At 35.3% G+C, this 137,078-nt stretch overlaps 11 protein-coding genes, 1 long non-coding RNA gene and 1 other non-coding gene across 13 annotated transcripts; 5 read left to right on the forward strand and 8 right to left on the reverse strand.

The window, feature by feature from the left end:
* Positions 1-8,674: 8,674 nt before the first annotated feature.
* LOC145621631 (uncharacterized) lies at positions 8,675-10,539 on the forward strand. The gene is made up of 2 exons (XR_014108460.1): positions 8,675-8,736; positions 10,161-10,539. It is a non-coding gene; the product is annotated as an uncharacterized LOC145621631 (long non-coding RNA).
* A 19,006-nt stretch (positions 10,540-29,545) lies between these two features.
* LOC145620812 (lysM domain receptor-like kinase 3) lies at positions 29,546-35,777 on the forward strand. The gene is made up of 11 exons (XM_081675529.1): positions 29,546-30,383; positions 32,226-32,303; positions 32,826-33,125; positions 33,481-33,626; positions 33,712-33,801; positions 33,913-34,018; positions 34,174-34,325; positions 34,434-34,531; positions 34,627-34,771; positions 34,883-34,990; positions 35,305-35,777. The coding sequence occupies exons 1-11, from the start codon at positions 29,774-29,776 to the stop codon at positions 35,467-35,469; spliced, it is 1,998 nt and encodes a 665-aa protein (XP_081531655.1). The 5' UTR covers positions 29,546-29,773; the 3' UTR covers positions 35,470-35,777.
* A 922-nt stretch (positions 35,778-36,699) lies between these two features.
* On the reverse strand, positions 36,700-39,673 carry LOC145620986 (clavaminate synthase-like protein At3g21360). Its single transcript, XM_081675726.1, has 3 exons — positions 39,285-39,673; positions 38,538-38,791; positions 36,700-37,273 (listed from the first exon to the last, which is right to left on the reverse strand). Exons 1-3 carry the CDS (start codon positions 39,633-39,635, stop codon positions 36,913-36,915), a joined length of 966 nt encoding a protein of 321 aa, XP_081531852.1. The 5' UTR covers positions 39,636-39,673; the 3' UTR covers positions 36,700-36,912.
* A 7,001-nt stretch (positions 39,674-46,674) lies between these two features.
* Positions 46,675-48,617, forward strand: LOC145621625 (uncharacterized). Its single transcript, XM_081676347.1, has 2 exons — positions 46,675-47,255; positions 48,364-48,617. The coding sequence occupies exon 1, from the start codon at positions 46,696-46,698 to the stop codon at positions 47,209-47,211; it is 516 nt and encodes a 171-aa protein (XP_081532473.1). The 5' UTR covers positions 46,675-46,695; the 3' UTR covers positions 47,212-47,255; positions 48,364-48,617.
* Positions 48,618-57,377: 8,760 nt separating this feature from the next.
* On the forward strand, positions 57,378-61,186 carry LOC145621492 (uncharacterized). Its single transcript, XM_081676224.1, has 4 exons — positions 57,378-57,697; positions 59,617-59,727; positions 59,816-60,695; positions 60,785-61,186. Exons 1-4 carry the CDS (start codon positions 57,470-57,472, stop codon positions 61,033-61,035), a joined length of 1,470 nt encoding a protein of 489 aa, XP_081532350.1. The 5' UTR covers positions 57,378-57,469; the 3' UTR covers positions 61,036-61,186.
* A 4,026-nt stretch (positions 61,187-65,212) lies between these two features.
* On the reverse strand, positions 65,213-65,656 carry LOC145619871 (uncharacterized). Its single transcript, XM_081674560.1, has one exon. It carries the CDS (start codon positions 65,654-65,656, stop codon positions 65,213-65,215), a length of 444 nt encoding a protein of 147 aa, XP_081530686.1.
* Positions 65,657-74,444: 8,788 nt separating this feature from the next.
* On the reverse strand, positions 74,445-74,888 carry LOC145619872 (uncharacterized). The gene has a single exon (XM_081674561.1). The coding sequence runs from the start codon at positions 74,886-74,888 to the stop codon at positions 74,445-74,447; it is 444 nt and encodes a 147-aa protein (XP_081530687.1).
* Positions 74,889-83,675: 8,787 nt separating this feature from the next.
* LOC145619873 (uncharacterized) lies at positions 83,676-84,119 on the reverse strand. Its single transcript, XM_081674562.1, has one exon. The coding sequence runs from the start codon at positions 84,117-84,119 to the stop codon at positions 83,676-83,678; it is 444 nt and encodes a 147-aa protein (XP_081530688.1).
* Positions 84,120-92,912: 8,793 nt separating this feature from the next.
* Positions 92,913-93,356, reverse strand: LOC145619874 (uncharacterized). The gene has a single exon (XM_081674563.1). The coding sequence runs from the start codon at positions 93,354-93,356 to the stop codon at positions 92,913-92,915; it is 444 nt and encodes a 147-aa protein (XP_081530689.1).
* Positions 93,357-102,143: 8,787 nt separating this feature from the next.
* Positions 102,144-102,587, reverse strand: LOC145619875 (uncharacterized). The gene has a single exon (XM_081674564.1). It carries the CDS (start codon positions 102,585-102,587, stop codon positions 102,144-102,146), a length of 444 nt encoding a protein of 147 aa, XP_081530690.1.
* An 11,346-nt stretch (positions 102,588-113,933) lies between these two features.
* Positions 113,934-114,040, forward strand: LOC145621822 (small nucleolar RNA R71). The gene has a single exon (XR_014108617.1). It is a non-coding gene; the product is annotated as a small nucleolar RNA R71 (small nucleolar RNA).
* Positions 114,041-124,299: 10,259 nt separating this feature from the next.
* On the reverse strand, positions 124,300-124,743 carry LOC145619877 (uncharacterized). Its single transcript, XM_081674565.1, has one exon. It carries the CDS (start codon positions 124,741-124,743, stop codon positions 124,300-124,302), a length of 444 nt encoding a protein of 147 aa, XP_081530691.1.
* Positions 124,744-133,531: 8,788 nt separating this feature from the next.
* On the reverse strand, positions 133,532-133,975 carry LOC145619878 (uncharacterized). The gene has a single exon (XM_081674566.1). It carries the CDS (start codon positions 133,973-133,975, stop codon positions 133,532-133,534), a length of 444 nt encoding a protein of 147 aa, XP_081530692.1.
* Positions 133,976-137,078: the final 3,103 nt, after the last annotated feature.

Here is a 137,078-nt window from a genome sequence, read left to right on the forward strand (position 1 = left end):
GTCCATACTCCATATACTACAACAAGTATATAATTCCTCCGTTTTCTTTTACTTGCAACACTTTCCTAAAAAATAAATGTCACAATACTTGTAACACACTATAAAAGGAATGTTACTTTAGGGAAAAAGTATACTATTTCCCTTATTTAAAGCACATGCTCCACTAAATTACACTCCTAAGTCCTAACAACCGCTCATCCCATCTTAAAGTGTATTATATCTTGTGAACCCCACATATCTTAAATACCGTAAAAAAGTGTGTATTGCATCTAAAAGAAAACGGAGGAAGTATATGACAACAACGCTCTTATCTTCTCATGTTTTGTTGGAATGGGCGGGTCATCGGGCCCTTACAAAGTCCTATAATTGGTGTACAGAAGCGCGCGTGGTAAGCTCGTGACTCTTAAGGGGGGTATGCCCTCCGTCCACCCAACATGCATTTCCGCTACTTTGATGTAAGTCGGCGCATTATATCTCCATGGACCCACCCTTGACCCTACCCCCCATCAAATCCAAATATACTACTGTAATTGGATCAAATCACACTGATTAGTTGGATGATTTTAAGGCTAGTATTTGCAAGGCCTAAATCAAATTGCATTTAGGGCCTGTTTTTATTGACTGAATTCAGCAGAACTAAAGTGAACTGAACTGAACTCAGCTGAACTGAACTGAATTGAATATTTTATAAGAGAAGGAAATTAAGAGCTGAACTGAACTGAACTGAACTGAATTGAGCTGAACTGAACTGAATTTCAACGTAGGGTCTGTTCTCTTTAGATTATTTTCAGTTCAATTTTGCTCAGTTCAGCTTTAATAAATTCAGTTCAGTATTTCATTTTCTCATAAAATAATAATTCAGTTCAACTCCAATAAGTTCAGATCAGTCAATCAGAACAGGCCCTTAGTTCGTTAATTACGTGCAAAAATTTTAATTTGTTTTTGCATTTTATGTAGTCCTCCATTTTGAAAAAGGATAAAGAAATTACTACCTTTACAGGATCCCTGATAGGGTTTATAGCTCACAACATCAGTAATACTCAAATACTCAATCCATGTGTAATTTTTGAGTACCAAATGAGTATTGTTTACTTCATTTTCTTTCAATATAATCATTTACAACATCTTTAACCAACTATATGAAATTATCGAATATGAGGCTTTGTTTGGTAATTAGCTGGTAGTTGATTGATGTAACTAATAATTATTTGATTGTATTAGCTGGTTTGATTAGGTAATATTGAATAACTAATTATATAAGTGTTTGGTACATATATAGTTGTCAACTGTTAGCTGTTTTCATTATTGTTTAAAACAAAACCACTGTACTTCCTCTATTCTTTATTCATCGCAATGTTTTACATTTTGCACAATTGTCACATACTCCCTTTTATACAAAAGTAGGAAAAATTAAAGATAGTAATGTAGAATTTTGTAACATTTGTCTCGAAGCTTATTTTTATAATATCAACTTTTTACATAAGATATTAAAGTTATAAAATGTGCATTGGCAAGTGTAATCCAAGTGTTACATCTGACAATTAATTTGAGGGGTTCAAATAATATGACATTTTCTTTGAGGCAAATGGGAGAATCTATACTATACTTCGTATATTACAAGGCGTTCCTAAAGGAGGTAGTATATGGTTCTTACAAGATTTGAACCCACAACCTTAAGTTTAAATTCCAACGTGTTAGTCATTAAGTTATTACCATATTACATGTCATTCAATAAAAATAAAATATTAATAAAGATTTTTATCATAAAAATAATGTAGTAACTCGGGGTATCGTCCGGGGCTAACACTAAGGGCCTGTTCTCATTGACTGAACTCAGTTGAACTGAACTGAACTGAACTCAGCTGAACTGAACTCAGCTGAACTGAACTCAGCTGAACTGAACTGAACTGAACTGAACTGAAATGAAATGAATATTTTATAAGAGAAGGAAATTAGGAGCTGAACTGAACTGAACTGAACTGAATTGAGCTGAACTGAACTAAACTGAACTGAATTTCAACGTAAGAGAACAGGCCCTAAATTTAGACATGAAAAGAGAGATAAATCAATGAAAAAAAAAGTAAAGAAAGCGGATTGGATGAGGTTAGTTCAAGTTGTTAGTACAAAGCAATGATGATTGAGGGAAGGTGTCACCAGTCACCACAGAATAATACAAATTGGGGCATATCCATCGATCAGACACCCTGCCGCACTTGGCACTTGCCACCCTAATTTTAATCCAAACTTTAAAAATTAAAGTGCATGTGCCATGTTTACTAATTTGTCCTTTCATCAAAATCAGTTTAATTTTCCCTTCACAAAAATAGAGATAAATTAAATAAATAATTTAAAAAAATAAAAAAACAAACGAAGGATAGTCTTGAAACATATTGATGATATGATTCTTATGAATAATGGTGTACAACTCGATGTATTTGATTGGATTATAAATGATGCCAAACTTATTAAACTGCATATCATTCATGAATGTCACATCGATCTCTCTCAATTATATGCTCTGCTTAAATAGTTTAGTGTAGCATATATAAGGCCGTTACTTTAGGCTTTTCTTAAAGTTGTGTTTGTCTATGTGTCCTTGTATTAAAGGGTAATAATATCGACGTTCTTTGCCTCTTTCGATCCTACTATTTTGTGGGTTAAACGATCCATTATTTGATCGCCTTAGCTAGCTTCCTTTGAGATTAGTCAAATTTCTACTTATAAATTACTTCATTCGTCCCAAAATACTTTACTTGTATTAGGCACAGTTCTTTGAGGTGGTGTTGGTGAGAGTGGCAGTGAGGTGGTGGCAGTAAGGTGGTGTTGGTGAGGGAAAAGAGGAGAAAAATAAAGGAGAATGGTTTTATGAGATCACGTGATTCACACATGACAAAGTTAATGCTGAAAAACAAGGACAATATTTGAATTCTGGCATAAGGTGTGGTCACGCAAAAAAATTAAGTTAAAGTGTGTTGTTATATAAAAAAAAAGTAAAAAAATATATAAAAAAAAAAATTATAAGGTGAAAGTTTTATAAGAAAGTTTTTAGCAAAATTTCCAAATTATTATACCTTATTTAATTTTATTTTGTTTGAAATTACTAAATATAAGTCGCACCAATAATAATGAACCTTAAACTAAATCCTTTCAATTTCTAATGACTTATCCACTCATTTAGTACTGTTGTTATTAAGCTTTAATCATTATGGCAAAAAGTAAAAATGTAGTTACTAATTTACTATGGACGAAGATCTGATCTTATCAAGTCCATTTTTATATGCTGTCAAGACTTAAATATAACCTATTAGAAATGAAAGCCTTGGAGGATATGATAATATTGCCTTGTAAAAATTATTTCTTGGAAGGAGGCTCATTACATCCATAGAAATTGATTGTTCATAATCCTTCCTTCACAACTCATAATGTATTTTTGGATATCTTTTTACTTGAATCCAATGAGTCAAAGTGGGAGATGGTGTATAATCCATTTTTGTACCTTGTGTTCTTGGCTTCTTACCTTTTTTTATTTGTTGTCCCATATATATATAAGGGCCTGTTCTCTTACGTTGAAATTCAGTTCAGTTCAGCTGAGTTCAGTTCAGTTCAGTTCAGTTCAGCTGAGTTCAGTTCAGTTCAGCTCAATTCAGTTCAGTTCAGTTCAACTCCTAATTTCCTTCTCTTATAAAAATTCAGTTCAGTTCAGCTGAGTTTAGTTCAGTTCAGTTCAGCTGAGTTCAGTTCAGTTCAGTTCAGCTGAGTTCAGTTCAGTTCAGTTCAGCTGAGTTCAGTTCAGTAGAACAGGCCCTAAGTCACACAAATCAATTTGATGCCCCAATTATTTGAAGTCTTTCTGCCATGTCATTTTTACAATCCCCCCTTTTCTTTCTACCTGTATGATGTTTGCTCAAAAGCATCCCGGTGTATAATTGGTTCACAAGAAAAAGAAAGTAAAAGCTTTTAGGAAGTGAAAATATAATGTACTCCGTATAATGAAAATATACAAAGTAGGCAAATTTCCTCTTACGTATGGAGTACTTCTGTACTTGTATATCAATGTTCTACAAAATGAAGCTGATTGATTCTCTTTAAGAAAGTAGTCTCTCTACAAAAAAAATTCACTACTGATTCCTGCTTAATTAGACAAATATCAGTTTGTTCCTTGACATTGGAACTATATACGTAAGAAAAACTACTTCCTTAGCCGAAAAAGCCTAGGTATAAACTTTGATAACGATTTAAAGATAAATAAACCTCATACAATATATTATTGTTTATAAACAAGTCTACGTTAAATAATAAAATTAAACAAATACAACACTATGTGAATCAGTGAGTTTCATCATAAAAGCCATTGGTGTTAACCATTTTCCTACCTACTTCCCTATATAGGTCTTCACTTCTCTTCAAAATTGCAAACTTTAATAAAAAATCAATTGATAATATTTAGTAGCCTATCAAGTTTATAATCTAATGTTAATGTCCTCATTTTTCAATCGAGACACTCAGGGCCTGTTCTCATTGACTGAACTCAGCTAAACTGAACTGAATTGTACTGAACTAAACTGAATATTTTATAAGAGAAGGAAATTAAGAGCTGAACTGAACTGAACCGAACTGAACTGAGCTGAACTAAATTGAACTAAACTGAATTTCAACTTACAAGAACAGGCCCTCAATCCCATTTCACATTGGCTTTTTAAAATTCTCATCAATTTCACAATCAACGTAATATTTGCTTCTATCATCAACATCTTCTGATAATTTAACCTTCATTCTATCTGTCTTGCATAATCAATTGTTTTTACATTGCTTACAATAACTTGTTATGCTTGCATTATACATACAAAGTAGTGAATTTGAAGTATAATTATAAGAATAATCAACATCTAATCCTTAAAAAGAACAAACTTCACATGCATGTGACATCGTCCCACGATTTCACCATAAATTTGTGTCACTCATTAAAGAATAAAGATAGAAATGATACCTTTATCAAAGTAATTAGTGAGTAAAGCATCCTTAATAAGATCGAATTACATTTAAAGTATCACCCTCAACAAGCACTAAGAATAAGATCATCGAGTGTTATGAAATGACTCAATGAGTTAACATTAGTGCATGTACTATTAAAATTTTGGCTACCGACTTTTCTATTTTATTACAGTGGACATGCATTTTCTTTCTTTAGGATGAGGGCAACATAAATGTAAATACAAGGACAACTCTAATTACGAAATATGTGACGAAACTCTTTTACGAGTTACATAATTTTGTGGGTCCAAAATATTCACTTTTGAACATTTATAAATGTCTGTCATACGTTGTAGTGTGATTTGATTCTTTTTTTTTTTTTTTTGAACATTTATAAATGTCTGATTGTATTTCACTAGTTTTTTTCATCTTATTTATGCTTCAACTAGCTTATGATCTTTTCATGTGATGATTGATTGTCACCTTATAATCTTCTTCCTTTTTTATGTGATTATATATGTTCGGATCATCTTCCTTATCTTATTTACTTGTAACAACCATTTGATACGCACATTAGCAAAAAGTTAAGAATATGTTAGAATCTGTTTATTTAATTTGTTGCATTGCCAACAAATGACTAAGTATATGAGGATCTCGCAACACATACGTTGTTAGTGAAGAATCATGTAGATTTGTGTATAGTTCCATTGTGTTCAAGGGGGAGTGTATATGGAATATGGTAATGGACTCATACTTGAGGATCGGAGTTGAGGATAGAGCAACTATGCAAGTGTATGCGTATAGTATGTGTACTAGTTTGAACAGAGTTTTCACTTACCTAAATGAATTACTCCTAGGCTCCTAGCTATTCAATTGATTTTAGAATGCTACCTCATTTTGAATAATGTTCCTCAGCTTTTCTCCCTTGTAAATTGTAATTCCTAAGTCTATGACAACAAAAAAAATTATATAAGATAATAAACAACGCATAATAAAATAAACTAGACCATCTACTATTTAATCATTTCATCTATATAATCTTATTTAAATGACTGTAATTAATACTACTCCCATTCTTGAAAGTTCAATTCAATTACTATTTATGTGGCCAAATAAAACAACTTTATTTGTGGGTTTTTTTTTTTTAAATGTGTTATACAAAAGAAAATAGCTAGTATGTGGAAAATTGTTAGATCATCTCGTGGTTGTTTCTTAAGTTTGATTTTTTATATACTTTTCCTAAGTAGTTGGACATATGAACGATCAAATACTCTGCATGTAGTGATGTTCAAAAACCAGTGCAAACTAAACAAACGGATCAAACAGCACCAGATCAAATCGGATTGTATAGAACCGATTTGATCTCTAGGTTAAAAAATTTAAATTTTCGGTCTATAGAACGGTTTGGTCCAAAACCCCTTAGCAGATCATAGAAACAAATAAGAAAAAAGGAAGCTTAAACCAATTAAGGTGGTAATCATGATAATATCCTCATTACAACTTATAGATGGTCAAGGAAGATGCATGACTGCGATAATTAGAAGCATGGGGCATAGACAAAGTGGAGTAAAGATGTTCGTAACAATGACCTTTAAAGAATCTTAATTATAATATTAATTCACATTAGTCATTGTAATGATTCAACTACATACACGGGGACAAATTTCCTTTTTTCCAATCTCTTTTTTTCTACACAATTAGACCGTCAACTGCACATAATTATAATGATAATTAATTGGTTGATGTATGTGTTTATGATGATGATCTAACTTTGATTAGAAGTCTAATTACTTTTTAAAAAAGACTGCGACTTCTCCTAGAAAGCTACACTCATACTATGACATTTCCTAATTGTCTAGGTTCAGTCAAGTTGTTCTAGAAAGGTTCCCTTGTATGAGCGTCGATGAAGATAAATTCCTATTTTGGAAATAGTAATTAAACATAGGAAGCAATGCAATTAGGATATGACTAAGAGCCTGTTCATATTTATTGAATTGAGCTGAATTGAACTGAATAGAACTGAACTGAGCTGAAATGAATATTTTATGAGAGAAGGAAATTAGGAGCTGAATTAAACTGAACTGAATTGAACTGAAATTAAGCTAAAGTGAACAGGCCTTTAGATTGCCAAAACAATTACTCCGTATACTTTTTAATTTTTCTATGCATATTTGTGGTCATTTGGTGACACAAAGAATGCATGATCTTTCTATTTTTTAGAAAGACGAATAAAATGAAATTGTTTGATTGATAAAAATATACTCTGTAGGAAGTTTTAATCTCCACGAAATGTTCTACTTCCCTTGGTTGTAATGAATCTTAAAAATTTTGCACTTCTTCGTGAATATATATTCTTAAAGGATTGCTATAAAGGATTGCTTTGCTTGGAAAGCATATATGTACATAATTTTAATTGTATATATTTATCTAAAGAAGGCGCATCAAAGGAACTTGGATGAAATTAATTGATTTAATAATTTAATACTCGTTACATACGGAATAATATTTAAAACGCACTGCACCTTTATTAAAAGGAAAAGAATTGAAGATTGCGCATTTAATTCCCTATATAAACTTATCACTAATCCTTGTTATATGTTTGTTATTATACGTAGACATGTAACAAGTATAATAGAGTCGTAGTTGCTTCGTTCAAGATAGAAAACGAAGGTTGCTCAATTCCATAGTCATGAGTCTCATGACTCATGATTCATGAACATGATGATTCAACAAAGAAGGTCTAAAAAAAGCATGCGCTCATATATCTTTTCTGGTACACAATCTTGTTCAACTTCTTCACAAAACGTGTGTTCAATTCATCTAGACATCTTACAAAGTAGACAGCAGCCTGCCTTCAATTTGGAGGGACTTTTAAACATTATAATATAACATCTTTTATATTGACACCAACCAACCAGCAATATCTCAAAATATATAAAGATAAAATATAAGTTAGATAAAAATATAAATGGAATTCCTACAAATAGACATTGCAAATATTTGATTCAATTCTAGTAATGATTACCTGAAAATTAAGGGTCCCTCCACTAAGCCTAAAAAAGGATCTTTTAAGAGGGTTTTATTGTACATGTTCTTATCATCTTCATCAATTTGTTAGGGTAAAAAATGGTATCATTATCCATCAAGAATATTACTCCTCCAAAAAAAACATTTTATTGAATCGACATAGAATTGATTTGTGTTCATCTCTAACACGTCCCCATATTGATATAAAATAAGAGAAATGTTGGCCAATTTTATGTGTTTATTTGCTATTGATATTGTTATGTTAGCCCCTTGAACCATTTAAAAGTTAATGTCTATTGAAACAGCCAAGAGCAAGCATCTGTTCAATAAATTTAGTACACCTTTCGTTTCTTTTTTGGTAAATTTGTAAACCCTTCTTATGCGAATGAAATCTAATACTTACTTTCGTATCTAAATTATATATATATATATATATATATATATATATATATATATATATATATATATATATATATATATATATATAGGGGAGGGATCCGGTGAGAATAGGTCTTTATATGAGAAATCTATCATATATGAGAATACATCACAACCATTAAATAGAACAAGATCCAACAGCTGAGAACACTCCAAGAGTAATGACAAAAGTGTAAATTTACGCTCAAATAAAACCCTTCCTACCCACACATTCAACTCATCCTCCAAACCCATGCTCAAATTACCAGCTTCTCTCTCTCTCTCCATAAAGCTTGACTTTCTCTCTCCTCTTGTTCTTAGGTAAGTAATTCAATTCTTATGATTCAATTCTTTCTACTCATTATATTCTTATGATTTTTGCTGTGATTTGTTTGATCATTTTTATGCGATTTTTCCCAATTTTTTAAGCGATTTTTTGCTTCGATTTTTATGCAATTTTTCTTAGTTTTTTCACAATTTTTTCCCTGATTTTGGCATTTTTATGCTCGAGTTTGTTCGTTTTATGTTTGATTTATGTTCAATTTTCGAAATCTGTTCAATTTTTGCGATTTATATGCGTTTTTTTTCGAATTTCCGTCTTATTTTCGAATTTTTGATTTAAATTTGATTCTTACAATCAAAAATATGTTTTCAATTTTATTAGGTTAAATTTATTGTTCTTGATTGTTTGGATTGAATTTCTGTATATTATCAGACTATCAATGTTTCATTTGAAATTTGTAATCTGAATTTTTGCAGGTTCATAATATTAGGTTGAAAATTATGGATGAACAAAAATCGTAGAACATTGTTGAAAATTTTCTAACATGTATGTACAAATTTAGAACATGTTAGAAAAGCAAGGGAAAGTAATAACGGAGGATGTAGATGAGTAAAATTTGATGAATAATTTAGAGCATTTGATAAATAATTTAGAACAAATGAGTAAAATTTTGGAACATGTTCTTATTTTTCTAAGGGGGTGTCTAAATAACAATGTATAACGTATGAGTCATAAATTATAACATATAAGTAAAAATTTAGAACAAACATCTTAATTAGGTAAACTTTAGTCTTGAATTTATGCTCTATATATAATAAATCTCTTTGTTTTAAATCGAATTTGCATGTACACTTTGAATTAATTATTATAAATATTGTTCTAATTTCATACTCATATGTTTTAAATCTTAAATTGTTTTTTCTAAAAAACTTACATGATCTAAGATTGTTATTCAAATGTTCTAAAAATTGTTTCTAATGTTCTAAATTTTTAGTCTAATGTTCCAAATTATGTTTTATATGCTCATAAGCTTTAACAACTAACTCTTCATTCAAATGTTCTTAATAGTGATTCTTATGTTCCGATTACAATTAAATAAACTTCATTGTTGAAATTAAGCTCTTAAAAATTAGTCTTCTGTTCAAATCATATGTTCTAAATATTTAATCACGTGTTCTAAAATTTTTTATCATATGTTCTAAATTTTATTCACATGTTGTAAAAATTTTTTTAATGTTATAAAGTTTTAGTCTAATGGTCCAAATTATGTTTTATAAACTCATTACCTTTATGCTCTAAATAATTAAGTAAACTTCAGCCTTAAATCTATTCTCTAAATAGTGTCTTCTGTTCTGAGTTAATCATGTGTTCTAAATATTAAATCATATGTTCTAAATATTTAATCACGTGTTCTAAATTTTTACTCATATGTTCTAAAATTTTATTTACATGTTCTAAATAGGTACTGCTATATTTCTTGTGTAATGAAATTTGATCTTCTTGTTCTAAACAAGTACAACATGGCATTTACTCCATTTACAAGGGTTGATCATCACAAGAGTTGCATCACTTTTGCGGTTGGTTTCATAGCAAAGGAAGATATTGAATCATTTGAGTGGTTGTTCAAAACATGATTGTGTTAGTTTGGCAGAGGGCGATGATGAAGATATCAAAGACCTTGTGATTAATCTTCAAGGATTGAGGCTGAATTTGGAAGCTAAGAGGAATGCAAGAAGTAATGTTGAAAATAATGCTACTAGCATAGGTTGTGGGGAATTGAGTCACCATGATATTCAAAATTGTCCAAAGAAAGTTAGATGATACTTAATGATTTTATAACATTTTTTTGAATTTGTGTATTGAATAACACTTTTTTGTAGTATAAAAATGATAATAGTTTGAATTTAATACATATACTTCGTATGTATTGAAGTTTAGAACATATGACAAAAAATTTAGAACATATGACTAAAAATTTAGAACATATGAGTTATAATTAGTAATCATGTGTGTTGTATGTTTCCGATGCGATTTCAAAATTTTAATTTAGACCATATGATTAAAATTTATCACTTAAATTCTTAGTTCTTGAATACATGAGTACTATTTTTTAATTTATGTGTTTTGTATGTTTTCGATGGGATTTCAAAATTAAAAATTTAGACCATAATGATTTAAATTGGTGGGAGGGTGTGCTGCATGACTTTAAATTTCATTCAGATGCATTTGGGTGGGAGGATATGAGTAAAAAAAATGGAATATATGAGTTTTAATATAAAAAATATGAGTTATAATTTAAAACATATATAAACATATAATTTAGAACATAAGGCTAAAATTTTAGAACATATGAGTAATAATTTAGAACATATTTATAAAAATTTAGAACTTATGGGCTTATGGGTAAAAAAATTAGAACATATGACTAATATTTTATAATAACATGCTATATTTTTGTTCTAAGGGGATTTCTAAATAGCAATTTAGAACATAAAAATTTATATAACATTATATATTTTCACATTAATATTTATAGTATATGGGTAAAAATTTGGAACATATGAGTATTAATATATAATAAATTGTATTTTTATATTCTTGCATGCATAACAATGAAGTAGATCACAAGAAAGACAAGACAAGCTTATATATTCGAATACAACCTTTTAGAAAAATAGTTTTAGTATAATTATACTATATAAAATTCTACATGCTATTTCTAAAATTTTATTACAAATTATTTTCTTTCGCCCATTTCCGTGATCTTGAAGTAATCTCATGATGTAGCTCATTTTCCTTGTGTGATAATATTTTAGCACAAAAATCCACCCTCAATTTCTTCATTTGATCAATCTGCAATATAATAACATAAAATCATTAGACTTTGGTATCCGCTATCCCACTTTTTACATCATTATTAAAAAAAAAAATAGATTTACACAACTTACATGATTCAATTAAATCTGCTACTTACATTATACATTTTGGAACTTATGAGTTTAAATTTAGAACATATGTATAAAAATTTAGAACATATGTATAAAAATTTAGAACATATGGGTAAAAAATTTAGACATATATAAAGTTGTAGCAAAAATTAACAATTGAACTAGAATGTATATATACTGCATACTCAACAAAATTCTAGTAGAAAACATAAAATGTGAATAAAATAAGAATTAAAATTAGAATTGAATTAAATTTAGAACATTCGAGTAAAGTTTTAGAACATATGAGTAAAATTTAATCTCAAAAAAAAAAAAACATATGAGTAAAATTTTAGAACATATCTAACATTCATAAAAACTTGAACAGTATCCATGGATGATAACCAACCTTTGAATTTGATCATTGTTTATAGCTTCTAGTAAAGATGACTCCACAATTGGACTTCTAGACCACTGATCATCAATTTTTACAGCTTCATCATCACCATCACTTTTTTTCTTTTTGACAAGTGCTTCATCACCATCTCTATTTGAAAAAAAAAATGTGTTAGAAGCTTAAAACTGAGATTAAAAACAAGGTTACACTTGCTAATCTAAGCTAAGATAGTCAAAACAACAATATTGATTTACATAATCATACACGCAACATGCAGTTAAATTTCAGCTTGACATTTTATCGAACGTGTTATGAGCATCTAAAAGTGATTTCTAAATTTGCAAAAAATCAAACATCAAGAATACTATTGCCGATTATAAACAATGATGATAATGAAGAAGAGAGAGAAATACATCATAATCACATTATTGATCCATTAAATCTAATAAGTAAACATCCCAAAATAAACAATCAATTTCCCATAAACTAACAGATTCAAGAGCTTAGCTTTAGAGCACCAATATTATTATCCTTCAATTTAAATTGATACTACCAAAATTCACATAAAAACAAAGTAAAATGCCCAAAATCAATAAATTGATACTTACATCCTTCGTTCATAAGTAGTAATAGCTTAGATTGAATCCATTTGATGAAGAATTTGCGATTTCTAGGGTTTCAACAAAATCACAAAAACCTTATTCAATACAAAAATTTGAACATTGAAGCCAAATATCAAAGGAAAAATAGTTAAAATAGCAAATACCTAACAATATTTGTAGATTCAAGTAGAAATTCAAAGATATCTTACATTAAGATCGTCAAACCAGTGTTCGTTCAGAAATTTTTGGGGAAAGAAGAGAGAGAAAGGGAAGAGCTGTTTAATTTCTAGAGAGAGAAAAAGTTGGACAATTTTTTTAATTTTTCTTATATACAATCTAAAATTTACAATATTGCCATTATTTTGACCAGGGTAGATGTAGAGCGTTGGATCTTGTTTAATCCAATGGTTATAAATTATTCTCACATATAAAGTGTTCTCATATAAGAGAGGTGTTCTCACATGAGCCTCTCCCTATATATATATATATATATATATATATATATATATATATATATATATATATATATATATATATATATATATATATATCAATCCATATATAAATTAAAATATTAAAACAAATATTATTTATAGATTTATAATGATTACCTTTGCTAAAATTCTTATAAATATAGTTATTGTTGATAAAAAAAAACGATGTGACATATCATTATATAATATTATGTTCGTCAAATCTTCTAAGAATTTGCAACTTTTTAGTACAGCAGGCCACACCATGCGGCAGGAGTTACCCAATTTTTTTGCTAGCTAAGAGTAACTCCTTACTGAGAAACTCAAATAACCTTGAAAACTCAAGTAACCCCTAACCAAGGAACTCAAGTAACCCCTACCGCACTGTACAACAAGCCACATTTAAAAATTTGTGCGAAGAATAATTTTCATAGACAATGTTATACGGAGTATTTTATTCTATTTTGCAAATTAAATACATTTCATGATTTCATCCAACCATATTTCTTCCATAAATGTTTAAATTAATATTTTTATATTTATCGTATGTGATAAGGAATATATGCAAAAAATGTTATTAATGTTTTTTAATCTAATTGGAATTGAATCGCTATTAGAATATTTTAAACTTTTGAATGAAATTTAATACAGAGTACATAATTTTCTCATTTTATGTATCTGGTTCACAAGATACAATCAATTGTTAAAAATACTTTGTTAATCATATAATCAACGTAACTAATAATGCTCAATTATGTTAATCATATGCACACAAATCTATTGTATTGTTCAAATACTTTGTTAATCTTATGCATTCAAATTTAATCGATCTTTATGTTACTATATTGAAATAAAAAATAAAAAAAATAAAAAAAAATCTTTGAAACGAAAAAATGTTTAAGGTCTATTTTGATTTGTAAATTAGTGGCCTACTTTCTTGAAAAATAACAAAGACCAAATTAGGTTATATGACACATGAAAAAAAATATTTTAATTTTTGCATAATTTATGAATAATCCCCGTGCAATCACGGGACCTAAACTAGTATATATATATATATACAACCCAATAAGGAGGAGAATTCGAACAACTTACATGTCTAGATTATGAAAAGTTCATACTAATTAAAATTAACTGATGATAGTAGGAGTACGGAGTACCCCTCTAACTTATAGGGTGATGCTTTCTTTTGATCTCCTCTTTTATTTATTTATTGCGGACAATTTATATGTGGTCATCAATGAGGCTTCAACAAAATTCTTGAATATCGTATAATACAATGATTTGAAAGGGGATTCATTATTATTAGTTGTCCTTCACAAGGATTGTAGCCTGACCAATTAGCATATTAGTTGATCCTTTATATTTTGTATTTGTTAGTTTTGATTTCTCTTGTATGACTCTTTTAATAGTGAATTAATTTCAGTTCAAAAAATAAATACTACTCCGTAGTAGTAAACAATATAAAGATTTCAAATGAGAATTCAGAAGTTAATCCAAATTTGAAGCTTATAAACTATTACCCTAAATGCATTAAAGGTTTTTAATAATTTTACAAAAAATTAAGCAGATAATATCATAAAATGAAACGAAATAACCTTTCATTTTTTTATTTTTATTTTTAATTTTTTTTTTTTTTTTTTTGACACAAGCCTTGCATGTTTGAGATTTCTCCATTGTGCATATATTGATGACAAGCTAACATAACTACTAATGGCCCCAAAAATAGTATAATTGAGGCCAATTGTTGGCCCATTTAATGTGGGCTGCAGACTTATTAGGATAAAAGATTGGGCTATTCTAGCCTTTCTGGCGGGTCTTGGGCTAGCTGCTTTTAGCCGCTAAGTCGTATTAGTAACTTCTTCCTCAATCAGTTGACTATTGAACTTCTGCTTTAGCAAGTTTATATGGAGTACTCCTAACTTCATATCTTTAAATTCTTTACCTTTATTATTTCACGTTTGTTAATGTATAACAAGAATTTTGGCCTTCTTTTTTATTTTTAAGATGAGAAAAAGGGAACTCACTTGAAGGCCTTAAGAGAATATCTAAATATTCCCTCCGTCCCTTAATAAAGAGAAAAAGGCATTGTATTAAGGGACGGAGGGAGTATTACGTAAGTCCTTTAAGTTTTGATCCCTACACTTCAAGGTAGGGGAGCGATGTCATCACTCCACTACCTCAACCTCTATAGTTTGATAATTGATATACTAGTATTTGTAACGCTGTTAAAGTTGATGTCTAGGAAATATGTAATGAGATACTTAAGACAAATTTAATAAGATCCCACATAAATATATTTTTTGATATCACGTAGCTCAATATGAATTTAAGCATGAGCAGCGTCTATTATTTATATTGGCAAAATAACTTACAATTAATGCTTTGATCATATCACAACATACTTCATTTATATATCTGTTACTTGAACCCAAGAGTTGACCTAAGAGTTGACCTTGAGTATAATTAACTCAACTCGTTTGCATTATATATCGAATTGGAGCTGTAAGCCAGTAACCAGTCCAGCAAAACTTAAATGGTTTTGGGCTGAAAGGAGTTGGGCTAGATATCAATTCTCCAAATTCTTCATTAGCCAAAGTTGGCTAGTAATTGTCTAGTTAATTAAGCCCAAGATGCCATTGTGTTTTTTGAGCTATTATTAATATTATGGTTGAATTTTAGTGACTGGATTCAATTATTTAAGGGTCTATTCACATTTACTGAATTGAGCTGAATTGAACTAAACTGAACTGATTGAAGCTGAACTGAACTGATTGGAGCTGAACTGAAGTGAACTAAACTGAGCTGAACTGAATATTTTATGAGATGAGGAAATTAGGAGCTGAACTGAATTGAACTGAGCTGAAATGAATATTTTATGAGAGAAGGAAATTAGGAGCTGAACTGAACTGATCTGATTGGAGCTGAACTGAACTGATTGTAACTGAACTGAACTGAAATTAAGCTGAATTGAATAGGCTCTAAGTCAAAAAGTGAGTTTTGCAAATAACTTAACAAATCAAGCAACTCAACAAAACAATTCATAATAATGTGCTAATGACTTCAATTATAAACTAAAAGATAAAAAAGCGACATTTGACAAGATTATTTCTCAAGCTAGCAGCTCTTATTCTCTCTCAATTTTAAGGTCGGTTTCCTAGGTTTCTAGGGATAAAGTCTGTTCTTGAGTGTTCTTCAGTTTTTCTACCTCAAATTTATCACTTTCTCTTAACCTCCAAGTTTCCCTGCCTACTTTTTTAATTAATTAGTTGCAAGGATCCTTTTTACAATTGCCAATCAGGTTTTAGGTGTTTTTTTATTCAACTTTCTCTAAGTGGGAGTTGCCTTGCCGCCAAAGGTTGAGTTCTTCACCCCCCACTTCTCTTATTTGGTTACTAAGCTTGCTCTTTCCTTAACACGTGTAGGAGTACAAGGCTAGGAAAGGGATTAGTGTCTCTTTGGTTTTAGGATTCTAGGATTTATTCCATTTCCTACACTTTTTCTCAGTTATTAACTCAAGTTATTAACTCACAACAACTCAGTTCTTACTCCATAGCCTTTTACTACGCTTCTTTACTACTTCCTTGCTGTTTGTTGGCTTCTTCATAATGGCGCATGTCAATTATTGGACGGTCTACCAATCGGGGGTTTACTTAGACAAGCCTTTGGAGCATTATTTAACTAATATCGATTGGAACAAAGCGGTAATTGGAAGGTTCTTTGGTCCCACTCCACCAAGTCGTACGATAGTGCAACAGATGGTCGATACTCAATGGCTCACACGAGGTAATATCGTTGTTCATCGTACTGGTTGTTACTATGTTTTTTCATGCTCAAATTTAGCGGACGTAGAGGCTTTACTTGAGCAACACACTTTCGTTTTGGATGGTCGCATTTGCAATGTTCGTAGGTGTAATAGATTTACCGTTCCTGCTAATGTTAATTTTGACATCACTAGACTTTGGGTCCGGGTTTATGGTCTTCCTTTTGGGCTTCTTGACCCGGAGTGGGGTGTTGAAACTCTAAAGCTAGTAGGGGTAGTGGAAACTTTAGATTATGATGGGGATGGCCTTCCGGAGGAGCCGGAATTCAGGGGCCAATTGCTAATAGATCTCTCTAAGCCTTTAGTACCAGGTGTTTTTGTTCCCGGGGAATTTGATCCTATTTGGGCTTATTTTCGATATGAAGGAATATTTAGATTCTGCAAAAAATGTGGTCTTGTGGGTCATGTTGAAAATTTATGTCATCTCTCGGATTACGGGGCTACTAGAAGAATTCTTGCTCGGTTGGAGGCGTTTGAGGCTCAAGGATTAACAGTGCTCTATAATCCAAATGAAAGACCTTTCTATACCAACATGATAGAGGGGACACAGGATGTTTTTCACAACGCGTAATACCAGGGTCAACCTTCTTGTTTTAGCACAGGATTTTGAGCCCGAAAACAGCAGTTCGAGTAGCTCTTCAGGGAATTCACATGGTGACAGCGATAATTTGGACAACGGGGATGATAATTCTGGTGCAGATGATGATGAGAATCAGGGGGGGGACGATAATTCTGATTCAGACACGGGTGGTGCTGATGATAATTTTGGAAATTCTGGAAATTCATATTCAAGTTCTTCAGGTGCAGGGGATAATGATCAGCAAAACGGTAATGGGAATGCAGCCCCTCCGAATGGTGACGATAATGATAATATTGAACCGGATTTCATTCTAATCAATGGGGTTTACGAGAATGGATATTTGTCGCATCAAGTTAATGCGATTTCTTCGTCTTCATCGGAGCAATCTGATTATGGCTCAGCCTTTGACCATGGGAATGCAAGTCTTTCTTCTTCTGAAACAGATCCGACCACTCCGGAATCCTAACACAACCCGCATTCAACGCGGTTTGCTGAAGAAAATCGAGCAGAGGCGGCTCGAGAGCAGCAGCAGAGGGCTGCTATTCCAGACGGCGATCCCTATGCCCCCTTTACGCGACACCAGCCAAGCCATAATATGGGAGGGGGGTTTCGAATATCAGCAGCAATGGAAGAAAGCTTCCTCTCAAGCGGCTCTGAAGATACAGACGCTTGTATAGAGCAATATATTATACCTGCTTTTATCACTATTCCACCTATTTTCCAAAATCTTTCTTTGCAGGATAACAAGGAGGCGTCAAACTCCCCAGATGAAGCAACTTCTGCTCCTTTGCCGCAGGTTCACGAAGACAAGGCCCAAGCCTCTTCTAATTGTTCTGATGGTGGGCCTAAGAAAAGGCCTACCTCGACTGGTTTCCATCGATGCAGATCCTATAATCAAGACCCTTACTTTGGTTACTATGGTTCTACTTGGTCTCAAAAAAGACGCAAAATCCGAGCACTTAATTTGCATAGCAAAGATGCGTTCACCCTGCCTGCTACTACCACGAGTGGACTACCTATCCACAAGAGTTGTTCGGATGTGTCTTTAGCTGCTCACTTGGGGTGTGCATCGGCAGCTTTTGCGTGCCGTCCTTCTGGGAACTTCTCTTCTATTGGCAGCAAGAGAAAGGTGGTTGAGTCTAGTAGCTCATCATCTTTCAAGTTTCTCAAGCACTCAAGGGAGGGGTTTTCTTCTACTAAGTTTGATGTTGGTACTTCCACCACCTCTCTGACTAAGTCTTACGGGTTCTCATCTACGTTTGGTTCGGCGGCTGGCCATTCACAGCTCCCCAAGGTCTTATGAAGATCACATCCTGGAACTGCCGGGGGCTAAATGATCAAACTTCTCTTAAGCTTCCCTATGTTTTTTGGCTACTACACTCTTTTGCTCCTACCTTTTTGTTTCTCTGTGAAACTAAGGTCTCCGTGGCAGTTGTGACTGGCTTACTTAGTAGTTCTAGTCCTACTTCAGTTTTTGGGGTTGATGCAGTAGGTACTAGCGGGGGGTTAGTGGTTTTTGGTTATGGTTCGGAAGATGTTTCTTGTGTTTTTTGCTGTACAAATGTTGTACTCTGTAATATCAAACTTACTAATTGAACTAGTAAATGTGTGATGTTTGTTTATGGTGCTCCTGTTCTTGAAGATAGACCCCAAGTTTGGGGTTTAATTTTAGATTTACTTGCTATTGCTCCTAATTGTTTGATTATTGGAGATCTTAATCAAATAGAGCATCACTATGATAGGATGGGTGGGTCTAATATTATTAAGGGTTGGGATTCCTTTATTGATTTTAGGATGAAATCGAGTTTACTTGCTACCCCCTTCAAAGGTCCTCCTTTTACGTGGACGAATAATAGGGACGATGATAGCCTTATTTTACAACGACTTGACCAGGCTTACATGACTTCAGATTGGTTTCATAATTACCCAGATAGTCGTTTACTGAATCAACCAATTCTGATATCTGATCATGCTGCTATAGTCTTTGATGATTCTCCGTTTACCCATCTTTCAAACCGTCCTTACCAACTGGATAACTGGTGCTTGGAATATCAGGATATACATGACTTTGTCCTTACAACTTGGCAAAGGGACGTCTCTGGGTCGCCAATGTTTATCCTCTCTAAGAATCTGCAACATGTCAAGTCTCTCATCAGGAGGTGGTGTCTGAATAATAAGAAATTTTGGGGCATAGATTGGAATTTTTTTTCAAAAGATCTTGCTACTGAGGGAGAACTAGTCCAATCAGTTTCTGATGCCTCTCTCTATATGTCCAACATAGTTACTTCAAAGGAGAGTATTTTACTGCAGCTGCAATTTTGGAGACAACGTTGTAAGAAAAGCTGGATACTTAATGCTGATTGTCCGTCTAAACTTATGTTCTCAAAGGTGAAAAGCCGGCAAAAGAAGAATGCGATTAATTCCTTATTTGACGACCAAGGATCTCTCCAGCATGGCTAGATGGATGTCCAGCGTCTGGTTGCCAATTCCCTAAAAGATACCTTTCACTGTGATTCCATACCTCCTTATGATCCGGAAATTGATGTGGTTCTGCGTGAATTAGATCTCCCACATTTCAATTCTTCTCAACTTGCAAACCTGGAACGGCCCTTCTCCGCTTCGGAGATTCGTAGCGCGATGTTTTCTTTAGGGATCAGTAAGTCGCCGGGTCCGGATGGAATTACAGTTGAATTTTTCAAATCGCACTAGGATGTTGTTGGCGACTCGGTTGTTTCCGGCGTCCAAAGTTTCTTCCAAACGGGGTTCTTATTGAAAGAATGGAATCAGTCTCTTCTTGTTATGATTCCTAAGATTGGTACGCCAACAGAAGTTGGGCATTTACGGCTTATCAGCCTTTGTAACACGGTGTATAAATGTGCTTCCAAGTGTTTGGTGGCCAGGGTGCGCCAATATCTCCCTTTTCTCATCTCAGATTCTCAGCATGCCTTTGTTCAGGGACGCGTTATGACAGATAATATTTTGATGAGTCATGAGTTAATGGAGAAAATCAACTGTTCAAAAACTGGCACAAATTGGCTGGCCTCGATCAAAATTGACATGAGCAAGGCTTATGACGGAATTCACTGGAGTTTTCTTTTGTAGGTTTTAAAAGCCTATGGGTTTCCGGAGCGTTGGTTACAGATGATCCAACAATGCCTTACCACGGTTTCTTACAAGTCCTTCATTAATGGTTCTACTTCGGAAACCTTTAAACCACAATGTGGTCTTCGTCAGGGTGACCCCATCTCCCCGTACCTTTTCCTTTTCTGCATGGACATTTTCTCTCGTATGCTGCATTTGGGTCAGGATTTGAAGCTTTTTCAAGGTATCAAGCTGTCTAGAAGGACCCCTTCTATCTCGCATTTATTCTTTGCGGATGATGCTCTCATCTTTTTTCGGGCCTCGTCTACAGCCTGTACCAATATCATGCAGATTATTCAGCGGTTTACTAAGATTTCAGGCGAACAACTAAACTTGTCCAAATCCTTGATTAAGTTTAGCCCTAATATCTGTATGTCTGCCCAGCAAGGCTTCAAATCTATTTTCCAAATGAAGCATGTTCAGGTGTTTGATCATCATCTAGGAGCCCCAATTGACTTCGTCGGAAGAAAGAAAGATCACTTCCAGTTTATCATCGACAAAATTACTGGGCGAATTAATTGTTTAAATGCCATACGCCTCTCACAATCGCAGAAGTTAATTCTTATTAACTCAATCCTCATTGCTATGGCTTCCCATGTTCTTGCCTGTTATGAGTTACCCGTCTCTGTGACCGGGAAGATTGACTCATTACTGTTGCGCTTCTTTTGGGCGCATTCTGATACTAAAGGTATGCACTGGGTGAATAAGGATACTATGCACCTTCCTCGCGGCCTCGGTGGTTTGGGCGTCCGCTGTTTGTCTTCCTTAAATAAGGCCTTGCTCATGAAACAAGTTTGGAGACTCTTTACTAACCCGCAGCTGCAGGTTTCTAAAGTTTTTAGTGCTCGTACGACCTTTCTCTCCAACAACCTTAATTCTCGGTCTCGTTATTCGGGTCGCCACTCCTATGGCCTTCGGGGTTTGATTAAGGCGGACACCCAATTGAATTCCGGTTGTAACTGGAAAATTGGTAATGGCATGTCCACTCTAGCTGGGTCAGCTAAGTGGGTCAATGGTTGCATTCCTGAGTTTAAACCGGGAATCCTCCTGCCAGCTACAGTCCCTCCTACTGTCAGTTTCTTCATCAATCTTCACACCATGGGTTGGGATACTACTAAAGTTGTTGATTGGTTTGTTCCGGCGGATGCCTCTACAATCCTGGCTATGGAGGTCCCTGATTCGACTCAGGATGATTTCCGTTATTGGTCGGGCACCCCTTCTGGAAAGTACTCGGTTAAAACTGGGTATGCTATGCTTCAGCAACAACTGGCCCCTACTTCTACCCCTTCCGCTTCTGATTCTTTCTGGAAGGTTCTTTGGTCGCTAACGTTGCAGCCTAAATGGAAGTTGTTCTTATGGAAACTGCTTCACCGCGCTCTCGCGGTCAAGGTGGAACTCAATCATCGAGGAGTTCCGATTCTAGACGTGACTTGCCACCTCTGTCGTTCGGAACCGGAGGATTTACAACACCTTTTTAGAATGTGCTTTAAGGCACGATCGGTTTGGAGGGGTGGATGCCTCGGCATTCGCTCAGAATTTAATGGAGACTTTTCTCTCTCAGATTGGATCCAAGATTATATCCGACTTTTTATCAGTCAGGATGGTCTTTCTAGTACTCGCATTGGTACCTTTGTCGGTACGCTTTGGAGCTTGTGGTTAGGTCGTAATTCTAGAATTTTTAGGGATTCTTCTGAGTCTCGGCCTTTTGAGTCCCTGTTTCAGGAGGTAATGAATATTCATTCAATCTTTGTGAATTCAGACGCCCCTTCTAGTTGGGGGTGCCTCTTCACCGCCTGGTTTTTTCATGGCTCAACTTGGCCTGACTCCCCATGGCAGTACTTTACTTTCTCTTCAGATAGATGGCTCTTGGTTCAAGGATTCTCGACGTGCAAGTATGGGATGGTGCTTGGATAATGATGACCCACTTGATGATCGGAGCAGTGGTGGTAGTAACTTCGGGGTTTGCTCCTCGGCTTTACATGCGGAGGCTTTGGCTTGCATGTATGGGCTTCAGTGGGCGTTTGATAGGGGATTTCTGTATCCCGCGGTATTTACTGATTCCTATAATCTGGTCTCCCTGCTTCGAGAGGAGGGCCAAGGTTATATCGCCTATATATGGCTCATTCGGAGGATTCTAATGCTTGCCTCTAGGTTTCGAGTTTGCAAAATTCATAAGGCGGATCGCCGGCGCGTCCACAGAGCTCATCTAATTGCAGGAGAAGCGGCGGTTGACTCTATTTGCTTTAGTATTAATATGTAATTTCTTGTTTGTATCCTTTGTCAAAAAAAAAAAAAAAAAAAAAAAAAAACAAAACAAAAGATATATAATTAAACAAAATTATTTTAGTACTCGCATATAAAGGTTACAATTAATAATTTCAATTTTTGTTTTGATGCAAAATAATAATGCAATTGCTTAAATACTTCCAAGTCCCAAGTCCAGCAAGCAATACCATTATTATTAGGTGGACTAGTAGAGATGAGAAACTACGAATTAGGAAGAGTAGATGGCTTGTTCTTTGGCTTATTATAGATTTAAAAAGTTTGTTGTCATTGAATTGATTTCGAAGTATGGCATCCTAATTTAGAGGTTAGAATCTTGATTTTATGGGTATGCAAAAAAAGTCCACCGTATGCTTCATTGGAAAACATATGCACTTGCCTCAATTATACGGCAATGTATTGTCTTAAATCAAGAATATGACATAGTGCTGCCAATAAATATGGCCGTATAAATCCAACATTGTTACATTGATACTCCGTATTTGTATACCTTTGGTATATTAGGTTTCAGAATTGCCATAAAACTGGATCGTGGTCAAGTACAAAGGGTGCATGAGATCGCTATTAGTTGTTTTTTTAATTTTGGTTTTCTACCCGATTTATCATTTGGGCTAATTCGGATTTGGGGATCAGTTTTGGGTGGTTAGATTTCAGTCCCCTCCCAATTGTTGTTGCGGGGGATCGAACACGAGTCTTCCCTACCAAGTGTAGTCCCAATCACCACTACACCAACATCCAATTGGTAGATCGCTATTAATTGTAGAACTAGTTTGATTGTTTTTTCTAATTGTTTGTAATACTTAATGTTTTGCTGTTGTCAAAACGAAATAGAAATAAAATAAAATAAATAGAAAGTAGTCCTCTATTATAGTTTGAATTTTGGGTTTTAGCTTAGTTACTTATGTAGTTATGTTATTCGACTTATTCCTTTATATGCATAATTTAACACTCTACAAAGCATATATTCAATTGAATAAGAAGAGAATGGAGCTCACACACATGTTGTCAAAGCCTCAAATCTGGTAGAGCTGATCAAAGCGGGCCCAACCCGAATTTGGGCGGATTTTGGACAACTTTTTTCAGCTCAAAATTGGCTCAGACTGATTTTTTGAACAGACTTGAAAATGTATTTTTATGCTATTTTAGATCATTTTTTGCCGCAACTTAAAAGCCTGCACGACTCGGTCATTTTAGGCGAGTTTGGGCATGGAATTTTGATTCAAAGCCAGGCCCGGTCTGACCCGAAATGGGCAGCTTTTATGCCTCAGCCCGGCCCAAACCCAGCATGCCCCGCCCATTGATCAAGCTTAAAATCTGGTGTGTTTAATCGTGTATTAGCCGAAGAAAAATTAGACACAAAAACCCACACTAGTGTCATGATTTTACTAGCTGCAATGTGTGCACGGGTCTGCCCGTTACTAGCCCAACATTTTTTCGTAGTTCATCAAATATGGTTAATGAGATCATACTTTAAGCTTTTACCCTAAACGTAAAAAATTATAGTTATAGGTCATAAACTCGAAAACGTAATAATGTAGGATAATTGAGGCCACTATCTTCATTCATGGAGACAATTAGACAAAAAATATCAATAGAAAACAAGGAATGCCGTCATTCGCTCGCTTAACCTTTGTTAACAAAAATATGCAATAAGAGTAGAAAATCAAGCTAAGTGACAAGAATAGATGGGACCAATAATAAAACTAACATAGATGACCATTTTGTGATGTTTGGTAGATTATGTACCGCAAATCCAGCTTGTAAACATTGATTACCTCACTTAATTCATAGTTTAATATAATAATCCAACTTCTATTCTTGGATACCATTCATTGTCTTAGAGCCTAAATTATTTAATTTGTGATTTATTATTTATGGTGGATTTGCATCTTCAATTAATGTTACTTAAAAGTACATTAAAAAGTAAATGTAATTATTGGATCTACTCCGTAGTACTGTATTTATTTAATTATTATTGTTAATTTTTTTTATAGAGATTTACTGCACATGTGGCAGGAACAAATTCATACGAGTACAAATTGAAGTATTATTACTGCATTGTCTTTAACTCTTTATTACTACTCCGTACTACTATTATTGTGACTGTTAAACTGAAAATAAAGCAACACAAAAATTAAGTTTTGTCATAGTTGTGGGAAGAATTGGGACTAAATAGTTGATCAATCAACAAAATCAAATAATTGTATATTTGTATGTTTTTGGTGGGGTTGTACATATATGGCCCGGCTATAAATGATAATGTATAATAATTGTACTAGTTTTACTTTAGAGATATGTGATGGTATGTAATAAAATGTGAAAATATGGTTATTTATTGGGTTTTTTTTTTTTTTTTTCTATAGATTTTGGTAATCATTTTGTATTTTTAAGAATGATGTAAGTTTTAAACTAAGGTTATGACATATATGTGTGCACATAAGTTGGTAAAGTTATGCACTAGGAAAAGGTAAAGTAAGAGAACAAGTGACAAAATACCAAAATAAAGGAAAACTTGGCATGATGATGATAATATATGGAGGCAATCTTTAAGAGATGAAAAGAGTGTGCGTATAGGGGTTTGTTAGGTGTAGATTGTAGAACAACAAAAACAAACTTACCAATCTCTAGCTAGCTTGTAGAGAGGGTATGTATTTTATACTACAATGCTGATAATATAAAACATTATTTATACTACAATGCTGATAATATAAAACATTATTTAACACAAAATAAAACATTATTTAACACAAAATGATAAAATCTCCGATTTGTAGTTGTGATAATGATAAGTTTATTTGTAATATTGTAAAAAAGAGTTGATCTCATATTCTCATAGCAATGATAATGCAACTTTATCTCAAGTTATGCTTATATCCTCGCAAAATAGAAACAAATGAAGTACTTTTTATCAATAGATGGTTCCTACAGGCGCCTGTACGGTGCAACGTACAGTCGTTTTGGAGGAAAGAACATGATATATAAAAGTAATGAACATATAGCTATAGTGAAAAGAACATACTATTAAAATGTAATGAACATATACCTAAAATGAAAATAACATACTATCAATATGTAATGAACATATAGCTAGAGTGAAAAGAACATTTTTGCAACAAAAAAAAAAAGGAGAAAAGAATAGAAAAGAAAAGAACATATGTTTATGTTCTTTGATTATCTGTATAATGTGTTTTTATTTGTGACATAATACTCATTGCTTATTGTTAAATGTTCTTTGAATTTTTTCTCCAAATTATGGTGGCTATATATAAATAATGTTCATTACATAGTATTATCATGTTCTTTAGATTAAAAAAAACATAAAACTGGATGTTGTTTACAAAACAACTATATGTTCTTTACAAAACAGTTGTATGTTCTTTACAAAACATATACATGTTCATTCCGCGTTTTTTGTCTGTACCAAGCATGATACAGACGACTGTACCTTAAAATTTTCACTTTTTATTATACAAAATAAATTATTCCGTAAATCTCTAAGATACTCCGTAATAGTAAAGTACGTGGTAATGAATTACAGTAATTCCTTCTCTTTTTTCACTAAAAAAAGATTAAAAAGAAAGAACTCCAATTTATACAGTACTCAAAGACAATGACAGCTGGAAATGTAAAGCAATAATCCAGAATTTCGGATAAAGTGAGGCAACTAAAATCCAGCAGAAAAAGAGCAAAAACAAAACGTGAAAAAAGAGAAAAATTAGATGTGACAAAAAAGTTAGTATGCTACTTTTAATTTAGATCAGAGTTTCTAATTAATCCTAAAAAAAATATTCATAATGAAGAAGCTTTTGACTTAAGCTCTAGGTTGGATATGTCGGGAAAAATTAAATGTAATTAGGAACAAAACTATTATTACTAATTTGCTTTACAGTTGTTTAATTTGCATGCGCTCGTGCGCCTCTACATTACATGCACGTTGCTACCCTTTAAGGATTATACTACATCAAACCTAGATTAGTATATATAATAACATTTGATTAGTAAAGTTTACATACTTTCTAATCTAACAATCTACTTAATTAAGTAAATAATTGTTTAATTTAATTATAAACTTTGTCTTGATAGCTAGCTAGCTAGCTAGGTTGCCCACTCGGAGCTTCTAATGCTTTGTGACAATCAATTTTACTCCATATGTTGTTTAATTAAGCTTTTGTCCTCACAATAGTCACAAAAGCTGATTTTGATACTCCTTAATTGTACCACTTCATTGTGAGAGCACATTATTATCTATTGCTCTATTCACAAATGTGAATGGTATTGGATCAGGTCGAAGTAAGGTATAACTCTAATTGCTTAGTTCTTGCAAAGCATTGTGAGTTGGACAGGAACAAGAAATGCTTGCTTAGCTTTCAACTAACCTCTTTCTTTGCCTACTGTGTGGGTCCATGATATGTTGTCCTACCCTATACTAAAAAAGTACTCACTCTGTTTTTTTTTATATGCATCAGTTTGACCGGCACATTTGCCAAGACACTACTTTGACCATTAATATCTTTAATTATATATTAGTAAAAATTATAACAAAATTATATTATGAAACTAGACATTATGACAAATCTAATGATATATTATATATTAATATTTATTTAGTTTTTTAAAGGTGAAAAAATTAAGTCAACTATGGTATGTAAATAGTGCAATTGTCAAAGTAATGCATATATAAAAAAAAAAAAATAAATAAAATGGAGGGAGTACTTAGCATGTCACGGCATTACATGACTTGTTATTGGCCTTGTTTGGCAATTGGCTGTTGGCTGTTGGCTGTCGGCTGGTTTGATTAGCTGGTTTGACTGGCTGTTTGTATTGGCTTTTTTGTTGGCTGTTTGACTTTTTATTAGTCTGTAAACATGTTTGGTAAAATTGGCTGTTGAATGTTATTAGTAACTTAGAAAGCCAAAAGCCAAAAGCCAAAAGCCAAAAGCTACTCCAAGTAGCTTTTTCATTTTGGCTTAAAAGCCAGCTTTTCAGCTAGCTGAAAAAGCCATTTACCAAACACGAATTTTGGATGTTTGACCAAATGAAAAAGCCAAAAGCCAAAAGCCAATCAAAAAGCCAATAAAAAGCCATTTACCAAACAAGGCCATTATATGTGACCGATTATAAATGACTTATGCCAATTTTATTTTGAAAAAGCATGACAAACTATGATATAATCTAACATAATAATGTTAAGATAAAGTGAAATCAGGTTCTAATACAATATAGTAGTAGTTGTAGGCCTTGTAGCACGCAAGTTTGAGCCTTACATATAGACTACGATTGTGAAAATTTTTGACACAACAAAAAGTAACATATGTATCATGTATGCAATGTAGCCATGGGTTATAATAATGTACGAGTGGCAATTAAATATGAGAACTACCAAAATTATTTTCCTAATCAATCATTCAATGCAATTATAACAATTGATTACACAGATTAAATACTCATCGTAGTGTTGAACTGTTGATTGGATGAGAGTGATATAAAAAACAAGCAATCAAAGTTTGTCTAAAAATGAAACCGTCAAATTAAAACAATGGAGTGTTAATAAAGTTTTCAAGTTAATTATGTGGTTAATATTGAGTGTCAATATCGAGTTGGTCAACAAAAAAAGTCAAGAGACTGAAGACATGTATGTGTGGTGGAGCCATTATAATTGGCGACTTCATGTGGTGGGTTTTTGGCGCCACCTTCTAAACTTCACTTCTTACCAAACCTTAAATCAAGCTATCTTAATCTCATCTTACTTCTAGTATAATGGTCTTTTATTTTTTTTTATAAGTACTTCTTTGTTTCAAAGTTGTTTTGGCCTTTTTGCTTAGACTTTTTTGTTTAATAAACTTTTTTTCTTAATTAGTCCAATATTTACCATGCCAAAAACTTTAAAAGTGGGAGGAAAGGATAATGAATATCGAATCCTCACCTTTAAAGTGTCTATAAGGGAGATTAATCCCCAAGGTTGAAAGGTGTTATCTTTCCCACAAGATCAAACTTAGCTTGGTGACTAGATTAGTAGGTTAAAAGATGGTTTAAGGACTATGATTGAATATAACTTGATATTAAATGTTCATGTTAATAGTTCAAAATTACTTTAATTTTTACTTAAATTTTCAGCAGTGTAGCAAGAGTATATATCTTTTTTTTTTTTTTTGACGGGAGCTAGAATATATATCTTAATTATACTCCGATATTAAGTTAATAGCTCCATTAGTTATACAATTGTACCAACATATAACAATAGCTCCATTATATATTATATATATCAAATTCTTGTAATTTTATTTTATTTTTTAAATTAATAGGATTTATAATAATAGTTAGTGTAAAAATCCCTTCCACTCCTCTTAAAAACTTTGTCCTGTCCCATATTCTGTAATTCAGAATAAATTGACTTGTACGTGGTTAAAAAAAAAAACATAAGCAATAAATATGGAGTAATTAAAAGAATAAAATCAGAAGCTTTTGCCTCGCGACTAATTAGATTCGTACATTAATTTAAATAGTTCCACTAATACCCCAAGTCAGAAGTCACCCCCTTTCAAATTAACTCCTCACTGGAAAAAGTGTAAAACTGTACTCTTTTTTTAATGTTCAACCCCAAAAATAGACAGACCCCCTTTTTGCAGTAACCCCTTTATTCACAAAACAGCTCATTCTTACTCACCATCACCAACACAACCACCTTACACACCAACAACAACAAACAAACAATTGCAGTACTACTATGCTCTTCTTCTTCTTCTTCTTCAAACCCCCTTAATATTACAATCAATTAACCCTCATTTTCTCTCAATTTTTCATCAACCCCATCTTACTAAATCAATCCAGAAATCCAAACTCACAAAAAAGATGAAATCTTTACGTTTCAATTCAATCTCCATCTTCATTCTCTCACTACTTTCTCTCTCTACACTTTCTACATCAATATCATCAACACAACCCATGAACTGTTCTGACTCTGGTAGAGTATGTGCTTCATTCTTAGCTCTAAAACCCACTTCAAATCTGACTCTGCCATTGATCCAGAGCATGTTTGATGTCCTCCCAAAAGATGTAACAGTTGAAAATAGTGATAAAGATTTCATCTTTGTTAGAAAAAACTGTTCTTGTGACCCTAGATTGAGAGATTATTTGACAACAACAACATTTACAGTGAGAAATGGTAGTGGGTTAGTGAATGATTTGGTGAAAGATGCATATCAGGGTTTGGCTTTGATACAGAATAACAGTAATAGTAGGATGGCAAGGGTTAATGAAGTGGTTTCAGTGAGATTGTTATGTGGGTGTTCAAGTGGATTGTGGAATTATTTGATGAGTTATGTTATGAAAGATGGGGATACTCTTTCTTCTTTGTCTAGTAGATTTGGGGTTAGTATGGATAGTATTGAGCAAGTTAATGGGATTGATAATCCTGATAATATTACTATTGGACAACTTTATTATATTCCTTTGAATTCAGGTTAGTCCATTTTTTTTTTTTTTTAATTTTTAACTTTTGGTGTATGAGTTTGATTTAATTATTGATTCTTTATTTATGCTGCTGTTATTGTTGTTAGAAGTGGTGTTGGAATTATAGACTTGTTAAGTTGTTATTACATGTTTTGGGTGTTATGTGTTATAGACTTATACTGAATATATGAGCTTGGTCGAATCTCATCTATATCATTGCCTATTTAGTACTCAATATCTAAAAAAGTGATAGAAATTGGATTATCATATTATTGATAGGAATTTGATTGGATCATGTATTCATTAATGCCTTTTGTGTCTCCTTATGAACCAAAATAATGAAGATTTGTTGATTAGATTATTAATTTGATTTGATTAAAGTGAAAATGTGAGTTTGGGTGTATCCCTTCTACATTACTGTCCTTTGTCGATCCCTATGCACCGGAAAAAGTGAATATGAGTTGGAAATAAAAGAAGAGGGTCAGTGCTTTAGATAAAGAAGAGTAAGAATTGGAACATAGGAGTAGGTGGTATCACCCTAAAGAAAGAGTGAAAGAGATAAAGTCTATTGTAGACTTGTAGTTCGTGAAGTATCTTTGAATGCTGAAATGATAGCATAGTTAGAATGCTAACTTTTGTAATAGAGAAGTTTGGAAGGAAATTTACTATTTGTGAGATTCTTCTGTGTCAATTTTTATCAATTTGTGGGAATTTTTAGAAAAGAAAAGGTAAATTTGGAGAGTTACTGGAATAATAGTGGCAGTTTGGCATTTGGCCGAGCTGGTATATATTATATGCAATTTGGGGAGTTACTGGAAAATTAGTGGCAGTTTAGGTGTCTCCGAACGTTGTGAAAAGTAGATATTGAGATAATGAGGCCAATTTGTGAGATGTGACACTGATATTGAGGTCAATTGTATCACCCTTTTGAATGCATTAACTATCATTTGCAATTTCTCACAAAAATTGATTAAGGAATTGATTTGGGTTTTTGTTTATTATGAAATTGAAATAATGTAACGGGTTGATCAAATGATGAGTTTGGACCTTTTGAATGCACCAGCTCTTATTTAGAAGCTGGTAAGCGGCTGAATGTGTGGACTGTGTGGTGGTTTGTTCAGTTGAGGATGCATTTAGAATATGGAAAATATCTTTGGTGTTATGATGTCAGTTGCAAAATAAGCACCATTGTGGCATGTGTATTTTCTCCGTTGTCATTCACTTAGAAGGAGGAACAACAAGGATTGAGGTTTGGATCAACTACACAATTAATGGGTATCATTTGACCAGTATAGTTCTTGGTTGTGAAGTGGAAGCATCCTTATTGTAAGTAGTAAAAGCCTTGATTTTGGATACTTGTAATTCTTTGTACTGGAATTCTTCAGTGATCCATGGTTTAGTAAATTAGTGGACCCAGAATACTGAGCAATTCTCAGAAATGGGTTTTATGTAATGAGTTCTCCTTCAATTAGGGCGATACCTAATGTTCATCAATAAGTAGAACAGCAAGCTGAGAAAGTAGATTGTAGGCTTGTAGCAATTGAGGTTTGAGGGCAGGGGATGCAGCAATCTCCTGCTAAACAGCAGAATATGTAACCGTGTGTGGACAATATGCGGTAAACAAAAATATACTTGTTTTTTATACTAAAAATCTTTGTTATACTGAAACTGTTGACTTGTATAGATTTAGTTTATAACACTAGAAAGCCTAAATCTTTGTGATTAATGCTGATGATGGAGTGAAGTTTTCTATCCACAAAATGGTTTCCATTGTATACAGATTCTGCAGTGAACATTACACACCCTGCATCTTGCCCTAATTCATTAAGTCTTGTATTTTTTTTTGTTCCAGTTCCCGGCGATCCATATCCAATAGAGACAAGTACGCCTCCAGCTCCAGAGCCTGCTCCGTCAGTCAGTGATGTCAAAGGTATAACAAATAAGAAAAGCAATTATTTGATTGGTAAATACTACCCAGTTGTCAGTGTAATACTAATAATGAAAATCAAAGCACATACTTCCTCACTGACTCACTGTTGAATTGTTGATGATGCATGGTAATGAGCTTATATACCTCCTCTACTGAGAGAATGTCAAGTTAGACTAGTGCAAATGTAATCAACCATGATCAGTGTTGCCAAAGTCAAGGCTCTAAACTTCTAATTCATTTTCTGAAATTGTTTTCATCAACTGGAAAAATCTGAAGTTGACTTTGTGTTTTTGGTTTCACATTATTTTTTAAACAGAAAAACCAAATTCTGATTTAATTAGCATATAAAGTCGGTTTACTAGAGTTTGTGTATAAGGTTTTTCATAATTTTCTTGGCACTTTTGAGTTTGAAGCCTAAAAGAAAAAGGTTCTTCTTTCTGATACCAGTATGCCTTGTGAGAGAGTATCTTCTTCATGTCTTATGATAGAAACTCAATTGACCGTGTGATAATTCTTTGACAGAAAATGGAACAAGTCACAAGGAGCATATGCCTTCTAAATGGATACTAGGAGGACTAGGGGTTGGTTTAGCTGTGGTTGTTATACTTGTACTCTTGATTGTTGTGTTCAGATCGTCAATGTACTCCCAGAGTGAGCAAGAAGGTCATGCAAAAGATCCTAGTGAGAGACGTGCACATAAGTTTCATGTTCTGCGGAATACTAGTTTCTGTTGTGCTTCTAGAAGGTTCTGCAATAGATCAGATGATTGGAAACAAAGTGTTGTTGAACCGACCAACCAACATCAAATAAACACTCCTAAAGGTATCGTTCTCTAGAAATTTGTTGAAAAAATGATATAGAGATAACTGACTTGTGAATTTGGTAGTAATTTTGGGCCTTTTGGCTATTGTAAAATCCTTGTTCTACAATTGTTATTTGGTAAACCATCAGTTACACCTACAACTCTACAAGAAAAAGAGAAAAATGGTGTTACTCTTACTTGGTCTTTAAGTAAATGTTTTAGCTAAGAAATTTTTTTGGGTAGACCTTGCCTTTATTCTTGTCATAACAAGTTTTCTGCTGTACTTGAAACCTTAGTTTCATTTATGTAATAAATTGGCTAGTCACTAGATATTACATGTATGTCCTCACTTAAGTGTCCTCCAATTTGATCCAGCCATAGGCAACGACGCTTTTGAAGTGGAAAAGCCGGTTACCTTCACCTATGAAGATATCCTTGCTTCAACGGAAGGATTCTCTGAATCAAATCTTATTGGGCATGGAGCTTATGGTTCGGTATATTATGGTCTTCTCCATGACCAGGTAAATTGCTGGGAATTCTAAATATTTCTTCTCAAGATTGACAAGCTGTGAGCCTGTGATGACTTACTTTGGATAATTCTTATAGGAGGTAGCAATCAAGAGAATGACTGCGACTAAAACTAAAGAATTCATGACAGAGATGAAATTGTTGTGTAAGGTTCATCATACAAATTTGGTAAGTTCTATATAAAATCAATGCTGATAACTTCCTTTGTCACTGACAAAAACCCTTATTAGAGTCAGTTTGAATATTTTGATTGACCCTCTCATTTTTCTCCTGTATAAGGTGGAGTTGCTTGGTTATGCAGCCACTGACGATGAGCTCTTTGTTATATACGAGTATGCACAAAAAGGTTCACTGAAGAGCCATTTACACGATTCTCATAATAAAGGTGTGTTACTTGTCTTTACTTTATTGTTTCTTTATTTTCTTATACATCTTCCTAGGTTACAAATTACTAGCTCCATTTTGGGGCTTTACCATCTGACCTACCGGCTAATCAAGGTTAAGGTTGGTTAACTAAAGAAACTTATGGTTGCTGTGCAGGGCATACATCTCTTTCATGGATCATGAGGGTTCAGATAGCTCTTGATGCTGCTAGAGGTTTGGAGTATATTCATGAGCACACAAAAGCTCATTATGTTCATCGAGATATTAAATCAAGCAATATCTTGCTTGATGGAGCCTTTAGGGCAAAGGTAATTACTGTCTTGTCTCTCTTTTTTCTTTTCTTGTATGTCATGAATGCGGGAAGGTGGGATTGGTAAATGCTGGAATCTCTAATTCAGTTATTTCTTTTAATTCAGATATCAGACTTTGGGCTGTCAAAACTTGTTGGTACAGCAGGTGATATAGAAGCTTCAGCAACAAGAGTAGTTGGGACTTATGGTTACTTAGCTCCTGAGTGAGTACATCTATCTGTCTTTAAGGTTGCATATCGATTATTTAAAGATCGATTATTTAAAGGATAGTTTGCTTATTGATCTCTATTTTATATAGGTACTTGAGCAATGGCCTCGCCACAACCAAAAGTGATGTTTTTGCTTTTGGTGTGGTTCTTTTTGAGTTAATATCTGGAAAGGAAGCTGTAATAAGAACTGAAAGCACGCCTAAAGGTCCGGAAAGGCGATCACTTGTTTCGATTGTAAGTAAAATCTATTTTGTATACTCTTGGAAAAGAGGAGAATAAACCCATTTCGTCTTAAGACTCTTTACCCTGTAGTACCCATGTGAACTGATTGTTGCTAAAATACAGATGTTGGCCGTACTGAGGCATGTGCCTGATTCAATGGGCATGTCAAACTTGAGGGACTACATTGATACCAATCTGATGGATTTGTATCCACATGACTGTGTATATAAGGTGAGATACCCGTGCTCATGATTTCTAACTGAACATAACAGCACAACTTAACTAAAGAGCCCATTTTTACACATCCTCCAATTGCATTGTGTAATAAGATCTGTTATAAAGTATCCAATACAACAGCCTAAATCAAACCAAACTGAAAATTTGAATCAGGGTTAAAGCATTGTCAACTCTAAGCTCTTTATAATGGGACGGAAAACCTGTAACATAATTAACTGATCTTTATACGGGTTAATTGAAATCATCCTTCTACAAAGTTGAACCAGCAATTCATATTCATCTTTTGTTATATCATCACATCTGCGCAGGTGGCCATGTTGGCAAAGCAATGTGTTGATGATGATCCCATCTTGCGTCCAGACATGAAGCAAATCGTGATAGCTCTTTCGCAAATCCTGCTTTCTTCTGTGGAATGGGAAGCAACACTTGCTGGGAACAGCCAAGTATTCAGTGGCCTTGTTCAAGGACGATGAGAAAGAGGGACTGGTGTGTCATCACTGCATTTTGATATTGCATCTCGAAATCTCACCTCTTAAATGTTCAAAGTATTCTCAATTTTGCTTGTATTTATGTGAACAGTGACAGAGGGTTATGGTAGTGAATTAGTGATTCCACTTATCGATTTGGCTTCAATTTTTTTGTTCTCCCAAAAATCTCAAAATCTGTAAGATATGTTCAATTCATTGAACATTGATAGTTGTAATAGAATTTTTCAAATGTATTAGTCAGGAAATTTTCCGTGTTTTGTATATACCTTATGGTAAGGCATGTAACAAGCAGGCCTATGTTTTATAGATTATAGGGTACCAGTGTTTTTTGTTGTACTTGTACAGTAGATACCATAGAAAAACAGCTATTACTAAGATTATGCTTCTCTATTTAGCTGTTCTATGTTTCTTGGTGCTATCTTTGCACGTTTTGCCAAGTTATGCGAGTCTAGGTATATTTGGACTAATTGTGAAGTGAAGATTGTTTCTTTACGACGGCCTAATTGCTTGCATATACAGATCAGTTTCCATGATTGTACAATGTGTTGTGTTTAGGCTTTGATCTTTTCAGTTTTCACCCAAGTATCCTTCATCCGAACTTATTAGGCTTTATTTGGACTAATTTCATCTTAACTTATTTGTTTTCAATAAGCTTCTTATGGTTGTAAATCGTATTTGGGCTAATTTGGATATGAACATATTGGTTCTGAATATGTTTCCAAGAAAGCTAACGAATCGAGCCTTTGACCTTAAACTGGATCAAATGCAGGTCTGGTGTTCAAGTTTGGATTTAACATTTATAAAGGACAACAGAGATTATTTCACCCTCTTCTATTTCAGAAAGGGGTAGATATAATAGGCAACATTCTATAGGAACGTCTGGCAATGATCCTAGGTAACATCCTCAAGTTCCGCAAGCTCTCCTTGTCAGCTACCCAGAATCTAAATCCAGTAGCTTCTGAAGCAAACCAGATGTTCCTTTCTGTGCGCTATGCAGAAGCAACGATTAAATCTCGAGATGTTGTACCTTTGATTCAACATTCTTAAATTTACTATAGACAGGTATCGAGAAGAACAATATGAGAGCAACTAATCGAGTTAGCAGCATTCTACAATGACCACAAATTTGCATCAGACAGCAAGGTAGACTATATTAGTTGACAAAAATTTACTAAGGCATACACGTTGCAAATAGTCGCAAAGCCACAGAAGATTTCCGGAAAATAAGTGCACTAAATTTCCCACATACTATGCTGTGCTACACTAGTGAAAGCTTTGCAGCATTATTATCAAATATATACACATTCTCGTGCTTTGTTATTCCATCTAACTAATCAGTTTATACATTCATCATTTGCAGATTAAGTGGAAAAATATGTTTTACAGATGCAAAGCAGTAAACAAGCCAGAAACTTACTGCCTACTTGGCTACTTGCAAAGAGAAGCTAACACACGGCGTGGTGGATCAAAAGATTTACGAGAATGAAGTACAGCCCAGTTATCAATTAGAAGGACGTCTCCCTTCTTCCATGGAATAGCAACACTTTCCTCTTCAAGAATTTTCAGGCAGTCATATACAACATCTGCAGGCAATGGTCTTCCATCACCAAAGGTAACTGCCTTGACAGGATCATTTCGATCATCTTCCCAACCTGTATAAGCAGCTACCATGCTGTTGAACCAGACCTTGCGTTGCCTACTTTCATCGTACTTAATAGCTGGGATAGGCCCCATTATTGTTTTTACTCCATCCTCCAACCATTCCAGCTTCATTCCTAACTTAGCCGCCCTGAGGAAAGGACCATACAATTTTAGTTTCAAAGACAACTGATTTTCACAACCAGCTGATATAGGACCATAAAGAACATCCACAAATTATACAGAGGTCACCAAATTTAAGCACAACTTAACTTAAAAATCAGTCCCTCCCCCCCCCTCCCCCCAAAACACCCCGCCATAAGTAGGGAGTCATGAATCCCAAGAACTTCTATGTGAAAATTAAGTTCATTTACAAAGCACACTAATTAGATGAAAGGGTTATTGTACTAGGTGGCATACAGTTCCACAACTTCGTCATATTAATACAATTGACATGTACTTTGGTTGTGGGCAGCAGCATCCAGTAAGAGTAATATTGTGGCATCAGGTTAACAGGCCAGTGTTTTACTATCTTTGGCAAATGGCCAGATAAAATAAGAAACTACTCTGTACTAAACAACTGCTAAAAGTACAGTTTCACAAACAAAACATTCTGGTAAATTTCGAGTAATACGAAGTAATAAATATCATATTCAATATTCACAAATAACCTGCACTTGATGCTCCTATGCTCTCATTTAATATTCCTGAAGCATCATCAATATCGGATGTCAGAATAGGTTACTTATGAGCTTGTGGTTATAAAATCCAATGTCAGCCTTAGACAATCAGAATCTGTTTATGAATTCCTTCAAGGTTTCAATTGCAACTTCAGTTTCAACAAAATTGAAAGTCTCTTTTGACCCCTTTAATGAAACTATGAAGTACATAAAGTACTCCCTGAAGCTCCATTTATCAGTTGCCCACCTATAATTCAAATATTCCATAGGTAAATATGAGCATCGTGATTCAAATTACAATTCAGAAGCTAAATAAAAAAATCTTAAGGTCATGACTTCAGACAATAAAATGTATGAAGGTTTTTTAAATTTCTAATGTAATCACTCCCTGTTAGGTTGTGTAGGCGACAACAAAAATCACGCTACAACATGTTAATCAGACTCAGCCACTCAGATACTTGTGTGTTGTATCAACAACGAGTACATGTTCAAGTGACACATTGAAGGACAAGTAGAGTCCAAGTAGGCAAGTAACATAGTTCCCTCAATAGCGGAATCCTGTACTTCTGGATGGATATTTTTTTTTAGTTCAGCTCAATCTAATTTTCTTGTCATCCATTTAAAATGCTACACATTATAAAAAAAGAAAGCTAGAGAAACATAACAATGGAGTTATGGGCTATGCCAAATCACAATGATCAATGTATTATCTAAAAGATCAAATATGCCACAAACCTTTTCTCAGCAACACTCTTGTCATCAGTCAAGAATGTAGATTTCCAACCACGACCAATAGGAGACGCGGGATTATCCCCTTCACCCAACACCCGAATATACATCAGTCCATGCTTTTCGAGTTCCTGAACAAATTCCGGGTGTTTTTCTTTCATCCTTTCATATATGATATGGCTAAGAACAATAGGAGTTTCTCCTCCAGTCTTTGGCTCTACTTCACAATAGAAAAACAACTTCGACGGAAACTCAGGAACCTGTTAACATATTCCAACATTACATACTGCAAACAACTCCCAATGTTTAAACTACAAATTGACCATACAAAATTACAAACATATGAAATTTTATGACAGAATTATTACTAACATAATTACTGATCACATTCACTCCAAATGACAATTACAAAGTTTGAATTTAATGAAGCAAATAATTTTGACTAGAATTGACTAACAAAGTCATACCATCAGACAATACAGAGTTATAACATACACATAGAATATCCAAGAATGCCAATTATTTCAAACGTCAACAAAATGAATTAAAAACTCAATGAATAAATTATTTCATCACATATTAATGAAATAATTAATTGACTAAACTTAATAAAAACAGACAATTACACAATCAAAAGTCCAAAATTGTTCAGAACTATGGACACATGAGCAAATAAGTACGCTACAAGGTACACCCGAGTGTATAATAAAAAACCCGAGCAATAAAATTGAGTTTTAAATAAAAAAAAGCAACCTGAGCCATTTCATGATGAAAAGGGATTTTCTGATCAGGGGGAGATTCATTAGCGGTAAAAACACGGCCAACGACGCTACTCCGAGGAGCAGCGCCACCAACATAGGGGAATTCTTCATATCCAAAGGCCTCAACGACGTCGTTGAAGTCGGCGGCGGTTGACACCGGAAAATCACGGAAAAGGATAGCGCCGGCGGAATGAAGGCGGGAATCGAGCCATTTTTTGTGGGATTTAATGGCGTTGATAAAGGAGGAATTGAAAGTTGGAGTTAGGATTAGAGGGAAATGGATTGAATGATTGTTGTAGTGTTTTTGTTGAGGGAGTTGGATTTCTCTGAAGAATTCCGCCATTGTTGAGGTGATGATGCCGTATGAGAGTGAAAGTGAAAGTGAAAGTGTGGGTTTAAATACGTGTGAGGGTTGAGTTTGTTAACTTGGCAACTTTTGCGTCTTTGTTCAATCGGACAACTTCCACTTTCATGAAATTTAGATACATAGGCCGGTTTTGTTCGGCTTAATTTCAGTTCAATTTAATTCAATTTAGTTCTTAATTTTCTTATCTCATAAATATATCAGTTTAATTTAGTTCTGTTCAGTTCAGCAGAACAGGTCTTTAGATTATGCAGAGATTTTTTTTTCACCTAATTTCTTCCATTTCTACATATTAAATGGAGGAAGTTGTAAACTTCTAATGCATAAAAGTTATGCAACACTAATTTTACATAACAATTTTTTTCACCTCCTAACTTTTAGATAACAATAAACGGATATTCTCTCATTCTTTTTTGTTCTGCTTAATAGTTAATAAGACTATAGTGACCGGGTTATTTATTTAGGGGTTAGTCAATCGGTCAGGGGTTACTTGGTCAATCACATGTGATATAGTAAAATAGGTTTTTATTTTATTTTGATTTTTTTTTTTTTGCAACATTAGGTAAAATGGATAGTATGTGTGTTACTAAGAAAAATAATAAAAAAATAATAGAAGTGAAAGTTATTTGGAGGATTATTATTATTTTTTATTTTTTTTTTTCAAAATGAAAGTTACTTGGAGGATAGGGAAGGGAAAAAAAATAAATAAAATAAAAAAAGAGTGCATGAGAATATCCAAAAACTTTTTTTTTTTAAAGAAACCGCATTTACTTGACTCTACAATTATATAAAAGATTGGAAAAAATGAAGCTAATAATCCCACCTTTGCCATTTTTGCAGTGACAAGTGAGCTTTCTCAATCTTCCCCATTTAAGTGGCTTAGTTAAGGTTTGTTTTGGGTTGTGGTGGGATGTGAGGGTGGGAGTTCAATTTGTATGGTGTTTTGCATGATGTTGGGTAAAAAGGGTTAGGGTTTCGCGTGGGTCAGGTGGGATTTGCCGATTTGGTGGCCTGGGGTATGGTTGGGACTTGGGAGTACGTGGTGGAGGTTTTTATTTCATCTATTATTAATTCGTAATTATGTATATATACTAATATATTAAAAGGCGTTCCTAACAACGTCCACGTGTCACGTAAACTCCCTTTACTACGCCACGTTACCCATGCAACTACTTATAACACCACGTGGCTCTCCCTTATTCACTTATAATAAAAAAATAAAAAATAAAATGAAAAAATTCACCACAAGATTTTGAACTCACAACTTCTAACACTAGGACTAAGTGTCTTAACACTAAGCCATGTGATTTTTTATGTAATATTTTGAATACAAAATATTAGTATGTAGCAAATGACAATATGAACAACAAATTTAATTACAAGAAAATTGAATCATAAATTACAACATATATTAATGATCAGTTCCATGTAAAAATCCGGGGCAACGCCCTGACCCATAAACTAGTTGCAACTAAAATCAAATATGCTTTTAATTTACAAGATTTGAATATAAATAATATGGGTGAAACAGGACAAAAAAAAATTAAGTTAATATGAGTAGATTTTTTTTAATAATCAACAACTCCAAATTACAAAAAACATAGATGATGATATATACCTCCATACCCGGCCCATACCCGCCTAAAAATCTTATACCCATTCCCGCCCCACCACCTGTGGCGGGTACAATATCCACATCCATACCCGCCCCACCGGGTACAAGATAGAATCTATCCCCGCCCCATCACGCCACTTGGATATCCACACCCACCTCATACCCGCCCTAAAACCATCCCAAAATCCATTGCCATGATGCTCTCTTGTATCACATTAATGACAAATATATCAAATTAGGTTAAAAAAATTGGGACTTTTACTATTTAAGCTTATTGGGTTTTAGGGGGTATCAAGTTTCATAAATTCCAAACTCTTCTAAAGGAGATATGGTGCGGGTATAAGGTGGATACAGGGCAGGGTAGATATGGGGCGAGTCTACTATAAAATCCATACCCGCCCCATCACCCTTGGCGGGTACACATTTTTAATACTCATCCCCACCCCATCACCCGCCAAACCTCCCGTTATCCCCACCCAACTCCCATTTAACCCAACCCATTGCCATCCCTACAAAAACATACTCCCTTTGTTTTTTATTTTATTTTATTTTTTTTTTTATTATTTGCATCAGTTTGACTGGCACAATTGACGAGACACAACTTTGACCATTAATATCTTTATTTGTCTATTAGTTAAAACTAGCATTTTGGCCTGTTTGATGCACGGGTTGTTATTTAGGTTATTTTTAAACGTAGGCATGTGTTTTCAATAGTTGAAACTTTAAAATACGAAGTAATTGTTTCATGACCATTGAGGTGAATAAAGTTCACTCTTAAAATTTAAAACAAAGAGAAGGTGAGGGTGGAATTGTGGATGAAGAGGAAGGAATTTAGTTAGGTATATATGCATGAATATTGTGGTATATGAAATGACATATTGATTTCATGTTATATTTTAAGTTTAAGATATGAAAAGACTATCTTTTATTGTACTTCATATGTTTATTAATACGTACTAATTAGTTCAACTTTAATTATTATGGTAATAATGAAACACTTCATTTTTTTACTTAAATTTGCAAGTTACGAGATGTATAAAGTATAAAGAGTTTAGCTTTATTTTATTTAAGTTTGATACGAGTATTAAAAAGTATTTATAAAAAAGAGATATTAAGAGCGGTAACATGTGACATATGGGTGATTTATAGTGACATATGGCATATAAGTGATTTGTGGTTTGGGTTTTTAAATACTACTAAGTATAGAAGTATAGATATAGAAGTATAGATATAGATTGTAACAAAATTATATTATGAAACTAAACATTATAACTAATCTAATGATATATTATAGTATGTGAATAGTGCAAAAATCAAAGTGATGCATTTAATTAAAAAAACGGAGGGAGTACCACATACATCTTTTTAGGGAGTAAGAGTAGTAGGCTAAGGGTATGTTCTGTTCGACTTAATTTTAGTTTAGTTTAATTCATTTCAACTTCATTCAGTTTAGTTCTTAATAAACAATTCATTTCTCTATTCAGTTCAGCCCCAATCAGTTCAATTCAGTTGTTTTTAGTAAATCGAAACATACCCTAATTCAAGGAAACCACTAGAATTTTTTGGTTAAATTTTGTTAAAGATATTTTAAATCTTCTTGTCAAAAAAAAAAAAATCTTAATTTTTTTACTGTACTAACTAATACAGTACCATCTTTCAAAAAAACAAACTAATACAGTACCAAATTTCTTTTTACCGTATCTTTAGTCTTTTACTCGTATAATATTTACCTAACAAAAATCCTGTTCTTCTCATTTCACTCTACTTCCATAATTATCTTTTTTTTGAAAGAATACTTCCATAATTATCTTATTTATCAATCACTCAATTTAATTAATTAATTTTATAACAATTGCAATTATACCATGTTTCCAGCTTGATTCATCTTTTACCCACCCCCACCCCCTTAAATTTCTGAATTCTGTAACTGCTTAGATTTTTCAATTTTAATTAACAAGTGTACGAAATATTGTTACCCTTACAAAGGGCATTTTCGTCGTTTCCATTATATTTACTCTACTGCTAAACACAAATGCTGCAGTTTTCCAAAACCACTGTCTTAACCCTAATTACACTGAAACTGGATTTATTTAATCAAATCCTGTTTTACACCTCAACAAAATAACACGCGCTGAAAATCGCGTGGACTATTAAGATCTTTTTCATTTTTTTAATGATCTTTAATCACTGTAATTATCCTGACAAGGGTATATTAGTCATTTTGTCGGTCGTCTCGTCTCTACCAAATTCATCCACTTCTCCTTATATTACTCCTATTTATAGTCTGAGAAAACAACAGAAGACAAAAGAGAAAAAACCAAAAAAAAAAAAAAAAACAAAAATTATATCCTTCTGAAACTAAAAGCCTAAATAATTCCTAAAATTGAATTGAATTGTATTTGATTTTGCCCTATTTTGGGTGAAGCTTGTCATCTGAACATCAATGGCGGATCAACGTGAAGGACGAAGCTGCACTCAGCAGGAGAAGGAATTGAGTGCTGCATTAGCGAAGATTATACAAGGAAGCTTAATTCATGTACCAAAGATAAATTCTAGGGTTTACTTCTTTCCTCAAGGATACTTAGAACAAGCTTCCAACTCAGTTTCTCTCTCATCGATTGATACTTCGAGGTCTTATGTGGTTTGCCGTGTTGTTGATAGACGTTTTTATGCTGATACTGTTACTGATGAGGTTTTCGTCAAGTTTCGGCTTATGCCGTTGAACTTGAGTAATGGAGATGATGTGTTGAAGAACAAGAAGAAGAGGGTGAGAATGTGATTGAATCGTTTGCGAAGAGATTGATGCCTTCAGATGCGAACAATGGAGGTGGGTTTTCTGTGCCGAGGTGTTGTGCTGAATCGATGTTTCCGGCATTGAAAGAGGATGATTCTGCATTGCAGAGTCTGAGAATCTTTGATGTTAATGGAGTTGAGTGGACATTCAGGCATTTTTACAGAAAGAGTCCAAGGAAACATTTGCTTACTTCTGGGTGGAGTGAGTTTGTGAATAGGAAGAAGCTCGTTGCAAAGGATTGTGTTGTTTTTATCAAGAATAAGGTCACTGGTCAGTTGTTGGTTGGGATTCGAAAGGCGAAACCCCGGGGGATGGTTCCGGAGGATGTGATATTGGATGGGATTCAGAAGGCGGCGAGTAATGTGCCGTTTGAGGTTGTTTATCATTCAAGGGGCGGATTGCCGGAGTTTGTGGTGGAAGCTGAGTAGGTGGAGCAGGCTTTGGGAGTGTTTTGGAAGCCTGGAATTCGGGTTAAAATGGCCCGGCTAATCGAAGATGGAGGGCCGAATTCGACGTGGTTTAATGGGAAGGTTGCTTCTGTGGTGCCTGGTAGTGATCAACTGCCTTGGCCCGGTTCTCCGTGGAGGATGCTTCAGGTATTGCCATTGCTTACTCTGTTTATTTAGTTATGTTTTATGTTTAGTTATTATTAGTTGGTATGTTTTATCAAATACTAGTAGTTAGTCCATATGAAAATATGAAATGTTGTTGATTGTAGGAATGGTAATTGGAATTCTATGGAAGTTTCAAATAATCCATTGGAGATGAGTGTGTTGTAATTGTTATTGAGATGTATTATACAGTGTTTAAAGGTTTCAATCTGTCTGTCTTACTGAACTTTTGTCCTTATAATGAGATTTAATTTCAGAATTTACACTAGCTTTTCATCATTTTCAAGCTGTTTGATAATATTATAAATAAAAGGTTGGTCTTTGAAAAATTTAAAAAAAAAAAAAAAAAACAAATAGGACTTGTTTTCCCCTTGATTTTCTGCTATATATGTAATTTTGTTTAGAAAGTATTTTCGTTTTATTGTTTCATTCAGATGTCTGCTAATCAATTCATCTCTATCATATTTGTATGTTGGAAATGAGCAACTGTTATTTGACTATACATGTAATTTTGTTTAGCAAGTATTCTCATTTTCTTGTTTCATTAAGATGTCTGCTAATAAATTCATCTCTATCATATTCGTATGTTGAGAAATGAGCAACTGTAATTTGACTATGCTGTTTTCAGACTTTTTTTTTTCATTGAAGCTTCTGTGATGGCGTTATTGAGCAATTTATGTGTAATTGTGATTCTCCCTCCAAAGAGACGATACGAAAGGACTTAAATTACAGCCATCTAATGCTGTTTTCAGACTTTCTTTAGAGAATTCGATTTAAAATTTTGTGAGGAAGTGATCGTTTTGGGAAAGTTGATGACTTGATGTTGGTTTATGGTTGGGTGAATTTGCTGAATGACTTCCTCTATAGAGGTTTTAGAATTCGCTGAATTTCCCATGTATCTGATTGGCCAAAAATAATTAATTTGATGAATTATCTGCTACTTTGAAGACTTGAATTGATTTAAACTGGTTGCTCTTCAGATCCTGTGACTTATCTGATCACCAAGAGATGGATGGTTACACTTTGCATTCAACAATTTTATCCTTATTATAGATTCTTGTATGTGTCGTGCTTTAACAACAAATGTTGGGAGTTATTTAATGATTTCAACCCGCCTAGAAATGTAGTCACATGGGGAACTTTTGGGCTCTTCCCTCACCCGGTCAACCCCTTCCTCCCTCATTACTGAATTAAATTCTGATACTCCAACATGTTCCCAATCATTTGTCTAGAATGTTTCTCATGTTCCTCATTGCTGTTTCCTGAAAGTATGACATTCTGCTTTGAATTATGAAATTGTTATTGTAAGGCCTTAATTATCCAACTATATGCAGCGAAAGGTATTGTTGTGATGATTACAATGTGTTGATCTAGTAGTTTTTGTCAGTCATTTTCTTGATCCCTCGTTTGTGTGGAAGTAAATTACACACTGTAGCAGTGCTGTTGATACAGCTCTTATTCCAATTTCAAATGATACAGAGAAAGGAGGGGGTTTCTCGAAGGTTTTTGAAAATCAACTTCACATTCCAATGAATTATTATTTGGCATTATGAAGCAAGTGTATGAATAGCTTTTGATTCAACAGTCGATTTATTTTGATACTGCTAAATGAGTGTTTCCAAAGATATTTTACTGAAATCTTGAGAAGTCTTGCATTCACTCGGCTTCAGCATACTATTTGTTTCCTTTTCACCAAGACATCATTATATGAACTGTTGTCACTATTTTTTATTCGTGTTAAAGTTGTTTGTTTTATGTGCAATGAGCTTATACAAGGTGTTGCTGTTTCTGCTTAGGGGCAGTCCTTGCGTGCCTTGCTAACATGTCTTTATCTATGTTTCTCTGGTACAAGCATTGGCTTTAAAAAATAAAAAAAATCATTTGTAGTTAACCAGTAGAGTCATTGTAATTGGCCTTTATTTAAATTATTAAGCTGTAAGTGTTATTTAGTTGGGATTTGGGATGTGAAACACTCATTTATAATATTCTTTGCAGGTTACTTGGGATGAGCCTGATAAGATGGAAGAATTTAAGATGCTTAGTCCATGGCAATTGGAGTGTATTGCTCCAATACCACCACTTATTCATCCTACATTCAACCCTGCCATGTTAAGTCCATCCTATATAAATTACAACAATTTTCCCACAGGCATGCAGGGAGCCAGGCAATTTACTAGTATTTATCTACCTAGTTCATCTACCACCATGAATGGCAGCTCTCATCAGGGGGGTTCTGATGATAATATGGACAGTAATATGTCACAGAAAGTGGAAGGTGTGTCCACAAACATGAATGTTGCCAGTTCATCTGGTGAGACACCTTCACCTGACAGCCACAACAGTGTGCAGCTCTTTCATTCGACAAGTACTGGGCGTCATTCATGCAACGTAACTAAAAAAGGTGTCACTTCATTTCAGCTGCTTGGGAAGACCATTCCTGAGGAGCAGCCTCTTGCAAATTCGGATGACATAAGCTGTACAGAATGTGATGCTGAATCTCAGAGACCCCCTGTGATGAAACCATCTGCTATGTGAATGGTGATTCGCAATGTGTTGGCAGTTGGGGGAAGGTTGTACAGGTATACATCTTGATAACTTATGATAAAATGTTTTATTTATGCTGATTGCATTTTAGTTTCCTTCTCAAAAAGCATGTACAGTTGCTTTAATATGTGCCTTTGCATTTCTTCTGTTGATGAAGGAACTCCGTTGTGTTTTAAATACACCGTATTGGATCTTTGGCCATCTCTGCACCTAAATTCCTCATCTGTTAAATGCATAAGGCTTCTGAATTGGTTAGCTTTTGCATTTATCACATGGTCTCAATTACCTAGATAATGGTGGCAAGGTTCTTTAAAGTTTACTTTTGGGTTGTCCATTGGGGCTGTGGTTAGGGGCTAGGGGTTGATGCTGGATCACTGTGGAAAGATACAGGCTTTTATGCAATGTCGGAGCTGTTGAATTATCCATTGGAGACAGGTGAAGAGTATGTGCAACAATTACCTGCTGCTGGGAAAATAGTAGTTTATAAGGGGTTGTTCTGGCTTGGTTAGACTGTTATTTTCCTGACAGTAATGCACTTATGTCACCCTCTGCTAGGGTCAGTCTGAATCTGAATTGACAGTTTGAGGATTCATTGGCCTTTCTTGCACCGTTAGCTTGCCTGTTTTCTAATGAAGTTATGTATGTCTATATGTTTTCTGGCTTCCTTTGTCAGTACAATTCCACCTTTTACGGCTTTACACAACTTTAAAACCTGCTGCACAATCTAGAAGCTGCCACGCTTTGCAAACCTCAAGTTGCAACTTGATCTGTTGCCATCTTCTGGATCAGCTTAATATCTGCATATTGCCTCTTGGCTATGTGTAGGTGGAAGTCTATGATGGATTATCTGGGTCATTAAAGGGTTGAGGCTTTCTTTAGCATTGCATGTGGTGTCCTAAGTTGGATTTTGGCTGACCAATAGCCTGATATATTTTTGCATTTTTTGTGACCTTCGACTTTTATTTTTGAAAAAGGTGTGATGTGTATGGGTAGTAATTCCATATTTGCTTGTAGTTAAATGCTTCTCACGCAACAAAGCAAAGTGAAATCCAATTAACTTCCTGTAGGGATATTTAATGCACAAGTTTTACATTATAGACCATTGCAAAGTCTCCAGGAAGTGACAAATTTTTTTTTTCTCAGTTTCAGGTATGTGGCTCGGTGAGTGGAGGCACGCACCACGCAATTTCTAGTTTAGTATTGGACCTATGTAGCTTGCTAATGGTAGTTCGTTTTTCCACCTTGTATGGTTTGTTTTAGCGTTATAAATGTTTATCTTAGAGATCCTTATCAAACTAAGTTTAAATAATTTGCTTTGTGGTGGTGTGCTTTTAGATCTGGACACGATGTAAATTTATTCCACACCTAGAATGGAGAAAAACCATTAGGGCTTTTTTCAAAACAGGGTGTTGAGAATGTTAATTCTTTTCGAAAGTCAAGACATTCTTGATGACCATGCTTCCAAATTTGGCGTACTTTTTTTTGCATGGATTTACTTTCTTTTGCATGTCACAGCAGTTGGTAGTTGCCATGTTTGCTTCTCCCTTTGTTAGTGTTTGTTGTCGTAGGCTTCCAGTAAATTCTTTATGGTATCAATATGATCTTTTACTACTTATTTTCGATAGTATGTTAATCAAAACAACCTTGCTGTCGTAGTCTCGTAGATTGATAAGAATGGTAATGAATAGATCTTCTATCTATGTCAATCTCAGATACATAGATGGAGAGGAAAGTCAGCAAAGGGAAGGTGGTAAATAAATCAAGTGGTTCAATCATGTCAAATTATATGTGTTTTAGCGTTTACAAGTATACTAGATAAGCCCCGTGCGATGCACAACATAAAAATATTCATTGAGATAAATATATATTTTATATATGTCCCTCATATGAGATAAATTATAGAATTGTAACCATTAATTGTCATTTGCAATGATATTTAGATCTTATTAATTTTGAAGAAGAGTAAAATCTTAAGCAAACTATACATTACGGGATACCCTATAACCGAGAGTAATTATATTTTGAAGCCAGATAGTCACTCATAAATTTATAAATATAAAATATGGAGTACAATATATTATAATATAATAATAAAGTAATAGTCTTACAAAAATATTGTTATAATTTAAGGTAAAAAAATAAATAAGAATATGATATCAGCAATTGATTTAGGCGGGAAAATTTTTAACAACAGCTTGACATGTGTACAATTTTAAAAAGTGATGATGTCAGCGGTTGTTGTTTTAGTTTATATATAGATTGAATACCTCTTTGTCAAATATATATATATATATAGGAAGGCTCATGTACCCTCCTCTATATAAGAACCAATCTCAACCCTTTATTAGTTTTGATCTAACCATCTAAAATGATCTTTTAGTAATGACATTTCTGTAAATTTTGAAGAGTTTATATTTTAAACATATAAAAAATTTTAGAACATAGGAAAATTTTTAGAACATAAGCTGAAAAAATTTAGAACATAAGCAGAAAAAAAATTAGAACATAGAAAAAAAATTTACAATATAAGCAAAAAATTTAGAACATAAGTAAACAAAAATTTAGAACATAAAAAAAATAATTTAGAACATAAGTTGAAAACAAAATTTGATTTATTTTCATGTTTTACTATTAAGTTATTATGGTTTACTTTCGAAAGTTTTTTTTATAAAAATAACCTATGTAGGAATCGAACCTACATCCTCTATGCATTTGCATAGTGCTCTACCAATTAAGCTAATAGGTTTTAGCTTCTTCTTTTTTTTTTACTTACTTACGCCTTTTTATATGTTCTAAATTATTTTCCTACCATCTAAACTTTTTCATCCATTACTTTAAATTTTTCTGTCTATGCTCCGAATTTTTTGTATATTTCTGAAAAATTTCACCCCTATGTTCTAAAATTTTCATCCTATGTTCTAAACTTTTTTCCTATGTTCTAAATTTTTTCACCCTATATTCTAAACTTTTTTCCTATGTTCTAAATTTTTTCACCCTATGTTCTAAACTTTTTTCCTATGTTCTAAATTTTTTCACCCTATATTCTAAACTTTTTCCCTATATACTAAAATTTTCACCCTATGTTCTAAACTTTTTCTCTATGTTCTAATTTTTTTTTTCTAAACTTTTTCCCTATGTTCTAAATTTTATTTCCTAAGTACTAAATTTTTTCGTCCTATATTCTAAACTTTTATCCTATGTTCTAAATTTTTCTCTCATGTTCTAAACTATGTTTCCTATGTCCTAAACCTTTTCTTATGTTCTAAATTTTTCTGTTTATGTTCCAAAGTCGTATGTTCTAATTTCTTTTGTTTTTTCTTATGTTCTAACTTTTTAATCCTATGTTCTAACTTTTTTCTTCTTATATTCTAAAATTTTCTATCTATGTTCTAAATATCTCTTTTTTTTCAGCCTATGCTCTAAATTTTTTCTACCATTGTTCTAAGTTTTTTTTTTTCTACGTTCTAATTCTCCATCCTATTTTTCCCATGTTCTAAAGTGCATCTAATCTAATTAAATCAAAAATCAAAATATATTAATCAGAATTCCACTACAGTTATTAAAATTCCCATGCTAGTACTTGAAATTAGCAATAATATACAAACATCAACTATGATAGTTGAGGAAGGCATCCAACCAAAGCTTACATGTCGATCTATTAGGTTCAATGTGTTAAATTTGAGCCATTTCATCAACCAACCAGAAGCAAGCATAGTAACACAATTCCAACTTTTGAAGCTTCTTTTTATAACCCGGATATTTCAAACCGAATTCTATCACAATAACCATTCTAGCAAAATAGCAAACATTAGCCTACACACAATCCAATTAAAAGCATGTCAAGCAAACTTCTATTATCTTATTCATTCTAACCTTGCAATAATTCGAACTATATATACGTTGTACAAAAAATTAGCCAAAAATCGCCTAAAAATCATCAAATTCTTCGAAAACTTTGGAGTATAAGTTAGAACATAAAGCATAAAACTTACAAAATTGGTTCAGAATTGTCTATATGTAAAGACCAAAAAATTTAGCAATATTTAAATGAAAATAAGCAAATATATACCTAAAATTGAATAGGTTGAACAACTACTCCAAACACAAATCCCTAACATTAAATTAACAATAAAAATGATGAATTCAAATAACACAAATAACCAATATGTATAATTCAGATTTAGACCAACTCAATGACGAAATTTAAGGTGAAAAAAACAAATTCTAAAACATCAAATAATTTATTGAATTCGAATTGAACACAAACAACAAATATATTGAATTAGAACAACGAAAATAACAAATTCAAACAAAACATGAACAAAAGCAATGACCATCCAAAGAATTAAAAAAACGAACTCGATCAAATCTGACGAATTGCATCAATCTAGGTCTTTGCGAAAAAAAATGTAGTCAAACCGCTCAATCATACTTGTTAATCTTAACAGTGATCGTTGATTTTGACCTCAAATTTGGGTAAAGTATTGAATTAAATCTTGTATTTGGTCGTTAATGGTGGTATTGTAAAGAGTTTTTGGGTTTTAGGAGAGAGAAAGTGCAGTGAATGTGTAGGAAGTATCTATGGGTAGGAAGAGAATGTTCTAATTTTTTGGGTTTGCTGGTTTAGAAATAGAGGTGGCGGTTTCATATTTACAAAACTGCCATTACTTCTCCTCCTTTAATCTGATCCGTTCAAATCAATCTAATCTTACGACTGAGAATGGTTCTTATATAACTAGGGTTCTTATATATGAAGGGGTTCTTACCGGATCCCTCCCCTATTTATATATATATATATATATATATATATATATATATATATATATATATATATATATTAGGGTTCTTATATATGAAGGGGTTCTTACCGGATCCCTCCCCTATATATATATATATATATATATATATATAAAAATATATAAATGTTAGACAATAGATTTTTGGACTTTTGGGTACAATAGATAGTGTTTGTAGTTGAACAAAGTCCTCATTTTGAGACTCCGTAGATGATAATTCTCACCCTTAAACATAGGAATTAAGGGTTGCGACGAAGAGTTAACACCATTGACTGCCATAGTTACACTCACTGTGTTTTCAAACTCAACTCTCACAACTCACAAAATTTGACCAAAACAAAAACGACTTAGAACTCACGACATATAAATATATATTTTTTTCTCAAACTTACGTTTTGAATTTGTATTTTTATGTTTAGGATTGAATCTGGATTTGCTCGGATACCATGTTGAATATAAAAGATAAAAATTAAAGAAAAGAAAAAGAAGCAAAAAAACTAAAAATGTAAATATAATTTGCTTGATAAAAAATGAGATACATCAATTCCCTTAAATAAGCTAATGATAAACTATCAATATCTTGACTAAGGCCCTGTTTGATTCACCTTAATTTTGCTGAACTGAAATTATTTTTACTGAACTGAACTTATTTTTACTGAACTGAAATTATTTTTACTGAACTGAAATTATTTTTACTGATTTTCTATTATAATTCTTCTTCAAGAAAACTGAATTTTACTAAACTGAAATTATTTTTACTGAACTGAAATTATTATTACAGAACTGAACTTATTTTTACTGAACTGAAATTATTTTTACTTAATATTATTTTTTTTTTAAGTGAAAAGAACAGGGCCTAAGTAAAACCCACCAAGCATAAAACTAATAATCCTAACATTAAGGAAACTACTACCCACAACTTAGAAGCACAACCCAACAGACGTGTTGTTTGCACAATTTTGTTCGTGTAAATCCTGTTTAATAATATGTATATATTTTTTATAAACAAATATTATTGTACAAAAACTTTTAAAGATTGGATTTGCAAAAAAAAAAAAAAAAAAAAAAAAAAAAAAAAAATGAAAAGAAAAAAAGTCTTTATTGTGATGTATGTGATAAGTAAGTTGATTTTTATACTTATAAATTTAACTACCTGCGTTAATTGTTATATGCAACTTTGGAATATTTTATATCTCACAAATAATACCCAAAGTAGCACATAACAGTTAACGGAGGTAGCCCCATTTGTTCATTCAAGTAACCCCTATTATATTGTTTTTAAAAAATGAACGAATAATTTCACATATTTAATAGGGTAACCCAATCTTCTCATTTAAATAACTTATATACGTTGTATTATGTAATCAAAAGCAAACAAGATCTCAAAAATTCTCTCTTCTTTTCTCTCTCCAAAGCCCTAACCTCCATTATTGAATTTTAAAGGGGCTTTCATCGGTTTTAACCGGTGAAAAGCCCCAATCCTTGTTTCTTTAAAGTTTTTTAGGTTTATAATAATGCTTCCTCTTTCAGGAAGGAATTTTTCTCCCTCGAAAGAAAGGGTTATTGATCTCCTTCGAAAGACAAGGGTTTTTTGACCTTCTTCGAAAGACAAGGTTTATCTCATCTTTTCGGGGGAGAAATTTCTTAGTTTTGAATCCATGATATAAGATCTAATGGGTTGTCATAAAATTATTTTGTTGGTGAAAGAGTTATCAAGTTTTCGAATACAAACAAATGAATCAGAAAGAAAAACATCCTCACGGCTACAAAGGATCGTTAGATTATCTCTCCAACAAGCTGTATTTTCCAGCGATATAAGCGGAAGATGTTCCACAGTGCAAGATCTGCTCGACGATCGTAGCTTTTATGAAGGAAAATTTTATTTGATTAAATATCTTATGTATTTGGTTATGTCGAATCTCTATTTTAGATGTCGTATGACTTTTAATTAATGAAATATTTTTGCTGTTAAAAAAAAAAAATTTATATACGTTAAGGTCACCCTATTCATTCATCACCTTAACCCATATTACTTAATTAATTAATTTCCTTATATTTGATTATGTGAAAGTGGTCAAACCATGTGGCTAGCCACATAAATGAATTTGTGTTTATCTTTTGAGGAAGCCAGGTTAAGCACTACGATAAGTAAAATTTGTTTATCAAATGATATTTTGGTAAATAAGACAATAATTTTATCTAGTAATCATCAGTGACTCGCTTTTAAAGGAAAAGGTTATTAATTTATTTACCAAAATATCATGTGATTAATAATAAATGTGTCTAAACTTGTATTTACCCTCTTTCAAAAAAAAAAAAAAAAAACTTGTATTTACCCTTTTATCTTTGTATACTAACTTTCTTTTTTTTTTTTTTTTTTTTTTTTTTTTTTTTTTTTTTTGTTACAACACTTTTCATTTATGAAATTTATATCTCTTTGTCTCTCTCTCCTACCCACACGAGTATTTTGCATGCCCCGGGTCTACAATAATTTTATCGTACATCGAAAATTTTGCGAAAAGTGACCCTTTTAATTTTTTCTTACAAAAGTGACCCAATTTTTTTTTACAAAAGTGACCCTTTTTTTTTTCCACAAAAGTGACCTTTTTTTTATCACAAAAATGACCCTTTTTTTCACAAAAGTAATTAAGTTGCATATGCAAAACAGAGTATCAAAATCAACAAAAATAAATACAAAATTAACAATAGTCTTGAAAAAACAGTACAATCACTCAAACAAATCAAAATAATAAAGATCGACATCACACAACAACAAAATTAAAAAAATTAAATAATAAAAGAGAAAATGTACATGCATTTAGATCAACTTCATTAGAAATTGGATTAGTCTTCTTCATTGCAGTGTTCACGAATATAAAATTTCTGAAAAAACGACAAAATCAATCGATTTAAAATTTCTACAAATAAAACTACTGAATACAAAGAAAAGCCCAAAAATTATGATAACAAACCTGGATAACAAAGGTAGCTAGATTGCAAATGGAAGAGCGAAAGCTTGAATCGCCGAAGAAATAAAAGCAAATTGAAGAGAGAGAAAGCTTTGAGCAATGGCGAGGAGACAAAAAAATTCGAGGAAGAATAGAGGAAAGTTCATGAAAGAGAACGAGGAGAGAGAAAAGTAAAATTGGGTGAAAAATCTTTACACGTGTGAAATAATTTAGGGAAGGAAAATCTTCCTCTTCTTTCTTGCCACACAATAAAATAGTGTGAACCCGCTTTTTTTAAATATTTGTGTAATAAATGTGTTTAAACTTGTATTTACTCTTTTTCTTCATATACTTACTTTTTTTTTTTTTTTTTTTGTAACAACACTTTTCATTTATGAAATTTATATCTCTCTTTCTCTCTCCTATCTACACGAGTCTTTTTATTTTTAAAAATGTGATAAAAGTGTTGTAACTAAAAAAAAAAGGTTTTTTCATCATATACCCATGAGTTTTTTGTTTATTCACCATATACCCTCGAAAATTTTCAAATTTACCATATAGTTATTACAAAAATTCTTCATGTACCCCTAATGACAAAAAGATTAGTGAAATTTGGTAAATTATGCATTGAAACCCACTTCCTCCGTTTCTTTATAGTTGCAACAGTTTGACTTTTACATTATTCATGTGGTTCACTTTGTTTAACTTTGATGATTTATACGTAAGTAAAAATATAGTCATGTGAGATTTTGTTAGATTCGTCTCGACTTATACTATTTTAATATCAAATGTTTATATTTTTTTACACATTGGTAATTAAAGAAATTAATGATTGAAATCATGCATCGACAAGCGTAAAAAGAGAAGTGTTGCAACTATAAAAAAAACAGAAGAAGTATATGACTATATCTTCCCCCATCCCCAAAAACACTCTTCTTCTTTCTTTAACCCCCAAAACAACTCCAAATCTCCATAACCATATGTGTATGAGTGATTTTGAGGATGAGAGAAGAAACTTTAGTGAGGTTTTGTGGGTAGGAAAAACAAATCTGGTGGTTTCGGGGGTAGGGAAATGTATCTAATTAAGGTGGTTTTGAGTTATAACTATCCCTAATGGCCGACGAACTTAACAATCATTAGGCAATGCCTAAAGCTAATCAATGATTATAGTTGCCAAGTGAGAGTGACACATATTTTCCGAGAATGCAATAACAGAGCGGCGGATTGGTTGGCCAACCGCGGAGTCATTCAGGACTCCCAATTAATTTTCTTTAATAATGCTCCATTAGAGCTTAGTCGTATTCTAGAGGAGGATATTAGGGGTGTTGTTTTGCCTCGCCTCATCCCTCCGTAGGTAGTTGCTTAATTTGTTTCGTGTGCTTGTTTTTTCTTTTTCTTGGATGTATTCATCTTCGTTTGGATTAAAAAAAAATAAAAAATAATAGTCATAAAAGGGTGTATGATGTAGTTTTTGTGAAAAGTCGGGGGTCTATGATAAATTTACAAAAGTTAAGACTTAAGAGGTATCTATCAATCAATCAATCAATAACTATATACTAAAAAACACACCAGCAATGACACGTGTCATTTTCTGGTGTGTCCTTTAATTTTTTTTTTTTTTAAAAAAATAATACTGGTAATCTTTAGTAAACAAATCTTATACATAAATAAAAAGATAGCAAAATAATACATAAATAAAAGATTTGATAAATCTTATACATAAATAAAAAGATAGCAAAATAATACATAAATAAGAGATTTGATATGTTTTTCAATAACATATACGGAGTACATTGGAAAATATATAAACTAAAATAAAAATAAAAATAAAAAAAAATCAGATTCTTAACATAATTGTGCCATAATGTTATGTACAACTTATTACAACAATAATTTTATTTAGATTTATTTGATTATATGTTAAAAAGCTTCAAGAAAGTAATTTGAATTTTAAATATTAAAAAATAGATAAAATAAAAGATTTGATGTATCCTTCTACAAATAAATATTAACAACTATAAATTTAAGAGGAAAAAAAAAATTAGATTTTAACATAATTTGTGACATACATAGTGACTACCGAGTGTAATGTACAAAGTTTTAAGAAATCTATTTGGTTAACAACGAGAAAATTTTACCAATTTTTTATGAAATTAAATATATAATAATATACATATGGTCAAATGCGTTTTAAAAATAACTATCTGGCTAATAGGCTCTTTTATAATTATTAATTATAGGGTCTTTTAAAATAAATTCTTTATATCATATAATATTTTAGAAAAATTCATTGTTAATTTAATAATAGTTATAAAAAATTACCGTGTATGGCACGGGACTAACCTAGTATAGTGAATAAACAAAAAAACTCTATGTGGTGAAAAAAATCGTAAAAATACCATTTAGATAAAATTCAAAAAAAATAAGAAGCCCGCCTTTCTTTCTTCTACCTGAACTCAGACAAACACTTTTACAACAATCCAACCGGAAAACAGCGACAATACGATGACGAAAACCGACGGCGACAGCAAATTCAAATCAGCAAGGAGGAAACCTCTGCGAGATGTCTCTAATGGCGGCATCAAATCCATTAATAAATCCTCTAAAAAGCAAACCAACTTGAAAATGGCGGAAGAACTTCCTCCTAATTCCCAAAATCAACAATCAAACATTGCCGACCCACTTGATCGTCTTCTCTTAGTTCATTCCGATATTTCTTCTCTTCTTCGTCAGGTAATTCAATCAATTTTTATTTCAAATTGTACAGATTGTTTGATTTTTGTGTAAAAAACCCTAAGTTTTCCAAATTGAAATGTATATTTTCTTTATTATCTGTTTGATTTTTGGATTGTTATAACTTAATCTTCAATTTTTGGAAGTGTATGATGATTATGTTTTGGGTTATATTATTTTCTCTCGATTTTTTGTTCAGTGATAGTACCAATCTTCATTGTTAGTAAGACAAACACCGAAAAATGTAAGATTCTTGATTTAGTATTAGGGCTTGAATTGGAGCTTACATGTGGTAGTTGAACAATATTTGATATCAATTTCGAAATGCAGGTTGCTCAGCTGTTGAGCAATACTTAGGTAACATTGAATGCCTGGAAATAGTAACTGCAATTTAGAGCTATTTTGCCCTTGTTATGTTGATGGATGGTGCAATCAATAGATTAAAATGTTAAAGCGAGTGTTTCAGAAGTAAAGTAGGTACTTATGTTTCTGTTCTGCTCGAATGATTTGAAAATTAGATGGTAGAGTGTAAGGTTTTCCTGCTCCTGTGGTGCCTGGATAGCAGGGTGGAAGATTTATTCTTAGGATCGAGATATGTTTTGGTAATTTTCGATCAATTTTAAGTGATGATAAGGGGCATGTCAACATTCCCATAGTTCTGAAGGCTTATCAGTTATCATACTGTTTTAACTTTATTGGAAACAACCGATTAAGGCATGTAAAGTAGTCTTGGTTTTGTAGTGTATGAATGTAAGATTTACTCCTAAAATTGAGAATGATTTTGTATTTTTTTGATCAACTCTGATGCAGGTTAGGGTTTCTTTGTGTGCTAGTTGGAACTTGCTACAAGTTTTTACTGTATTGTAATGTTTTGGTTTACTAGTATAGCTTCTTTATCTAATGCATATGCAAGTGATGATCATGTTTTGAAGTCAAAGTAGGGGTTTCATCAGCAACTGTGTTGGTTGGACTGGCTGAAAGAGGATGACTCCGCTGACCACTCGTACCCATACTTTCTTACAGAGTAGTACATGTATTGAGTTTACCTTAGGGGCTACTTGCTTTGGTGTTCGAGTCTGTAAGCTAGGGGAAATGGGGAATGAATCTAGATCAAAGTTGCAATGAGGGTCCTTCTTTGTGAGGTTTCAGTTGAGCTTAGACCTGTTAAAGGAACATGTTAATGTTAAAGAGGTTATTGCTAGAATGAATTACTATTGTCAAATGTTTGCATGTGTTACAGAATGCTCATATAATCTATGTTAAATTTAAAGGCTAAGAAGATAATAACTATACTGATCAAATTCATCACTTAAGACTGCAGTATTGAGTTTATTGCGTCACTAGTTATTTGACTGGGGATTGTTAAATCAACTAGTCCAGTTTGAGAGGGTGAGAATCTGTTATGCAGCTCTGTTGGTATCTTCATATAAATTGATGGCATTGTGATGGTGAAAAACATTGAGAAATATGTAGATGAGGAAACGAAGAGCTGTCAGTGCACAGGGAGCTAGGGGGAATAAATTCTGCACAACTGAGCTTTGTCTGTGTTATTTGATTGGCTTTCATTTGCATGTTTTCAGTTCTAGAGCATGCTTGGTAACTCTTTGTTTGGATTGAAGGAAAATGGAGGGAAAGGAAGGGAAGGAAAAGGGAGGGATGGATAATCTTTCATTTGGATAACCTATGATGGATACTCTTCATCATCATTTTGTCTGATGCACTTCCTTGCAACTTTACCTATTACTTTGGTAAATGATGAGTTTCTATGCTTGGAATGTTATATGGGCTGTACTCGTGCGATATTTGTGTAATTTGCCTGTGGACCATCATATTCATCCATCCTTTCTTGTGTATTTTGCTGGAATTTGGACCCTTGTGATGTTAAAAACAAGATTTAAGCATATTTTTCTTAATTGCAGATTGATGAAATTGTTGTCCAAGCAGTCAAAGTGGATACAACTGACAATGAGAGGATTACAGAAATTAAATCCTTCACAGCAGTGCTGTCTGAAATCCATTCCTCTCTTAAGGTCAGCCCTCAAACCCTCTGCCAAGTTAGCCTGCTTGCTTCACCAATCATATATGCCTAATTATATCCTTCCTGTTCACTATATTTAGCCATGGGTTCCTAGGCTTCAAAAGGCAATTGATGTCCCTCACTCTGAATCTGAGATTCAATTTTGCGAGACTCGTGTTGAAGATCCTGTTGTGGATGATCAAGGTGATGTGCACGAAGTTGGTACTCCGGAGCCAGCTAAGTTTGAATCATTGGTCTCTCCTTCCCCACTTGTATCTTGGCGTGCTACTGGCTGTGTAGAAGAGAGAGGTAAACAACTTTTTTTCCTTACTCCTCTGCTGAGGCCAAAAACAACAACTTCCAAAGCTCAAGCTTCAAGCAAGCTAACCGTTTGTGAAGGGATCTCATCGAGTGTAACTGCTGCCATTTTTTCTTCACCTTGTGCAAACAAAAAATCTAAAAAGGAAAAGGTCGAAGTTGTTTCTGAAAATTTAGAGAGCAATTCAGATATGAGAATTGTGTCTGCTCAGGAACTTCCAGTCAGTGACTTATCTACAAGTTTGATTACCCCCTGCCCCAAAAACCCACCTGTAAGAGCTTTTGTTGAGCCAGGCCATGAGCTGACCTACAGAAAAATTGCGAAATGCCATAAATCAACACCATTTCCAACTGGAAACCAAAAAATATTCGAGTCAACAGATTCTGAAGGCTCCAGCGATGAAGATCAAGAGAAGTTGGGCAATAGGTACCTTGAGCTTATTGGAATAAAACCCTCCTGTAATTCAACATATGGAAATAGAGCTCTAGATGCTTCACCAGCATGGATAACGTCGCCACCTAAATGTTGTACGTTGCTGGAACCACTTGATAAAAAACAACCAAAGGATCATGCTAGCTTGCAAGAAGTAGCTACTACTTTCAATCAGAAATTATGTCTTGATCCGAAGGAAAGCAGAACTGGTCATAATCAAGACTTAAATGGTATATTATTTTAATTCGATTCTGTTACTTGTCTCTTTGAACTAAACTTGTTATAGACACCATCTGAGCTTAAGATGTATCGATTGCAGGGAACACAAGGAGCAACATTGCAGCAGTAGAAAGCACTCCTTTGTGGAAGGGTTCTGAAAGCACAATTTACAGAGGCAAGCGTCCAGGTGAAAACACTTTGAAGAAGGAGCTGTGGACGAGGTTTGAAGCTGCATCAACAAATGATCTAAATTTCCCTGCCTCAAAGGATACTTCTCACAAAGGATTTATGGAAATGTTGGAGGAGGCATCTTGTGAAGACTCGAATGTGCATCCTGATGCATTTAGGTGACTCGCAATTAGCTTAGTTGAAAGGAAATTGGAGTTGTAAATGGTGGTTTTTAGCTATTGTATTCCAATGTCTAAAGCCACCAAAAGTGTAATCTTTATCTAACATTTAAAAATAAGCACTATCTCTTACATTTGTATGTTAATCCTATGAACTTTAGTTTACTACGAGGTTCTGGTTTCTAACACATTTGCATAAAGATGAATACCGATGATACTGTTCACATAGTATTCTGCCAAACTAAGATCAATGGCTTTTCAGTTTTCATGGATACAAAGAAACTGCCCAGCAGACTAGCACTCCTGGTCCTGGGCCTCCTGGTCCCGGAACAAACATTTACTTGCACAATGATACTGATATGTTCTATAAAAAAACAATAATACTGACCTAAATCAAATGGATGAAAAACGTACTACCTCCGGTCCAAGTTAGTTGCAACTTTGGGTATTATTTGTGAGATATAAAATATTCCAAAGTTGCAACTAACTTGGACCGGAGGTAGTACGTTTTTCATGCATTTATTATTTATAACGCACTCCCCTTATCACAAACCGCAACCCTTGTGGCCACACACAACCCAGAATCAGCCACCCCTTCCTTCACGCTGGCGATGATGCCGCCATCTCCGACCTACCCACTGTCATCACCCTCCCTCTCCCCCCTAAATTATGAATATTTTTGCTACGATTCATAGAATGGCAAACGTATTTGGAGTTCCCATCACAAACGAAACATTAAAAGAGATGAAAAAATATCAAGACAAGAAGACGCTGAACCAAAATGACCGACCTAAGGCAGCAGTGTTAATGAAGAACATTGATGGTAAGGATGTGAGTGCTCACAATTTCGCCACAAATCTGGTTGATCGTTGTGGTAGTAGTGTTGCTACTAAGTCTATAAGTGTATGATTTACAATGCAACTGGAGGTCCTATAAGTCTATAACATTGGAAAACTCCGCCATTGATGCAGCACCTTCATCACGAGGAAAATGTGTCTAATATCTGATCAATACGGTCCAATATCTGATCAATATTGTCTAATTTCTAACAATTAAAACCCGAAAAAATACTATCAGAAATAAGATTTTGTTAGTCAGGAATAAGTTAATTTTCGTCAGGAATTAGATGTTTTTTGTCAGGAATAAAATCATTCTAGTCAGGAATAAGTTAATTTTCGTCAGAAATTAGATATTTTTCTGCTTGTATGATCGGACTCACATGAGTCCGTTCTACACAATACTTTACGTTCATATTTGTTGTTCTCAATGTGCATTTTTTGTGTTCAAAACTTGCATATATTTAGAGCTTGGAACTTGCACATTTGCACTTGCTTTTAGCTGATCTAAAGGCAATATATATCGGAGACTTGAATGACTTTTACATCCCGACATATCTATCGTGAAGAAAACGAGCAACAATTATATACTTTGTAAGTTTGTATATTGCTTTGCTTACTCTACACCGACTCATAAAGATATTGATTTGACCCCTTTGTGAAAAGATTTTTTTTTTTTTTTTTTTTTTTTTTAGTTTTAGAAAGATTAGGCCATTAGGGTACGATATTGCGAGAAGATAGTTGTTCCTAATTTTGCAGTAGTGTATATTACCTTTCAATTATTTTTGGGTATTTATAGTGACATAGTACAAAAAACCAATCCAGTCATGCAAAAAATTGAAAATTATTTCATACATTTGAATTCATTAATGATGAAAAATACAATCCCAATCAGGCCATATTTATATTTAACATGTGAACCAAAAGACAGGAAACAAGAAAAATAAAAGGAAAAGTCAATCTCAAACAACAACCAATAATTAAGGAAATTAAAACAGAATGTGTAACGGAAGGTACACATAGCACACGATAATAATGAGCTCTACACCCGGCCTCAGCTTGTTGTAGAGTTAGTAAACATATGATCATATATATTGTGTATGATCATATACATACGATGGCATTTACAGGCATTGGTAAACTTCGGGTGAAAATGAAACTTGAGTGCAATCTAGGCCAGTGCCAGGGCAGCATTCAAAAACACCAGGGGTACATTCATGTCCAACGTGATCTTCACAAGTGCCCTCTTTGCATTTTTTACCAGATGCAAGTTCGACACAATTTAAGCCAGTGCAGCAATCGAAAAACCCTGGATAACACTCGTGGTCGTGGTGATCCTCACATGTGGTATCATCTTTACATTTGTACACATTGGTTGCAACTTGAACGCAATGCAAGTTTGGATTGGTTGAGCAACATAATTCGTTAGGAGTGGTACATAAATCATCATATGCTGCTGGACACGCGCCTTCTCCCGTATGAATTTGCAGCATCATCACTAATAACATTAAAAGAATTAGTAGTCATCATACAAATAACTTAACACATGCAAATTACTACATATTGAATGAATGAAGTGAAGAATGAAATACCTAATGCGAAAGTGGCAAGGGTAGCTAGCATGATTCTTTTCGAGTATGCCTTGTTCTCCATTTTTGGTAACTAACTTTGATTATGTTATCAAAACCTGTTTTTTTGTGATGTATGTACTCCAATACAATACAATACAATACAAAGAGAGAATTCTTGTTTTTGTGAGTTTCCTAGATATGTTTCTTGCTATTTATAGGAACTTTCTATTATTATAATTTTTTATTTTTTTCTCATTAGTACTCAACGAAAAGTTCATACTATGTCGCCACTATGTGTTATACATATTTCTTTATTTTATTTCATTCACTTATTTCTATAGAATATATATTATACATTTTTATTATGGATATACTCTTGATCTAGTCTGTATATATTATTATACCAAAAAATAAAATGTGTTTGGTTTCATTTTGTTGACATAAAATGTCGCTACAATGATGATATATAGTACCACAAATAAATAAATTGGTAATTACTTTGACTTTTTTTTTTTGTTTTAATTCGTTACTTAGTCCAAGTTGCAATAAATAATAAGGATAATGAGCACTTATTGGACATATAAAGTCTACTTATTTTTCACCACAGCTCGACATGTATACAATTTAGAGAAGAGATGATCTCACCTTTTTGTAGAATAGTGTAATTCTCCTTATTGGAGGCCTTCTCATTAATTCAATATATATTGGATTTACAACCTAGACATGAGAAACCAAATTACATAAGATATATCTTTACAGAATATTAACAAGATAATAATAACCTATTATCTAACACACCCTCGCAGTCGAAGCGGGAGGAAGTCGAATGCTGAGACTGTCTCTGAAATCTAAAAATAATTGGCGAGGTAAACCTGTTGTGAAAATGTCTGCGTACTGGTATGATGACGGAACATGTAAGACCTTGATCTCACCCAGGGCGATCTTGTTGCATACAAAATGTATGTCCATCTCAATGTGTTTGGTACGTTGATCCCGAATTGTACGAGACATGTTACTAATGGTGCGAGTAATTCGTTCGGCTTTGCCATTTTGAGAAGAAGTGTTTGGGCAAGAGAAACGGAAAAACATGCCATTATCCGCACAAAATTTATGAAAAGGGGATTTGTCGAATTCACGACAATTGTCACATTGAAATGTTTTTATGTCCTTTTCAAATTGAGTTTTAACATATGCTCGAAACTGTAGAAATAGGTGATGTCCATAAATACGCATGAATAATATCAAACGGTGAAAATTTAACTGAAGCAGATGGCTTAAAAGGTAGCCTTACATGTTTACCCAAGCACAAGAATAGCAAAAATGAGAGTTATCTGAGGGGCTTGTTGTTGATCCGTATATTGCGGCCCAGTATTGCTTTGAGCCTGCTGATTATTGTTGTTCCCACGCCCCTTTCCACGACCCTTGCTGCCGGATTTGCTGTTATTGCTGCCTCGACCTCTGCCACGGCCAGTCCGCTGCTGTTCGCCGGTCTGCTGTTGCTGCGTCGGTGGTGTGGTGGTTGAAGGTTGGGAATTGTGGGCAATGAGAGCTTGTTGACCATTTTCTTCTTGCTTGTTCTTCCTTGTCTCTTCCAAAATAAACATGGAACGAGCCTTGTGAAAGTTGGGTGTAGGCTCGGTTTGGGAAATTAATGCAGCGACGGTGTCGTACTTCCCTCTGGAAGACCCGCAACCAATTGAAGGACCATCTTGCGATCGGAAACCGGATTGTCAACGTTTTGCAATTGATTGGCAAGAATCTTAAGGTGCATACATTAATCGGACATATTAGCAAAATTCTCCAGCTTTGTGTTGCTAAACTGTTCCTCCAAATACACTGCTCGTGTGTGCTTGTTATCATGAAAAATTTCCTTGAGACGGTTCCATAATTCAAGTGCCGTAGCACCCGGTTTCATGATGGTGTGAATAAGGTCCTTGGATATGGATGCATAAAGCCAATTCTTCACGATGGCATCTAACCGCTTCCATGTTGCATCATCAATGTCCGACGGACGAGAAACCTCATCATCAATATGATCAAGCAAGTTGAAGGCACATGCTTGAATTTGGAAGAGTTCAGACCACGTAGTATAGTGGGCTTCCTGTTGATCTAGGACGACAGTCATAAGGTTTTTGATGCAGGTGGCGGCATAAGCCGGATGGAAGTTGTTGGATGGGGAAGGAGGAGGAGGTGGTGGAGGGGTATCATCACTTGCCATGGGAGAGAAGAGAAGCGGTTGTGATGAAGAGAGGGTGGTGGTGGACGGCTGGTGGTGGCCTCTAGGATCGTTTAGGGTTTTGTGAGAGAAAAAGAAAGAAAAAAAAAACCCTAGTAGGAATCTGATACCATGTAGAATAGTGTAATTCTCCTTATCGGAGGCCTTCATTCTCATTAATTCAATATATATAGGATTTACAATCTAGTCATGAGAAACCTAATTACACAAGATTTATCTTTACAGAATATTAACAAGATAATAATAACCTATTATCTAACACTTTTGTTACTTTAATAATGTTTTTAGATTGAATATTTATTTGAAAACTAAGTAAAAAAAGTGGAAAGAGGGTTGAATATGGAGGAAAAATAGTAATAAGAACATGGAAAATAGAAAAGGAACTACGGAAAAGTTGTTTTTTTTTTTTTACTATTATTGCGTTTTTTATAATTTTTCCATCAATAAAGCATGTAATGAGGGTCATTAGATCATTTTTTTAACACATCAAATTACTTTTCATCCTTCTCGTTATAAGGTCCTTCTCATTTTTTTTTACAAGAAGAAAAAAGAATTTCATTAATGAAATATGGTCAAACGACATTTACATATCATTCCTAAGAAAACAAGAATTCCAACACATGTACACACATCAAAACTAAATGCATCGTAGTTTTGATTAACAATCGCGTTAATAAAAAAACTTTATCTGAAGCAATACAATGTGTGAGTTCGCACTGTGTCGGCTTGAAATCCATAGATGCGTAGTCGTTTGAGTGAAAATGCTCATGTGGTCCTCCAGATTATTGAAGAGATTATAAAACCCTAGATCTTCAATTCTCGCCATACAAATATAAAAAGAAAAAAAAAACTTCAGAGAAAAATAATCATATTAAGGTTAAGATCTATTTAATGAAAGTAATTAAAAGGTTTGGGGCTTACCACCAGTAAATGCACCAGTGAAAGCCCTTACAAAGACTAACAATAGAGACCAAGATGAAAGAGATGGTAGTGATGGAGAAAATTAAACAGCAGGGAGAAGAGAAGAGAAAAACTTTCAAAAAAAATTGAAAAAACCTAGTAATGGAGGTTAGGAAAACACTTATTACAACGGAGAAACCCTAGAGGGTTTAAATAAAACCTTTCCAAGGAGAATAATCAGAGGAAACTCAACTATTATGATTCATAAGGTCCTTCTCATTTGACCCTAATATGTTGCTTTATTGTAGCAGTTTAGTCCAGGTTATGATTAGCTTTAATTTATTATAAATAAAATTTCCATTAAGAAATCGTCATTAATTTTAAATAAATTAAAGGAAAAAAATGGTTTAAATTCCCAAGTTTGAGTCATTTGCTTTTAGTAATCCCAATTTTGGATTGTTATGTAATAATCCGAACTTTATAGGGTGTTTGCTTTTATTGATCCCAAGTAACTTAGGTGTATAGTACTCCCTCTGTGTTTTTATTTTATTTATTTTTTTATTTTTTTTTATTTGCATCATTCATTCATTTGGGATTGCACAGAGTTTTAAGCGAATAATACTCCGTATAATTTTTTTTTGAGGGAATACTCCGTATAATATTGTAAGTGGGTGAATGAATTATTATAGCAAAAGTAAGATGGAGACCATAAAAGAGAAATTAAGTGAAAAATGATAGATATTTTTATTATTTAGGCGGGGACCATGAAAGAGAGAAATGATAAAATAATTTGAGTGGGGATTAAAGTAAGAGAAAGAAATGATAAAATATAGTTTTAAGTTACCAAATATAGAAATAATGCATTTAAAAAAACACCCATAAAAGGAAAGTGATGTAAATAAAAAAAAGTAGGAAAAATTGCTCCCATTAATCTGAACTTTGCCTCATTCGCCGAAAATAATCCCAACTTTCGTTTATTATCTATCACTCCCAACTTTAGGGGGTATTAATTTTTGTTGCACCCAACAGGTCATCTAACCTGATGTAGCAGGTTAACTAGACACGTGTCAGCGTATGATTGGCTTAATTTTTTTTTTTGAAAAAAAAAACAAAAAAAAATTAAAAAAAACCCTACAAACCACCCACGCCCAGCGGCTGCCACCACACCCCCACCCCCACCCAGCGGAAAATCACCCCCACCCCCGAAAAACCCCTCCCTTGCTGCCGGAAACCACCGCCCAGCCTTCCCCCTACCTCGAAACCCACCCCTTCCCTGTCCCCGAAAACCCCTCCCCTACCCCCGAAAACCCCTCCCTCGTTCCCGGAAACCATCGCCCAGCACTCCTTCTTCCCTCGTTCCCGGGAACCACCTCCCAGCCCACCTTCCTACTTCCCTTTCCCCCAGCGCACTTCACACACTTCACCAACCTCCCTGCTTCCTTTTCCCTTCAACTCCACCAACATCCCGTTGCAACCACGACCACCAGCAAGGGCAGCAACAGCCTGCTTCTACCCAAAATCCCCCAAATCCTAACCCTTAACCCTAACATTCGAAACACTACAAAAACGGCGACGAAATCAGCCACCAACGGCCGAAATTGGCCGATAAAGGGATGAAATCAACCATTTAACCCCAACATCGACTGATTTCGGCCATTTGTGCCCAATTTTGGTGGTCGATTTTGGGGAGGGGGTTGTTTTATGGTGGGGAAACAGTCGTGTAGGTGTGGTGGCTGGCCATTTTCGGCCATTGTAGTGGTCGATTTGGCTGGCTGCTGGGCTGCGTGAGGGGAGAGTGTGCGCTGGTGGTGGTGGTGTGGTTAGGAATGGCAACGGATCGGATTCGGGTCGGATTTGGCTAAATCCGAAAAGTCCGAGTCCGAATCCGATCCGACTCGTAATTTTCGGATCCGAATCTGGTCCGTTTATACGGACCTCCGAAATGATCCAATTAATTTTTTTATTTTGTAATGTCATATACCTATATTTCTTGTATTGTCATACATGGTAAGTATAATTATAACATATTTAAATAATGTACTAAGTTACATAACAAAATTTTGCTACAAACAAGCAAACAATTGTCCCAAGTTATAAAGCATATGCTCATAGTCTCGGATTCGGACTCCATCGGACTTTGCGTAGGGTCCAAGTCCGATCCGCCTCCTATTCGGATTCAGATCTATTTTATCGAATTCGGATTCGGACTAATTTTAAACGGATTCGAATCGGATTTTTTTTCTTCGGATTGGATCGGATTCGAATCGAACTCGGATTAAATTGCCATCCCTAGGTGTGGTGGTGGAGGTGGGGCTGGTGCTGGATTAGTTTTAGGAAATTAATTTTTTTTTTGTTTTTATTATTTTTTTTTATTTTTTTTTTCCAACCAATTACATAATGACACGTGTGCAAAAAAAAATTCAATTCACAAATGTTAACCTGATAAACCGGTTTCAGGTAAATTGGGTGCAATAGAAATGAATACCCCCTAAAGTTGGGAGTGACAGATAATAAACGAAAGTTGGGATTAATTTCGGCGGAGGAGGCAAAGTTCAGATTAATGGAAGCAATTTTTCCAAAAAAGTAAGGAGTAATAAACTAATCTTTTAACTACTCCATTATTAAAATAAAATATTGCTGACATCATCAATCTTTAAACTATCCTTTATACAATACTCTCACATTAAAAATCTTACCTCCAATTCTATGTGTGATGTCATCAATTATTAGTGATTTTTTTATTTTAATTTTTATTTTTAATCTACACTTTTGACTTCAATGCATTAGTGTCTTTTAAAATTCAGTTTACCAAGTTTCTCTACAAAATTATAGTTTTACATACCTAATTTGTTTAATGAATGATCGTGGTTTTATTATTTTTATTTTCCTTAAAGGTAATTTTTATTTATATCTAATTCAAATCTTCATGTACAATGTATTGCAACAGAATATAGTACCTCCGTTAACTTTTAGTTGCAACTTTAGGGTATTATTTGTGAGATTTAAAATATTTCAAAGTTGCTACTAAAAACGGAGGCAGTACAAGAAATATTAATTCTAACCTTGCATCGCACTAGATTAACCTATTAATGTTAATATATACCCACTTTTTTTTAAAGCAATATGTACTCACTTTATTGTGCCTAAAATTTTAGTTAATGCTTGGAAATTATTTTGGGGCATCGTACCTTTGATTAATTTGACACACCTTTATTTAAGATGAGCATTGTAAATAATGTTAAGGGCTATATAAGAGATTTTAGAGGCCCATGGAAAAAATATATATTGGCCCTATGAACATTATTTCCACACAATTTTATCGATTATTCCACAGCTATTATAACCAACACCACTTTATTTTAGGAATTTTTGTGAAAAACTACCTTAATTATAAAAGTCATTTTTTGTGAAAAACTACCTCATTAAAAAAATGTTGTAAGAATCTACCTTTTAAACAATGAATGTTGTAATAAACTATCTTATGATTTTCCGATTAATGTTGTAAAAAGCTACCTTTTGCCCAAATTATTGCATTGACTAAGAGATGTTTAATGACCCATTTTCAATCATTTATTTCTCGTTTTCCACCCAATTTCTCCATGGACCATGGCCCCCTTATAAACCCCTAATTCCCCTTCTCTTTCATTGTTAAATTAAGCATATGGTAACAACTCACAACATTTAGTTTTTATTTTACTCTATTCTAAAACTTCCTAATGAACCCGAGAAAGAAATTAGCGACAACTTATGTACCGATATACCATAGAAAAATTTATGCAGCGAGGTAAGAGCTACAAACGCACCTCTTGAGAGAGTCAAGGGCATCTAATATTATGTGCGATTGTAACACCTTAAAAAATTCGGAGGGAGTATAGCTCCATTGATATTTTTATGGGATTGTCACACACACTTGATTAAATCATGCGAACAGTACAACAAATGAACAAAGAGTATCATCACAATACAATAATTTTAAAGTAGAATTGAAGTAGCTACTTTGTAGCAGCCTATTAGATGACTACATACAACATTTATTGATTTATACGCGATAGTCATAGATCATGGTTTGATCTAATTGGCATATACCACCAAACCGCTCACTGCAGGAGTTCTAGCAACAAGTACCAGCATCACAAGTTTCTCCTGAAGCACCGCAATCAAACGAATATTTGCCAATGTTACCTAGCAACCGCCTATTATCCGAACTCTGGGTGGCTGCCGCACCAGTGGCCACCATCATGACAACGACGACTATGAGCAGCAGTAGTAACCTGACAATCCTGACCCAGACCCGATGACCCGAAATTGACCCAAAAACACTGACCCGAAACCCGAATTGAGCCGACCCGACACCCAAAGTGACCCGACCCAAATTTGACCCAACCCGAAATTGACCAGAAGTGTTTGACCCGAACAAACCCAATACCCGAAATTGACCCGAACAAACTTGATAATGACCTGAACAGACCAATACTCGAAATATCCCGAACTAAAGTCACCTTTTAATTGAACAAAAAATGTCTTGTGCCAAATATAACTCAATTTATTCATCTTCAACCTTAGCTAAGCTTATAAACTGAAATATACTGCATAAAATTATTATTTGAGCTTGATCCACAAATGAAACAACCCGAATATGACCCGACCACATTTTGACTAACCCGAACATACTTGACCCGAAATTGACTCGACCCGAACATACCCGACCCCAAATTGACCCGACCCGAACTCGACTCGATACTTGACCCGAAGTTGAACCGAAACCCGAATCGACCCGACCCGAATGTTAGTTGATCCGAAATGACCCGACCCGAAAGTGACCCGACCCAGACCCGACCCGAATAACCCATTTGCAAGGTCTATGTAGTAGTTGTACTATGAGCAGCAGTAGCAGTGGTGTTATAGTTGTTTTATTAGGGTTAACTTTTTGTCTTTAAATGTTAAATACGATCATATATTTCATGTCACTTATATTTATATGATAGTTTACTTTTTGTATTTTAATTAATAAATAAATGTCTTATTATATATTTTTATTAAACTTAATTTATATTTATAGATTAAAATTTATTTTTACTAATTTTCTATTATTTTTCTAATAAATTAAATATATCATAAATGGATCTTATTTTAAAGTACTTTTTAAAACGCATATTATGATGAAATTCGAACCAAGTTATCGATATTTATTAAAAAGTTATGATTAATTATATATATATGAAATATCAGAAGTATATCGATAATAAAATTCTATACAACATTTTTGTCAAAAAAAAAAATCTATCCAAATGGCATCATATCATTTATATGCGCCATAATAATATCTACTTTTTTGCCAACGTGGCTCGACACTTGGAAAAAAAAGTTAAAGGCCAAAAAGGTCGTAGTCTCGTGGCTAGACAGGAAACAATCCCAATCAGGCCATATTTATATTTAACATGTGAACCAAAAGACAGGAAACAAGAAAAATAAAAGGAAAAGTCAATCTCAAACAACAACCAATAATTAAGGAAATTAAAACAGAATGTGTAACGGAAGGTACACATAGCACACGATAATAATGAGCTCTACACCCGGCCTCAGCTTGTTGTAGAGTTAGTAAACATATGATCATATATATTGTGTATGATCATATACATACGATGGCATTTACAGGCATTGGTAAACTTCGGGTGAAAATGAAACTTGAGTGCAATCTAGGCCAGTGCCAGGGCAGCATTCAAAAACACCAGGGGTACATTCATGTCCAACGTGATCTTCACAAGTGCCCTCTTTGCATTTTTTACCAGATGCAAGTTCGACACAATTTAAGCCAGTGCAGCAATCGAAAAACCCTGGATAACACTCGTGGTCGTGGTGATCCTCACATGTGGTATCATCTTTACATTTGTACACATTGGTTGCAACTTGAACGCAATGCAAGTTTGGATTGGTTGAGCAACATAATTCGTTAGGAGTGGTACATAAATCATCATATGCTGCTGGACACGCGCCTTCTCCCGTATGAATTTGCAGCATCATCACTAATAACATTAAAAGAATTAGTAGTCATCATACAAATAACTTAACACATGCAAATTACTACATATTGAATGAATGAAGTGAAGAATGAAATACCTAATGCGAAAGTGGCAAGGGTAGCTAGCATGATTCTTTTCGAGTATGCCTTGTTCTCCATTTTTGGTAACTAACTTTGATTATGTTATCAAAACCTGTTTTTTTGTGATGTATGTACTCCAATACAATACAATACAATACAAAGAGAGAATTCTTGTTTTTGTGAGTTTCCTAGATATGTTTCTTGCTATTTATAGGAACTTTCTATTATTATAATTTTTTATTTTTTTCTCATTAGTACTCAACGAAAAGTTCATACTATGTCGCCACTATGTGTTATACATATTTCTTTATTTTATTTCATTCACTTATTTCTATAGAATATATATTATACATTTTTATTATGGATATACTCTTGATCTAGTCTGTATATATTATTATACCAAAAAATAAAATGTGTTTGGTTTCATTTTGTTGACATAAAATGTCGCTACAATGATGATATATAGTACCACAAATAAATAAATTGGTAATTACTTTGACTTTTTTTTTTTGTTTTAATTCGTTACTTAGTCCAAGTTGCAATAAATAATAAGGATAATGAGCACTTATTGGACATATAAAGTCTACTTATTTTTCACCACAGCTCGACATGTATACAATTTAGAGAAGAGATGATCTCACCTTTTTGTAGAATAGTGTAATTCTCCTTATTGGAGGCCTTCTCATTAATTCAATATATATTGGATTTACAACCTAGACATGAGAAACCAAATTACATAAGATATATCTTTACAGAATATTAACAAGATAATAATAACCTATTATCTAACACACCCTCGCAGTCGAAGCGGGAGGAAGTCGAATGCTGAGACTGTCTCTGAAATCTAAAAATAATTGGCGAGGTAAACCTGTTGTGAAAATGTCTGCGTACTGGTATGATGACGGAACATGTAAGACCTTGATCTCACCCAGGGCGATCTTGTTGCATACAAAATGTATGTCCATCTCAATGTGTTTGGTACGTTGATCCCGAATTGTACGAGACATGTTACTAATGGTGCGAGTAATTCGTTCGGCTTTGCCATTTTGAGAAGAAGTGTTTGGGCAAGAGAAACGGAAAAACATGCCATTATCCGCACAAAATTTATGAAAAGGGGATTTGTCGAATTCACGACAATTGTCACATTGAAATGTTTTTATGTCCTTTTCAAATTGAGTTTTAACATATGCTCGAAACTGTAGAAATAGGTGATGTCCATAAATACGCATGAATAATATCAAACGGTGAAAATTTAACTGAAGCAGATGGCTTAAAAGGTAGCCTTACATGTTTACCCAAGCACAAGAATAGCAAAAATGAGAGTTATCTGAGGGGCTTGTTGTTGATCCGTATATTGCGGCCCAGTATTGCTTTGAGCCTGCTGATTATTGTTGTTCCCACGCCCCTTTCCACGACCCTTGCTGCCGGATTTGCTGTTATTGCTGCCTCGACCTCTGCCACGGCCAGTCCGCTGCTGTTCGCCGGTCTGCTGTTGCTGCGTCGGTGGTGTGGTGGTTGAAGGTTGGGAATTGTGGGCAATGAGAGCTTGTTGACCATTTTCTTCTTGCTTGTTCTTCCTTGTCTCTTCCAAAATAAACATGGAACGAGCCTTGTGAAAGTTGGGTGTAGGCTCGGTTTGGGAAATTAATGCAGCGACGGTGTCGTACTTCCCTCTGGAAGACCCGCAACCAATTGAAGGACCATCTTGCGATCGGAAACCGGATTGTCAACGTTTTGCAATTGATTGGCAAGAATCTTAAGGTGCATACATTAATCGGACATATTAGCAAAATTCTCCAGCTTTGTGTTGCTAAACTGTTCCTCCAAATACACTGCTCGTGTGTGCTTGTTATCATGAAAAATTTCCTTGAGACGGTTCCATAATTCAAGTGCCGTAGCACCCGGTTTCATGATGGTGTGAATAAGGTCCTTGGATATGGATGCATAAAGCCAATTCTTCACGATGGCATCTAACCGCTTCCATGTTGCATCATCAATGTCCGACGGACGAGAAACCTCATCATCAATATGATCAAGCAAGTTGAAGGCACATGCTTGAATTTGGAAGAGTTCAGACCACGTAGTATAGTGGGCTTCCTGTTGATCTAGGACGACAGTCATAAGGTTTTTGATGCAGGTGGCGGCATAAGCCGGATGGAAGTTGTTGGATGGGGAAGGAGGAGGAGGTGGTGGAGGGGTATCATCACTTGCCATGGGAGAGAAGAGAAGCGGTTGTGATGAAGAGAGGGTGGTGGTGGACGGCTGGTGGTGGCCTCTAGGATCGTTTAGGGTTTTGTGAGAGAAAAAGAAAGAAAAAAAAACCCTAGTAGGAATCTGATACCATGTAGAATAGTGTAATTCTCCTTATCGGAGGCCTTCATTCTCATTAATTCAATATATATAGGATTTACAATCTAGTCATGAGAAACCTAATTACACAAGATTTATCTTTACAGAATATTAACAAGATAATAATAACCTATTATCTAACACTTTTGTTACTTTAATAATGTTTTTAGATTGAATATTTATTTGAAAACTAAGTAAAAAAAGTGGAAAGAGGGTTGAATATGGAGGAAAAATAGTAATAAGAACATGGAAAATAGAAAAGGAACTACGGAAAAGTTGTTTTTTTTTTTTTACTATTATTGCGTTTTTTATAATTTTTCCATCAATAAAGCATGTAATGAGGGTCATTAGATCATTTTTTTAACACATCAAATTACTTTTCATCCTTCTCGTTATAAGGTCCTTCTCATTTTTTTTTACAAGAAGAAAAAAGAATTTCATTAATGAAATATGGTCAAACGACATTTACATATCATTCCTAAGAAAACAAGAATTCCAACACATGTACACACATCAAAACTAAATGCATCGTAGTTTTGATTAACAATCGCGTTAATAAAAAAACTTTATCTGAAGCAATACAATGTGTGAGTTCGCACTGTGTCGGCTTGAAATCCATAGATGCGTAGTCGTTTGAGTGAAAATGCTCATGTGGTCCTCCAGATTATTGAAGAGATTATAAAACCCTAGATCTTCAATTCTCGCCATACAAATATAAAAAGAAAAAAAAAACTTCAGAGAAAAATAATCATATTAAGGTTAAGATCTATTTAATGAAAGTAATTAAAAGGTTTGGGGCTTACCACCAGTAAATGCACCAGTGAAAGCCCTTACAAAGACTAACAATAGAGACCAAGATGAAAGAGATGGTAGTGATGGAGAAAATTAAACAGCAGGGAGAAGAGAAGAGAAAAACTTTCAAAAAAAATTGAAAAAACCTAGTAATGGAGGTTAGGAAAACACTTATTACAACGGAGAAACCCTAGAGGGTTTAAATAAAACCTTTCCAAGGAGAATAATCAGAGGAAACTCAACTATTATGATTCATAAGGTCCTTCTCATTTGACCCTAATATGTTGCTTTATTGTAGCAGTTTAGTCCAGGTTATGATTAGCTTTAATTTATTATAAATAAAATTTCCATTAAGAAATCGTCATTAATTTTAAATAAATTAAAGGAAAAAAATGGTTTAAATTCCCAAGTTTGAGTCATTTGCTTTTAGTAATCCCAATTTTGGATTGTTATGTAATAATCCGAACTTTATAGGGTGTTTGCTTTTATTGATCCCAAGTAACTTAGGTGTATAGTACTCCCTCTGTGTTTTTATTTTATTTATTTTTTTATTTTTTTTTATTTGCATCATTCATTCATTTGGGATTGCACAGAGTTTTAAGCGAATAATACTCCGTATAATTTTTTTTTGAGGGAATACTCCGTATAATATTGTAAGTGGGTGAATGAATTATTATAGCAAAAGTAAGATGGAGACCATAAAAGAGAAATTAAGTGAAAAATGATAGATATTTTTATTATTTAGGCGGGGACCATGAAAGAGAGAAATGATAAAATAATTTGAGTGGGGATTAAAGTAAGAGAAAGAAATGATAAAATATAGTTTTAAGTTACCAAATATAGAAATAATGCATTTAAAAAAACACCCATAAAAGGAAAGTGATGTAAATAAAAAAAAGTAGGAAAAATTGCTCCCATTAATCTGAACTTTGCCTCATTCGCCGAAAATAATCCCAACTTTCGTTTATTATCTATCACTCCCAACTTTAGGGGGTATTAATTTTTGTTGCACCCAACAGGTCATCTAACCTGATGTAGCAGGTTAACTAGACACGTGTCAGCGTATGATTGGCTTAATTTTTTTTTTTGAAAAAAAAAACAAAAAAAAATTAAAAAAAACCCTACAAACCACCCACGCCCAGCGGCTGCCACCACACCCCCACCCCCACCCAGCGGAAAATCACCCCCACCCCCGAAAAACCCCTCCCTTGCTGCCGGAAACCACCGCCCAGCCTTCCCCCTACCTCGAAACCCACCCCTTCCCTGTCCCCGAAAACCCCTCCCCTACCCCCGAAAACCCCTCCCTCGTTCCCGGAAACCATCGCCCAGCACTCCTTCTTCCCTCGTTCCCGGGAACCACCTCCCAGCCCACCTTCCTACTTCCCTTTCCCCCAGCGCACTTCACACACTTCACCAACCTCCCTGCTTCCTTTTCCCTTCAACTCCACCAACATCCCGTTGCAACCACGACCACCAGCAAGGGCAGCAACAGCCTGCTTCTACCCAAAATCCCCCAAATCCTAACCCTTAACCCTAACATTCGAAACACTACAAAAACGGCGACGAAATCAGCCACCAACGGCCGAAATTGGCCGATAAAGGGATGAAATCAACCATTTAACCCCAACATCGACTGATTTCGGCCATTTGTGCCCAATTTTGGTGGTCGATTTTGGGGAGGGGGTTGTTTTATGGTGGGGAAACAGTCGTGTAGGTGTGGTGGCTGGCCATTTTCGGCCATTGTAGTGGTCGATTTGGCTGGCTGCTGGGCTGCGTGAGGGGAGAGTGTGCGCTGGTGGTGGTGGTGTGGTTAGGAATGGCAACGGATCGGATTCGGGTCGGATTTGGCTAAATCCGAAAAGTCCGAGTCCGAATCCGATCCGACTCGTAATTTTCGGATCCGAATCTGGTCCGTTTATACGGACCTCCGAAATGATCCAATTAATTTTTTTATTTTGTAATGTCATATACCTATATTGCTTGTATTGTCATACATGGTAAGTATAATTATAACATATTTAAATAATGTACTAAGTTACATAACAAAATTTTGCTACAAACAAGCAAACAATTGTCCCAAGTTATAAAGCATATGCTCATAGTCTCGGATTCGGACTCCATCGGACTTTGCGTAGGGTCCAAGTCCGATCCGCCTCCTATTCGGATTCAGATCTATTTTATCGAATTCGGATTCGGACTAATTTTAAACGGATTCGAATCGGATTTTTTTTCTTCGGATTGGATCGGATTCGAATCGAACTCGGATTAAATTGCCATCCCTAGGTGTGGTGGTGGAGGTGGGGCTGGTGCTGGATTAGTTTTAGGAAATTAATTTTTTTTTTGTTTTTATTATTTTTTTTTATTTTTTTTTTCCAACCAATTACATAATGACACGTGTGCAAAAAAAAATTCAATTCACAAATGTTAACCTGATAAACCGGTTTCAGGTAAATTGGGTGCAATAGAAATGAATACCCCCTAAAGTTGGGAGTGACAGATAATAAACGAAAGTTGGGATTAATTTCGGCGGAGGAGGCAAAGTTCAGATTAATGGAAGCAATTTTTCCAAAAAAGTAAGGAGTAATAAACTAATCTTTTAACTACTCCATTATTAAAATAAAATATTGCTGACATCATCAATCTTTAAACTATCCTTTATACAATACTCTCACATTAAAAATCTTACCTCCAATTCTATGTGTGATGTCATCAATTATTAGTGATTTTTTTATTTTAATTTTTATTTTTAATCTACACTTTTGACTTCAATGCATTAGTGTCTTTTAAAATTCAGTTTACCAAGTTTCTCTACAAAATTATAGTTTTACATACCTAATTTGTTTAATGAATGATCGTGGTTTTATTATTTTTATTTTCCTTAAAGGTAATTTTTATTTATATCTAATTCAAATCTTCATGTACAATGTATTGCAACAGAATATAGTACCTCCGTTAACTTTTAGTTGCAACTTTAGGGTATTATTTGTGAGATTTAAAATATTTCAAAGTTGCTACTAAAAACGGAGGCAGTACAAGAAATATTAATTCTAACCTTGCATCGCACTAGATTAACCTATTAATGTTAATATATACCCACTTTTTTTTAAAGCAATATGTACTCACTTTATTGTGCCTAAAATTTTAGTTAATGCTTGGAAATTATTTTGGGGCATCGTACCTTTGATTAATTTGACACACCTTTATTTAAGATGAGCATTGTAAATAATGTTAAGGGCTATATAAGAGATTTTAGAGGCCCATGGAAAAAATATATATTGGCCCTATGAACATTATTTCCACACAATTTTATCGATTATTCCACAGCTATTATAACCAACACCACTTTATTTTAGGAATTTTTGTGAAAAACTACCTTAATTATAAAAGTCATTTTTTGTGAAAAACTACCTCATTAAAAAAATGTTGTAAGAATCTACCTTTTAAACAATGAATGTTGTAATAAACTATCTTATGATTTTCCGATTAATGTTGTAAAAAGCTACCTTTTGCCCAAATTATTGCATTGACTAAGAGATGTTTAATGACCCATTTTCAATCATTTATTTCTCGTTTTCCACCCAATTTCTCCATGGACCATGGCCCCCTTATAAACCCCTAATTCCCCTTCTCTTTCATTGTTAAATTAAGCATATGGTAACAACTCACAACATTTAGTTTTTATTTTACTCTATTCTAAAACTTCCTAATGAACCCGAGAAAGAAATTAGCGACAACTTATGTACCGATATACCATAGAAAAATTTATGCAGCGAGGTAAGAGCTACAAACGCACCTCTTGAGAGAGTCAAGGGCATCTAATATTATGTGCGATTGTAACACCTTAAAAAATTCGGAGGGAGTATAGCTCCATTGATATTTTTATGGGATTGTCACACACACTTGATTAAATCATGCGAACAGTACAACAAATGAACAAAGAGTATCATCACAATACAATAATTTTAAAGTAGAATTGAAGTAGCTACTTTGTAGCAGCCTATTAGATGACTACATACAACATTTATTGATTTATACGCGATAGTCATAGATCATGGTTTGATCTAATTGGCATATACCACCAAACCGCTCACTGCAGGAGTTCTAGCAACAAGTACCAGCATCACAAGTTTCTCCTGAAGCACCGCAATCAAACGAATATTTGCCAATGTTACCTAGCAACCGCCTATTATCCGAACTCTGGGTGGCTGCCGCACCAGTGGCCACCATCATGACAACGACGACTATGAGCAGCAGTAGTAACCTGACAATCCTGACCCAGACCCGATGACCCGAAATTGACCCAAAAACACTGACCCGAAACCCGAATTGAGCCGACCCGACACCCAAAGTGACCCGACCCAAATTTGACCCAACCCGAAATTGACCAGAAGTGTTTGACCCGAACAAACCCAATACCCGAAATTGACCCGAACAAACTTGATAATGACCTGAACAGACCAATACTCGAAATATCCCGAACTAAAGTCACCTTTTAATTGAACAAAAAATGTCTTGTGCCAAATATAACTCAATTTATTCATCTTCAACCTTAGCTAAGCTTATAAACTGAAATATACTGCATAAAATTATTATTTGAGCTTGATCCACAAATGAAACAACCCGAATATGACCCGACCACATTTTGACTAACCCGAACATACTTGACCCGAAATTGACTCGACCCGAACATACCCGACCCCAAATTGACCCGACCCGAACTCGACTCGATACTTGACCCGAAGTTGAACCGAAACCCGAATCGACCCGACCCGAATGTTAGTTGATCCGAAATGACCCGACCCGAAAGTGACCCGACCCAGACCCGACCCGAATAACCCATTTGCAAGGTCTATGTAGTAGTGGTACTATGAGCAGCAGTAGCAGTGGTGTTATAGTTGTTTTATTAGGGTTAACTTTTTGTCTTTAAATGTTAAATACGATCATATATTTCATGTCACTTATATTTATATGATAGTTTACTTTTTGTATTTTAATTAATAAATAAATGTCTTATTATATATTTTTATTAAACTTAATTTATATTTATAGATTAAAATTTATTTTTACTAATTTTCTATTATTTTTCTAATAAATTAAATATATCATAAATGGATCTTATTTTAAAGTACTTTTTAAAACGCATATTATGATGAAATTCGAACCAAGTTATCGATATTTATTAAAAAGTTATGATTAATTATATATATATGAAATATCAGAAGTATATCGATAATAAAATTCTATACAACATTTTTGTCAAAAAAAAAAATCTATCCAAATGGCATCATATCATTTATATGCGCCATAATAATATCTACTTTTTTGCCAACGTGGCTCGACACTTGGAAAAAAAAGTTAAAGGCCAAAAAGGTCGTAGTCTCGTGGCTAGACAGGAAACAATCCCAATCAGGCCATATTTATATTTAACATGTGAACCAAAAGACAGGAAACAAGAAAAATAAAAGGAAAAGTCAATCTCAAACAACAACCAATAATTAAGGAAATTAAAACAGAATGTGTAACGGAAGGTACACATAGCACACGATAATAATGAGCTCTACACCCGGCCTCAGCTTGTTGTAGAGTTAGTAAACATATGATCATATATATTGTGTATGATCATATACATACGATGGCATTTACAGGCATTGGTAAACTTCGGGTGAAAATGAAACTTGAGTGCAATCTAGGCCAGTGCCAGGGCAGCATTCAAAAACACCAGGGGTACATTCATGTCCAACGTGATCTTCACAAGTGCCCTCTTTGCATTTTTTACCAGATGCAAGTTCGACACAATTTAAGCCAGTGCAGCAATCGAAAAACCCTGGATAACACTCGTGGTCGTGGTGATCCTCACATGTGGTATCATCTTTACATTTGTACACATTGGTTGCAACTTGAACGCAATGCAAGTTTGGATTGGTTGAGCAACATAATTCGTTAGGAGTGGTACATAAATCATCATATGCTGCTGGACACGCGCCTTCTCCCGTATGAATTTGCAGCATCATCACTAATAACATTAAAAGAATTAGTAGTCATCATACAAATAACTTAACACATGCAAATTACTACATATTGAATGAATGAAGTGAAGAATGAAATACCTAATGCGAAAGTGGCAAGGGTAGCTAGCATGATTCTTTTCGAGTATGCCTTGTTCTCCATTTTTGGTAACTAACTTTGATTATGTTATCAAAACCTGTTTTTTTGTGATGTATGTACTCCAATACAATACAATACAATACAAAGAGAGAATTCTTGTTTTTGTGAGTTTCCTAGATATGTTTCTTGCTATTTATAGGAACTTTCTATTATTATAATTTTTTATTTTTTTCTCATTAGTACTCAACGAAAAGTTCATACTATGTCGCCACTATGTGTTATACATATTTCTTTATTTTATTTCATTCACTTATTTCTATAGAATATATATTATACATTTTTATTATGGATATACTCTTGATCTAGTCTGTATATATTATTATACCAAAAAATAAAATGTGTTTGGTTTCATTTTGTTGACATAAAATGTCGCTACAATGATGATATATAGTACCACAAATAAATAAATTGGTAATTACTTTGACTTTTTTTTTTTGTTTTAATTCGTTACTTAGTCCAAGTTGCAATAAATAATAAGGATAATGAGCACTTATTGGACATATAAAGTCTACTTATTTTTCACCACAGCTCGACATGTATACAATTTAGAGAAGAGATGATCTCACCTTTTTGTAGAATAGTGTAATTCTCCTTATTGGAGGCCTTCTCATTAATTCAATATATATTGGATTTACAACCTAGACATGAGAAACCAAATTACATAAGATATATCTTTACAGAATATTAACAAGATAATAATAACCTATTATCTAACACACCCTCGCAGTCGAAGCGGGAGGAAGTCGAATGCTGAGACTGTCTCTGAAATCTAAAAATAATTGGCGAGGTAAACCTGTTGTGAAAATGTCTGCGTACTGGTATGATGACGGAACATGTAAGACCTTGATCTCACCCAGGGCGATCTTGTTGCATACAAAATGTATGTCCATCTCAATGTGTTTGGTACGTTGATCCCGAATTGTACGAGACATGTTACTAATGGTGCGAGTAATTCGTTCGGCTTTGCCATTTTGAGAAGAAGTGTTTGGGCAAGAGAAACGGAAAAACATGCCATTATCCGCACAAAATTTATGAAAAGGGGATTTGTCGAATTCACGACAATTGTCACATTGAAATGTTTTTATGTCCTTTTCAAATTGAGTTTTAACATATGCTCGAAACTGTAGAAATAGGTGATGTCCATAAATACGCATGAATAATATCAAACGGTGAAAATTTAACTGAAGCAGATGGCTTAAAAGGTAGCCTTACATGTTTACCCAAGCACAAGAATAGCAAAAATGAGAGTTATCTGAGGGGCTTGTTGTTGATCCGTATATTGCGGCCCAGTATTGCTTTGAGCCTGCTGATTATTGTTGTTCCCACGCCCCTTTCCACGACCCTTGCTGCCGGATTTGCTGTTATTGCTGCCTCGACCTCTGCCACGGCCAGTCCGCTGCTGTTCGCCGGTCTGCTGTTGCTGCGTCGGTGGTGTGGTGGTTGAAGGTTGGGAATTGTGGGCAATGAGAGCTTGTTGACCATTTTCTTCTTGCTTGTTCTTCCTTGTCTCTTCCAAAATAAACATGGAACGAGCCTTGTGAAAGTTGGGTGTAGGCTCGGTTTGGGAAATTAATGCAGCGACGGTGTCGTACTTCCCTCTGGAAGACCCGCAACCAATTGAAGGACCATCTTGCGATCGGAAACCGGATTGTCAACGTTTTGCAATTGATTGGCAAGAATCTTAAGGTGCATACATTAATCGGACATATTAGCAAAATTCTCCAGCTTTGTGTTGCTAAACTGTTCCTCCAAATACACTGCTCGTGTGTGCTTGTTATCATGAAAAATTTCCTTGAGACGGTTCCATAATTCAAGTGCCGTAGCACCCGGTTTCATGATGGTGTGAATAAGGTCCTTGGATATGGATGCATAAAGCCAATTCTTCACGATGGCATCTAACCGCTTCCATGTTGCATCATCAATGTCCGACGGACGAGAAACCTCATCATCAATATGATCAAGCAAGTTGAAGGCACATGCTTGAATTTGGAAGAGTTCAGACCACGTAGTATAGTGGGCTTCCTGTTGATCTAGGACGACAGTCATAAGGTTTTTGATGCAGGTGGCGGCATAAGCCGGATGGAAGTTGTTGGATGGGGAAGGAGGAGGAGGTGGTGGAGGGGTATCATCACTTGCCATGGGAGAGAAGAGAAGCGGTTGTGATGAAGAGAGGGTGGTGGTGGACGGCTGGTGGTGGCCTCTAGGATCGTTTAGGGTTTTGTGAGAGAAAAAGAAAGAAAAAAAAAACCCTAGTAGGAATCTGATACCATGTAGAATAGTGTAATTCTCCTTATCGGAGGCCTTCATTCTCATTAATTCAATATATATAGGATTTACAATCTAGTCATGAGAAACCTAATTACACAAGATTTATCTTTACAGAATATTAACAAGATAATAATAACCTATTATCTAACACTTTTGTTACTTTAATAATGTTTTTAGATTGAATATTTATTTGAAAACTAAGTAAAAAAAGTGGAAAGAGGGTTGAATATGGAGGAAAAATAGTAATAAGAACATGGAAAATAGAAAAGGAACTACGGAAAAGTTGTTTTTTTTTTTTTACTATTATTGCGTTTTTTATAATTTTTCCATCAATAAAGCATGTAATGAGGGTCATTAGATCATTTTTTTAACACATCAAATTACTTTTCATCCTTCTCGTTATAAGGTCCTTCTCATTTTTTTTTACAAGAAGAAAAAAGAATTTCATTAATGAAATATGGTCAAACGACATTTACATATCATTCCTAAGAAAACAAGAATTCCAACACATGTACACACATCAAAACTAAATGCATCGTAGTTTTGATTAACAATCGCGTTAATAAAAAAACTTTATCTGAAGCAATACAATGTGTGAGTTCGCACTGTGTCGGCTTGAAATCCATAGATGCGTAGTCGTTTGAGTGAAAATGCTCATGTGGTCCTCCAGATTATTGAAGAGATTATAAAACCCTAGATCTTCAATTCTCGCCATACAAATATAAAAAGAAAAAAAAAACTTCAGAGAAAAATAATCATATTAAGGTTAAGATCTATTTAATGAAAGTAATTAAAAGGTTTGGGGCTTACCACCAGTAAATGCACCAGTGAAAGCCCTTACAAAGACTAACAATAGAGACCAAGATGAAAGAGATGGTAGTGATGGAGAAAATTAAACAGCAGGGAGAAGAGAAGAGAAAAACTTTCAAAAAAAATTGAAAAAACCTAGTAATGGAGGTTAGGAAAACACTTATTACAACGGAGAAACCCTAGAGGGTTTAAATAAAACCTTTCCAAGGAGAATAATCAGAGGAAACTCAACTATTATGATTCATAAGGTCCTTCTCATTTGACCCTAATATGTTGCTTTATTGTAGCAGTTTAGTCCAGGTTATGATTAGCTTTAATTTATTATAAATAAAATTTCCATTAAGAAATCGTCATTAATTTTAAATAAATTAAAGGAAAAAAATGGTTTAAATTCCCAAGTTTGAGTCATTTGCTTTTAGTAATCCCAATTTTGGATTGTTATGTAATAATCCGAACTTTATAGGGTGTTTGCTTTTATTGATCCCAAGTAACTTAGGTGTATAGTACTCCCTCTGTGTTTTTATTTTATTTATTTTTTTATTTTTTTTTATTTGCATCATTCATTCATTTGGGATTGCACAGAGTTTTAAGCGAATAATACTCCGTATAATTTTTTTTTGAGGGAATACTCCGTATAATATTGTAAGTGGGTGAATGAATTATTATAGCAAAAGTAAGATGGAGACCATAAAAGAGAAATTAAGTGAAAAATGATAGATATTTTTATTATTTAGGCGGGGACCATGAAAGAGAGAAATGATAAAATAATTTGAGTGGGGATTAAAGTAAGAGAAAGAAATGATAAAATATAGTTTTAAGTTACCAAATATAGAAATAATGCATTTAAAAAAACACCCATAAAAGGAAAGTGATGTAAATAAAAAAAAGTAGGAAAAATTGCTCCCATTAATCTGAACTTTGCCTCATTCGCCGAAAATAATCCCAACTTTCGTTTATTATCTATCACTCCCAACTTTAGGGGGTATTAATTTTTGTTGCACCCAACAGGTCATCTAACCTGATGTAGCAGGTTAACTAGACACGTGTCAGCGTATGATTGGCTTAATTTTTTTTTTTGAAAAAAAAAACAAAAAAAAATTAAAAAAAACCCTACAAACCACCCACGCCCAGCGGCTGCCACCACACCCCCACCCCCACCCAGCGGAAAATCACCCCCACCCCCGAAAAACCCCTCCCTTGCTGCCGGAAACCACCGCCCAGCCTTCCCCCTACCTCGAAACCCACCCCTTCCCTGTCCCCGAAAACCCCTCCCCTACCCCCGAAAACCCCTCCCTCGTTCCCGGAAACCATCGCCCAGCACTCCTTCTTCCCTCGTTCCCGGGAACCACCTCCCAGCCCACCTTCCTACTTCCCTTTCCCCCAGCGCACTTCACACACTTCACCAACCTCCCTGCTTCCTTTTCCCTTCAACTCCACCAACATCCCGTTGCAACCACTGCACGACCACCAGCAAGGGCAGCAACAGCCTGCTTCTACCCAAAATCCCCCAAATCCTAACCCTTAACCCTAACATTCGAAACACTACAAAAACGGCGACGAAATCAGCCACCAACGGCCGAAATTGGCCGATAAAGGGATGAAATCAACCATTTAACCCCAACATCGACTGATTTCGGCCATTTGTGCCCAATTTTGGTGGTCGATTTTGGGGAGGGGGTTGTTTTATGGTGGGGAAACAGTCGTGTAGGTGTGGTGGCTGGCCATTTTCGGCCATTGTAGTGGTCGATTTGGCTGGCTGCTGGGCTGCGTGAGGGGAGAGTGTGCGCTGGTGGTGGTGGTGTGGTTAGGAATGGCAACGGATCGGATTCGGGTCGGATTTGGCTAAATCCGAAAAGTCCGAGTCCGAATCCGATCCGACTCGTAATTTTCGGATCCGAATCTGGTCCGTTTATACGGACCTCCGAAATGATCCAATTAATTTTTTTATTTTGTAATGTCATATACCTATATTTCTTGTATTGTCATACATGGTAAGTATAATTATAACATATTTAAATAATGTACTAAGTTACATAACAAAATTTTGCTACAAACAAGCAAACAATTGTCCCAAGTTATAAAGCATATGCTCATAGTCTCGGATTCGGACTCCATCGGACTTTGCGTAGGGTCCAAGTCCGATCCGCCTCCTATTCGGATTCAGATCTATTTTATCGAATTCGGATTCGGACTAATTTTAAACGGATTCGAATCGGATTTTTTTTCTTCGGATTGGATCGGATTCGAATCGAACTCGGATTAAATTGCCATCCCTAGGTGTGGTGGTGGAGGTGGGGCTGGTGCTGGATTAGTTTTAGGAAATTAATTTTTTTTTTGTTTTTATTATTTTTTTTTATTTTTTTTTTCCAACCAATTACATAATGACACGTGTGCAAAAAAAAATTCAATTCACAAATGTTAACCTGATAAACCGGTTTCAGGTAAATTGGGTGCAATAGAAATGAATACCCCCTAAAGTTGGGAGTGACAGATAATAAACGAAAGTTGGGATTAATTTCGGCGGAGGAGGCAAAGTTCAGATTAATGGAAGCAATTTTTCCAAAAAAGTAAGGAGTAATAAACTAATCTTTTAACTACTCCATTATTAAAATAAAATATTGCTGACATCATCAATCTTTAAACTATCCTTTATACAATACTCTCACATTAAAAATCTTACCTCCAATTCTATGTGTGATGTCATCAATTATTAGTGATTTTTTTATTTTAATTTTTATTTTTAATCTACACTTTTGACTTCAATGCATTAGTGTCTTTTAAAATTCAGTTTACCAAGTTTCTCTACAAAATTATAGTTTTACATACCTAATTTGTTTAATGAATGATCGTGGTTTTATTATTTTTATTTTCCTTAAAGGTAATTTTTATTTATATCTAATTCAAATCTTCATGTACAATGTATTGCAACAGAATATAGTACCTCCGTTAACTTTTAGTTGCAACTTTAGGGTATTATTTGTGAGATTTAAAATATTTCAAAGTTGCTACTAAAAACGGAGGCAGTACAAGAAATATTAATTCTAACCTTGCATCGCACTAGATTAACCTATTAATGTTAATATATACCCACTTTTTTTTAAAGCAATATGTACTCACTTTATTGTGCCTAAAATTTTAGTTAATGCTTGGAAATTATTTTGGGGCATCGTACCTTTGATTAATTTGACACACCTTTATTTAAGATGAGCATTGTAAATAATGTTAAGGGCTATATAAGAGATTTTAGAGGCCCATGGAAAAAATATATATTGGCCCTATGAACATTATTTCCACACAATTTTATCGATTATTCCACAGCTATTATAACCAACACCACTTTATTTTAGGAATTTTTGTGAAAAACTACCTTAATTATAAAAGTCATTTTTTGTGAAAAACTACCTCATTAAAAAAATGTTGTAAGAATCTACCTTTTAAACAATGAATGTTGTAATAAACTATCTTATGATTTTCCGATTAATGTTGTAAAAAGCTACCTTTTGCCCAAATTATTGCATTGACTAAGAGATGTTTAATGACCCATTTTCAATCATTTATTTCTCGTTTTCCACCCAATTTCTCCATGGACCATGGCCCCCTTATAAACCCCTAATTCCCCTTCTCTTTCATTGTTAAATTAAGCATATGGTAACAACTCACAACATTTAGTTTTTATTTTACTCTATTCTAAAACTTCCTAATGAACCCGAGAAAGAAATTAGCGACAACTTATGTACCGATATACCATAGAAAAATTTATGCAGCGAGGTAAGAGCTACAAACGCACCTCTTGAGAGAGTCAAGGGCATCTAATATTATGTGCGATTGTAACACCTTAAAAAATTCGGAGGGAGTATAGCTCCATTGATATTTTTATGGGATTGTCACACACACTTGATTAAATCATGCGAACAGTACAACAAATGAACAAAGAGTATCATCACAATACAATAATTTTAAAGTAGAATTGAAGTAGCTACTTTGTAGCAGCCTATTAGATGACTACATACAACATTTATTGATTTATACGCGATAGTCATAGATCATGGTTTGATCTAATTGGCATATACCACCAAACCGCTCACTGCAGGAGTTCTAGCAACAAGTACCAGCATCACAAGTTTCTCCTGAAGCACCGCAATCAAACGAATATTTGCCAATGTTACCTAGCAACCGCCTATTATCCGAACTCTGGGTGGCTGCCGCACCAGTGGCCACCATCATGACAACGACGACTATGAGCAGCAGTAGTAACCTGACAATCCTGACCCAGACCCGATGACCCGAAATTGACCCAAAAACACTGACCCGAAACCCGAATTGAGCCGACCCGACACCCAAAGTGACCCGACCCAAATTTGACCCAACCCGAAATTGACCAGAAGTGTTTGACCCGAACAAACCCAATACCCGAAATTGACCCGAACAAACTTGATAATGACCTGAACAGACCAATACTCGAAATATCCCGAACTAAAGTCACCTTTTAATTGAACAAAAAATGTCTTGTGCCAAATATAACTCAATTTATTCATCTTCAACCTTAGCTAAGCTTATAAACTGAAATATACTGCATAAAATTATTATTTGAGCTTGATCCACAAATGAAACAACCCGAATATGACCCGACCACATTTTGACTAACCCGAACATACTTGACCCGAAATTGACTCGACCCGAACATACCCGACCCCAAATTGACCCGACCCGAACTCGACTCGATACTTGACCCGAAGTTGAACCGAAACCCGAATCGACCCGACCCGAATGTTAGTTGATCCGAAATGACCCGACCCGAAAGTGACCCGACCCAGACCCGACCCGAATAACCCATTTGCAAGGTCTATGTAGTAGTTGTACTATGAGCAGCAGTAGCAGTGGTGTTATAGTTGTTTTATTAGGGTTAACTTTTTGTCTTTAAATGTTAAATACGATCATATATTTCATGTCACTTATATTTATATGATAGTTTACTTTTTGTATTTTAATTAATAAATAAATGTCTTATTATATATTTTTATTAAACTTAATTTATATTTATAGATTAAAATTTATTTTTACTAATTTTCTATTATTTTTCTAATAAATTAAATATATCATAAATGGATCTTATTTTAAAGTACTTTTTAAAACGCATATTATGATGAAATTCGAACCAAGTTATCGATATTTATTAAAAAGTTATGATTAATTATATATATATGAAATATCAGAAGTATATCGATAATAAAATTCTATACAACATTTTTGTCAAAAAAAAAAATCTATCCAAATGGCATCATATCATTTATATGCGCCATAATAATATCTACTTTTTTGCCAACGTGGCTCGACACTTGGAAAAAAAAGTTAAAGGCCAAAAAGGTCGTAGTCTCGTGGCTAGACAGGAAACAATCCCAATCAGGCCATATTTATATTTAACATGTGAACCAAAAGACAGGAAACAAGAAAAATAAAAGGAAAAGTCAATCTCAAACAACAACCAATAATTAAGGAAATTAAAACAGAATGTGTAACGGAAGGTACACATAGCACACGATAATAATGAGCTCTACACCCGGCCTCAGCTTGTTGTAGAGTTAGTAAACATATGATCATATATATTGTGTATGATCATATACATACGATGGCATTTACAGGCATTGGTAAACTTCGGGTGAAAATGAAACTTGAGTGCAATCTAGGCCAGTGCCAGGGCAGCATTCAAAAACACCAGGGGTACATTCATGTCCAACGTGATCTTCACAAGTGCCCTCTTTGCATTTTTTACCAGATGCAAGTTCGACACAATTTAAGCCAGTGCAGCAATCGAAAAACCCTGGATAACACTCGTGGTCGTGGTGATCCTCACATGTGGTATCATCTTTACATTTGTACACATTGGTTGCAACTTGAACGCAATGCAAGTTTGGATTGGTTGAGCAACATAATTCGTTAGGAGTGGTACATAAATCATCATATGCTGCTGGACACGCGCCTTCTCCCGTATGAATTTGCAGCATCATCACTAATAACATTAAAAGAATTAGTAGTCATCATACAAATAACTTAACACATGCAAATTACTACATATTGAATGAATGAAGTGAAGAATGAAATACCTAATGCGAAAGTGGCAAGGGTAGCTAGCATGATTCTTTTCGAGTATGCCTTGTTCTCCATTTTTGGTAACTAACTTTGATTATGTTATCAAAACCTGTTTTTTTGTGATGTATGTACTCCAATACAATACAATACAATACAAAGAGAGAATTCTTGTTTTTGTGAGTTTCCTAGATATGTTTCTTGCTATTTATAGGAACTTTCTATTATTATAATTTTTTATTTTTTTCTCATTAGTACTCAACGAAAAGTTCATACTATGTCGCCACTATGTGTTATACATATTTCTTTATTTTATTTCATTCACTTATTTCTATAGAATATATATTATACATTTTTATTATGGATATACTCTTGATCTAGTCTGTATATATTATTATACCAAAAAATAAAATGTGTTTGGTTTCATTTTGTTGACATAAAATGTCGCTACAATGATGATATATAGTACCACAAATAAATAAATTGGTAATTACTTTGACTTTTTTTTTTTGTTTTAATTCGTTACTTAGTCCAAGTTGCAATAAATAATAAGGATAATGAGCACTTATTGGACATATAAAGTCTACTTATTTTTCACCACAGCTCGACATGTATACAATTTAGAGAAGAGATGATCTCACCTTTTTGTAGAATAGTGTAATTCTCCTTATTGGAGGCCTTCTCATTAATTCAATATATATTGGATTTACAACCTAGACATGAGAAACCAAATTACATAAGATATATCTTTACAGAATATTAACAAGATAATAATAACCTATTATCTAACACACCCTCGCAGTCGAAGCGGGAGGAAGTCGAATGCTGAGACTGTCTCTGAAATCTAAAAATAATTGGCGAGGTAAACCTGTTGTGAAAATGTCTGCGTACTGGTATGATGACGGAACATGTAAGACCTTGATCTCACCCAGGGCGATCTTGTTGCATACAAAATGTATGTCCATCTCAATGTGTTTGGTACGTTGATCCCGAATTGTACGAGACATGTTACTAATGGTGCGAGTAATTCGTTCGGCTTTGCCATTTTGAGAAGAAGTGTTTGGGCAAGAGAAACGGAAAAACATGCCATTATCCGCACAAAATTTATGAAAAGGGGATTTGTCGAATTCACGACAATTGTCACATTGAAATGTTTTTATGTCCTTTTCAAATTGAGTTTTAACATATGCTCGAAACTGTAGAAATAGGTGATGTCCATAAATACGCATGAATAATATCAAACGGTGAAAATTTAACTGAAGCAGATGGCTTAAAAGGTAGCCTTACATGTTTACCCAAGCACAAGAATAGCAAAAATGAGAGTTATCTGAGGGGCTTGTTGTTGATCCGTATATTGCGGCCCAGTATTGCTTTGAGCCTGCTGATTATTGTTGTTCCCACGCCCCTTTCCACGACCCTTGCTGCCGGATTTGCTGTTATTGCTGCCTCGACCTCTGCCACGGCCAGTCCGCTGCTGTTCGCCGGTCTGCTGTTGCTGCGTCGGTGGTGTGGTGGTTGAAGGTTGGGAATTGTGGGCAATGAGAGCTTGTTGACCATTTTCTTCTTGCTTGTTCTTCCTTGTCTCTTCCAAAATAAACATGGAACGAGCCTTGTGAAAGTTGGGTGTAGGCTCGGTTTGGGAAATTAATGCAGCGACGGTGTCGTACTTCCCTCTGGAAGACCCGCAACCAATTGAAGGACCATCTTGCGATCGGAAACCGGATTGTCAACGTTTTGCAATTGATTGGCAAGAATCTTAAGGTGCATACATTAATCGGACATATTAGCAAAATTCTCCAGCTTTGTGTTGCTAAACTGTTCCTCCAAATACACTGCTCGTGTGTGCTTGTTATCATGAAAAATTTCCTTGAGACGGTTCCATAATTCAAGTGCCGTAGCACCCGGTTTCATGATGGTGTGAATAAGGTCCTTGGATATGGATGCATAAAGCCAATTCTTCACGATGGCATCTAACCGCTTCCATGTTGCATCATCAATGTCCGACGGACGAGAAACCTCATCATCAATATGATCAAGCAAGTTGAAGGCACATGCTTGAATTTGGAAGAGTTCAGACCACGTAGTATAGTGGGCTTCCTGTTGATCTAGGACGACAGTCATAAGGTTTTTGATGCAGGTGGCGGCATAAGCCGGATGGAAGTTGTTGGATGGGGAAGGAGGAGGAGGTGGTGGAGGGGTATCATCACTTGCCATGGGAGAGAAGAGAAGCGGTTGTGATGAAGAGAGGGTGGTGGTGGACGGCTGGTGGTGGCCTCTAGGATCGTTTAGGGTTTTGTGAGAGAAAAAGAAAGAAAAAAAAACCCTAGTAGGAATCTGATACCATGTAGAATAGTGTAATTCTCCTTATCGGAGGCCTTCATTCTCATTAATTCAATATATATAGGATTTACAATCTAGTCATGAGAAACCTAATTACACAAGATTTATCTTTACAGAATATTAACAAGATAATAATAACCTATTATCTAACACTTTTGTTACTTTAATAATGTTTTTAGATTGAATATTTATTTGAAAACTAAGTAAAAAAAGTGGAAAGAGGGTTGAATATGGAGGAAAAATAGTAATAAGAACATGGAAAATAGAAAAGGAACTACGGAAAAGTTGTTTTTTTTTTTTTACTATTATTGCGTTTTTTATAATTTTTCCATCAATAAAGCATGTAATGAGGGTCATTAGATCATTTTTTTAACACATCAAATTACTTTTCATCCTTCTCGTTATAAGGTCCTTCTCATTTTTTTTTACAAGAAGAAAAAAGAATTTCATTAATGAAATATGGTCAAACGACATTTACATATCATTCCTAAGAAAACAAGAATTCCAACACATGTACACACATCAAAACTAAATGCATCGTAGTTTTGATTAACAATCGCGTTAATAAAAAAACTTTATCTGAAGCAATACAATGTGTGAGTTCGCACTGTGTCGGCTTGAAATCCATAGATGCGTAGTCGTTTGAGTGAAAATGCTCATGTGGTCCTCCAGATTATTGAAGAGATTATAAAACCCTAGATCTTCAATTCTCGCCATACAAATATAAAAAGAAAAAAAAAACTTCAGAGAAAAATAATCATATTAAGGTTAAGATCTATTTAATGAAAGTAATTAAAAGGTTTGGGGCTTACCACCAGTAAATGCACCAGTGAAAGCCCTTACAAAGACTAACAATAGAGACCAAGATGAAAGAGATGGTAGTGATGGAGAAAATTAAACAGCAGGGAGAAGAGAAGAGAAAAACTTTCAAAAAAAATTGAAAAAACCTAGTAATGGAGGTTAGGAAAACACTTATTACAACGGAGAAACCCTAGAGGGTTTAAATAAAACCTTTCCAAGGAGAATAATCAGAGGAAACTCAACTATTATGATTCATAAGGTCCTTCTCATTTGACCCTAATATGTTGCTTTATTGTAGCAGTTTAGTCCAGGTTATGATTAGCTTTAATTTATTATAAATAAAATTTCCATTAAGAAATCGTCATTAATTTTAAATAAATTAAAGGAAAAAAATGGTTTAAATTCCCAAGTTTGAGTCATTTGCTTTTAGTAATCCCAATTTTGGATTGTTATGTAATAATCCGAACTTTATAGGGTGTTTGCTTTTATTGATCCCAAGTAACTTAGGTGTATAGTACTCCCTCTGTGTTTTTATTTTATTTATTTTTTTATTTTTTTTTATTTGCATCATTCATTCATTTGGGATTGCACAGAGTTTTAAGCGAATAATACTCCGTATAATTTTTTTTTGAGGGAATACTCCGTATAATATTGTAAGTGGGTGAATGAATTATTATAGCAAAAGTAAGATGGAGACCATAAAAGAGAAATTAAGTGAAAAATGATAGATATTTTTATTATTTAGGCGGGGACCATGAAAGAGAGAAATGATAAAATAATTTGAGTGGGGATTAAAGTAAGAGAAAGAAATGATAAAATATAGTTTTAAGTTACCAAATATAGAAATAATGCATTTAAAAAAACACCCATAAAAGGAAAGTGATGTAAATAAAAAAAAGTAGGAAAAATTGCTCCCATTAATCTGAACTTTGCCTCATTCGCCGAAAATAATCCCAACTTTCGTTTATTATCTATCACTCCCAACTTTAGGGGGTATTAATTTTTGTTGCACCCAACAGGTCATCTAACCTGATGTAGCAGGTTAACTAGACACGTGTCAGCGTATGATTGGCTTAATTTTTTTTTTTGAAAAAAAAAACAAAAAAAAATTAAAAAAAACCCTACAAACCACCCACGCCCAGCGGCTGCCACCACACCCCCACCCCCACCCAGCGGAAAATCACCCCCACCCCCGAAAAACCCCTCCCTTGCTGCCGGAAACCACCGCCCAGCCTTCCCCCTACCTCGAAACCCACCCCTTCCCTGTCCCCGAAAACCCCTCCCCTACCCCCGAAAACCCCTCCCTCGTTCCCGGAAACCATCGCCCAGCACTCCTTCTTCCCTCGTTCCCGGGAACCACCTCCCAGCCCACCTTCCTACTTCCCTTTCCCCCAGCGCACTTCACACACTTCACCAACCTCCCTGCTTCCTTTTCCCTTCAACTCCACCAACATCCCGTTGCAACCACGACCACCAGCAAGGGCAGCAACAGCCTGCTTCTACCCAAAATCCCCCAAATCCTAACCCTTAACCCTAACATTCGAAACACTACAAAAACGGCGACGAAATCAGCCACCAACGGCCGAAATTGGCCGATAAAGGGATGAAATCAACCATTTAACCCCAACATCGACTGATTTCGGCCATTTGTGCCCAATTTTGGTGGTCGATTTTGGGGAGGGGGTTGTTTTATGGTGGGGAAACAGTCGTGTAGGTGTGGTGGCTGGCCATTTTCGGCCATTGTAGTGGTCGATTTGGCTGGCTGCTGGGCTGCGTGAGGGGAGAGTGTGCGCTGGTGGTGGTGGTGTGGTTAGGAATGGCAACGGATCGGATTCGGGTCGGATTTGGCTAAATCCGAAAAGTCCGAGTCCGAATCCGATCCGACTCGTAATTTTCGGATCCGAATCTGGTCCGTTTATACGGACCTCCGAAATGATCCAATTAATTTTTTTATTTTGTAATGTCATATACCTATATTGCTTGTATTGTCATACATGGTAAGTATAATTATAACATATTTAAATAATGTACTAAGTTACATAACAAAATTTTGCTACAAACAAGCAAACAATTGTCCCAAGTTATAAAGCATATGCTCATAGTCTCGGATTCGGACTCCATCGGACTTTGCGTAGGGTCCAAGTCCGATCCGCCTCCTATTCGGATTCAGATCTATTTTATCGAATTCGGATTCGGACTAATTTTAAACGGATTCGAATCGGATTTTTTTTCTTCGGATTGGATCGGATTCGAATCGAACTCGGATTAAATTGCCATCCCTAGGTGTGGTGGTGGAGGTGGGGCTGGTGCTGGATTAGTTTTAGGAAATTAATTTTTTTTTTGTTTTTATTATTTTTTTTTATTTTTTTTTTCCAACCAATTACATAATGACACGTGTGCAAAAAAAAATTCAATTCACAAATGTTAACCTGATAAACCGGTTTCAGGTAAATTGGGTGCAATAGAAATGAATACCCCCTAAAGTTGGGAGTGACAGATAATAAACGAAAGTTGGGATTAATTTCGGCGGAGGAGGCAAAGTTCAGATTAATGGAAGCAATTTTTCCAAAAAAGTAAGGAGTAATAAACTAATCTTTTAACTACTCCATTATTAAAATAAAATATTGCTGACATCATCAATCTTTAAACTATCCTTTATACAATACTCTCACATTAAAAATCTTACCTCCAATTCTATGTGTGATGTCATCAATTATTAGTGATTTTTTTATTTTAATTTTTATTTTTAATCTACACTTTTGACTTCAATGCATTAGTGTCTTTTAAAATTCAGTTTACCAAGTTTCTCTACAAAATTATAGTTTTACATACCTAATTTGTTTAATGAATGATCGTGGTTTTATTATTTTTATTTTCCTTAAAGGTAATTTTTATTTATATCTAATTCAAATCTTCATGTACAATGTATTGCAACAGAATATAGTACCTCCGTTAACTTTTAGTTGCAACTTTAGGGTATTATTTGTGAGATTTAAAATATTTCAAAGTTGCTACTAAAAACGGAGGCAGTACAAGAAATATTAATTCTAACCTTGCATCGCACTAGATTAACCTATTAATGTTAATATATACCCACTTTTTTTTAAAGCAATATGTACTCACTTTATTGTGCCTAAAATTTTAGTTAATGCTTGGAAATTATTTTGGGGCATCGTACCTTTGATTAATTTGACACACCTTTATTTAAGATGAGCATTGTAAATAATGTTAAGGGCTATATAAGAGATTTTAGAGGCCCATGGAAAAAATATATATTGGCCCTATGAACATTATTTCCACACAATTTTATCGATTATTCCACAGCTATTATAACCAACACCACTTTATTTTAGGAATTTTTGTGAAAAACTACCTTAATTATAAAAGTCATTTTTTGTGAAAAACTACCTCATTAAAAAAATGTTGTAAGAATCTACCTTTTAAACAATGAATGTTGTAATAAACTATCTTATGATTTTCCGATTAATGTTGTAAAAAGCTACCTTTTGCCCAAATTATTGCATTGACTAAGAGATGTTTAATGACCCATTTTCAATCATTTATTTCTCGTTTTCCACCCAATTTCTCCATGGACCATGGCCCCCTTATAAACCCCTAATTCCCCTTCTCTTTCATTGTTAAATTAAGCATATGGTAACAACTCACAACATTTAGTTTTTATTTTACTCTATTCTAAAACTTCCTAATGAACCCGAGAAAGAAATTAGCGACAACTTATGTACCGATATACCATAGAAAAATTTATGCAGCGAGGTAAGAGCTACAAACGCACCTCTTGAGAGAGTCAAGGGCATCTAATATTATGTGCGATTGTAACACCTTAAAAAATTCGGAGGGAGTATAGCTCCATTGATATTTTTATGGGATTGTCACACACACTTGATTAAATCATGCGAACAGTACAACAAATGAACAAAGAGTATCATCACAATACAATAATTTTAAAGTAGAATTGAAGTAGCTACTTTGTAGCAGCCTATTAGATGACTACATACAACATTTATTGATTTATACGCGATAGTCATAGATCATGGTTTGATCTAATTGGCATATACCACCAAACCGCTCACTGCAGGAGTTCTAGCAACAAGTACCAGCATCACAAGTTTCTCCTGAAGCACCGCAATCAAACGAATATTTGCCAATGTTACCTAGCAACCGCCTATTATCCGAACTCTGGGTGGCTGCCGCACCAGTGGCCACCATCATGACAACGACGACTATGAGCAGCAGTAGTAACCTGACAATCCTGACCCAGACCCGATGACCCGAAATTGACCCAAAAACACTGACCCGAAACCCGAATTGAGCCGACCCGACACCCAAAGTGACCCGACCCAAATTTGACCCAACCCGAAATTGACCAGAAGTGTTTGACCCGAACAAACCCAATACCCGAAATTGACCCGAACAAACTTGATAATGACCTGAACAGACCAATACTCGAAATATCCCGAACTAAAGTCACCTTTTAATTGAACAAAAAATGTCTTGTGCCAAATATAACTCAATTTATTCATCTTCAACCTTAGCTAAGCTTATAAACTGAAATATACTGCATAAAATTATTATTTGAGCTTGATCCACAAATGAAACAACCCGAATATGACCCGACCACATTTTGACTAACCCGAACATACTTGACCCGAAATTGACTCGACCCGAACATACCCGACCCCAAATTGACCCGACCCGAACTCGACTCGATACTTGACCCGAAGTTGAACCGAAACCCGAATCGACCCGACCCGAATGTTAGTTGATCCGAAATGACCCGACCCGAAAGTGACCCGACCCAGACCCGACCCGAATAACCCATTTGCAAGGTCTATGTAGTAGTGGTACTATGAGCAGCAGTAGCAGTGGTGTTATAGTTGTTTTATTAGGGTTAACTTTTTGTCTTTAAATGTTAAATACGATCATATATTTCATGTCACTTATATTTATATGATAGTTTACTTTTTGTATTTTAATTAATAAATAAATGTCTTATTATATATTTTTATTAAACTTAATTTATATTTATAGATTAAAATTTATTTTTACTAATTTTCTATTATTTTTCTAATAAATTAAATATATCATAAATGGATCTTATTTTAAAGTACTTTTTAAAACGCATATTATGATGAAATTCGAACCAAGTTATCGATATTTATTAAAAAGTTATGATTAATTATATATATATGAAATATCAGAAGTATATCGATAATAAAATTCTATACAACATTTTTGTCAAAAAAAAAAATCTATCCAAATGGCATCATATCATTTATATGCGCCATAATAATATCTACTTTTTTGCCAACGTGGCTCGACACTTGGAAAAAAAAGTTAAAGGCCAAAAAGGTCGTAGTCTCGTGGCTAGACAGGAAACAATCCCAATCAGGCCATATTTATATTTAACATGTGAACCAAAAGACAGGAAACAAGAAAAATAAAAGGAAAAGTCAATCTCAAACAACAACCAATAATTAAGGAAATTAAAACAGAATGTGTAACGGAAGGTACACATAGCACACGATAATAATGAGCTCTACACCCGGCCTCAGCTTGTTGTAGAGTTAGTAAACATATGATCATATATATTGTGTATGATCATATACATACGATGGCATTTACAGGCATTGGTAAACTTCGGGTGAAAATGAAACTTGAGTGCAATCTAGGCCAGTGCCAGGGCAGCATTCAAAAACACCAGGGGTACATTCATGTCCAACGTGATCTTCACAAGTGCCCTCTTTGCATTTTTTACCAGATGCAAGTTCGACACAATTTAAGCCAGTGCAGCAATCGAAAAACCCTGGATAACACTCGTGGTCGTGGTGATCCTCACATGTGGTATCATCTTTACATTTGTACACATTGGTTGCAACTTGAACGCAATGCAAGTTTGGATTGGTTGAGCAACATAATTCGTTAGGAGTGGTACATAAATCATCATATGCTGCTGGACACGCGCCTTCTCCCGTATGAATTTGCAGCATCATCACTAATAACATTAAAAGAATTAGTAGTCATCATACAAATAACTTAACACATGCAAATTACTACATATTGAATGAATGAAGTGAAGAATGAAATACCTAATGCGAAAGTGGCAAGGGTAGCTAGCATGATTCTTTTCGAGTATGCCTTGTTCTCCATTTTTGGTAACTAACTTTGATTATGTTATCAAAACCTGTTTTTTTGTGATGTATGTACTCCAATACAATACAATACAATACAAAGAGAGAATTCTTGTTTTTGTGAGTTTCCTAGATATGTTTCTTGCTATTTATAGGAACTTTCTATTATTATAATTTTTTATTTTTTTCTCATTAGTACTCAACGAAAAGTTCATACTATGTCGCCACTATGTGTTATACATATTTCTTTATTTTATTTCATTCACTTATTTCTATAGAATATATATTATACATTTTTATTATGGATATACTCTTGATCTAGTCTGTATATATTATTATACCAAAAAATAAAATGTGTTTGGTTTCATTTTGTTGACATAAAATGTCGCTACAATGATGATATATAGTACCACAAATAAATAAATTGGTAATTACTTTGACTTTTTTTTTTTGTTTTAATTCGTTACTTAGTCCAAGTTGCAATAAATAATAAGGATAATGAGCACTTATTGGACATATAAAGTCTACTTATTTTTCACCACAGCTCGACATGTATACAATTTAGAGAAGAGATGATCTCACCTTTTTGTAGAATAGTGTAATTCTCCTTATTGGAGGCCTTCTCATTAATTCAATATATATTGGATTTACAACCTAGACATGAGAAACCAAATTACATAAGATATATCTTTACAGAATATTAACAAGATAATAATAACCTATTATCTAACACACCCTCGCAGTCGAAGCGGGAGGAAGTCGAATGCTGAGACTGTCTCTGAAATCTAAAAATAATTGGCGAGGTAAACCTGTTGTGAAAATGTCTGCGTACTGGTATGATGACGGAACATGTAAGACCTTGATCTCACCCAGGGCGATCTTGTTGCATACAAAATGTATGTCCATCTCAATGTGTTTGGTACGTTGATCCCGAATTGTACGAGACATGTTACTAATGGTGCGAGTAATTCGTTCGGCTTTGCCATTTTGAGAAGAAGTGTTTGGGCAAGAGAAACGGAAAAACATGCCATTATCCGCACAAAATTTATGAAAAGGGGATTTGTCGAATTCACGACAATTGTCACATTGAAATGTTTTTATGTCCTTTTCAAATTGAGTTTTAACATATGCTCGAAACTGTAGAAATAGGTGATGTCCATAAATACGCATGAATAATATCAAACGGTGAAAATTTAACTGAAGCAGATGGCTTAAAAGGTAGCCTTACATGTTTACCCAAGCACAAGAATAGCAAAAATGAGAGTTATCTGAGGGGCTTGTTGTTGATCCGTATATTGCGGCCCAGTATTGCTTTGAGCCTGCTGATTATTGTTGTTCCCACGCCCCTTTCCACGACCCTTGCTGCCGGATTTGCTGTTATTGCTGCCTCGACCTCTGCCACGGCCAGTCCGCTGCTGTTCGCCGGTCTGCTGTTGCTGCGTCGGTGGTGTGGTGGTTGAAGGTTGGGAATTGTGGGCAATGAGAGCTTGTTGACCATTTTCTTCTTGCTTGTTCTTCCTTGTCTCTTCCAAAATAAACATGGAACGAGCCTTGTGAAAGTTGGGTGTAGGCTCGGTTTGGGAAATTAATGCAGCGACGGTGTCGTACTTCCCTCTGGAAGACCCGCAACCAATTGAAGGACCATCTTGCGATCGGAAACCGGATTGTCAACGTTTTGCAATTGATTGGCAAGAATCTTAAGGTGCATACATTAATCGGACATATTAGCAAAATTCTCCAGCTTTGTGTTGCTAAACTGTTCCTCCAAATACACTGCTCGTGTGTGCTTGTTATCATGAAAAATTTCCTTGAGACGGTTCCATAATTCAAGTGCCGTAGCACCCGGTTTCATGATGGTGTGAATAAGGTCCTTGGATATGGATGCATAAAGCCAATTCTTCACGATGGCATCTAACCGCTTCCATGTTGCATCATCAATGTCCGACGGACGAGAAACCTCATCATCAATATGATCAAGCAAGTTGAAGGCACATGCTTGAATTTGGAAGAGTTCAGACCACGTAGTATAGTGCGCTTCCTGTTGATCTAGGACGACAGTCATAAGGTTTTTGATGCAGGTGGCGGCATAAGCCGGATGGAAGTTGTTGGATGGGGAAGGAGGAGGAGGTGGTGGAGGGGTATCATCACTTGCCATGGGAGAGAAGAGAAGCGGTTGTGATGAAGAGAGGGTGGTGGTGGACGGCTGGTGGTGGCCTCTAGGATCGTTTAGGGTTTTGTGAGAGAAAAAGAAAGAAAAAAAAAACCCTAGTAGGAATCTGATACCATGTAGAATAGTGTAATTCTCCTTATCGGAGGCCTTCATTCTCATTAATTCAATATATATAGGATTTACAATCTAGTCATGAGAAACCTAATTACACAAGATTTATCTTTACAGAATATTAACAAGATAATAATAACCTATTATCTAACACTTTTGTTACTTTAATAATGTTTTTAGATTGAATATTTATTTGAAAACTAAGTAAAAAAAGTGGAAAGAGGGTTGAATATGGAGGAAAAATAGTAATAAGAACATGGAAAATAGAAAAGGAACTACGGAAAAGTTGTTTTTTTTTTTTTACTATTATTGCGTTTTTTATAATTTTTCCATCAATAAAGCATGTAATGAGGGTCATTAGATCATTTTTTTAACACATCAAATTACTTTTCATCCTTCTCGTTATAAGGTCCTTCTCATTTTTTTTTACAAGAAGAAAAAAGAATTTCATTAATGAAATATGGTCAAACGACATTTACATATCATTCCTAAGAAAACAAGAATTCCAACACATGTACACACATCAAAACTAAATGCATCGTAGTTTTGATTAACAATCGCGTTAATAAAAAAACTTTATCTGAAGCAATACAATGTGTGAGTTCGCACTGTGTCGGCTTGAAATCCATAGATGCGTAGTCGTTTGAGTGAAAATGCTCATGTGGTCCTCCAGATTATTGAAGAGATTATAAAACCCTAGATCTTCAATTCTCGCCATTGATAGAGCGTCGCCAACCTATCAAATAATAGACCTAACTCGATCCTGCTAAACTAGTAGCAAGGGCAAGAAAGGGTCGAACCCATGAGAGGCGTTGAATCAACCACCAAATGTTAGTGTTTAAACAAGCTAGATTAAGTCGGGTTTTTGGAATTGGTATTATGTCACACCGATCTAATTCAAATCAATTAATTCTAAGAGGTGATTAACGATATTAAGAAGATCTAGGATATGGGTTACACCGCTCAACTTCATCACAAATAACGATTAGCATACATAGCAATGGTAAAATGGGAGATAAATTAGGGGAAGTTACCTAAGGCACCCTACTACTCTCTCAAGCTAGAGGGATTACTTGACATCAAGAACATAACCTACTCTCGTGATTATGGGCAAGAAACAAGTGTTAAAGCATTATCACGGTAACATACAATTCCCTTGACTAGAAGTTCCTATTCTCATGGCAAATCAAGTCAATTAAGCATAAGGAGCCCTCTCAAGTTCATCTCTCGATCCTTCGTTGAAAAAGCTAGATAAATAATTCAAGCAATGGCCAATTACAAGAATTAACAATTAATTCACTTAAACTCAACTAATTAACATCCCACAATTACCAAATTAATACATGCAACAAGCTATTGGTGACTACATTGAGGGTTCACCCAAACCCCAGAAATTAGACTACTCACAATCCATGGAGATTAAAGCAATTAAGTGTTTCAAGTAATTCATGACCAAATTAAAACTAGGAATTAAGTAGAAATTAACAATCTAAGCATGCAAATAACAATTAACAATGAAGAATAATAAGTATTAAAGCAAGAAAGAGGGAAGAGAAAGAGTAAGAAATGGTTACTAGAAGCTTCAACTTGAATAACAATGGTGGAACTTGTTCTACAAAGATTTGGATTGAAATTTCCAAGCAAATAACTAAAATCTACAATTACAAGCTAGTGTTTTTTTGGAGTATTTTTGAGCTACCAACTAAGAGAAATAGATTTCTGGAATAATAATGGCCACCCCCTTCAAAAACGTCCAAAGGGGCTATTTAAAGGACCCCCAAAAAGAAAGGACGGAGAAAACAAGAGAAGTCGCAAAACTGACTCTGCACGGACGTGCCAAATTCTGCACGTCCGTGCAGAGGGTGGCAGTAGCTCGATTTCAGACTCAGGCCAGTCTGCACGGCCGTGCAACATCTGCACGTCCGTGCCAAACTATGCACGACCGTGCAGAATGCTGCACGTCTGTGCTGTCTGGGGCAGAAACTCTCCTTCAGTTTTGGCCGTGCTGCACGGCCGTGCTAAGGCATGCACGACCGTGCAGCCCTCCCTCGGGGCTCTAACGACTCCAAAACGCTTCCTCCTTGCCTCGTGGGTCCCGCATGATGCTCCCCTTGCCTTGCACTCGTCGCTCCATCACCAAAGGTGCTCGGATCATCGTCATTTTCACCTGAAAAGTGCATCAAAAACACGAACACCTCGTGAAGCACGTAATACACAAAATTACATAAAAATAAGGTAAGATAGAGCAAGTAAGTGGATAAAGACACGGAAACAAGCCCTAAAAGTACCCTAAAATCATGTTTGATAACAAGTTATCAAATCCCCCCAAGCTAAGCTCTTGCTCGTCCTCGAGCAAACTAACAATAATAAATAGGAGAGGGACTAAATTGTAGCGAAGAGTGAGAGCAAGGACTATGCCAAAATCGGGAAGCAAAAGCACACTAATCCAAACAATCACTTTTAGCAAAAGTGAGAAGCCGTTTAAACCTATAAGTCGCCTAATAGGACGAGTTCATCTCTCGTGAGGGTTTCCAAAGAGAAACACCCACAACTCCAACAACCAAAATATCTATTTACAATCAAAACATGCTTCCAAAGAAAACAAAAGTTTTTAGCCCAAGTCAACCTATCGGGATGTGAACACAAGCAAGAAAAGAGAGCAATTTGCGGAAATCAAATCATACTAGTGTACACATGAGTTAGAGACCAAGAAGCAACTAAACAAGATTGCAAAGGGACGCTAACTTAAACTTTTTACTAGTTCATTAGAACACACTTAGTCACTCCCAAGTCGTGGCACATTTTTATTTTCGGTTATAAAATAGTGGAGTACAAGTCCACCTCCCAAGATACACCAACAAACTCCTTCCACTAAACTCCACTATGAGATTTTTACAAGATGAACTAAAATATATACATAATGTGGGAGGCGTCCACAAATTGACCTCAAAAGAAAAAGAATTTTTATGGTTTTTTTTGATAAAGTTCTTGAATTTTGAACTTTATTTATTGCTCCGCCTTTTTTGACTGTTGAGCGGCATTTTTTTTTTTTTTTTTTTTTTTTTTTTTTTTTTTTTTTTTTAATTAATAATTACTAGAGGATAAAAGAGTGGTTTATTTTACCACTTATTTAACAAGCAATAACCTACTAAATCTCAAGTGAAGCTTCGCTTTGGGAAGAGTGGAGGCAAATCAAGGGCACAAGGGACCGCAAACCAACTGAAACATATCCTACTTCAAGTGTGCTTAGACAAGTTCATGAACTAACCGTGCAATTGAACATTCATCGACTTAATTACAAGCATGCACCTAAGCAATCAAGTTTAATAAACTCCTAAATGTACCGAACCCTTGCATACACTTTCTTTTAAGGAAATCTTACTCATCACTCAACGATCAAGCAAGTAATTCACATAGGTATCGTCATATAGGAATCATTCTTGGGCATTTTTTTTCTTTTTCATCATTTTTTTTATTTATTTATTTATTTATTTATTATTATTTTTTAGCATATATACAAAATTAGAGTAAGAGTTAAATTAAACTAAAAGAGGAGAAGATAGAAACTAAATTAAACTAAAAAAAAGGAGAAGAAAAATTTGGATTTATGGGAAGATTGGATTTTTGGGTTTGGATTAACGGGAAACAAGCAAGGGAACAAATCAAACAAAAACAACACAACCAAATCACAACCAACACAACAAGTTCCAATGAGCACAACCAACTCACAAGATATCCAAATCACAACCCCCCCCCAAGCTATCACTAACATTGTCCCCAATGTTAAGCATGAAAATCATAAGGAGGGGCAAAGAAGGAGTACCTCATTGGTTGGGATCGTGGGGGCTTGAGCCTCCCGGGTAGAATTGCCGATAGGCGTTCCGGAACTCTCCGAGGTCCCCACGAAGACCTTCAAAACTCTCCCTCATTTGGGTGAAGGCCGTAGTCATTGTTTCATTCGACCTCCTCACCTCCCCGAACTCGGTTTGGAGATTTTGAAAGTTTGTGTTCATCATTTGGAAGTTGGTGTTCATTTGGTGGAAATATTGCTCGTAGGAGAACGAGCTTGTACCAACTTCCGGTTCTCCAAATTGGAATCCTTGTTGTTGTTGGAAAGCCCCTTGGAAGGATTGCTCTCCTTGGAAATGGTGAGGATGTGGTTGCTCCTCTTGATGTTGTCCATGTGGTTGATGGGGGTGTTCTTGATGATGTTGGGCTTGAGGTTGCTCCTCCCCTTCCTCTTCTTCCTCCTCGTCATCTACTCCACCCGGTTGCCAATTGTAATCCGACTCAAAGATCCAGTTGGATGCGTCGTAGATGACGGTGTTCATTGGATTTGGGAGGTCGGCGTATCGGGCACCACTCACGTACCAAATGAGTGTGTTTCCTCTACCCTGCTCCACCCATTGCATGTTTTTGATTGTGGCTAAATCGATCCTTGTTGAACCTGGGAGAGCCTCAAGACCTGAAAAATCAACCTCAAGAAAAGTAGCAATAAAAGTAATCATGCCTCCTATAGCTATCCCTCCCTTCCCCTTGGCCACGTCCTCTAAGTGATCAACCAACCATGCGCCAAGGTCTAGTCTATCATCCCCCTCGCAAAGATGCCATAGAAAAAGCAACTCGCGATTAGACACAACTCCCGCGCTATCTCCTCTAGCGAAGATAGTGTTAGCAATGAGCCTATGGGCGAGTCTAAAGGCGGGGTGAATGATGGCTGTGGCCTTGTCCGATCTAGGGTCTCTTACAAAAAGTCCGGTAATTTTTCTCCAAAAACTACCGGCTTGGTAATTCCTAGATGGCTTGTCTTTAGGGCCAAACCTTTTTCCTACGGGCCACCTAAAGCAACGGTTTACTTGTTCTATTGTCATGCGGTGCTCATGGTCCATAAGCTGGAAGGTCATGTACCTAGGTGCATTGTTGTTATCCCGATGAACGTATAGGGATGAGAGAAATTCTACGGTGAGCCTTTTATAAGTTAATGCATGCATTTCAAGCCAATAAGGGATACCGGTAGAGTAGAAAATTTGTTTCACATCGTTCTCAACCCCTAATCTTTCCGCAATTCCTTCGTCATAGAACTTAGTTGGTTTTAACTTCCTAGTTACTATTGACTCATGTTTAATGCGGTGTTCATTTTTTTGGTAATGGATTCCAAGGGAAGTTGTCATGGGTGGGACATTGCTAGGTTGTCCAACTTCTAATTGCCTAGGTTGCCTAGGTTGCCTAGTTGAGGTGTTTCGGGTAGGGTTTCTCCTAGACATGATTGATTAAATTATCCAAACAAAGTCCACAAAGCACACAATAATCACAACTTACACAACCAAGGCTCTAAGTCACACCTCCTAAAATCAACCAAACAATAGTCCACAACAATTAATACCAACAAGGTCAATTAGTCTCAACCACCAAACAAGAACAACCAAAACCAATCAACAAAATTTTTTTTTTTTTTTTTTTTTTTTTTTTTTTTTTTTTTTTTTTGCTCAAAATCACAAATCAACACACCAAATCAACAATTTCAACCAAAAACAACAAAAAACATCAACTAAAATCAACTAAGAACAAGTAGTAAAGAGTGAGAGTTGGAGAGATTATACCCAATGAATCGTGGGTGTAAAACCCGCAAATGAACTCCACTAACGTTCCTTGTTGTTGATTGAAGCTCCTAGAACACCCAATTTGCCCAAAATTTGAAGATTCAAGAAACCCCCAATTTGATTTTTAAGTTAGGGTTTATGGGGTTTTGATGAATTTGTGGGAGTTTTAGGTAGAAAAGGTTAGTAATTTGTTGTTGTTGTTGTTAGAAAGTGAAGGATTTTCAATTTTTGTGGAAATATTTGAAGATTTGATGGAGTTTTGAGGAGATTAGAGAAGGTTTGAAGGGAGGAAGAAGAAGAGTTAGAGAGAGAGAGAGGCGAGAGGAGAGAGAGTGATTTTTTTTTTTTTTTTTTTTGTTTTGAGCCGTGCAAAACTGCACGTAAATGCCTCTTCCTCGACGTGCACGGACGTGCAGAAACAGGCACGGACGTGCAAGACTAAGCACGGACGTGCCAAATTCTGCACGTCCGTGCAAAGGGAGGCAGAAACTTTCCTCGATTTTTCCAGTTCTGCACGGACGTGCCAACTTCCGCACGCCCGTGCAGTCTTCCAGACCTGCACTTCACGATTTTTTTTTTTTTTTTTTTTTTTTTTTTTTTTTTTTTTTTTTTTTTTTTTTTTTTTTGAAGAGAAAATAATAGGGATATTGTTATGAGTTCATAATTGGTGAATATGCGTCATAACAAATCCCATTAATTTATTTCTTACTTCTCTCATTCATCAATTTTTCTCAAAAATGCGCGGGTTGCCTCCCGGAAGCGCTCTTTTATTGTCACTAGCTTGACCATATTTCAAAATCAACCATGAGGGACATCAAATTCATCCAAATGAATTACCTTTGTTTCTTCTTGAACAAAACCATCAAAGTATGCCTTCAACCTTTGGCCATTAACCTTGAATGGTTCTCCTCTCTCATTGGAAATCTCAATGGCACCATAGGGGAAAACCTTTGTGACGGTAAAAGGGCCACTCCATCTTGATTTTAACTTACCCGGAAACAACTTCAACCGGGAGTTAAACAACAAGACCTTGTCACCCTCCTTGAACTCTCTTTTGTTGATGTGCTTGTCATGCCATGCTTTGGTTTTCTCCTTGTAAATCTTTGCACTCTTATATGCATCTAACCTCAATTCTTCCAAGGCATGAAGGTCGAGCATCCTTTTTTCACCCGCGGCTTGGATATCAAAATTTAAGGTTTTGATAGCCCAATGAGCACGATGTTCAAGTTCCACCGGTAAATGGCAAGACTTCCCATAGACAAGCTTGTAAGGGGTGGTGCCAATGGGAGTTTTGAAGGCGGTGCGGTAGGCCCATAAAGCATCATCCAATTTTGATGACCAATCCTTCCTTGACCTATCTACCGTCTTCTCTAAGATCACTTTGATCTCCCTATTTGAAATCTCGGCTTGACCACTTGTTTGAGGGTGGTAAGCCAATGACACCTTGTGCCTAACACCGTACTTTTCAAGAAGAGCCTTGAAAGACCGCTTTGCAAAATGCGATCCCCCATCACTTATGACGGCGCGGGGCACTCCAAACCTTGGGAAAATGACTTTTTTGAACAACTTGACCACTACCTTAGCATCATTTGTAGGAGATGCAACCGCTTCCACCCACTTTGACACATAATCAACGGCCACTAAAATGTATTTATTCCCAAAAGAAGAAGGGAAAGGTCCCATAAAGTCAATTCCCCATACATCAAAAATTTCCAACTCAAGAATATTGTTCAATGGCATTTCACTTCTCTTTGTCAAATTACCGGTTCTTTGACACCGGTCACAAGCTTTAACGAACCCCCAAACATCTTTGAACATTGAGGGCCAAAAGAATCCACATTGCAAAATTTTCGCCAATGTCTTGTTACTACTCATATGCCCTCCACAAGGTGAGGAGTGACACATAGCAATAACATCATGAATCTCATCATCGGGGACACACCTTCTAAAAAGGCCATCAACACCTTGTTTGAAGAGCAAGGGGTCATCCCAAAAATATTGATGAACATCATGTAAGAACTTCCTCTTTTGTTGATAGGTGAGGTCGGGAGGGAGTATAGAGCAAGACAAATAGTTTGCGATATCCGCAAACCAAGGAGCCGGAGCTTGAATGATTGCAAACAATTGATCATCCGGGAATGAATCATCAATTGGCAAACCCCCAAGTTCTTCATCAAAGACCGGTAGCCGTGAAAGATGATCGGCTACTACATTTTCGGCACCCTTCTTGTCCCGAATCTCAATATCATAGTCTTGTAAGAGCAAGACCCACCTTATCAACCTTGGCTTGGCATCTTTCTTGGACAATAGGTACTTCAAAGCCGAATGGTCGGTGAAGACTATGACTTTGGAACCCACCAAATAAGATCTAAACTTCTCAATAGCATGGACAATGGCTAGAAACTCTTTCTCGGTTGTTGTGTAGTTCCTTTGTGCTTCATCTAATGTTTTGCTAGTGTAGTAGATGGCATGAAGCTTCTTGTCCTTTCTTTGCCCAAGGACGGCTCCAACGGCATAATCCGAAGCATCACACATGAGCTCAAAAGGGAGCTCCCAATTCGGTGGTTGAATGATAGGAGCCGTGATCAAAGCTTCCTTCAACCTATCAAAAGCTAGCAAACAATCGTTAGTAAACACAAAAGGGGCATCTTTTACCAACAATCGAGTGAGCGGCTTAGCGATTTTAGAAAAATCTTTTATGAACCGGCGGTAAAAACCCGCGTGTCCAAGAAAGCTCCTTACCCCCTTCACATTAGTGGGGGGAGGGAGGCGCTCAATGACCTCAATTTTGGCACGATCAACCTCAATGCCCCTACAAGAAACAACATGACCCAACACAATACCTTCTTCTACCATAAAATGACATTTTTCCCAATTAAGCACAAGGTTCACCTCTTGACATCTTTTCAGCACTTTCACCAAGTTTTTAAGGCATATGTCAAAAGATGAACCACAAACCGAAAAGTCATCCATGAATACTTCAATTGATGATTCAAGCATGTCGGAAAAAATAGACATCATACACCTTTGAAATGTAGAAGGTGCATTACATAATCCAAATGGCATCCTTCGATAAGCGAAGGTACCAAAAGGGCATGTGAATGTAGTCTTTTCTTGATCCTCGGGTAGGATTGGGATTTGGAAAAATCCCGAATACCCATCCAAGAAACAATAGTGACTATGTGATGCTAGTCTTTCCAAAATTTGATCAATAAAGGGGAGTGGAAAGTGGTCTTTCCGGGTGGATTTATTTAATTTTCTATAATCAATGCACATTCTCCACCCGGTGACCGACCTTGTAGAAATGGTCTCACCTTTATCATTCTTGACAATGGTCATGCCTCCTTTTTTTGGAACTACTTGAACCGGGCTAACCCACTTACTATCGGAAATAGGGTAGATTATGCCCGCTTCAAGGAGTTTCAAAACCTCTTTTTTAACAACCTCTTTCATATTGGGGTTGAGCCTTCTTTGATGCTCAATAGAGGAAGCATGTTCATTATCAAGTAAAATTTTATGCATGCATATTGTGGGACTTATCCCCTTAATGTCATCAATTGTATAACCAATGACACTTCTATACTCCCTCAATACAACTAGGAGTTTCTCAAGAGAAGTGTCATCAAGCTTGGCATTGACAATAACGGGATAAGTCTCACTATCATCAAGAAAAGCATATTTAAGCAAAGGGGGAAGGGGTTTAAGTTCAACCTTAGGAGGAGGCGTAGTACTCTCCTCTTTTACCTCCACTTCAAGTACTTCAAACTCCTTTGCCTTGCTATGTAGAGGTTGGTCAAGCAACAACTTGTACCCTTTAGCTTCTTCACCATCATCATACAAGTTTCCCGTGAGGGTTGCTTGTAAAGTATCCTTGCTACCATTCACTTTCTTCAATTCTCCTATGTCTCTTTCAAGAGTATCGGTTCTATTGATTTCCTCATACAAAGGCTTCTTCATAGCTTGTGAGAATGAGAATGAAATTTTCTCATCTCCCACATTCAAAGTGAGCTTGCCTTGTTTCATGTCAATCACCACTCCCGCGGTGTTCAAAAATGGTCTTCCCAAAATAAGAGGCACCTTGTCATCCTCTTCCATCTCCATTACTACGAAATCACATGGTACAAAAACTCTTCCAACTTGTACCGGCACATCTTCAAGAATTCCCAATGGTAATCTAACCGAGCGGTCGGCTAGTTGAATGGACATCCTTGTTGGTTTCATCTCACCAACCTTCAAGTTCCTTGCAATAGAAAGGGGCATCAAGCTTACACTTGCCCCAAGATCACACAAAGCATCCATAGCTTCCATATCACCAATCTTCACCGGTATTGCATAGCTACCCGGGTCACCAAGCTTTCGGGGAAGCTTGTTTTGAATGATTGCACTCACCTCCATTGGAAGGGAGATGGTTGCACTCTCTTCAAGCCTACTCTTGTTGGATAAGAGATCCTTTAGAAATTTTGCATAGGTAGGCATTTGTGACATAGCATGAAGAAAGGGGATGTTTACTTGAAGTCCTCTCATAACTTCAAGAAACTTTGAAAACTTCTCATTGAGCTTCTTCTCCACCAACCTATGAGGGAAAGGAATTGGTGGTTTGTACACCCTCATGGGAGGCTTCTCAACCTCAACTTCAACTCCCTCATCTCTCTTTGTGGCTCCCTCACCACTCTTTTCTTTCTCTTTTCTCTCAACTCCTACAACCTCATTCTCAAAGTCACCCTCATCTCTCACTTCAACTCCCTCATTTCTCTTTTGTGGCTCATCTTCACTCATAACCGGGCCTTCATACCCTCTCCCCGATCTCAAGGTGATAGCCTTGATATGCTCCTTTGGGTTCACTACCGTTGAGCTTGGAAAGTGACCACTAGCATTGGAGGTGGAGCTCCCAACTTGTTGAGCAATTTGAGCCAATTGGCTCTCAATTATCTTATTATGCGCTTGAAGTTGTTGAATGTTAGAGCTCATCTCGGCATTGCTCTTCCCTTGTTGATTTATAAAAGATTCAAGAGCGGTTTCAAGGGAAGTCTTTTGAGGTGGAGGAGGTGGTTGATTGAATTGTTGTTGCCTTTGTTGGTTAGGATGGCGGTATGGGGCTTGTTGATTTTGATGTGGAGGGGGTTGGTTGTAGTTGTTTTGAGGAGGATGGTTATAGTTGGATTGATTTTGGTTGGATGGTCTCCACCCTTGGTTTTGCTTCCACCCTTGATTGAATGGTTGGTCATTCCTTTGGTTCATGACCGCAACTTGCTCCGTGGTAGCGTTGCAATATGAGGCCATGTGATCGTTACCCCCACAAGTCTCACAAGACATAACTTGTGGTTGTTGTTGAGAGGTAGAGGGACCGGAAGAAGATGTCGCTTGGTCTAGCTTGTGAGCTAACATATCAAATTTTGAGGCAATAAGATCTATTGCACTCAAGTCATACATACCCTTCTTCTTTGGTTGGTTCTCTCTTCGATCATACCGGTAGGCATAATGCCTAGCAACTTCCTCAATCATACTTTCGGCTTCTTCTACCGGTAGCTTTTTAAGGCTACCTCCCGCTCCATTATCAAGGTTGGTCCTCGAAGTAGGAGTAAGACCGTCGTAGAAGCTTTGAATAATCATCCATGAAGGCAATCCGTGGTGTGGACACTTCCTCTTGTAGTCCTTGAATCTCTCCCATGCTTCACCCAAGGTTTCATCATCCTCTTGAGTGAAGCTTGTGATCTTCCTTCTCAATTCCGCGGTCTTCTCGGGTGGACAATACTTCCCAAGAAAGGCTTTTGTAACCTCTTCCCATGTTGTCAAGGACCCTTCTTTCACGGACCTCAACCAATATTTAGCCTTGTCCCTAAGAGAAAACCGGAACATATGCATCCAAATGAATTCCTCCGTGAGATTGTTTTGCTTGATGGTAGTGCACAACTCAAGGAAATTGTCTAAATGAGCTAGAGGGCACTCATTTACACTCCCCCCGAATTGTTCACTTTGGATCATCCTTATGAGTTGAGGAGAGAACTCATAGTTGTTTGCATTGGTGGTGGGAAGAAGTAAGCCACTCCGAAGTTGGAATGCATCGGGGTGGTCATAGTCTTGTAGAATCGGTTGTGGTTGATTTTGTTCATTCATCTCTTCTTCAATCTCCAATGTATCCTCCGATTCGGAATCCGTATAGGCTAATGAAAACTCCGGCGTGCCTTGTAAGAGCCTTCTTACGTTCCTTAAAGTCCTATTCAACTCCGGATCTACGGGGATAAGCGGTGATTGCTTACTCCTCCGTGTCATGCATAGTCAAACAAAGCTAAAGAAAGCGTTAGCAATGACTATCACAAAGTAAACACGCATAAACAAAAATAAAACAAGAAAACTATGCACATATACACATATCTAGACTCATTCAACAATAACTTATTCAATGTGACTTTGCCTCCCCGGCAACGGCGCCAAAAACTTGATAGAGCGTCGCCAACCTATCAAATAATAGACCTAACTCGATCCTGCTAAACTAGTAGCAAGGGCAAGAAAGGGTCGAACCCATGAGAGGCGTTGAATCAACCACCAAATGTTAGTGTTTAAACAAGCTAGATTAAGTCGGGTTTTTGGAATTGGTATTATGTCACACCGATCTAATTCAAATCAATTAATTCTAAGAGGTGATTAACGATATTAAGAAGATCTAGGATATGGGTTACACCGCTCAACTTCATCACAAATAACGATTAGCATACATAGCAATGGTAAAATGGGAGATAAATTAGGGGAAGTTACCTAAGGCACCCTACTACTCTCTCAAGCTAGAGGGATTACTTGACATCAAGAACATAACCTACTCTCGTGATTATGGGCAAGAAACAAGTGTTAAAGCATTATCACGGTAACATACAATTCCCTTGACTAGAAGTTCCTATTCTCATGGCAAATCAAGTCAATTAAGCATAAGGAGCCCTCTCAAGTTCATCTCTCGATCCTTCGTTGAAAAAGCTAGATAAATAATTCAAGCAATGGCCAATTACAAGAATTAACAATTAATTCACTTAAACTCAACTAATTAACATCCCACAATTACCAAATTAATACATGCAACAAGCTATTGGTGACTACATTGAGGGTTCACCCAAACCCCAGAAATTAGACTACTCACAATCCATGGAGATTAAAGCAATTAAGTGTTTCAAGTAATTCATGACCAAATTAAAACTAGGAATTAAGTAGAAATTAACAATCTAAGCATGCAAATAACAATTAACAATGAAGAATAATAAGTATTAAAGCAAGAAAGAGGGAAGAGAAAGAGTAAGAAATGGTTACTAGAAGCTTCAACTTGAATAACAATGGTGGAACTTGTTCTACAAAGATTTGGATTGAAATTTCCAAGCAAATAACTAAAATCTACAATTACAAGCTAGTGTTTTTTTGGAGTATTTTTGAGCTACCAACTAAGAGAAATAGATTTCTGGAATAATAATGGCCACCCCCTTCAAAAACGTCCAAAGGGGCTATTTAAAGGACCCCCAAAAAGAAAGGACGGAGAAAACAAGAGAAGTCGCAAAACTGACTCTGCACGGACGTGCCAAATTCTGCACGTCCGTGCAGAGGGTGGCAGTAGCTCGATTTCAGACTCAGGCCAGTCTGCACGGCCGTGCAACATCTGCACGTCCGTGCCAAACTATGCACGACCGTGCAGAATGCTGCACGTCTGTGCTGTCTGGGGCAGAAACTCTCCTTCAGTTTTGGCCGTGCTGCACGGCCGTGCTAAGGCATGCACGACCGTGCAGCCCTCCCTCGGGGCTCTAACGACTCCAAAACGCTTCCTCCTTGCCTCGTGGGTCCCGCATGATGCTCCCCTTGCCTTGCACTCGTCGCTCCATCACCAAAGGTGCTCGGATCATCGTCATTTTCACCTGAAAAGTGCATCAAAAACACGAACACCTCGTGAAGCACGTAATACACAAAATTACATAAAAATAAGGTAAGATAGAGCAAGTAAGTGGATAAAGACACGGAAACAAGCCCTAAAAGTACCCTAAAATCATGTTTGATAACAAGTTATCAGCCATACAAATATAAAAAGAAAAAAAAAACTTCAGAGAAAAATAATCATATTAAGGTTAAGATCTATTTAATGAAAGTAATTAAAAGGTTTGGGGCTTACCACCAGTAAATGCACCAGTGAAAGCCCTTACAAAGACTAACAATAGAGACCAAGATGAAAGAGATGGTAGTGATGGAGAAAATTAAACAGCAGGGAGAAGAGAAGAGAAAAACTTTCAAAAAAAATTGAAAAAACCTAGTAATGGAGGTTAGGAAAACACTTATTACAACGGAGAAACCCTAGAGGGTTTAAATAAAACCTTTCCAAGGAGAATAATCAGAGGAAACTCAACTATTATGATTCATAAGGTCCTTCTCATTTGACCCTAATATGTTGCTTTATTGTAGCAGTTTAGTCCAGGTTATGATTAGCTTTAATTTATTATAAATAAAATTTCCATTAAGAAATCGTCATTAATTTTAAATAAATTAAAGGAAAAAAATGGTTTAAATTCCCAAGTTTGAGTCATTTGCTTTTAGTAATCCCAATTTTGGATTGTTATGTAATAATCCGAACTTTATAGGGTGTTTGCTTTTATTGATCCCAAGTAACTTAGGTGTATAGTACTCCCTCTGTGTTTTTATTTTATTTATTTTTTTATTTTTTTTTATTTGCATCATTCATTCATTTGGGATTGCACAGAGTTTTAAGCGAATAATACTCCGTATAATTTTTTTTTGAGGGAATACTCCGTATAATATTGTAAGTGGGTGAATGAATTATTATAGCAAAAGTAAGATGGAGACCATAAAAGAGAAATTAAGTGAAAAATGATAGATATTTTTATTATTTAGGCGGGGACCATGAAAGAGAGAAATGATAAAATAATTTGAGTGGGGATTAAAGTAAGAGAAAGAAATGATAAAATATAGTTTTAAGTTACCAAATATAGAAATAATGCATTTAAAAAAACACCCATAAAAGGAAAGTGATGTAAATAAAAAAAAGTAGGAAAAATTGCTCCCATTAATCTGAACTTTGCCTCATTCGCCGAAAATAATCCCAACTTTCGTTTATTATCTATCACTCCCAACTTTAGGGGGTATTAATTTTTGTTGCACCCAACAGGTCATCTAACCTGATGTAGCAGGTTAACTAGACACGTGTCAGCGTATGATTGGCTTAATTTTTTTTTTTGAAAAAAAAAACAAAAAAAAATTAAAAAAAACCCTACAAACCACCCACGCCCAGCGGCTGCCACCACACCCCCACCCCCACCCAGCGGAAAATCACCCCCACCCCCGAAAAACCCCTCCCTTGCTGCCGGAAACCACCGCCCAGCCTTCCCCCTACCTCGAAACCCACCCCTTCCCTGTCCCCGAAAACCCCTCCCCTACCCCCGAAAACCCCTCCCTCGTTCCCGGAAACCATCGCCCAGCACTCCTTCTTCCCTCGTTCCCGGGAACCACCTCCCAGCCCACCTTCCTACTTCCCTTTCCCCCAGCGCACTTCACACACTTCACCAACCTCCCTGCTTCCTTTTCCCTTCAACTCCACCAACATCCCGTTGCAACCACGACCACCAGCAAGGGCAGCAACAGCCTGCTTCTACCCAAAATCCCCCAAATCCTAACCCTTAACCCTAACATTCGAAACACTACAAAAACGGCGACGAAATCAGCCACCAACGGCCGAAATTGGCCGATAAAGGGATGAAATCAACCATTTAACCCCAACATCGACTGATTTCGGCCATTTGTGCCCAATTTTGGTGGTCGATTTTGGGGAGGGGGTTGTTTTATGGTGGGGAAACAGTCGTGTAGGTGTGGTGGCTGGCCATTTTCGGCCATTGTAGTGGTCGATTTGGCTGGCTGCTGGGCTGCGTGAGGGGAGAGTGTGCGCTGGTGGTGGTGGTGTGGTTAGGAATGGCAACGGATCGGATTCGGGTCGGATTTGGCTAAATCCGAAAAGTCCGAGTCCGAATCCGATCCGACTCGTAATTTTCGGATCCGAATCTGGTCCGTTTATACGGACCTCCGAAATGATCCAATTAATTTTTTTATTTTGTAATGTCATATACCTATATTTCTTGTATTGTCATACATGGTAAGTATAATTATAACATATTTAAATAATGTACTAAGTTACATAACAAAATTTTGCTACAAACAAGCAAACAATTGTCCCAAGTTATAAAGCATATGCTCATAGTCTCGGATTCGGACTCCATCGGACTTTGCGTAGGGTCCAAGTCCGATCCGCCTCCTATTCGGATTCAGATCTATTTTATCGAATTCGGATTCGGACTAATTTTAAACGGATTCGAATCGGATTTTTTTTCTTCGGATTGGATCGGATTCGAATCGAACTCGGATTAAATTGCCATCCCTAGGTGTGGTGGTGGAGGTGGGGCTGGTGCTGGATTAGTTTTAGGAAATTAATTTTTTTTTTGTTTTTATTATTTTTTTTTATTTTTTTTTTCCAACCAATTACATAATGACACGTGTGCAAAAAAAAATTCAATTCACAAATGTTAACCTGATAAACCGGTTTCAGGTAAATTGGGTGCAATAGAAATGAATACCCCCTAAAGTTGGGAGTGACAGATAATAAACGAAAGTTGGGATTAATTTCGGCGGAGGAGGCAAAGTTCAGATTAATGGAAGCAATTTTTCCAAAAAAGTAAGGAGTAATAAACTAATCTTTTAACTACTCCATTATTAAAATAAAATATTGCTGACATCATCAATCTTTAAACTATCCTTTATACAATACTCTCACATTAAAAATCTTACCTCCAATTCTATGTGTGATGTCATCAATTATTAGTGATTTTTTTATTTTAATTTTTATTTTTAATCTACACTTTTGACTTCAATGCATTAGTGTCTTTTAAAATTCAGTTTACCAAGTTTCTCTACAAAATTATAGTTTTACATACCTAATTTGTTTAATGAATGATCGTGGTTTTATTATTTTTATTTTCCTTAAAGGTAATTTTTATTTATATCTAATTCAAATCTTCATGTACAATGTATTGCAACAGAATATAGTACCTCCGTTAACTTTTAGTTGCAACTTTAGGGTATTATTTGTGAGATTTAAAATATTTCAAAGTTGCTACTAAAAACGGAGGCAGTACAAGAAATATTAATTCTAACCTTGCATCGCACTAGATTAACCTATTAATGTTAATATATACCCACTTTTTTTTAAAGCAATATGTACTCACTTTATTGTGCCTAAAATTTTAGTTAATGCTTGGAAATTATTTTGGGGCATCGTACCTTTGATTAATTTGACACACCTTTATTTAAGATGAGCATTGTAAATAATGTTAAGGGCTATATAAGAGATTTTAGAGGCCCATGGAAAAAATATATATTGGCCCTATGAACATTATTTCCACACAATTTTATCGATTATTCCACAGCTATTATAACCAACACCACTTTATTTTAGGAATTTTTGTGAAAAACTACCTTAATTATAAAAGTCATTTTTTGTGAAAAACTACCTCATTAAAAAAATGTTGTAAGAATCTACCTTTTAAACAATGAATGTTGTAATAAACTATCTTATGATTTTCCGATTAATGTTGTAAAAAGCTACCTTTTGCCCAAATTATTGCATTGACTAAGAGATGTTTAATGACCCATTTTCAATCATTTATTTCTCGTTTTCCACCCAATTTCTCCATGGACCATGGCCCCCTTATAAACCCCTAATTCCCCTTCTCTTTCATTGTTAAATTAAGCATATGGTAACAACTCACAACATTTAGTTTTTATTTTACTCTATTCTAAAACTTCCTAATGAACCCGAGAAAGAAATTAGCGACAACTTATGTACCGATATACCATAGAAAAATTTATGCAGCGAGGTAAGAGCTACAAACGCACCTCTTGAGAGAGTCAAGGGCATCTAATATTATGTGCGATTGTAACACCTTAAAAAATTCGGAGGGAGTATAGCTCCATTGATATTTTTATGGGATTGTCACACACACTTGATTAAATCATGCGAACAGTACAACAAATGAACAAAGAGTATCATCACAATACAATAATTTTAAAGTAGAATTGAAGTAGCTACTTTGTAGCAGCCTATTAGATGACTACATACAACATTTATTGATTTATACGCGATAGTCATAGATCATGGTTTGATCTAATTGGCATATACCACCAAACCGCTCACTGCAGGAGTTCTAGCAACAAGTACCAGCATCACAAGTTTCTCCTGAAGCACCGCAATCAAACGAATATTTGCCAATGTTACCTAGCAACCGCCTATTATCCGAACTCTGGGTGGCTGCCGCACCAGTGGCCACCATCATGACAACGACGACTATGAGCAGCAGTAGTAACCTGACAATCCTGACCCAGACCCGATGACCCGAAATTGACCCAAAAACACTGACCCGAAACCCGAATTGAGCCGACCCGACACCCAAAGTGACCCGACCCAAATTTGACCCAACCCGAAATTGACCAGAAGTGTTTGACCCGAACAAACCCAATACCCGAAATTGACCCGAACAAACTTGATAATGACCTGAACAGACCAATACTCGAAATATCCCGAACTAAAGTCACCTTTTAATTGAACAAAAAATGTCTTGTGCCAAATATAACTCAATTTATTCATCTTCAACCTTAGCTAAGCTTATAAACTGAAATATACTGCATAAAATTATTATTTGAGCTTGATCCACAAATGAAACAACCCGAATATGACCCGACCACATTTTGACTAACCCGAACATACTTGACCCGAAATTGACTCGACCCGAACATACCCGACCCCAAATTGACCCGACCCGAACTCGACTCGATACTTGACCCGAAGTTGAACCGAAACCCGAATCGACCCGACCCGAATGTTAGTTGATCCGAAATGACCCGACCCGAAAGTGACCCGACCCAGACCCGACCCGAATAACCCATTTGCAAGGTCTATGTAGTAGTGGTACTATGAGCAGCAGTAGCAGTGGTGTTATAGTTGTTTTATTAGGGTTAACTTTTTGTCTTTAAATGTTAAATACGATCATATATTTCATGTCACTTATATTTATATGATAGTTTACTTTTTGTATTTTAATTAATAAATAAATGTCTTATTATATATTTTTATTAAACTTAATTTATATTTATAGATTAAAATTTATTTTTACTAATTTTCTATTATTTTTCTAATAAATTAAATATATCATAAATGGATCTTATTTTAAAGTACTTTTTAAAACGCATATTATGATGAAATTCGAACCAAGTTATCGATATTTATTAAAAAGTTATGATTAATTATATATATATGAAATATCAGAAGTATATCGATAATAAAATTCTATACAACATTTTTGTCAAAAAAAAAAATCTATCCAAATGGCATCATATCATTTATATGCGCCATAATAATATCTACTTTTTTGCCAACGTGGCTCGACACTTGGAAAAAAAAGTTAAAGGCCAAAAAGGTCGTAGTCTCGTGGCTAGACAGGAAACAATCCCAATCAGGCCATATTTATATTTAACATGTGAACCAAAAGACAGGAAACAAGAAAAATAAAAGGAAAAGTCAATCTCAAACAACAACCAATAATTAAGGAAATTAAAACAGAATGTGTAACGGAAGGTACACATAGCACACGATAATAATGAGCTCTACACCCGGCCTCAGCTTGTTGTAGAGTTAGTAAACATATGATCATATATATTGTGTATGATCATATACATACGATGGCATTTACAGGCATTGGTAAACTTCGGGTGAAAATGAAACTTGAGTGCAATCTAGGCCAGTGCCAGGGCAGCATTCAAAAACACCAGGGGTACATTCATGTCCAACGTGATCTTCACAAGTGCCCTCTTTGCATTTTTTACCAGATGCAAGTTCGACACAATTTAAGCCAGTGCAGCAATCGAAAAACCCTGGATAACACTCGTGGTCGTGGTGATCCTCACATGTGGTATCATCTTTACATTTGTACACATTGGTTGCAACTTGAACGCAATGCAAGTTTGGATTGGTTGAGCAACATAATTCGTTAGGAGTGGTACATAAATCATCATATGCTGCTGGACACGCGCCTTCTCCCGTATGAATTTGCAGCATCATCACTAATAACATTAAAAGAATTAGTAGTCATCATACAAATAACTTAACACATGCAAATTACTACATATTGAATGAATGAAGTGAAGAATGAAATACCTAATGCGAAAGTGGCAAGGGTAGCTAGCATGATTCTTTTCGAGTATGCCTTGTTCTCCATTTTTGGTAACTAACTTTGATTATGTTATCAAAACCTGTTTTTTTGTGATGTATGTACTCCAATACAATACAATACAATACAAAGAGAGAATTCTTGTTTTTGTGAGTTTCCTAGATATGTTTCTTGCTATTTATAGGAACTTTCTATTATTATAATTTTTTATTTTTTTCTCATTAGTACTCAACGAAAAGTTCATACTATGTCGCCACTATGTGTTATACATATTTCTTTATTTTATTTCATTCACTTATTTCTATAGAATATATATTATACATTTTTATTATGGATATACTCTTGATCTAGTCTGTATATATTATTATACCAAAAAATAAAATGTGTTTGGTTTCATTTTGTTGACATAAAATGTCGCTACAATGATGATATATAGTACCACAAATAAATAAATTGGTAATTACTTTGACTTTTTTTTTTTGTTTTAATTCGTTACTTAGTCCAAGTTGCAATAAATAATAAGGATAATGAGCACTTATTGGACATATAAAGTCTACTTATTTTTCACCACAGCTCGACATGTATACAATTTAGAGAAGAGATGATCTCACCTTTTTGTAGAATAGTGTAATTCTCCTTATTGGAGGCCTTCTCATTAATTCAATATATATTGGATTTACAACCTAGACATGAGAAACCAAATTACATAAGATATATCTTTACAGAATATTAACAAGATAATAATAACCTATTATCTAACACACCCTCGCAGTCGAAGCGGGAGGAAGTCGAATGCTGAGACTGTCTCTGAAATCTAAAAATAATTGGCGAGGTAAACCTGTTGTGAAAATGTCTGCGTACTGGTATGATGACGGAACATGTAAGACCTTGATCTCACCCAGGGCGATCTTGTTGCATACAAAATGTATGTCCATCTCAATGTGTTTGGTACGTTGATCCCGAATTGTACGAGACATGTTACTAATGGTGCGAGTAATTCGTTCGGCTTTGCCATTTTGAGAAGAAGTGTTTGGGCAAGAGAAACGGAAAAACATGCCATTATCCGCACAAAATTTATGAAAAGGGGATTTGTCGAATTCACGACAATTGTCACATTGAAATGTTTTTATGTCCTTTTCAAATTGAGTTTTAACATATGCTCGAAACTGTAGAAATAGGTGATGTCCATAAATACGCATGAATAATATCAAACGGTGAAAATTTAACTGAAGCAGATGGCTTAAAAGGTAGCCTTACATGTTTACCCAAGCACAAGAATAGCAAAAATGAGAGTTATCTGAGGGGCTTGTTGTTGATCCGTATATTGCGGCCCAGTATTGCTTTGAGCCTGCTGATTATTGTTGTTCCCACGCCCCTTTCCACGACCCTTGCTGCCGGATTTGCTGTTATTGCTGCCTCGACCTCTGCCACGGCCAGTCCGCTGCTGTTCGCCGGTCTGCTGTTGCTGCGTCGGTGGTGTGGTGGTTGAAGGTTGGGAATTGTGGGCAATGAGAGCTTGTTGACCATTTTCTTCTTGCTTGTTCTTCCTTGTCTCTTCCAAAATAAACATGGAACGAGCCTTGTGAAAGTTGGGTGTAGGCTCGGTTTGGGAAATTAATGCAGCGACGGTGTCGTACTTCCCTCTGGAAGACCCGCAACCAATTGAAGGACCATCTTGCGATCGGAAACCGGATTGTCAACGTTTTGCAATTGATTGGCAAGAATCTTAAGGTGCATACATTAATCGGACATATTAGCAAAATTCTCCAGCTTTGTGTTGCTAAACTGTTCCTCCAAATACACTGCTCGTGTGTGCTTGTTATCATGAAAAATTTCCTTGAGACGGTTCCATAATTCAAGTGCCGTAGCACCCGGTTTCATGATGGTGTGAATAAGGTCCTTGGATATGGATGCATAAAGCCAATTCTTCACGATGGCATCTAACCGCTTCCATGTTGCATCATCAATGTCCGACGGACGAGAAACCTCATCATCAATATGATCAAGCAAGTTGAAGGCACATGCTTGAATTTGGAAGAGTTCAGACCACGTAGTATAGTGCGCTTCCTGTTGATCTAGGACGACAGTCATAAGGTTTTTGATGCAGGTGGCGGCATAAGCCGGATGGAAGTTGTTGGATGGGGAAGGAGGAGGAGGTGGTGGAGGGGTATCATCACTTGCCATGGGAGAGAAGAGAAGCGGTTGTGATGAAGAGAGGGTGGTGGTGGACGGCTGGTGGTGGCCTCTAGGATCGTTTAGGGTTTTGTGAGAGAAAAAGAAAGAAAAAAAAAACCCTAGTAGGAATCTGATACCATGTAGAATAGTGTAATTCTCCTTATCGGAGGCCTTCATTCTCATTAATTCAATATATATAGGATTTACAATCTAGTCATGAGAAACCTAATTACACAAGATTTATCTTTACAGAATATTAACAAGATAATAATAACCTATTATCTAACACTTTTGTTACTTTAATAATGTTTTTAGATTGAATATTTATTTGAAAACTAAGTAAAAAAAGTGGAAAGAGGGTTGAATATGGAGGAAAAATAGTAATAAGAACATGGAAAATAGAAAAGGAACTACGGAAAAGTTGTTTTTTTTTTTTTACTATTATTGCGTTTTTTATAATTTTTCCATCAATAAAGCATGTAATGAGGGTCATTAGATCATTTTTTTAACACATCAAATTACTTTTCATCCTTCTCGTTATAAGGTCCTTCTCATTTTTTTTTACAAGAAGAAAAAAGAATTTCATTAATGAAATATGGTCAAACGACATTTACATATCATTCCTAAGAAAACAAGAATTCCAACACATGTACACACATCAAAACTAAATGCATCGTAGTTTTGATTAACAATCGCGTTAATAAAAAAACTTTATCTGAAGCAATACAATGTGTGAGTTCGCACTGTGTCGGCTTGAAATCCATAGATGCGTAGTCGTTTGAGTGAAAATGCTCATGTGGTCCTCCAGATTATTGAAGAGATTATAAAACCCTAGATCTTCAATTCTCGCCATACAAATATAAAAAGAAAAAAAAAACTTCAGAGAAAAATAATCATATTAAGGTTAAGATCTATTTAATGAAAGTAATTAAAAGGTTTGGGGCTTACCACCAGTAAATGCACCAGTGAAAGCCCTTACAAAGACTAACAATAGAGACCAAGATGAAAGAGATGGTAGTGATGGAGAAAATTAAACAGCAGGGAGAAGAGAAGAGAAAAACTTTCAAAAAAAATTGAAAAAACCTAGTAATGGAGGTTAGGAAAACACTTATTACAACGGAGAAACCCTAGAGGGTTTAAATAAAACCTTTCCAAGGAGAATAATCAGAGGAAACTCAACTATTATGATTCATAAGGTCCTTCTCATTTGACCCTAATATGTTGCTTTATTGTAGCAGTTTAGTCCAGGTTATGATTAGCTTTAATTTATTATAAATAAAATTTCCATTAAGAAATCGTCATTAATTTTAAATAAATTAAAGGAAAAAAATGGTTTAAATTCCCAAGTTTGAGTCATTTGCTTTTAGTAATCCCAATTTTGGATTGTTATGTAATAATCCGAACTTTATAGGGTGTTTGCTTTTATTGATCCCAAGTAACTTAGGTGTATAGTACTCCCTCTGTGTTTTTATTTTATTTATTTTTTTATTTTTTTTTATTTGCATCATTCATTCATTTGGGATTGCACAGAGTTTTAAGCGAATAATACTCCGTATAATTTTTTTTTGAGGGAATACTCCGTATAATATTGTAAGTGGGTGAATGAATTATTATAGCAAAAGTAAGATGGAGACCATAAAAGAGAAATTAAGTGAAAAATGATAGATATTTTTATTATTTAGGCGGGGACCATGAAAGAGAGAAATGATAAAATAATTTGAGTGGGGATTAAAGTAAGAGAAAGAAATGATAAAATATAGTTTTAAGTTACCAAATATAGAAATAATGCATTTAAAAAAACACCCATAAAAGGAAAGTGATGTAAATAAAAAAAAGTAGGAAAAATTGCTCCCATTAATCTGAACTTTGCCTCATTCGCCGAAAATAATCCCAACTTTCGTTTATTATCTATCACTCCCAACTTTAGGGGGTATTAATTTTTGTTGCACCCAACAGGTCATCTAACCTGATGTAGCAGGTTAACTAGACACGTGTCAGCGTATGATTGGCTTAATTTTTTTTTTTGAAAAAAAAAACAAAAAAAAATTAAAAAAAACCCTACAAACCACCCACGCCCAGCGGCTGCCACCACACCCCCACCCCCACCCAGCGGAAAATCACCCCCACCCCCGAAAAACCCCTCCCTTGCTGCCGGAAACCACCGCCCAGCCTTCCCCCTACCTCGAAACCCACCCCTTCCCTGTCCCCGAAAACCCCTCCCCTACCCCCGAAAACCCCTCCCTCGTTCCCGGAAACCATCGCCCAGCACTCCTTCTTCCCTCGTTCCCGGGAACCACCTCCCAGCCCACCTTCCTACTTCCCTTTCCCCCAGCGCACTTCACACACTTCACCAACCTCCCTGCTTCCTTTTCCCTTCAACTCCACCAACATCCCGTTGCAACCACGACCACCAGCAAGGGCAGCAACAGCCTGCTTCTACCCAAAATCCCCCAAATCCTAACCCTTAACCCTAACATTCGAAACACTACAAAAACGGCGACGAAATCAGCCACCAACGGCCGAAATTGGCCGATAAAGGGATGAAATCAACCATTTAACCCCAACATCGACTGATTTCGGCCATTTGTGCCCAATTTTGGTGGTCGATTTTGGGGAGGGGGTTGTTTTATGGTGGGGAAACAGTCGTGTAGGTGTGGTGGCTGGCCATTTTCGGCCATTGTAGTGGTCGATTTGGCTGGCTGCTGGGCTGCGTGAGGGGAGAGTGTGCGCTGGTGGTGGTGGTGTGGTTAGGAATGGCAACGGATCGGATTCGGGTCGGATTTGGCTAAATCCGAAAAGTCCGAGTCCGAATCCGATCCGACTCGTAATTTTCGGATCCGAATCTGGTCCGTTTATACGGACCTCCGAAATGATCCAATTAATTTTTTTATTTTGTAATGTCATATACCTATATTTCTTGTATTGTCATACATGGTAAGTATAATTATAACATATTTAAATAATGTACTAAGTTACATAACAAAATTTTGCTACAAACAAGCAAACAATTGTCCCAAGTTATAAAGCATATGCTCATAGTCTCGGATTCGGACTCCATCGGACTTTGCGTAGGGTCCAAGTCCGATCCGCCTCCTATTCGGATTCAGATCTATTTTATCGAATTCGGATTCGGACTAATTTTAAACGGATTCGAATCGGATTTTTTTTCTTCGGATTGGATCGGATTCGAATCGAACTCGGATTAAATTGCCATCCCTAGGTGTGGTGGTGGAGGTGGGGCTGGTGCTGGATTAGTTTTAGGAAATTAATTTTTTTTTTGTTTTTATTATTTTTTTTTATTTTTTTTTTCCAACCAATTACATAATGACACGTGTGCAAAAAAAAATTCAATTCACAAATGTTAACCTGATAAACCGGTTTCAGGTAAATTGGGTGCAATAGAAATGAATACCCCCTAAAGTTGGGAGTGACAGATAATAAACGAAAGTTGGGATTAATTTCGGCGGAGGAGGCAAAGTTCAGATTAATGGAAGCAATTTTTCCAAAAAAGTAAGGAGTAATAAACTAATCTTTTAACTACTCCATTATTAAAATAAAATATTGCTGACATCATCAATCTTTAAACTATCCTTTATACAATACTCTCACATTAAAAATCTTACCTCCAATTCTATGTGTGATGTCATCAATTATTAGTGATTTTTTTATTTTAATTTTTATTTTTAATCTACACTTTTGACTTCAATGCATTAGTGTCTTTTAAAATTCAGTTTACCAAGTTTCTCTACAAAATTATAGTTTTACATACCTAATTTGTTTAATGAATGATCGTGGTTTTATTATTTTTATTTTCCTTAAAGGTAATTTTTATTTATATCTAATTCAAATCTTCATGTACAATGTATTGCAACAGAATATAGTACCTCCGTTAACTTTTAGTTGCAACTTTAGGGTATTATTTGTGAGATTTAAAATATTTCAAAGTTGCTACTAAAAACGGAGGCAGTACAAGAAATATTAATTCTAACCTTGCATCGCACTAGATTAACCTATTAATGTTAATATATACCCACTTTTTTTTAAAGCAATATGTACTCACTTTATTGTGCCTAAAATTTTAGTTAATGCTTGGAAATTATTTTGGGGCATCGTACCTTTGATTAATTTGACACACCTTTATTTAAGATGAGCATTGTAAATAATGTTAAGGGCTATATAAGAGATTTTAGAGGCCCATGGAAAAAATATATATTGGCCCTATGAACATTATTTCCACACAATTTTATCGATTATTCCACAGCTATTATAACCAACACCACTTTATTTTAGGAATTTTTGTGAAAAACTACCTTAATTATAAAAGTCATTTTTTGTGAAAAACTACCTCATTAAAAAAATGTTGTAAGAATCTACCTTTTAAACAATGAATGTTGTAATAAACTATCTTATGATTTTCCGATTAATGTTGTAAAAAGCTACCTTTTGCCCAAATTATTGCATTGACTAAGAGATGTTTAATGACCCATTTTCAATCATTTATTTCTCGTTTTCCACCCAATTTCTCCATGGACCATGGCCCCCTTATAAACCCCTAATTCCCCTTCTCTTTCATTGTTAAATTAAGCATATGGTAACAACTCACAACATTTAGTTTTTATTTTACTCTATTCTAAAACTTCCTAATGAACCCGAGAAAGAAATTAGCGACAACTTATGTACCGATATACCATAGAAAAATTTATGCAGCGAGGTAAGAGCTACAAACGCACCTCTTGAGAGAGTCAAGGGCATCTAATATTATGTGCGATTGTAACACCTTAAAAAATTCGGAGGGAGTATAGCTCCATTGATATTTTTATGGGATTGTCACACACACTTGATTAAATCATGCGAACAGTACAACAAATGAACAAAGAGTATCATCACAATACAATAATTTTAAAGTAGAATTGAAGTAGCTACTTTGTAGCAGCCTATTAGATGACTACATACAACATTTATTGATTTATACGCGATAGTCATAGATCATGGTTTGATCTAATTGGCATATACCACCAAACCGCTCACTGCAGGAGTTCTAGCAACAAGTACCAGCATCACAAGTTTCTCCTGAAGCACCGCAATCAAACGAATATTTGCCAATGTTACCTAGCAACCGCCTATTATCCGAACTCTGGGTGGCTGCCGCACCAGTGGCCACCATCATGACAACGACGACTATGAGCAGCAGTAGTAACCTGACAATCCTGACCCAGACCCGATGACCCGAAATTGACCCAAAAACACTGACCCGAAACCCGAATTGAGCCGACCCGACACCCAAAGTGACCCGACCCAAATTTGACCCAACCCGAAATTGACCAGAAGTGTTTGACCCGAACAAACCCAATACCCGAAATTGACCCGAACAAACTTGATAATGACCTGAACAGACCAATACTCGAAATATCCCGAACTAAAGTCACCTTTTAATTGAACAAAAAATGTCTTGTGCCAAATATAACTCAATTTATTCATCTTCAACCTTAGCTAAGCTTATAAACTGAAATATACTGCATAAAATTATTATTTGAGCTTGATCCACAAATGAAACAACCCGAATATGACCCGACCACATTTTGACTAACCCGAACATACTTGACCCGAAATTGACTCGACCCGAACATACCCGACCCCAAATTGACCCGACCCGAACTCGACTCGATACTTGACCCGAAGTTGAACCGAAAACCGAATCGACCTGACCCGAATGTTAGTTGATCCGAAATGACCCGACCCGAAAGTGACCCGACCCAGACCCGACCCGAATAACCCATTTGCAAGGTCTATGTAGTAGTGGTACTATGAGCAGCAGTAGCAGTGGTGTTATAGTTGTTTTATTAGGGTTAACTTTTTGTCTTTAAATGTTAAATACGATCATATATTTCATGTCACTTATATTTATATGATAGTTTACTTTTTGTATTTTAATTAATAAATAAATGTCTTATTATATATTTTTATTAAACTTAATTTATATTTATAGATTAAAATTTATTTTTACTAATTTTCTATTATTTTTCTAATAAATTAAATATATCATAAATGGATCTTATTTTAAAGTACTTTTTAAAACGCATATTATGATGAAATTCGAACCAAGTTATCGATATTTATTAAAAAGTTATGATTAATTATATATATATGAAATATCAGAAGTATATCGATAATAAAATTCTATACAACATTTTTGTCAAAAAAAAAAATCTATCCAAATGGCATCATATCATTTATATGCGCCATAATAATATCTACTTTTTTGCCAACGTGGCTCGACACTTGGAAAAAAAAGTTAAAGGCCAAAAAGGTCGTAGTCTCGTGGCTAGACAGGAAACAATCCCAATCAGGCCATATTTATATTTAACATGTGAACCAAAAGACAGGAAACAAGAAAAATAAAAGGAAAAGTCAATCTCAAACAACAACCAATAATTAAGGAAATTAAAACAGAATGTGTAACGGAAGGTACACATAGCACACGATAATAATGAGCTCTACACCCGGCCTCAGCTTGTTGTAGAGTTAGTAAACATATGATCATATATATTGTGTATGATCATATACATACGATGGCATTTACAGGCATTGGTAAACTTCGGGTGAAAATGAAACTTGAGTGCAATCTAGGCCAGTGCCAGGGCAGCATTCAAAAACACCAGGGGTACATTCATGTCCAACGTGATCTTCACAAGTGCCCTCTTTGCATTTTTTACCAGATGCAAGTTCGACACAATTTAAGCCAGTGCAGCAATCGAAAAACCCTGGATAACACTCGTGGTCGTGGTGATCCTCACATGTGGTATCATCTTTACATTTGTACACATTGGTTGCAACTTGAACGCAATGCAAGTTTGGATTGGTTGAGCAACATAATTCGTTAGGAGTGGTACATAAATCATCATATGCTGCTGGACACGCGCCTTCTCCCGTATGAATTTGCAGCATCATCACTAATAACATTAAAAGAATTAGTAGTCATCATACAAATAACTTAACACATGCAAATTACTACATATTGAATGAATGAAGTGAAGAATGAAATACCTAATGCGAAAGTGGCAAGGGTAGCTAGCATGATTCTTTTCGAGTATGCCTTGTTCTCCATTTTTGGTAACTAACTTTGATTATGTTATCAAAACCTGTTTTTTTGTGATGTATGTACTCCAATACAATACAATACAATACAAAGAGAGAATTCTTGTTTTTGTGAGTTTCCTAGATATGTTTCTTGCTATTTATAGGAACTTTCTATTATTATAATTTTTTATTTTTTTCTCATTAGTACTCAACGAAAAGTTCATACTATGTCGCCACTATGTGTTATACATATTTCTTTATTTTATTTCATTCACTTATTTCTATAGAATATATATTATACATTTTTATTATGGATATACTCTTGATCTAGTCTGTATATATTATTATACCAAAAAATAAAATGTGTTTGGTTTCATTTTGTTGACATAAAATGTCGCTACAATGATGATATATAGTACCACAAATAAATAAATTGGTAATTACTTTGACTTTTTTTTTTTGTTTTAATTCGTTACTTAGTCCAAGTTGCAATAAATAATAAGGATAATGAGCACTTATTGGACATATAAAGTCTACTTATTTTTCACCACAGCTCGACATGTATACAATTTAGAGAAGAGATGATCTCACCTTTTTGTAGAATAGTGTAATTCTCCTTATTGGAGGCCTTCTCATTAATTCAATATATATTGGATTTACAACCTAGACATGAGAAACCAAATTACATAAGATATATCTTTACAGAATATTAACAAGATAATAATAACCTATTATCTAACACACCCTCGCAGTCGAAGCGGGAGGAAGTCGAATGCTGAGACTGTCTCTGAAATCTAAAAATAATTGGCGAGGTAAACCTGTTGTGAAAATGTCTGCGTACTGGTATGATGACGGAACATGTAAGACCTTGATCTCACCCAGGGCGATCTTGTTGCATACAAAATGTATGTCCATCTCAATGTGTTTGGTACGTTGATCCCGAATTGTACGAGACATGTTACTAATGGTGCGAGTAATTCGTTCGGCTTTGCCATTTTGAGAAGAAGTGTTTGGGCAAGAGAAACGGAAAAACATGCCATTATCCGCACAAAATTTATGAAAAGGGGATTTGTCGAATTCACGACAATTGTCACATTGAAATGTTTTTATGTCCTTTTCAAATTGAGTTTTAACATATGCTCGAAACTGTAGAAATAGGTGATGTCCATAAATACGCATGAATAATATCAAACGGTGAAAATTTAACTGAAGCAGATGGCTTAAAAGGTAGCCTTACATGTTTACCCAAGCACAAGAATAGCAAAAATGAGAGTTATCTGAGGGGCTTGTTGTTGATCCGTATATTGCGGCCCAGTATTGCTTTGAGCCTGCTGATTATTGTTGTTCCCACGCCCCTTTCCACGACCCTTGCTGCCGGATTTGCTGTTATTGCTGCCTCGACCTCTGCCACGGCCAGTCCGCTGCTGTTCGCCGGTCTGCTGTTGCTGCGTCGGTGGTGTGGTGGTTGAAGGTTGGGAATTGTGGGCAATGAGAGCTTGTTGACCATTTTCTTCTTGCTTGTTCTTCCTTGTCTCTTCCAAAATAAACATGGAACGAGCCTTGTGAAAGTTGGGTGTAGGCTCGGTTTGGGAAATTAATGCAGCGACGGTGTCGTACTTCCCTCTGGAAGACCCGCAACCAATTGAAGGACCATCTTGCGATCGGAAACCGGATTGTCAACGTTTTGCAATTGATTGGCAAGAATCTTAAGGTGCATACATTAATCGGACATATTAGCAAAATTCTCCAGCTTTGTGTTGCTAAACTGTTCCTCCAAATACACTGCTCGTGTGTGCTTGTTATCATGAAAAATTTCCTTGAGACGGTTCCATAATTCAAGTGCCGTAGCACCCGGTTTCATGATGGTGTGAATAAGGTCCTTGGATATGGATGCATAAAGCCAATTCTTCACGATGGCATCTAACCGCTTCCATGTTGCATCATCAATGTCCGACGGACGAGAAACCTCATCATCAATATGATCAAGCAAGTTGAAGGCACATGCTTGAATTTGGAAGAGTTCAGACCACGTAGTATAGTGCGCTTCCTGTTGATCTAGGACGACAGTCATAAGGTTTTTGATGCAGGTGGCGGCATAAGCCGGATGGAAGTTGTTGGATGGGGAAGGAGGAGGAGGTGGTGGAGGGGTATCATCACTTGCCATGGGAGAGAAGAGAAGCGGTTGTGATGAAGAGAGGGTGGTGGTGGACGGCTGGTGGTGGCCTCTAGGATCGTTTAGGGTTTTGTGAGAGAAAAAGAAAGAAAAAAAAAACCCTAGTAGGAATCTGATACCATGTAGAATAGTGTAATTCTCCTTATCGGAGGCCTTCATTCTCATTAATTCAATATATATAGGATTTACAATCTAGTCATGAGAAACCTAATTACACAAGATTTATCTTTACAGAATATTAACAAGATAATAATAACCTATTATCTAACACTTTTGTTACTTTAATAATGTTTTTAGATTGAATATTTATTTGAAAACTAAGTAAAAAAAGTGGAAAGAGGGTTGAATATGGAGGAAAAATAGTAATAAGAACATGGAAAATAGAAAAGGAACTACGGAAAAGTTGTTTTTTTTTTTTTTACTATTATTGCGTTTTTTATAATTTTTCCATCAATAAAGCATGTAATGAGGGTCATTAGATCATTTTTTTAACACATCAAATTACTTTTCATCCTTCTCGTTATAAGGTCCTTCTCATTTTTTTTTACAAGAAGAAAAAAGAATTTCATTAATGAAATATGGTCAAACGACATTTACATATCATTCCTAAGAAAACAAGAATTCCAACACATGTACACACATCAAAACTAAATGCATCGTAGTTTTGATTAACAATCGCGTTAATAAAAAAACTTTATCTGAAGCAATACAATGTGTGAGTTCGCACTGTGTCGGCTTGAAATCCATAGATGCGTAGTCGTTTGAGTGAAAATGCTCATGTGGTCCTCCAGATTATTGAAGAGATTATAAAACCCTAGATCTTCAATTCTCGCCATACAAATATAAAAAGAAAAAAAAAACTTCAGAGAAAAATAATCATATTAAGGTTAAGATCTATTTAATGAAAGTAATTAAAAGGTTTGGGGCTTACCACCAGTAAATGCACCAGTGAAAGCCCTTACAAAGACTAACAATAGAGACCAAGATGAAAGAGATGGTAGTGATGGAGAAAATTAAACAGCAGGGAGAAGAGAAGAGAAAAACTTTCAAAAAAAATTGAAAAAACCTAGTAATGGAGGTTAGGAAAACACTTATTACAACGGAGAAACCCTAGAGGGTTTAAATAAAACCTTTCCAAGGAGAATAATCAGAGGAAACTCAACTATTATGATTCATAAGGTCCTTCTCATTTGACCCTAATATGTTGCTTTATTGTAGCAGTTTAGTCCAGGTTATGATTAGCTTTAATTTATTATAAATAAAATTTCCATTAAGAAATCGTCATTAATTTTAAATAAATTAAAGGAAAAAAATGGTTTAAATTCCCAAGTTTGAGTCATTTGCTTTTAGTAATCCCAATTTTGGATTGTTATGTAATAATCCGAACTTTATAGGGTGTTTGCTTTTATTGATCCCAAGTAACTTAGGTGTATAGTACTCCCTCTGTGTTTTTATTTTATTTATTTTTTTATTTTTTTTTATTTGCATCATTCATTCATTTGGGATTGCACAGAGTTTTAAGCGAATAATACTCCGTATAATTTTTTTTTGAGGGAATACTCCGTATAATATTGTAAGTGGGTGAATGAATTATTATAGCAAAAGTAAGATGGAGACCATAAAAGAGAAATTAAGTGAAAAATGATAGATATTTTTATTATTTAGGCGGGGACCATGAAAGAGAGAAATGATAAAATAATTTGAGTGGGGATTAAAGTAAGAGAAAGAAATGATAAAATATAGTTTTAAGTTACCAAATATAGAAATAATGCATTTAAAAAAACACCCATAAAAGGAAAGTGATGTAAATAAAAAAAAGTAGGAAAAATTGCTCCCATTAATCTGAACTTTGCCTCATTCGCCGAAAATAATCCCAACTTTCGTTTATTATCTATCACTCCCAACTTTAGGGGGTATTAATTTTTGTTGCACCCAACAGGTCATCTAACCTGATGTAGCAGGTTAACTAGACACGTGTCAGCGTATGATTGGCTTAATTTTTTTTTTTGAAAAAAAAAACAAAAAAAAATTAAAAAAAACCCTACAAACCACCCACGCCCAGCGGCTGCCACCACACCCCCACCCCCACCCAGCGGAAAATCACCCCCACCCCCGAAAAACCCCTCCCTTGCTGCCGGAAACCACCGCCCAGCCTTCCCCCTACCTCGAAACCCACCCCTTCCCTGTCCCCGAAAACCCCTCCCCTACCCCCGAAAACCCCTCCCTCGTTCCCGGAAACCATCGCCCAGCACTCCTTCTTCCCTCGTTCCCGGGAACCACCTCCCAGCCCACCTTCCTACTTCCCTTTCCCCCAGCGCACTTCACACACTTCACCAACCTCCCTGCTTCCTTTTCCCTTCAACTCCACCAACATCCCGTTGCAACCACGACCACCAGCAAGGGCAGCAACAGCCTGCTTCTACCCAAAATCCCCCAAATCCTAACCCTTAACCCTAACATTCGAAACACTACAAAAACGGCGACGAAATCAGCCACCAACGGCCGAAATTGGCCGATAAAGGGATGAAATCAACCATTTAACCCCAACATCGACTGATTTCGGCCATTTGTGCCCAATTTTGGTGGTCGATTTTTTACAATATTTTTTTACAATTAGGTAGTTTTTTACAATATTTTTTTTATTAGTTAGTTTTTGACAAAATTTTAGTTTTATTAGGTGGTTTATCGCTAAAAGTTCTAATATCTATTGAAGTATTGAACCAGCAAAAAAAATTAACAACTTAATCAGTTTCTGGTGTAGTACATAACTCTGCATAATAGCATTAGTATATCGTACACGGTCCGTCTTATGTGTGACCAGCCACATCACGTAACTACATATAAAAGAACAAGTGATCCATATTAGATTGACCAGGTAATCTTTATAATACTAATTGAGTAACCCCTATAACACTAACCAAGTAATCCTATTAAGCTAATAAAGTGATCCCTTTAACATTGATCAAGTAATCCCTATTATACTAACAAAGAAAACTCTGCCACACGGTGTGGCCAGCCACATATAAGGCTTTGTGTATCGTATAAGCCAAAATAAAGAGGAATAAAATTTCTAACCACTTTCATGAGAAACTTA

This window comes from Chenopodium album, chromosome 27 (genome assembly GCF_948465745.1).
Source record: "Chenopodium album chromosome 27, dcCheAlbu1.1, whole genome shotgun sequence".
NCBI classification, from domain to species: Eukaryota; Viridiplantae; Streptophyta; class Magnoliopsida; order Caryophyllales; family Amaranthaceae; genus Chenopodium; species Chenopodium album.

What these genes read in the sequence shown, in the direction of transcription:
- LOC145620812 (XM_081675529.1), top strand. Translation starts at nt 29,774, where the DNA reads ATGAAATCTTTACGTTTCAATTCAATCTCCATCTTCATTCTCTCACTA. An exon ending in TCAAATAAACACTCCTAAAG is followed by an intron (nt 33,126 to 33,480) that starts GTATCGTTCTCT and finishes AATTTGATCCAG; the next exon opens with CCATAGGCAACGACGCTTTT. An exon ending in CACATGACTGTGTATATAAG is followed by an intron (nt 34,991 to 35,304) that starts GTGAGATACCCG and finishes ACATCTGCGCAG; the next exon opens with GTGGCCATGTTGGCAAAGCA.
- LOC145620986 (XM_081675726.1), bottom strand. Translation starts at nt 39,635, where the DNA reads ATGGCGGAATTCTTCAGAGAAATCCAACTCCCTCAACAAAAACACTAC. An exon ending in TTCATCATGAAATGGCTCAG is followed by an intron (nt 38,792 to 39,284) that starts GTTGCTTTTTTT and finishes ATATGTTAACAG; the next exon opens with GTTCCTGAGTTTCCGTCGAA. An exon ending in AAGAGTGTTGCTGAGAAAAG is followed by an intron (nt 37,274 to 38,537) that starts GTTTGTGGCATA and finishes TCCTTTCCTCAG; the next exon opens with GGCGGCTAAGTTAGGAATGA.
- LOC145621625 (XM_081676347.1), top strand. Translation starts at nt 46,696, where the DNA reads ATGGAAGAATTTAAGATGCTTAGTCCATGGCAATTGGAGTGTATTGCT.
- LOC145621492 (XM_081676224.1), top strand. Translation starts at nt 57,470, where the DNA reads ATGACGAAAACCGACGGCGACAGCAAATTCAAATCAGCAAGGAGGAAA. An exon ending in TTTCTTCTCTTCTTCGTCAG is followed by an intron (nt 57,698 to 59,616) that starts GTAATTCAATCA and finishes TCTTAATTGCAG; the next exon opens with ATTGATGAAATTGTTGTCCA. An exon ending in AAATCCATTCCTCTCTTAAG is followed by an intron (nt 59,728 to 59,815) that starts GTCAGCCCTCAA and finishes CACTATATTTAG; the next exon opens with CCATGGGTTCCTAGGCTTCA.
- LOC145619871 (XM_081674560.1), bottom strand. Translation starts at nt 65,656, where the DNA reads ATGGCAAGTGATGATACCCCTCCACCACCTCCTCCTCCTTCCCCATCC.
- LOC145619872 (XM_081674561.1), bottom strand. Translation starts at nt 74,888, where the DNA reads ATGGCAAGTGATGATACCCCTCCACCACCTCCTCCTCCTTCCCCATCC.
- LOC145619873 (XM_081674562.1), bottom strand. Translation starts at nt 84,119, where the DNA reads ATGGCAAGTGATGATACCCCTCCACCACCTCCTCCTCCTTCCCCATCC.
- LOC145619874 (XM_081674563.1), bottom strand. Translation starts at nt 93,356, where the DNA reads ATGGCAAGTGATGATACCCCTCCACCACCTCCTCCTCCTTCCCCATCC.
- LOC145619875 (XM_081674564.1), bottom strand. Translation starts at nt 102,587, where the DNA reads ATGGCAAGTGATGATACCCCTCCACCACCTCCTCCTCCTTCCCCATCC.
- LOC145619877 (XM_081674565.1), bottom strand. Translation starts at nt 124,743, where the DNA reads ATGGCAAGTGATGATACCCCTCCACCACCTCCTCCTCCTTCCCCATCC.
- LOC145619878 (XM_081674566.1), bottom strand. Translation starts at nt 133,975, where the DNA reads ATGGCAAGTGATGATACCCCTCCACCACCTCCTCCTCCTTCCCCATCC.